Source organism: Thunnus maccoyii, chromosome 17 (assembly GCF_910596095.1).
Source record: "Thunnus maccoyii chromosome 17, fThuMac1.1, whole genome shotgun sequence".
Classification (NCBI taxonomy): domain Eukaryota; kingdom Metazoa; phylum Chordata; class Actinopteri; order Scombriformes; family Scombridae; genus Thunnus; species Thunnus maccoyii.
In genome coordinates, this window is record NC_056549.1 from 16,363,650 (window position 1) to 16,507,828 (window position 144,179).

Sequence of the window (144,179 nt, forward strand, 5' to 3'; positions counted from 1 at the left end):
AAAGCCACACACATCTGGAATATAGATATTACTGGGGCTTATATTCCACTTTTTGTTGTGTTTTGTATGAACAATTTGTTCTAATCATACATTTGCTGTTAAACTGGTGTTTAAAAATACATTAGTTGTACTGTTGTGGAAATTTTCTTTCAGAAAGAGGCACATGGAAACATAGAGAAAGCATTAAACATTGTTACTTATTGAAGCAGTTGTAGACACTGTACTATCCATCACATCATCAGTAACAATTATACAAATGTCCACACAAAAACAAAAATACAATCATCTTGTATTTTTGGAGAGAAAGCATGTTTTTCAGCTGGCCCTTTCCCTAAAGATTGTGAACCCAAACTAGACAGCTTTATACCTCTCCAGAAGCAAAGCTAAAAACAGTCTGGTCCCTAAATGGACACTTCCACAAACTGTTACACCTTCTTACAAACAAGTATGGTCTCTTAAACAGTAGGCTTAAGACAAAGATATCTCTAGCTAACCCCAGACGTCAGCAAGCAACCCTCAGATAGAAACAGGTTCAAGAGTTCGACTAGCCTAGGAGTAGGATTTCTTCACCAACATGTATCCCCAAAATGACAATGACATTACATCACATTCAGTTGATAACAAACATTGACTCCTTAGTTTGAAAACATTTGTAACATATATAAAAAAGATTTATCAAATGATAACCTACTATTCAATTTTCTTTCACAGTACTCACACAAAAGTAGCATCAGTATCCCTGTCTCTATTTTTCTCCTAAAAGCTCATCATTCTTTTCAAGTGGATCATTGTTTGTTACAATCCAGCAATTAATTGCAATCTGCTCTGCTCCTGTGGCTCTGTATCTCGCCGCTCGCATCGTCTCTCAGTAATTTCTCTTTGGTCACTAAACCTCAAATGTTGCGTGCAGATAGTCTGAAAAGAGCAATAGTGAAACTGAGGTCATTGTATTTAAGTGATTTAAGAGTGGGGTGGTTTGATGTTCAAGCTTATTCAGACAAAAGAAAAAGAGATCAGCTTCTAGACTGACTTAAATGGGATTGTTTTGGACATTAGGTGTGGTGTAGAGTGTTGCAGAATACTGCACTGGCAACATCATAGTGCCTCCAACACCATGATGCTGTATTTTGCAGAAAAATCTAAGTTGTTGCCGTCTGGCAATGAAGTGAATGCACAAATAGAACTGTTAGAGGTAAAAAATCCCAGCTAAGGTGTGAAGCTAGAATTTCACAACAAACACTGAACAAAGAACACACATGACTTGTAGAATATGATTTTCTCATATGCTTTTCAATACGATGCCTCTTAAAGAGCACGAGAAGGGGAGATTAAATGTTCGAACTCTGACTGAGTGACCTGTATTTGCTCCCCGATGCTTGTGACAGTCATGATAGCAAAATGAAAGCAATATCAGCAGTTTGTGTTGCTGGGCAACTGAATTGAAAACCCCCATCTTGCGTTCATACAACACATACACACTCATAATAGTTACTTACTGTAGAGGACTCACCACAGTGCACCTGGTATGCACTTTTCAAAAGCTATCTCCTCCTTTTTGACTCACGGTAATACCCACAGTATCCACTTGAGAAAAGGACTGAATATTGGCCCCAAGCCTTTTTCAGTGTCATATGGTGAGGACACAATAACCCTTTCACATTTTGATAAGGTAGCTGAGAAAGAGGAGTTAGTAGTGCACAAAATTTTTAGATTCAATAGTCACTGAATGAAAATGGGTATGATGGGTTCAAGGTGCTGAGATCCAAACTTTACTCAACCTAAAGCATTTTTATTTTTTTTCCTGCGCCAAGAAGAATAACACAACATGTACTGAAAACATCGTCATCCTGAAGCTACAGTTTCTTTCTGACTGCTGTAGTTCAAAGAATGAAAAATACATGTTTTTCTGACGAGCACTGCATGCAGCGAGGATGAGCCGCTCGCTCCCACAATCTCTACTAACTGCTGAGAGAAACAAGTGCTGTGGGCTGTTTATGCTTTTCAAGTGTAACTGTCAACCCGAGGAGCAGCCTGCAACAAAATGGCTATCCAACAGATGTTTCAGGACCAGTATAACTTGGTAATTCTCACAAGTGTTTCCTCTTCATACCTCAAGTGTTGCGTGATGAGGTGTTGGACACGACATTTTCCCACAGCAAGAGTCAGATGTTGTTTACAGCTCTGCAACTAATGTAGCTAGTTGCCTAAGTCAATTTCCAGGAGCGAATGTGTTATGAACTGTAATTTTGAATGTTTTTGCATCAGACACTGAAGGCATCTCAAGCTCCATTAGCTGAGACAGGGTGTAATGTGAGATTGAAGAGCAACAAGGTGCAGCACTCTAAGTGAGCTACAAGGCTCCTGACTCGCTTGTAAATTAGACATTATTTTAATGAATCTATACACCTGCTGTTATCTATCAACGCTCACTGAATACAAATCAGAAAGTTATGTCAAATTCATTGTGCTTGTGTGAGTTTGTCATTATTTTCTAATTCATTTTTTATAGACCTTTTTTTTTTTTTTTTAGATATACAGTAGTTACATGTGATGTTGCTATAACTATGTAACTATGCAAAAATACAATATGTGATTTTATTGTGTCATCTGTTCACACAATCAGTACAATGTCAGTGATGTCAGTCGGTATAGGTGCATTTAATTGTAGAAATTTGATGCATGCCAAGAATAACATTTTACCTTATAAAAAATGTTTGCTTTTTAAATAAATTAAATGAGGGAGGACGGATTCAGCTGTAGGTCACCTTTCACCTTGATTCTCTTTCTACACGCATCATCTCATGTAAAATTCAAACTCCGTACCATTTATAAGATGAAATCTTATATGGGGTTTGGTAATCCAGATCCCTGGCCTTATAGATTCCCTGGTGATGTGCACAAATTTTTGACTCAGAGACCTTGAATACCCCGGATTGTCCAATGCAAAAATGAATCAAATTAATCTATAATTCATACATGTATGCAACATCTCTCTCGTGATTATTTGTGGAGCATGAAAACACTGAAAAATGAAAACAGTGAGAGAAAAATCACATCTTTCTACTATTTCATTGCAGCAAATTGTCAGCCACTGATGCACCACAAAGAACAGGAGTGCTTTTGGTAGCAGGATACTGGTGTTCAGCAGTTTTTAAATTAGACAAACTGTAAAATATGTAAAATTCATGTTTAAAGTATGAAATGTATCAGTTGAAAAGAGCGTGTTGAAAACTGGGATTAAACACACATCCTGTAGTACACGTGCACACACACTTCATATGAAACAACATGCTGAGGCAGCACTAAAAAATGCAACATCTCACAAAGCGTGTTTCACAATCTTCTCCCTGTACGCACACTGTTCTCGCTACAGCCAGTGTGAAAAAGAGGAAGTATTTCACAATGACAGTAAAAACAAAGATATGTTTTATCACGTTTAAAAAGCTGCCTTAACCTGCTATCCCTCATTAAAATGACGTTCAGGGCGCTTGTAATTCTTTTATCTTTTATTTGGCCGTCTGTCATGCTGGCAAACACATGAAAGCAGGTTTGAGTCTGCAGAGAGATGAGTGACTTGTGCTGATTGAGACTCCTGTATTTGTTACCACGAATGACCCCTGAATTTGGAGAAATCAAATTACCCTTCTCATCTGGCTGAAATACAATCCTTGATTTAATTCAAGAATGCAATTTTCATTATCTTTGTCTCATGCCTGTAAGCAGCAGCACAGGTCTTGGGCTCTCAGACAAGGAGGGACACTCACAGTCTTATAAAATTTGGGGAAAGTGAAATGAGCATGAAGTGAAATTGAAACTGACTGACAGCACGAATTATGTGAATCCTTGCCTCCTCAGTGACCTTTGACCTTCTCTCACATCCTGACTGCAGACTAGACGTCCAATGCTGCTGCTGTTGCGGGAAATTAAACATTTTCCTGCTTGAATGTGAAAAAAATAAAGTGACAATACCACAAAGTGGATCTTTTTGGCAACTATATAATCGTCTGGGACACATGTAACCCCCAAGTAATTTCATATACATGATTTGTCTCCCTTAAAAGGTATTTTTCTCTACAGATATTTTGACTGGTCATAGTGGGAAATGCACAGCTGTTACTAATAACATTAACAATGGCTCTGCTCTACTCAAGTGTCCCAGGAAGCTGTGACAGTGTGACAGTGAGCCAGCATGCATAATACCAGGACCCTGAAACTGAAGCAGCTAAATTCAGCCATCATAATTTTATTATCTCCATCTGTGCTTTTCCTGTGACGTTGTCAAAATGTTCTGTGGAAAAAGGCCTATTAACTTTATCAAGTGTTCATCATCATCATCCATTTTCCCCCACCGAGAACAAATAGAGAGAACCCATCATGCCCCAAATGAATTAACAGCCTTGATAGGAACCACTCATCAGCCTGGTAATTTAATCTGTTTAGTTGCACTTGCTGAAATGTATTACAAATACCTAGTTAACATTTTCTAACGTTAACTTGCAGCTAAGGTTAGCACTGTTAATGGCTGATGCTAAAGGGGATGTTTCATGCATATTTACAGGTTCATATTTTTATTCCGGGGCTCTACTGGAATATCTTTGCACAATGATACAGTTAAAAAAAAAAAGATTTAACTTATACTGGCTCGTTATGCAGCCCCTCAGTTCAGCTTCTGTCTGAAACAGGCTGTTTTAGCTCCTGATGAGCTTGTTCTCAACTCAAAATGGTTTATAGGCATGTGTGACAAGCTGACATCATCTCGTTTTGGAAGTTTGACCATGTTTAACATGGACCTCCAACATCATAATATACAGTAAATGACAGAAAATCACAAAAAGTGTAATATATCCCCTTTAATCTTAATAATCTGGCAGTCATGATCCTGTAAATGGTGTTTATGCTAACTAGTTAACAGAAAACCTAGTGTCAGTTGTGACCACAGCATTTCTGCATTTCTGCAATATCAGCAGAATGGGAAGAACAAGAAAACCTCCCGTTATTCCCACGTGGGACTGCTCATACATTATTCCAAGATGGTTAACCCACTGCTAGGAGGGTTACACCAGATAAATAGCCTTAATAAGCTATTTTGCTGTGCTTTGAGTGTTTTGTGCCATCTGGTTTTGAGTTGGTTTTATCCAATTAAATGAGTGAAGCAGGATGCAAAACCAGATCTCAAATCATAGTGGTTTTCTCTCCTTTTAAACAACACTTAAATACTTTCTAGCAATAATCTATCTTTGACTTCATATATGATTTATACATGGAAGACAGCAGAAATTGTTGAATAAAAAAATACCTTGAGATACTTTAATTGCATAGCAACCCACTGCCGGATAACAGAGCAAAAAATTGCGTTTTGTGGTTTGTGGAGGGAATGCTGAATGCATTTCAGGTCAGGTTGTTAAATTAGATTGGTTACATATAGAGTATAGCAGCAGTGTATTATATCCAATTAAAAACACACTGCTTACTAAAGTTGCAGTGGCTAGAGCAGTTCCCAGTAGATGTCTCCCCCCAAAGCTGAAATGAATATTACGAACGTGCTGGTCTGTGCAGTTAACAGAAATCGAGCTATTAAAAGCTTCATTAAGATCAAGTGATCTTAACCTCTCCCTCTTCCTCTCTATTGTTTATCATGTAAATTATCTGCAGGTCTGTCTCTCCACCTCTCTTCCCACCTATTTAAAAGTAAGAGATAGTGTATTGTGGAAAACTCTGCGAGAATAAACCATTTTATTTTATCTATGGAAATTACTTTCCAAATTGTTGTAGTACACCTGATTTATTCAGAATGTGTAAAATATTGTTAGCTATCATTTTATTTAGTTGAGAATAATGTCGCCATTACTTTTGGAGACTCCTTATTGCGTCTGTAAAATGGGTCACTGTGATTTTTTATTAAGCCACACGCAGATGTGTTTCCATATAAATGAATTATTTAGGGACTGAAACCTTTACCTACAGATGGGTGAGAGTTTTAATGAAAAACCTGCATAAATGAGTGGAGAAACATAAGTAATCCACATGCCTCCACAGAGGGCACAAGAGGTCACTGAATGATTTGATGAGTATGAACATGATGTGAATTATATGCTGTGCACCAAATCTTAGCCCAGTGGAAGGGAATATCATTTTTTCTTTTTTCTTCACCCATATTCTTCTTCTTGTATCTCAGTAAAAACAGTGAGATAAAGTGCATGAGGAGGAAAGTGTGTCATTGGGCTGATTGGAGTTAACTCATCATTTCACGCACATTCAGAAGCTTAAATTACATATAGTAAGTGTATGTAATTGTACTAAGTGTAACAAGTGTATTACACTTCTCACCTTATATGCTCCAATTCTGAGAAAATAATAGTACATGTTCCTCAACAAGCTCTCTTGACAAGGTGCCAATTTTTCCCCAGTCTGGAATTGGACCACAGCAGAAGATATTCAACCTGATGAATAAAAAGTGAAAATAATTACCACTGGGTAGACTGAGCAAGCGTGACTAGACGTAAAGGTTCTCTATACAGACTGAGCTCTGACTTTAGGATTAAATGAAAACAATTTGGAGTTAATGTCATCAAGTAAGACAGAATTAATATCAGACTTTAAACTCATGGATTCGAGAGAACTTGATGACTCAACTCAAGACCTTTGAAATGACAGATTAGCATAATTTGGCAGTGGATGTGCTGAGTAAAAAATAAGTGATCCTAGCTGAGCATTCATAAGAACATCTGTGACGAAGTTTTTTTTTCCTATTAAAGCTGCTCTAAACCACGTTTTCATGTTAGCAATCGCTCAGATTAATATGTGTAATGTGAAACTGTTGTCTCTCCGAGACAAACCCACAGAGAATTATCAACTGACTCAACTCCACAGAGCTTTATAACATCCGTCATTCATTGTTTTGGTTTTACGACCCACAGCTTTACAGCTTTGGTTTCACTCTCACCGCTCTCATCTGCACTGTTTGTGATAAGCCCTACCTGACCAGCACCAAACAGTAGACAGAAAAGATTTGCAACTAGCTGGTGAACATACAGTAGTTGAGATATTCCTCTCAGAAGTTGGTGGAAACCAAAAAAGGTAAAAGAAGAGTAAATGTTGGACTCACATTTGTCACATGGACACAAATATGTTGCTCCATGTGTGCTGGATGTGCAACTGTTTGCTAGTTCAGTATAAAAACCTTTACTGGTGATGCTATGTTAATGTTGTGTTTACAGCTGGCTCTGCTGCCCCCTAATAGCTAAAAAATCTATTCATGTAGGTTTAAATCTCGAGTTTACTGCAAAGCACTATATAAATAACCTATGTGATTTATAGTAGTGGTAGTATTGAATTTGCATTTTTTAAGTGGACCTGTACCACTACGCCACACAAAGTCTTTAAAGTATTCTCCCTTTATTTCATTTTAACATCACTTCTTAACCTTTTCATGAATATTAATATTATTCATTAATTACCTGACCTTTGTTGTACAGGATAAAGCTTTTATCTGATAACCAGAGCGAGGATGATCTCATGTTTTATATTAACTTTAAAAGAATGCAATTTACATTAGCTGATGTATGAGCGATGAGTCAGAGATTCCCAGCTTTTAAGTGGGGTAATTAGTTTCTGATTGCTAGAAACGGGGATACCCAGTGAACACTCTTTAATATTCTTTACAGGCAGAGGCAGCAGAATACTTTAATTACATATTGCCAGGCTGCAGAATGGTCCAACACGCTTGTTATTATACAAATGCAAACGATAAAGAAAGCATACCACAAACAATGTGGGCAGAGAGAGCTATAAGTTAAAAGTACAGAGTGGGTGGATGGAGTTATGCTTTGACCTGCAGTCTGAGTGATTATGGAAATTCATCACTCACTGTCAGTCATAATAGCAGAAGGCAACAGAAGCTGGTTTCTGTCCCTCATCTGCAGCCTGATGCAAATATCCATTGTTAGTCTCTCAGTTTTTTTGTTATCCCTCTATTTATTTTTCAACTTTTCATCTGAGCAAGAAGAGAGTCTTTCCCCTCCATAGATGACCATGCAGTGTTGTTGCCAAGGTTACCAGGTCATGTCAGGCAAAATGTAATTTGTGGCTCAATATTGCATTTACAAACTCATGGCATATGCTGCTGACTGAAATATTTGCCAGCCTGTCTGTTAGTTTATTGTCAGCCTGTGCGGTAATTAACCACTGTCTTGTTGTTTGGTGATAGTTGTTTTATTGTCTGTTTGCACTGTATCTTATTGCTGGCCATAGCTTTTTATTTAGAGCAAATCAAATTTGGATCTTAATTATAATATGAAAGATTGAACAGAACTAAACTCAATTGGCCTGGTCTGTTGGCTGATCATGTGATGTTACTTTTGCAGCCTGCAGCAAAGATTAATCAAAATGGAGAAACCCAAACAGAGATCCCATTCAAGTTATTTCTGAAAGTACTGCATCATACATACGTAAGTACAGTTGTATAAAATGCCCATTGTTTGCTCTGTATGTCAGGAAGCACTACAGAAATCTTAAGTAATATGGAGTGTTTTAGGAACATTTCAGGACATTTATATGCAGAAAGGTAACACTTTTTTACTTAACACACTTTTTTACTTAGAGGACCAGTGTGTAGGATTTAGTGGCATCTAGTGGTGAGGTTGCAGATTGCAACAAAAAACACGAAAGGCCCTCTCTAGAGCCAGTGTTTGGTTTGTCCGTTCTGGGCTACTGTAGAAACATGGCGGTGCAACATGGCGGGCTATGTAGATATAAAGGGCTCATTCTAAGGTAACAAAAACACAATGATTCTTATTTTCAGGTGATTATACACTAATTAAAACATACTTATGATTGTTATATTCCATTTCTGCCAAGTCCGTTCTGCTAGATGCCACTAAATTCTACACACTAATAACATAACATCTTTATGCCCTTTAAAAATGTATTAATTTAAATAATGTAGAGACTGCTCATGATAAATAAATACTGTTTGTGCATGTCAACTCAGATAATATTATTGGAGGACTGAGAACAACGGACACAACATACAACTTTGGACAAACTGGTATGTATTGCTGGTGCAATGATGCATGTTGTTACTTGCTTATCTTGCTTATATATGTTAATTTGGGAAGCTATGTGTAGTACAGACAAATTACTTTTCTTGACAAATAACAGAAAACAGCAACAGAAAGACAGAATGATTAATGAAGGAGCAGAAGAGGAGCATAAATGGAAAATATCTACAGTTTGCAGTGAATGTCCACAGTAATGTGTTGAGTTATGGTTTCTGCAGTGACAAACACGTTTGCTGGAATTATATACAAAATCTGTACCTTTTGTAAAGTTTTTTGTGTTGTGTTGCCTTTTGCTTTTAAATTGCTGTCAAGTTTTAAGTCAGTATATATCCACATTTTTGATGTGTTCAGGACCACTCAAGGCCAAATTGGCCAATAAGCCTAAAATATATAGTTCAGCTACTTCTTCTAAAACAGTGTCCAATTAAAGTTTCTCCTAAAGTTATCTGAACTTCTGTGAACTTGTGAAGATATACTGATCTCTTTTCCAGATATTTAAAATGGCCAGATATAAACTTGACACTGAGGTGTTGGGTAACAAGTTAGAATATAATATTGACTCACTGTTTTCTCACTGCATTGGTATCTGACTTGTGTCAACAAGACAAGCATCTACAGTTGCATACACATATGCAACCTTTCATACACACTGCGTCCCTGCTTTTCAGAGGGAAAAGATGGCAAAACGCAGTAACTGCTCCTTAACAGTTACACACAGTTTGACAGTTACACTTAAGAAGAAGTGAATGCATTGTAAGTCCCAGGTATATTTTCAGTAATTATGACAATATCATTACTTTTCAAGGCTTTTAGGTGGGGGTGTCTGGGTTTTGTAGTTAAAAACACAGATTCAGAAACTAAGGGTTCAACCCCATAGTGTTTCTTTCTTGGCCACTACGACAAAGAACACAAATGGAAAGCCAGATCATGTACTTGTTGCTGCACTAGCAACTCGCACGTGCAGGTTAGGACATAAGTGATGCAATGTTGGCAGAACAGTACAAACTGGAAAACCTCTCATTATTTCGTCTTGGGAGTGTTCATGAATTATTCCAAGATGGTTACCTCCGCTGACAGCCTTGTAGTCATGTAATTTTAATAGCCTAAATTAGCTACTTTTGAAGTGTTAAGTTTGGTTCATTACAGCAAGTGGAACCATACTGACAGCTGAACTGATTTTGGTCTGAACAATATGACATGAACACAGCATTGGTGGATATTGTGTGAACCCACATAAGTGCTATGTGCTTTGTGTAGTAGTATGCTTTATATTAAACACTTTAAAACCTGTTAGATGAACGCCCAAATGCACACTGGTCAATCTGAATCCCTTTTAAGCCACAAAATCTGACATCTGGGAGATACAAGGTTTTTACCTTTCCACAGTGTTGTGTTAATTACCAGGATTTTCAGTGGTTTCCTCAGATAATTCACTGCAACTGAAACAGCTGCTCAAATTCAGTGTGGAAAACATTGAAGTGTGATTAAGCACATTCAGTGTGTGATTCAGCATTTTCATTCACAATACAAACAATTACTTGACACTAGATTACATAAAACTCCTCAAGTATGAGTCATCGGCATGGGCCGGCTGAAGAACATAACAAAAAGTGGACAAAGCAACCAAGTGCAGTTAATTGATTTCACTCAAGAAGCCAAATAGCAACACAAAACAAAATCAGTGAGTTCAGTGTGACATCAGAAGGAGAGCAGAGCACATAGAGCACATGATGACAGACCAGGTAGTCCTCTTTAAGACTTCAATTAAAACCTTTAAATACAATGAAGGACTTAATTTCATGTTTAAAATGCAGTATTGGACAGACAATTACACCTATTCTCAGGGTTTACCATTGCAGCTGTCTGTGAACAAGTCAGCACTTCCACGCCCTTCATCTCACCTCTCTTGCTCCACCATCAGCATCTCTTTATGTGCTTTGCTGTGATGGAGGCAGCCTTATCTTCTCTCTATAATCAGAAGAAGCACTAGCAGGAGGAAGAACAGTCAGTATGGGTAATGCAACTGATGGAAAACTACGGTCCCGTTTTACGTCATCAGCAGGGAGAGAGGAGGGACATACAGAGGAGAGGAGAGACTCCACATTCATAAAATATTCATTCAGCATTTCATTCTGCTGGAGAGTAGCCACCTGCTGTGAATGTGGATTTTACCCTATATGCTACCGTAATACTTTACAACACAGTATGCACAATTGAGGAATGAGTGAGGAATGAATCAGTAACAACCTGAAAATTAATTGTTAACAAGTAGTTCCTCACTTAACCCTGAATTGAGCACTATATCGTAGATAATGGTGCATTACTAGACAGAGAGATACTTTATAATGAACCATTGGGTAATGGTTTGTTCATAAGTATCTGTGAATTGATAGACTGACCACTTTCTTCATGATTTGTTCCTAATTAACTCTGAAGCAGACACTGAGCAGCACAGAACTAGTAATGGCTCATTCATTACTGATTAATTAAACATAAGTTACTCTATTTGTGCTCCTCAAGTAAAGTGGTAATCCCTCATTTCTTCATGAGTCCATTACATCATTACTTACTCTTTTCGTGCTCAAGTACAGTAAAATAAAGCATCATCCTACAAAAAATAACCAGGAGCTACTGAGTTCTTACTGGGGAATTTATATTTAGTCGCGTGATAACAAACCAGAGACAGCAGGATTGTCAACAAGTTTTTTAATCATCATAAGACCACGTACAGTTTAGCCAGCAGGGAAGATACAAAGCATCTGCTGATGTCTATGGGTTGAACGCTTCGGGCAGTCATTGACTGCAAAGGATCCACAACATCTTAAATACAATGTTTATCACACAGTTCCTTCTATATTGATGCAAACCTACTCAAAAAAGCTAAAAGAGAGACTTGGCACTTTAATGGTATATCAATTTCAAACTGAATGTACTGAAGCACAGAGCCTAAAGAACCAAAAAATGTGTACCATGTCACATACTATACAGTTACACCAGATGTTAATCAGCTATCTTGTAAGGATATGATATATTCATGTGATAACATCACATGCATTTCTTATTTATAGTTGGTTAAGAACATTCAAAAAAGCTTACATTCATATCAGTGATACCATTGGGAGCTGCAGGCTGGTGTCCTCACTGAGCTTGGCTTTGGTTTCGGTTCATTTAGGTTAACAAATAGACAGACACTGAAATAAACCAAATACTTCAGGGATGAGGGTTATCATTCATTTTCCATCATGGTCTCAATCTGCAGCACTCCACTCTCATGCATTTCTAGTTAACTTGAGTGCTTGTGGATGACACTGAAAAGCAAAAGCATTTCACAGCAACAGGTCACTTATGTGCTGTGAGTCACCAGTTACAACCTTAAGGAGCCTGAGGTCTAACATAACCTTTACAATTATTAAATCAACATTATTATGTCTTTGTTATCCAGGTCAAACTGTATAAAGTGTGTGTAAACTGTGTTTCTAAGTCACTTGTAGCAGATGTTGTGGGTTTTTGTGTGCGTGGTGTTGCTCTTTTCTTGTCATTAGATCTTTGAGGATCCCCATGTTACAGCTGGCCAGAGGGCATATAGACACAAGGGCATCGGCTGGGGACAAAAACAGCAATCATTTCATTCAGTTAGTTGCCTTCATCAAATTTTGGATGTTAAAAATAGCCAGAGTTAAAAAATAGTCAATTTCTAAGAATCAGAAACCAAAGTGTGGTTGTACTCATACTGTAGCTGTATTGCTTTTCCATTTGCTTCTTTGAGCTGCCTTCTACTATTGTGTTGTGTTATATCTCGTCCTCTCTTGCTTTTGATTTACACCTCATCCAGTGGACTTCCAAGAAAGAACAAAACAACTTACTGGGGGTATTTTTTTGTAGCAGAGGCAACTACTGAACAAAACATGATATGTCAGCCTCAAAAGTCATATATTTTTAATGTTTTATTGCATGAGAGAACAAAATGCAATGCTGCACAGACACAACATTATGAACATCTGGAATACAAGTGAAAAAACATCTGGAGAACTGCTCCTATCTCGTAAAACTCAAGCTTTCTGATTCCTTGAGCACATTAGGATTAAAGGGTTTTTAGTGAATACATGTACAAAAATTAGCTTTCATGAGGAAAAATGGATTAAAGTTTAATTGTTCCAGAAGTCCACACTACTCCCCGTTCTTAATAAATTTCCATCTTCATTTGCTATGTTGAACTTATTTTCAAAACGCAATCTACTAGACACAATGAAATTCTCTCATTTGTATGCTTAACAAGTCACAGGGAAAATGTCTTAATCTTCTGTAATAGATTATAACAATAATTAACAAGGATCAGACACTTAATATAGTCATTGTCTCCATTGAAATCAATTTATCTTATCAGGAATTTGGGGGGGGGGGGGGGGGGTGTTTTGTTGTTTCTTTTCTCCTCACAGAGAATTTCAAATGGACTTTTCAAAGTAGCCACAAAAATATTGACTTCATTGCTAACGATAACACTCCATCAACCTTGAGGACCAATTTATTATTTAAGGGTATTATTATTTAATTGTATTTGATTCTCCCGTTACATGCTGAATGGATTGGCTTTGACTGGTATCTCTCTCTTATAAATAGATTATTTCCATTCAGTATTCATCAACGGATTATGTCTGCACAGAATTTCACCCATGTTTTTCTGCAATCAGTGCTCTCAATCACTCTGAGGGCCTGAAACATGATCCCTACACTATAATAAGGCATGTTTTAGCAAAAGTGTTTTTGATACTGTAAGGGTGAATGTAATCATAGATATGATGACATAAAGCCAGCGTAATGCACAATTGGACAAGCCTGCTTTTCTCAGTTTCATGGTCCCACTCATGCTTTGGTACATCTCTATCTTGTGCAGCACACACACACACACACTCCTCTTGATCTGTCAGTTCAGGGGAGGCATTTCTGTACGTGTGAAATGTGTTTCTGTCCTGTCAAGCAGAGGTCGAGCCTGGTGAGTACTCAGGAGATAAAAACAGCACACTGGAGAGATGAGTGGAAGGAAGGTTGAAGCAGGATGGAGCCCTGCTGGGTTTGTGAGGTATCTGTCTGCATGACGTATAACACAACAGATGAACTTTAACCCTGAGATGTCTGGCTGACACACAACTGTAAGGTTTTGCATTGAAATGTGCACTTGAAAGGCAGTTTTTTCATTTTGAAACTCAAATGTTCAAAGCTGCTCTTCAATATGTTTTATGTACAGTATATATGTGTGAGTAGGTGCTCATGGTAACAAAACCAAAAAGAATTAAAACCTGTATCTAAAGTTCCCCTCAGCTTAATGGAATGTACCATCTTTAAGCTAATTGTTTTGCTGCCTGGAACTTTACTGATTGGATTCACTCTCATCAGTGTCATTTTCTGTAGATGAATGCACCTTTTATCAGCAAAAAGCTCTGATAAACTCACTGTCTGCTACCTGTCTAGCACCAAACAACAGAAAGACTAAGTCAGCAACTAGCTGGTGAACATAGTGGAGCATTTAGCTGCTAAAGAGCCAAATATCTTCCTCAGGAGTTGGTGGAGACCAAACCAGAGTTAAAAGTGAATATTGGATTTACATTCATCACACAAACATGACTCCAAATAAATATTAATTTTGCTTTGTATCTGCTGGAGGTGAAGTTTGCCCATAAGGTGATAATATGTCAATGTTGTGTTTACAGCTGGTTTCCACTGCAGCCAAAGTGGCCAAATGAATTTGCAGAATGGCTGACACAATTCTTAAGAATGTGACCCACAAAACAGGTTGATGATGGAAGTTATCATGAATAATCACAGGAATATGGCAGGAAACAGGAACTATATTGTATTATATCATTTTGACATTTTGACCAATGTACATGTCCATTCTGATTAAGCTACCTGTTTGAAACTAATTAGAAGACATAAGTTATCCACACTGCAGTGTGGAAGAGTAGGTTAAGTCCACCCTTAGGCAAGGTAATGTGACAGAGGAAGTGATATGTTTGATGACTCGCAAATGAGATCAGGTGATTTTTCTGAAGTGAGCTGTAATCAGTGCCTGCTGCAGAGGAAGGAAAAGCCCTCAGGTGTATCTAATAAATTGCTCAAAGAGGCACTGGAGGATAATATAATGTTGAAAAGAATTCCCTGTTACATTTAATTTATCTCTATTATCTGTAAAATTGAAATGACATCTCTACATAGGTGAAGACAGATGTTGCGTTTAAGGTCGGTTAGAAAAATGGAAGATTAGGATTTATAGCTCTAGCTCTACATACAAAAACATGGTGGTCCTTAAGTAGTTCTTCAGTGGTTCTTTGATGTGGTTGAGGTGCTATATGGCACTACTGACGTACAAAGAACCTTTTAAGCCCAGTATGGTTCTTCAGCGGTTCTTCAGCAGTTCTTTGGGGTGGTTGAGGTGCTATATAGCTCCGCTGCTGTCCAAAGAACCTGTTAAGCCCTTGTATGGTTCTTTAGAGGTTCTTTAGAGGTTCTTCAGCTTAGTTTAGTTTAGTTGGGGAAAGAATAAAAAAATACATTAAAATACAGAGTATTTCCTGAGGATAACACATTATAGCAGTGGTTATCAACCTTTTTGGCCCCAAGGCCCCCCATGCCTAAGGAAATATTCCAGGGCCATCAAAGGAGACCCCCCTCCCCTTATTATTTGTTGATGGGATTTGGTGGGATGCAACAAGACAGCTTGGATGCTGAGAACTGTCAGTTGCAGTTTATATTCTGTGGGAGGAGGAATACAATTGGAGGATGAGATAAAGGTAAGACTGTAGTCCATGAATGAATGTAAGCTGATAGGAGGCTGGACAGTAGGAGGTGTTTAGGAAGTCAGTTGAATACTCAAGCTCTTCTCCCCAAAATTATGTCACAAACTTCAATAAAAAGGCTATCATTATATTCATATATTAACTGTACATTCCCATTTTGGAAGTTTTGAAAAATATTCTCAAAAGAGATGATGTTTTTCATTATGTTGTGGAGGACACAGTTTTTCAAGACTTCACAGATGGATTAATTTTTAACAGCATGCCTTATTTAATGGCTCTGAGACACAGTTGAGGCTATATACTGATGAATTTGAAATTGTAAATTGTTTGGGATCCAAAAAGCAAAAAGCAAGTGTCAACTTTGTTCTCGGAAATATTCCTCTGAAGTATCGTTCCAGTCTTCAAAATATACATGTGGCTGTACTTGTCAGAAACCGATGGCTTCAGAAGTATGGTTATGAGCCAATTTAGCATCCTCTTCTTCATGACCTTTGTGAACTTCAGTGCCATGGTGTATCAGTTGACTTTGAAGACCAGTCCCATGTTCTCAAAGGCTCTGTGATTTCCATTTGTGCTGATAATTTATCAGTCCATTCTTTGGCCGGCTTCAATACTTTTTATACGTTTTAGTCGGGGACGGATCTGCCGTTACTGTCTGTGCCACCACAGTGACATTGGTAACAAAACTGACGAAAGTGAGTGTATTTTCCGGACTCCTGACACACACCATATACATTTACAAGTGCCAGATGGTAGATCTTTGTATGGTGTTACTGGACGCTGCCCTTTTGATAAACTGCCTCATTTTGAGGTTACTTGCCAAAGCTTAGCCATGAAAGACTGGTAACACTGCAACAGTTTAATGACCAGCTACAACAGTTCCCCTTTGGACAAAACGATGTCACTCACAGGCCTGTTTTGCTGAAGCCATCTGCTCTCCAGCAAGGTGTCATCCCAGGAAAAGCAGTTGAAAAACTGACCCAAACACTTACTGGGGTCTCTATTGGCCATTTAGATCTATATGTTACACAGTTCTTGCACCTGTGGTCAAAACAAGTTGGCTGAGTCCACTGTCTGCTCTCATCACAGAATTTCTGAAGAGTTTTCAGAAGTTTTTCCCTGACAATTTCACTCCGAAGATTCACTTTCTGGTTCACTATCCTCGATTAATCAAACAGCATGGTCCACTGAGAGCACAATTTATTTTTATGCCATTCTGAGGTCAGTTTTGATGGTCATCTCTCTATTGACTTTCTCTTTTCTTCTTCCCATTTTTCCTCTCTAGAGAGCCCCCTCCAATAAGCAGCGATCACTCCAGCCAAGCACAGTCCAGTCCAGATACCTCTTTGATGATTCCAGCAGTGCTGATGGCCATAGAAAGATAAAATCCTGATCTGAAGAGTGCAAGCAAAACAAAACTACGAACCCTTTTGATCCAGACTCTTTTTGACCACCTCGGTAATAAAACAATGTAAGTTGCTACTACTTACGCCTTGCTGGCTTGATTAATTGTCGTGGCACTGCACCCAATCAATTTATAATGATTCTTCCTAGAAGTATCCACGTCACATGACCAAGATGGATCATATATAACAAAAAGTGAGTGGTTTTCAGCAATCTTATACAATTTCCTGAGATGCGTGTTTTGTCCGTCATTGAATAGAACAGCCGCATCTCAGGTAGTAAGTGCATCACATTACGTTATCATCAACTTACTTGTTATAAACTTTATTGTAGCTATGTGTGTGTTCAGTTTTTCTTGTTGTGGAACACAGTTGGCCAAAATCTCTAGTTATAAAAGATTAAGTGCTATGAACAGGTTTTCAAAGACAGTATTGGCTATGACTAGACAGCAAATGCTAGACTAAACTGCACTCCAACCTACTGTGGTTTGCCAGTGTTCTTCTCTGATCCCACGTCTCAAGCCTCAAATACATAAAACATTAGCCTCTACAGACTTGGTGTTTCTTGCATAAAGAAAACACTGTACTTCCTCAATCAGTTCTTTATTAAGCCATCCATTGCAGCTCTTGCATAGCAAACACCCAGAGACTTTCAACTAATGCCGTGTATTCTTCTACAGTTGAATGAAGTTACTGGAGGGTGTACAAAACAGCAATAGGGCTAACTCAATGCAAGACTATTATGAATAATACCAGTTAGAATATTTTCTAACACAATTCTCACAGGTAATGTAGTACAGCCTTGTTAGACGGTTGATTACCTGCATTAGACAGACACAATCTTTTTTTTTTTTGAAAATGTGCATTTAATATAACAATGGCACACCAACAATAAATAATAATAAATAAATAAATACATTAATTCATGGTCAATAGATATAAAAAACACGTAGTCATCATAAAATTAAGTGACGCTGCACTAACAATAACAAACACACAATGAACATTAACAGTTTATCTACAACTTCCTACAACAATTTCTCTATCCACAACAATGTATCAAAAATGTATCAACAATCATCAACAATTTATTAACAGTGTTTCGCTTTGTGTGTTTGTGTGTGTAGATAACTGCATATGAGTGACTGAGTGTGTGTGTATTGTGTTTCCTAGTGTTTCAGGTTGTCATAAAAGCTGTGGAGGTCTTTTGGTATGACCTCCTTGAGGTCTTTGAGGTGTTTGTATTTCATCTCCTTGATCTCCTGGCTCTCTGTGTAGAGTGGTGTGACTGCAAGTGTGTCTAAGGTTCTGTGTCAGAGCTGGTGCTTTGGAAATGGAGTCCAGTTGTTGGATATTGAAGTCCATCATCCCATTGAGGTTGTACCTAATAACATACAAAAAGAAAAAGTGACAGAGTTTGAACACCACCGTTTGCACAACATCATCAGTTTATATACAGTACAATGTATAATATCACATAACAGATTGAACAGCAAGTAAATGTGCAACATCATGACTTTTGACCTGGACTGGTGAGAGAGACGTGGTTTTAGTTTGATAGATACCTGATGGCTCGGACATCACAGACAGGGGGTCACCGGGTTTGATCCCTGGGCGGATAGACTTGCAGAGCCTCAGTTTGGTGAAGTCTTGGAGGTGTTTATGGTCCACATATCTGACTTGATACAGGCTGGGCTTGGACCACACGCTCTCCATCAGGGCAGCGTATTCAGCTGGGACATAGATTTCCTGGTTTCTCAGACACTTCTCAATGACACTGTGCACTGAGTCACACTCCATCTGTGTGTGCCCTTTCTCCAGGAACTTCTGGGTGACTGCCTTCTGTGGAAAACGTCAAAAGAGCATTGCTAAGCACAGAATCGCAGTTTTGGTACCCATAACCATCACTCCACAAAATGTACTCCTCATGCTCCTTATGCTCAGAGAGGAAATTGGTGACACAGGATGCAAACTCACTGGCAGACAGAGCTCCCTCACCTTCATGCCAGACATAGCAAGTGGCGTTGTGTGTAGACATGTCATAAATTGTGAAATTGTGGACGACGAGTTTTGTCTTGTAGTACAGAGCTGACGCTTTCATTCTCGGGCAGACGAGAAGGGCTTGCAGATCCATACAGATAACATGTTATATTAGCATCATGTTGAAGCAAAAAGTTTGTTATCTAGCAAACTAGACAACACATCTGTCATCTGTACTATACAACGTTGATGTTACATAACGTTACATCTACTGATGACAATCTTAAGTAGCAATTGATCAATGAACGATAGGCTGTAACATTAATCATATAATATTAGCTTGCTATGTAGACTCAGCAAGCTAGTGGCTAACTTACTTCATTTATCATTGCCGTTTCAACAGTGGACAGAGTTTTACCTGAGTTTTCTAATAAGTGTTAAGAGCTAAATTTGATTAACAGGTACACTGCATAGTTTTAACTGAGTTTACAACAACCTAGGGCTAACCAGTTCTTTATTAAGCCATGCATTGCAGCTCTTGCATAGCAAACACCCAGAGACTTTCTACTAATGCTGCGTATTCTTCTACAGTTGAATGAAGTTACTGGAGGGTGTACAAAACAACAATAGGGCTAACTCAATGCAAGACTATTATGAATAATACTAGTTAGAATATTTTCTAACACAATACTCACAGGTATTGCATTAGACAGACACAATCTTTTTTTTTTTTGAAAATGTGCATTTAATATAACAATAGCACACCAACAATAAATAATAATAAATAAATAAATACATTAATTCATGTTCAATAGATATAAAAAACACATAGTCCATCATAAAATTAAGTGACGCTGCACTAACAATAATGAACATTAACAGTTTATCTACAACTTCCTACAACAATTTCTCTATCCACAACAATGTATCAAAAATATATCAACAATCATCAACAATTTATTAACAGTGTTTCGCTTTGTGTGTTTGCGTGTGTAGATAACTGCATGTGAGTGACTGAGTGTGTGTGTATTGTGTTTCCTTGTGTTTCAGGTTGTCATAAAAGCTGTGGAGGTCTTTTGGTATGACACCCAATCTTACTAATTTTACTAATTTCTTGATTATCACCCTACACATTTTCATTTTATCAAGTTTTCGCAAAAATCGGATGCCCTTTTCATTTTACCCATTTTTCGAGTAGCACTCCCCCCTTACTTACTTTACCCATTTTTCGATTAACACCCAACCTTACTAATTTTACTTACATCTCAATTAACACCAACCCCATATCGATGGCCGAAGAGCAAAATCTCCTATCTGAAAAATGCACTTTTTTGAGAAAACTAAAAAAACTTTTTTTTCTTCATTAAGGATACTCAGTACATAATTTATTATTTGTTAACAATACCGACTAGGTCCTAGTGTCTTGCAAAGTGCAAATACGAGGTTTTTTCCTCACTTTTACTGGATCATCTTGTAGATAGGGGCTTTTGCACTCGGTGCAAGTTCAAAGAGGTTCTACAAAATGATGCTCTACATTAAGTTAATAATTAAAATTAAATTAAAAATAAATTTAAGTTTGTTTTCAGGTAAAAAGATGGGCCAGTGTAGTAAATGTAATAGTTACTACATTGTAGTATACTAGGGTCAGAATTCAGCTCGGTCTGGTGCTGATGCAGATAGGAGGGTTTGTGCCTCAACATGTTCCCACCAAACCTGATAGGAGGTTTTCGCCAGGTGACTTTTCTGTCACAACGAAGGGCGGGATTATCTTGCAGACAGACTTAATATGAGCAGCCTTCCTTGTTCTTATCATCCGAAGTGAAATCCACCAATCAGAAACTTCTGCAGATAGGAAGTTTTGCGCTTTGGCCAAAGATATGGTACCTCTAATGGTTCTTTGTAGCACCATTTGACAAAGGTTCTATATAGCACCAAAAAAGGTTTCCATATGATTACGAGACATAGAACCACTTTTGGGTACTATTTAGCACCATTTTTGTTGAAGCAATATAGTGCTATATGGCACCGCTAATGATTCTATGTAGCACCATTTGGCAAAAGTGCTTTATAGCACCTTTAAAGATAGGAGCTATATCGCACCAAAAACGGTTCCCCTATGATTACGAGCGAAAGAACCACTTTTAGTGCTATTCAGCACCATTTTTTTTAGTGTGTATGTGACCCACTTCAGTTTAAGGAGATGATCTCTGAAGCTGTTATCATCAAAGACAGTAACCAAGCTGTGTTATCCTGAACTACCTCTTCTGGCTGTGTCTGCCTTTTACTTTAGTTATCTGTAAATCCTGCACCTGTAGTGCATTCAGATAATAAAGTTGACATGATAAATGAGGTACATAGTGATGAATAGAACAGATTAATTCCAGTGTCTCCTCAAATTTATTGCAGCTGATAAGCTTTAAGCTAGACTTTGAAATCTATGGCTGTTTGTGTGTGTGTGTGTGTGTGTTAGTGTGTGTGTGTGTGTGTGTGTGTGTGTGTGTGTGTGTGTTTGTGTGTACAGAAAGAGAGAGACCAAAAGAGACTGAAATCTGATGGATATGGTTGCATTATGATGAGTAACTGCTTGGTGTAATGGCATATGCTACATATACTCTAGATAAATATCCATCCAGAGAATAAGTGATGCATACTGGTTGATATTGATTGATTGACTGATTGATATTCAGAGACTCTCATTGCATTCAGAGCAGCACAAACCGATGACAGGACTTGTGATTTGTGTTGAAGGGGAGCTGTGGCTAAATTATCTTATTGGAAATCAGTAGGTTAAGTGTGCAGGTCACAGCACTGATGGGTCATTGAAGCAATTCATAACATTCATCTTGTTTTCTGTATTTGTAAATAGATATGATGCATTTTTAAATTAACGGCATTCAAGTGCTGATGCTAAAAGCAAATCTGCCCTGTAAAATGTATGTCCTGTATATTCAGTACTTTTGAATTACTATGGTGTATAATTGACAAAGGCACCTTCTCTCTACATTGCTCTTAACCAAAGCTCTGAACCCTGACTGCATTATTCACATCCGTCAGTGTAGAGTAAACCAGCAGTTTATTTCTGTAATGAAACTGTCCAGAAGAGGTGTGAATCATACTGTATGACTTATTTATATTTTTATGCAGAATTCCCTTGGGTTTGACTGTTAATTTATCATTTTAGACATCAGGTATCATAGTTTGATGAGCTCTTGAATTAGTGCACCTGCAAATTGAACTTTCCATCTAGAGGACATGTGGTGCATGCAAAATTATATGAATTTTTGGTCATTTTACAGGTTTGTATTTCCTAATTATTTGCTAAGACATTTCTTGGAAAGAATGATGTATTTTGTACTAATTATAAGGAAAATAGAGACAATATCCAATCAAAATGCTTCCAATCAATTTATTCCTATTAACTGCTAATGTAACCAAAGAGTCCTTTAGTCAGTGTAAAGCAGGTCAGCTTAGAAAGTAAAAATGTGAAATATGTTTACAGTTCAACACATGGAGAATAAAGCTTCTAAAAGTAAGTGGATGATTACTTATGTGTGCCAATTACATAGTTCTTTCCAAGAACTTCATTGGGAATTATTGTGAAATTATAGACCCATAAAGTTAGTTGTTTTTTTTAGCTTTATGCGCCACTGAACTTTTTAAACTGGTCAATTCTTCTTTTGTGAAAGCAACATAGACCATGAATTGGAACTATGTAAAGACTGACTGCAACTAAATGAATTTTGTGGAGATACTTACACGTGCAGATTAATGAAAAATTAAAAGAAAAAACAAGATAAGAATCCTTAATAAGATGTTAGGCCACAAAGAGTGAACAGCAGGTTCAATGCTGTAGCAAGGCTCAGAAACTCAAGGCATGAAATGCATTCTGTCAGTTTCCAGATTCATACACCTTGATGATCGCGGTGGAAAAGAATGTTTAACACTTTGCTCCACATCTCCCATGTTTGGTTAGATAGAGATCTGATGACTGCAAGAGCCATAGGATATGATTCACATCATTTTCATACTCCATTCACAACCATTCACCTCATGACCCCTCATTCCAATTACTGACAGCATATACACGTTTCTTCACTGTGCCGTTCTGTTTCCATAAAGTTAATATTCCGTTCACTGCAGTTATTGAAGTTCTACATGTTTTACATAGTGAGAAGTGTTTGTGTAACTCCTCTTTTCACTCAGAACATACAAAGCAAGCTGTGTCAGATCAAAGGAGTAACATGCTGTGTGTGATTTTAGACAGTTCACGGGGTTTGTGTGATTACACTATGTAACACAATATTTCTCTCTGGGTAGTGAGTGTTATTTCCTAATTGCTTATGCCTAAAAAAAATATAGTAAATGGCTATTATTCCCTTCAAACTTTGCTTTTGTGACCTCAACAATGATATTTTGAAAATTACCTATGTATTTCCAATGGGAACGGGCGAATTTGCACATTTTCATTCACATAAAGTCAGAAAAAACAACATATAAATCAAATTTATGCTAAAGTTATATAGAAGTGACCACAAAAGATTTAGAAGTTAGTAGTTTTTCGGATTTACAATTATACTGTAAATCACTTTCACGAATCAGCCCCTAAATATAGTCTCCCATCATCATATCCGGTGATTCATGTTGTTTTGTTTGAATTTATGTGAATGAAAATCCAGGTCCAGGTCCAGGTCACAAAACTTAGGCATAAATTTGATTTATATGTTGTTTTTTCTGACTTTATGTGAATGAAAATGTGCAAATTCGCCCGTTCCCATTGGAAATACATAGGTAATTTTCAAAATATCATTGTCGAGGTCACAAAAGCAAAGTTTGAAGGAAATAATAGCCATTTTCCATACTTTATTAGGCATAAGCAATTGGGAATTAACACTTACAACCCAGGAACAAAAAACAAGTAAAAATTTATTATACAGTGTTATTCTCTCTCTCTTTCTATCTCAACTACACACACATACACTCCCTTTGGTGTCTTTTCCAGGAACCAGATATATTCTCTTCTGAGTCTCACTAACTACAAAATCCTCATCCCTGTGGAGCGACAGCTGCTTTACCCTTAGCAACAGTTATTTCACCCCGAGTGATGGACATTTGGCCCTTAGTTACACATGATTGATCTCTAAGTACAATGTGGGCCGGTTAGCCTTTCAACAAAAGGTCTTGTATTGTTAGTCAGAGGAAGAGAGCTGGATAAATCAATTCAAACTCTATTTTTTGTATGTGAACTCTTCCACTGTGCTCCACACACACACGTCATGTTCCCAACAGAAGAAGTGAAATACCTCCTACCCTGAGCCCCTCTCCTGTCACTTCTTTCTTTAACCATCACCACCTTTCCTCCATCCTGTCAAACTGCCACATCACTCAGCCTCAGCTTTCAGCTGTCAACATGCTGAGAAAAACTACTTCTCATGACAAATGTTTACCTGATTTTTTTTGTATCATGAATAATTCATCAAGAGGATTCATTTAAAATGCAAAGTATCAAAGTAAACAGTGTTTCATTGTGTTTGTTGGTGACATGTAGTCATCTGAAAAGGTTATCAGAAGTGGTAAATAAGATAAAAATGATTAATTTACCTTTGGAGCAGCGGGCTTAAAATTTAAGTAAAATGTCTGTAAATAACAGGACTAAAACAAGACAGACAACACACAACAACACAATCTTCCTCTTACAAATGTGAAGTTGAATTCATAAGCAGTAAAAGGCACCCTTGTTCATTTCAATACTCTCAGGAGTTTTGCTGCTACAGTTTCCTTGGTTTGGTATGACCAAGCCCCCAGGAACAGCACTAGGCTTTGAAGCCAATTTGACATAGTGGCCAAACTGTGTCATTACAATGTCACATGACACTATTGGGCTGAAAAAGACTTTTTCCCATAGACTTACATCATGAAAGAGACATCTGTAAATCAGGGGATACATTTTTTTGAGCGTCACAACCCAAGCAAAATTATTCATCTCACTATCAGAATTTGATCCATTCGGTCTGATCACATTTCTAAAGTCTAGAAGAGCCACACGATTTATCCCCATTCAAGTTAACCGGAGGGCTAAACCAGAAGTTAGTGGTCTCGGCCGGCAGAAGTCTCTACTGAGCATGTTCCATGGATGCATTGGGCCCATAGAGAATACGCAGTATGTTTTCGTCTGGGTAATTTCTTTACAGCAGGAAATGGCTTTTTTGGTTTCATGTGCCACTCAGCAGCTTTCATATGAATAAACTGAGCCCTGCCTCCGACACTGTATCCAGTTCTCTTTATCCATCCATGGGTATGACTAGTAGTTTATGCTGGCTAATGTGAGCTAATGTTAGCATTATGTAGATGCTAGGTAAGTGAAATTAATGATTAAGTTTGCTGACTTCATGGCTCTTGTCTACATGTGCTCCTATTGTATTTTAGCATGTTACAGATAAACATGATGATGTATTTAAAGCAACAGAATCCAGATAATCTGTTGAATTGAAGGCAAATTACCGTAAATGTGGTATTATCCTATAATTGCCAGTTGTGGCCACAGTGGCTGCTTTCCAGCAAAAGTTATGTAGTTTTACTTTAAAGGATAAGTTCACAATGTTTCAAGTTTTTCTTAAAACGATAGTACTCTGTATGTACATATGAACATTGAAACAGGTTTTGCTTGCTGTAATAAGTCCTTCTGTTCATACTGGCCATTTAAAGATCCCCTGCTATGGAAGTGATGGGGGACAAAATCCACAGTCTTCTTTGTGTGCAAAAATATACCTAAACCTTTATCTAAATATAATGTGAGGCTTCAGCAGTCTGAGTTGTTCATATTAAGTGAAGATGTTCCAAAAATGTTTGTGTTTCGCTAGACAGTGTTTACTTTTTGAACTGTGGTGGAGAGATTGAAACAAAAATAGTGAATTTCATGCTAAAATGTCCACTTGATTTGACTAACTCAGTCTACTAAGGCCACATATTGGCTTCAGATAAACTTTGGAATGTATTTTTACACAGAACAAGGACTGTGGATTTTGTCCCCCATCACTTACAATGGAGGTGCATTAGGAAGGGATCTCTTTTCGGCTGGCAACAGAATGATTATGTCAAGCAAAACTGTTTCTGTGTTGATATGGGCACCTGAGCAGTTATTGATCCTGCAGCAAATGTCTGTTGGTCTTTTTGTTTCTGCGTCTGAATTTGTTGCTGGAGCGAAAGTACACCGTCAAAAGTAAAAGCAGTCTATGAAACACTACATCCTGAAAATCAGTGAGTATACCTAAATAATGAATTAAGTGCTTTATGCTTTATGGTGAAAAGCTGTAATATGAAGTCAAATTGGTCATTATGTCTTATTCAGAAAATGACTGAAAGCCCATATTGTCCAATTAATTATTTCCACGACACTTGTGGTCCTCCATACACTAGCACTATACTTTGTATATGTAGTTTTCTATTGATGCTCAGTGAGAATTTAATTAATGATGTAAACTGCTGAAACAAGGAAGAAAGAATATAACTTTACTCATCAACCTGATAATGAATGACAAGTTAAATATTACTAAAATAACATGTCATCTTTATATGCAAAATATACCTGAACTGGCTAAATTTTAGTTTATTTTCAGGTTTGAAGACCTTTCTGAATTAATTCTGCTCTTTATGTACAGCCCCCAACTATTTTCCAGCAGAAAATTCTTTCCCTTCTCTTATAATTCTGCTTGCTTATTTGTAGTTCATATAGTTACTCTGAGGCACCTCAGCAGGGAAGCTTACCATCACTAAAGTCAAGGCTATTAGGTAATTAAGTTGTTACATGGTGCCACCATGTGGCCTTACACACATGGTTTCTCTTTTCCTGCCTACAGCAGAAATACCGGCCGGCACAACAACAGGGGCCAATTAAGATTTTTTTTTTACATTTCTGAGAGATTATATGTAAATCTCAGTTAATATGTACTAACTTTACAATGTAATTGCAAAGTTAAACGCTGCACTGTTTCTGTGTGGTGAAATGAACCCTAAACCTATTTGACAGTTTTTTTCTGCAGGGCCTCTTTAAAACGTTTGTCACTGTGACATTTGGGAACCCCAACTATCCCATTGTAAAGTGTGCCAAATGTCAGAGTATGAGTGTCAAATTTCTTACATTCTGACATATGACACACTTTTGAATGGGGCGTTTGGAGTTCCCAAATGTCAAACATTTTTTCAAGTGTCACTATGGGACTTGCCAGCCTATGTACTTCCTAATAGACACCTGCAAAAAAAGTATGCGGTTTGGCATGGAGAAATATCAGTTATTGCTGGTGAGAATCAACCCGCTGGGAAAAAAAGATGCAAGCTGCAAAGACGGCCTCAGCAAGGAAAAGGCCTGCTGATTGCAGACAGGTCTTCTTTACCCAGCCGTCTACACTCTCAAGGCCCCTCCAGGAGGAGCTGATGATGAGGCAGCTCCCACTGTATATAGTTCACCTTGTTCATCACAAGGCTTTGTAAATAGTTCCATTTCATGTATGTCTTTTATTTGTTAACTTTTCTTATGTATTGTCATGAATTTCAAATAGATGAATTATTATTATGTATTGTATGTAAATGTTGTTTGTTTTCTGTTGTTTGCATATATTCTATGTATTTAGTGTATATAGTTAGTTAGTTTTTATAGTTTTGACTTGACATAGGAGTTCACTGGAGTCTCAAATGTCAGGATATAAGGGTAAACTTCTTAAATTCTGACATTAGGCACACTTTTGAATGGGGTGTTCGGGGGAACCAAATGTCAAACACCAAATAATGAAATTTCAATAGGCTGAAATAGGCTAAAATACAAGACTGAACTGGTTCCAGCATCCCAAATGTATGCAGAACCAGCCCCAGCCTATTAAAATGCATATATTTTATAATATGGAAATCCCGACCACCCCATTCAAAAGTGTGCCAAACACACACACTCAGACACACAAAGCACCCATTTATAAATAGTTTATATATTTAGTGTCCAGTGTGTAGGATTTAGTGGCATCTACTGGTGAGGTTGCAGACTGCAACCAACTGGATGATTTTTTCCTCTTTCTTATGCGCACTTTTTTTACTCACCTATCTCCCTGTTTGAATGTTCAGAAAGTTTAAATACATGACATACAATGCTTGACGTGTGAAATATGTGGTATTTCTCGAGTTTAATCGGTGTTTGGCATCAAATAACATCTTACAGTCACCTGGGTTTAATTGCATGTCCCCACTCTCTCTCTCTCTCTCTCTGTCTCTCTGCTTCCATGCTCCACCCTGCTTCCCAATTAAAGAGTATTTAATGCTTTATTACTGTATAAAGTTTTTTCCTCTTTCTCATGTGCAGTGTCTCATTTCTCTCCTCTCTGCCTCCTCACTGCAGCGTGTGTGTCCAGTTAGGGGAAATAAATTACATTTAATGCCTTAATGCTGAAATATTAAATCAAAGTATTAAATCTAGAGTTGTTTTTGAATCAACTAAAAATGTTTCTCTTTGATTTTTCCTTCAGGAATGACTCTTCCAAAGAAGTCAAGCTGCTGCCCTGTGTGTTGCAAGATGTATTCTGCTATGTCAAATCACATTCACAGGTTGCACAGGGTGGCGAACGTCCAGGAGAGGAAGCTCCTCCTGAACCTTGCCACAAAGCGGGTCAACATCAAGGATGCAGCCTGTCCAGTCTTGGGCTGCTCGTACAAGAGCACGACACTGGACAGGCACATGATCAAAAGCCACCCTGAGCTGAGGAAGCCAGAGAAGGAGAACTATATGGTAAGGTTAGGAAGGAGAGAACTATTTCTCTCCTGGCTGCTCTGAGGCTGACTAATCCGTCTGCCTCAATGGTCACCACAATAGCCCTGGAGGGGGATGCAGTGCACATGGGTGGGACCCCGCTGGAGGAAGAGCCCATGTGTACTGACCCTGAGTGCCGGAGGCAGCTGGAAAGCCGGGTTTGGGCCAATAAAAAATTGATGCCAAAAAACAAGAGGCTGGAGAAGGAGCTTGCCATCCTGCAGGGAAGATATAAGCAACTGGCCAAAAGAAACTGCCGCCTGATAAGGGCAGCTGGAATGGTGAGCTGGCTAGCCCTAGGCCTGAGTCTTTTATTATAACACAAGCACAGAGAAAAGGACTGAGAGAATCCTGAGTTGTTTTATTGAAATGAATTTGAGACGGAGCAAGGAATATATTGACAGCATGGGTCAAAATAATTATTCTTTCTCTATTTTTGTGTTTTTTTGCCAGTCTACACTGCATGCTAGGGCAGAGGACACTGGGGCTGGAGAGGAGGTGGGTCTGAGCATGGATGGTGCAGGTAGCCGAGATTGAAGTGGCAGCAGAGGTGGAGGGTGGGAGTGAGGAGGCAGGGTCAAGCATGCCGGCTTTGCCCAAAAAAGAAAAAAAAAACATGCACCGCCTTGTGTTCTTCCACGCCACTTTCAGGTACTTGTTCAGGTTTTTTGAAGGGACTTTGCCTTTGGTGAAGAGTATAAACTTGTTTTGTTCCTTCTCTTTGACTGCATGCTAAATTGCCATCCATATCTGGAGCCAAGAGAACTCCAAGGCGTCCAGAAACAGTTCAGCCTCACCAAAAGACTTGTTTGTCTTGCGGTCACTTATCTATTATGACACAGAGAGGTAGAGAAGGGAGAGATCACAGGAAGATTTGAATAATATACAATGTTTGATTAGATCCCCCCAACCAACAACTACATTGTACCAAAGCAGACATATGTGCTAACCATAAAAGCAAATACTGTCATAAAATCTTAAGTGGAAATTTAATAGAACTTTGTCCATTTGAATGGTATATGAAGTCACTGTCCAAATGGGAGCCCAGACCACCCCACCCAAAAGTGTGCCAATTGTCAGAATATAAGGGTCAAATTCTTATATTCTGACACTTAGAATACATGAAAACCGTGAGTCTCCCAGATTTTTTGGGGCCCTGCTAGGGCGGGAAGGACTTTGTCATTTTGGGATCGTTTTTTCCCTTGAAGCTGAATGGCCAGGGTTGCCAAACGTCAGAGGGTCCCTGTTTCTAAGAAGAGGGTGTGTAACACAAAAAATGGATAAAATGAGTAAATATTCAATTTACCAAATTTGCGGGTAATACGACCACCTTATTCATTTTACCCATTTTTCGAGTATTACCCCCTCCCCTTATTCTTCAAATGAGGAATGTTAGAGTAAGAAAACCATCACATTTGTAACATTTCTTAATTAATAAATCGTTTAAATCTGAAAAAAAGAATCATTCTCTGTTGATTGATGTATGTAGAGATGCAGTTTAGTGAAGATCCTTTTTTTCTATTTTGTGTTTTAAAGACAATAAGTAGTATAGTATACAGTGTAATTGCAAATAGCAGATTTGAGAAATGTTTGCAATTTATAACAGTGTATTGGATAGTATGGAGCTGTGATTGGCAATTTGATTTCTTCATAACAAGGAGACTGTGTATGTTGAAGAGTCAACGTGGAGGGCATAAAGATGGAAAGAGCAGCTTTACCACTGTAATAGGATCAGCACCCCTCATGCTCCCACTCACTTCAGTCTTCATTACCACTAGCTTTGAGCTGGATTATTGTGCCTGTAGGTGATGCTTATTTAATGTATGTGCTGATGTATGTAGGCGTTTTGCTGACACATGTAATATATGTGCTGCATGTTCTCCAGTAATGCACTGACCACATTCCCCCTTTTCTCTGTTCTAGTTTTATAATCTGACTCTCTTAAATGAAACTGTGCCCTCTCTATTCATATATCAGAATCACTTTATTCATCCCAATATTAGTAAAATTCTCTATATCCATCAGGTACAGTTAATATATATTGTGAGAAATAGTAGTTAGTAATAGTAGTAGTTAGTATATATTGTCATTTGACTAATAAAAACAGTTATGACACAGCCATTATTCAATTTTAGCCTAATATCAAGAAAGAAAGATATATTTCTATAGAATAGAAATAACATTTACATGTTCTCTAATGTCTCACTTTTTCCCACAAATTTATTATCACTTCCCTATTTGCCTGCCTCCCTCCATCCCTCAGTCGTGAATCCTCTTAGAGGTGGATTATGGGACTAAGATGTCTACACCAAGAGAAAGAGAGAGAGAGTGACGGAAGGAGAGAGACAGAAGATGAGCATGAGGCACACAGAGTGAGAAAGAAAGCGATACAGATAGAGCTACAGGGAAGGAGAAGAAAATGGAGAGAACCCCTCGGCCCGAAATGGGCCAGGAATGGGGTCAAAGATTGTCTGTGACTGGGGTAAGTACACCACATTTTCCACATGTGCTACAGGTGCATAGTAAAGTTTTGTGTCTTTGTTGGAACTTGATAATGCTATTTGCTGCAAAGAGCAAAACAACATTTTGTTTAAATTTATCTGTGCATGTATGTTATTGAATAAGAGAAATAAACTGTTCGGGAACTTGGAGACTATCACCTACTGTACTTCCTAATTAAGCTTAGTTGAAGTCTGAACCTCAGTTTGGCTGCATGAGCAGCATGACGTGTCTGAGCTTGTTTGTGTGTGTGTGTTTATTCAGTTACCTGAGGACAAACTACAGTAATGTGATGTGACTGAGGGATCGCCTTCCTCTTAATTAATCTCGCTTTTTTAAGTTCGTGTCCTATTAGTTGTACTGAGACAAAAGCAAAGAGATGCGTGTCTGTGTGTGTGTGCTTGAGAGATAGACAGAATGAAACAGGACTTTATTGTTAGACAGCACTCTATTTTATGAACATAATAGAGACATTTTCTTTGTTTTCCTGCTTGAAGGGAGAGCCAGCAGAGCCTCTCATGGTGAAGCACCTGAGTCCCACCCCCGCTCTCACTGACAAGGCAGGGACAGACTAACACAGTGGCAGCAATGTCTCTCCTGTCCTTAACCAACCCTCCCGGCTGGAGCGTGTGCTCTGCTCTCTGTATCCTCATTGTGTTGCTCCCAGAGGCCAAAGTAGACACCACTACCAATCAGCGCAATGGTGGGGGTTCCCAGTGTGGGGAGTACAGTAACCAGGTAATTACTGTAAACATTCTGGCTATACAACAAAGTGATGCTCTCTGCCTTCTGCCTTTCAACTTTCTCATTTTACTCGAGAGATGTGTCAGCTCTCTGAAAGAGCATCATAATAAAGTTTCATTCTCAAGTCCATTTATGGCACTGAAACATTTATATCACTTCAAGTGAATTTAGAAAAAAATATGAACTTCCTCAAGTGTGCAGAGACATTACACAAGAGGGGAAAAGAATAGAATTATGTTTAGGACTGCAACTAATTAATGCATAACTTACATATTTAATTAATCAAGCCATACAGTCTAGAAAATGTTAAGAATGAGGACAAATGACCATCAACCGATGTCTTTAAACTCTGTAGCTGTATTAGTATAACCAGCTGCTTAAAAACCAGAAGCATTCACATAATTATTGTGCAGTTGATAGTTGTGGGTGATATGAATACAGTCCTCCATCATGTAACATAATATATCCTCTATCATATAGTATGTAACTTTATACCACAATAACAATATATAACTAATTGGATAAACTTCCTGGAAAATCAATTGTGAAACAGTTTATGGGTGAAAAACAAGACAGGGGTGTATTTTTTTTTTTTTTTGGCCTGAAAAATCACTATATTTCATCACAGTGATGAAAAAATGCAATATTGCAATACTGATTTGCAACTTTGCCCACAATGTCATAAATCAGGGGAAATTAAAGTGATAGCTATAGCTACAGCATAGCTATAAACTGAACAGTATGGCAAAATCCTATATTGTCTCATGATCGCCAAACCCTATTTGTAAAGGAAGAAAATCAAGCTACTGTTTGCATTTAATAATCCCTAAGTGGAAAAAAGATTTGGTATTTTTACTTTCAGTTTAAATGATGATGATCTAAAATGAGTGATAATCAGAATTTAGGTGACTGGTCACTAATTTAGGTGAAAAATTAAGTTTTTGACCATCAACTTTTCTGTTTCTGCTGGTGTAAGGAAGGGTGGGCAGTTTTAAATGTATCTATTGCAAAACTTGATCTGGCAGATGCTGCAGTGAAGAAAATAGCTGGAAAGTTGAATTTATTCATTTGCAAGAAAAAAATTCCCAGTCCCCACTGGGCTATTTGAAAGCTGTGGTTATATTTTGTCAGTCTGTTAAGCAGTCTGAGGCTGCTCTTAATCAAATTTTATCCATCAAACAGGTGATGGATGATGGGATGTGTCGACTGGTGGCAACGCTGCCTCAGCTGGACGAGCAGAGATGCCCTGATATGTTTCGCTGCACAGATGAAGTGTCCTACTGGCTGCAGGAGAACGAGGAAAGAAAACAGCAGATTGCAGCTTTGAAGGAGACCATCTCTGAGCTGCAGGAGGAGCTGAGGAACCACCGGCATCGCATCAAAGTCCTCGAGCTGCAGGTGACACTTCCATACCGACTTAGCAGACCTGGGTCAACTATCAGCAACAATCCTTTCAACTGCTTTGAGCGCTTGCTTTACACCTGTCCACCTGGATACTAACTGGATGTTGTGACAATGTGAAAAGATCCTTTTTCTTAGGAAAGACATGCAACAAAACTTTTTAGCTCATTTGGAAAGTAAAGTTATTCTGTTCCTCTATGTATACTGGGTGTGGTGTTGAATATGCCCTTTAAAATGCAGAAGTTTGGTTAAATATTAACAACCTTTTGGTTGAGAGGCAGTTCAGACTAGACATAAATAATTTACAAAATAAGCCTGAATGTGATTTGTTTTATATGTACTTATTTGTCTGAGAGAAAGGAGTTCTGTATACCTTGTCTTGCTGTTAAAGGTGGAAGTGTGCACTTTGTTGGAAAAATACTCTCCTATAGTGTGTTTTAGTACAGGGAACACATTGCATTTGTGGTGTTCTGCACTGTAACGTGGTGCTTGGTCATGAACTCGGCTTCCCTCCCAGCATGTCCTTGACCTTAGTCACTAACAGGATTAGCCTCCTACTCTTCCACGTGTTGCCTCATGCGTCTCAGCCAATGAGCCTATACAAACAGAGAGTCTCAGCTGTCAGCGGCTACAGGTGGATGGATGGTGGCCAAGGCTAATGTGTTGTGTGTGTGATGTACATGAGAGCACGGCAGAGGAGCGGGCTTCAGGGTTTGTGGTAATGGGAGTTAGTGTTATCCTCCCTGTCCTGGCTAGGAATAGACCACATACTGATGTGTTTGGCTTTAAGTTTTAAGAGAGGGCTCGGCCTTTTTGCCCTGGCAACACTGGCAGACGTTGCATGTTTGAGCTTTAACGTGTGCACAGAAAGAAGCTAGAAAAGTTGAGTGGTCAATTAGGCTTAGAGATTTTTTCTAAGGTAAAGTTGACAAAGAAAAAATCAAGACCTTTTGCATGATTCTTTTTGCCTATTTTCTTAAATAATGTAAGAAGAAATTGAGAGGAAATTTACAAACTTATTCAAGATACAACCTAGTTTAAATACAGGACAGAAAATGATATCAACCTTGAAAAAAAAAAGGATTTTCAATTGATTGATTTTCTGGCATACATCTCAGTTACGGCCTACACAGTGTCTTATGGGTGTTTCCATGTCTGTGTTTTAATGTGCATGGTGTCAGAGTGAGGAGAGGACCCATTTGAACATCTCCTTGGAACATCGTTTTCATGAGTTGGAGGTGCACTACACTGAAGCCACGACCCTGCTGCATCTACAGGGCACTCTGATCCTAGACCTCCAGGTATGCTGCATTGTCCCATCACAATTGAATCTGTTTCACTTTGTTTCCGGGACATGCTCTTAAACAAAACTGGATGGTTCTTGATATGTTGACTGTTTGACTATCTTTAGAACCAAGTCCATAATCTGACGCTTTTGGTGGATAAAGTAAAAAGAAGTCCTGGGTGCTTGATCAACATTGTCCGTCCCAATCCTCTAATGAGTGCTCAAGAGGCCCTCCACCCAGGTACACACTCTCAAAAATGCAATCGCAAGTGTCATGATTGTCCAGCAGAGGGTGCCAACCCCCCTTGTTGATTTCCTCCCACCCAGTCCTGTCTCACTTTTTCCTCCCTCAGAGAGTCAACATATGAGGAACTGTCCCATAGACTGTGCGTCCATCTACTACAATGGAGTGAGGAGATCAGGCCTCTACACAGTGGTGCCTTCGCTCGCAGGCATGCCTGTGGAGGTCTATTGTGATATGGACACAGATGGTGAGTCACATATACTATACATATATAGGAACTTTGACACATTGCACAAGGATTCAAGCATTCACAAGTTTCAAGCACCTGCTCTGTAGCTGACCTGAGCAGAAGGAAACAAATACATCAGACGTTGTATATGCTTTCCTTCCAGTGTGATGCCTTCTTTTTGCCTCAGGTGGTGGCTGGACTGTGATCCAGCGGCGAGTTGACGGCTCAGTGAGCTTTGACCGCACCTGGAGGGACTACAGGGATGGCTTTGGTGACCTGCATTCAGAGTTCTGGCTGGGCAATGACCACATACATGAGCTGACCACCCAGGGAGACTACAACCTCCGCATCGACCTGGAGGACTGGAGCAACAAGCACAAATTTGCCCTCTACCAGAGCTTCAGGTCGGTGCCATGTACAAGTGACAAACACACAACACCAACTTGAATATTAGAACAAAACACACACAACCATCTGTATCTCTTGCATCATTTCTCACTGTTTCTCTGTGCGTGTGTGCAGTTTGGAAGATGAGGAGCATCAGTACCGTCTCCATGTGTCAGGCTTCAGTGGCACAGTTCAGGACTCTTTTAGCTGGTACCATGACAAGCTGGGTTTCAGTACGCCTGACAGTGGCAACATCTGTGCCGAGATCTCACACGGCGGGTGGTGGTACAACCAGTGTTTCTACGCCAACCTTAACGGTGTCTACTATAGGGTAAGGGTGCACATATTACCCATCACTTTATACTATTCAAGACATGAGTCTTTACTACTTCTTTATCCTGCAGGGAGGCCATTACACCCCTAAAGGCCGGGGGCCGCTGGGTCCTGACGGGATTGTTTGGTACTCCTGGAGAGATTCTGACTATTACTCCTTACGCAAAGTCACCATGATGATCCGCCCACGCACCTTCCGAACTCGTTTGTCCCCCTGAACCATTGTCACCATGACAATGGTTAGGACACAGGAACTGTATCATGAGCATCTCACTGGGACACCATAGTGATAGTGACGTCCAGTGATCTTTTTGTTGTCAGGAGGAAGTGAATGTATAGCTGTCAACAACAGCTTTTTTTGTAGTGAGTACACCTACAGTACAACGTAACCTCTGGAAATGGCACCTCTCCTGCTATTTTTGAACTGTGCATGTGAAAATGTGGCTGATATGCTCAATATTCCAACTATTTTCTGCGTATTTTTGGAAACACAAACTTACTGCAGAACTGCAGAGTTCCAATTGGGACATGGACATTTTTCACTCATTTGTGAGACGTTAGCTCTGGACATTTTTCATGTCTGTGTCATGGGAAGTGAGTTCTTCCTTATTTTGTACTTCTATTTTGTACCTTTAGTTTGATACTTTGACACTTCACACACTATTAGCAACTTAGCCAAAAATAAAAGGTCACATTTGTGTGATATGTTGACAGAGTGAAGGGGCTTGTGGTTTCTACCAGCCACTGAGAGGTGAGACTGCTTAATGAATGCTCTGCATATGATGTATACTTACTGCATGTACTATTTAATATTACTCCATTACCCTATTTTCATCATTTTGAATTTCAGCCCACTCTAAATTGAATTCCTTGTGTAAATTCATATTAAAATATAAAGTGTATTAATGCTGTTACTGAAGTAAGTCATGATACAAGAACACTGAACTGTATTCGATATGACCCCAAAGTGTTGTGTGAGGACTGTGTATACATACATATGTGCTGTACAATAAACACTATATATACCATGTATCACATAGGACACCATTTCATACGGAGAGAATGCACAAACTTCAACAAAAGGATATTTGTTGCAAAGTTGTTATTTACATTCTTCACACAGGGGCTCATACAAACCTTTAACTGGCAGATGTTGACCAGAGGTGAAGTCAATAGGCCAAATGATACAGAAAACAGACCACAGCATTGCAATTGGTTGACTTTTAACTCTTACACAACCAGAAAATAAAATTACCATTGTTTTACAAGATTTTTATAGATGGTATGAGTTGTTTTTATTGCATAAGAAAATTTAAACAGTGCAATCCACATCATGATTTGATTGAAAGTAGCGCAACTAACCCTGAACACAACAGTACAAAAACTGAAAGACATTATAGTGTTTGGTCTGTCTAGTGTTTAAGTTCTCTCCGCCTAACTACTTTATGTGGGCTACACATCCAGCTGCACCTGATGCAAGCGAGAGCTGAATGTGGGGTAAAAGGGCTCTTTCACTTCCTCCACTACAAGACTGCACAAACACACTCTTTGACCCTTCGCACAGGCTGCCGACTCATTCTCATTCCTATCCATCTCTACGCAAGAATCTGCTTAAGCGAATAAGGGCTTTACTGTGAGTGAATCAGAGAGTGCGTAGTGTGCTGTACAGTCTGAACCACACAGAGAACAAGACAAGGTTTCTTTCAAACACACACGCATGGAAACAAATAAACTCTCGATGAGTACAAATCATTGTTTAATAAATCAAAACAGAATTTTTGCTCCTCTTTCTGAGTTACACTGTATTGCAAATACTTCTATACATAAAATAGTATCTCAATGACAAGAAGCACCTGATAGGTTCAATAGAATATATATATATGTATATATATATATATATATATATGTATCAAGTGATAAGAAAACAAAGGGTGAACAAGATTAGAGATTGATTGAAAAATGAGCGGTGAAAAGCAAAAGCAAAACTGCATACATGACATAATCCATGGCTCTTTCCCAAACACTTCTTATATAGTACAGATTCTTAAAGTTGACACCTTCATATAAAAACACCATAATCTGGTCAAAAAATGGACAAACATTCTTCAGGAGTACTGGGAGAGAGAAATTATGTTTGGAACAGACTAAACTCGATATTAAGTCGCTGACTTTTGGCTTTAACATACAATGTGTAAAATAATAAGCCCTTCTCTCCTGAAATGTAAACTGAAATGTCATGGTATGCAGGCCTGGGGGCAACTACGTTGAGCTTTTTTTTTTTTTTTCCTCAAAGGGGCAAGGCACGTGGGAAAGATAGGACAGGGGTGGGGCTTCCTGTTAGCTTTTGAGGAAGTGCAGGATGAAGGGCTAGGCACAGCCAGCAGTTGACATACAGAGGACACACACTATGCCTTTGAAAACTCATCTAAGACTTGCTTTCTTAAAAGGGATGCTCCACTGCCATTACTGACAATGTTAGGACTCTCTTGATGGTAGAAAAAATTAAAATACACTCAATATTGGCCAAGACAGTAAAGCTCTGATTCGCTGTCCATGCTGCTCAGAAATCAAACCCCCATCTGTCTTTAATGACAGAGGGGCAAATGGCTTTGTGTAGATGTGTATATCCTTTGGAATGATGTTTGAAGAATTGTGGAGTATTGCTTCAAAATAGGTAGATATAATGTGGCTACAGGCATGTTCGTGCTCATAGCTGTACAAAAATGTGTATCACATTAGAGATATCTGGGCTTTGACTCATGCAATGAGGCAATTTTGTGGATACAAACTGTTTACTTCCTGTGACACAAGCTGAGGACCTCAGACAGAGGAAGGCTTGTCTGTAAATAATGTGTTTTATTCTGCCATCACTGTTTTTTCAGCTGTCGCACATGTTCATTGGAGTTCATAAACCTCCGAGAGCAGCGGACAAAAGTAAAACTACAAGCTGGGACTGCTGGCATGAGCAGAAAGGAAGAGATGAGGTAAGAGCGAGAGAAAGAGAGAAGTGAAATTTAAATTAAAGGGAGGGAAAAGAATGCAGTATAAGCGAGAATAATTTGGATGTTGAGCTGGTTAAACTCTTCTTGTCTTGTAGTGCGAGACCGCCGGCCGTTGCTTTCACATTGTAGTGAACTGACTGTGTGCTTGTCTCAGCTTTGCAGCAATCTGTGGGTTCAGAAGAAGAAAAACTAACATAAATACAAGAGCAGAAGGTGCCATGTGATGGTTTAATATGTAAGCACTATGTAGTTTCTCCACAGGTAATAAGGCAACAAAAGGGACAGACTGTTACAGACTCCAATTTACTCTGATAGATGGTCGATAAAAATGCCTTTACCGTCTCGTAAAACTTGACTTGCTCCTCCAGGTACAACTGCATGACCCTGTTGTAGTCATAGATCCGGTTGCTATGGAAGTGGTTCATCTCAGCTGAGGCAGAAAAAAAGGGGTAAACACTTAAATCAGACAAGATGATCATGATAAACTCCACCACTTTAACGTGCCCGGGCAAGTCGTGGTACCTTGCAATGCGTAAGACATGGTGCTGACTCGTTTAGCCATCGTGACTTTGTCCTGAGGGGTAATTTTACTGGTGGCCACCAACTTGTCAGCCTCCTTCACCTTGTCTATGGCTGCCTGCAAGTATTTTAAATAAGCAAACAACAACACAGGAGTCTTTAGTTATATTCTGTGGAGACAGACAATCATTTCTCACATCTGCATCCAGATGTGATGAAGGAATTTAAATGAAAACCTGATATCTTAGTAAAAAAACTACTATTACAACTACATTTTCACTACATATTGCGGCAGAATTAGTTGCCCCTCATAGGGCTACTCCAGCAATTTAGTATTACACTTCCATAAAGTTGAGGGACTCACAAGAGACAGATGTAAAGAAAAGAAAGGTCAAAATCAAACCAACAGCGGTAGAGATATTCTCATAAGTCCCTAGTGATTGTAAAGCTCTAAAAACACTGGATCCCACATTTCCCAAAATGCAACTGTCATCATCAAGACTTCAGAAAGTCATCAAACCCTGGCCGAACAGTACTCCTAATGATAGGTAAATAATATTGAACATTGGTATTGATAGCGCTTTCCCCCCTTTTCTCTTGGAATGAGAGCTGCTGTACCTTATGGACTCCAATGGTGTCCGGGAAGCATCCAAGCAGACCCTTATATTCATTGTTGGTCTCCATAAGGAAGTGGAGGTCTTTCCTGGGCTGGAAAGCAACACAGATAGGAAGATAAATGTGAGAAATGTAAAACAACCTGAAACTGGGACAGTAAGGATGTTGAAATTAGTCTAGTGATGACGTTAATCTAAAACAGAAATAACACATGGATCTGAAACTGATAAGACAGAACACAGGAAAAAAATATGTCACAGGAGTCACTGAAACACTAAAATAGGAAAACTCAGTGTAGTTAAAATAATAGATATTCTCAGTAAGAGACCATGGATTCAGCTGAACATCCTGTAGACAGACACTGGACAGGGAGTCACTACAGGAATAATAGAAAAGGAAAAGATATTTGTCTGATTTATTAATTTATCCTGCAGTAAATCCGGCTATTTATATATTCACCTACATTCTTCCCTTATTGTTGAATTTATCAAGGGAAAGCTGCATGCAGCCTACATGGTTCAATGCAACAGATACACTGCCTTGTTTTAGACTTTTGGCTTCTGAGATGAATCCATGTCGAGTCAATTGCTTTCTCCAGCACTAAACTGTATTGCAGGAAATGCTAAACTAAAGCCAACAATTCTACAAAAAGTGTCTGGAGCAGCAAAGGCTTACCAGATGATTCCTCCCTCTGGATGCAGCTGGGACATTTAAAAAAAGGCCCGAATTTGATTTTTATTACACACCACCACACCGATAAAACTACACAGAACGGTCAAAAAAGATACATTCAAGTCATAGGTCAGAACAGGATTTATGAAATACTGGAAACCAGGTTTGCCCTTGGTCTCTTCCTTTCCAGATATAGTCTTCACCAGCAGGACGCTGGGTTAAAAGGGTCATAAAATAAGCCACGGCTAGGATGTAAACACTACAAGCAGGAAATGTTCATAGACACATGAAATATTGTGAATTGAGAGTGAACACAAATGGTTGATAAAGGAGCCTAAAATAAACTTTAAGACCTTTGAGACACCAGAGACCTTAAAGTCCTGCTCTAATGTCTTGTTACTGCAGGAAAACAAGAACACCCCTGACAGGATCTGTGTTTAAATTCAAGACAGTAAAGGCTGTTTGGGTAAAAATAAAACAATTTCTTAGGGTCTAAATCAATTTTCACCTCTGCACTGGACTGTGACTGCAATACCAACAGGAAGAAGTAGTTCTGTAATTTTTGCAATAGCAGTGATATTACACTATGTACGTACCTGCTCTGCCACCATCTGAGCAATCTCCTCATATGTCTTCCCCGCTGCTGTCATTGCGTCAGTCAGGGTTGACTCACCTACAGCAGAAATATGTTTAGAATACGTCATCACTGTGTTTCTTAAGAGCGTCTGTGAGCCCGTTTGTTTCCAAACAGATTTCCACATGATGACTGCACAGGAAATTACATCCACAGCACTTCAGCTGCCACTATTACGATCATTACACATGTTGATTACGGTAATCTTTCATAAGTGTGACAACAGACAGCAATGTTAGTGAAAGAGCCTGTGAGAAGACACAAACAGCTTACATCTGGGAAAACACCTAAGGCACTAAAACAACATCTGATGTCATATTTGTATTCGTTGTTGTACCTTGGTATCCGCTGCTGGTGAACACAGAGGAGAGGTTTTGGAAGGCTTTGCCGATTCTCTGGTACTCTTTTGGCAGAGCTGGTGAGGGAAAGAGATAAACCATGAAAACACACACACACACAGTGTGAATACATTTTATTAGGTTGGCAAAATATTCAACATAATGATTCATTCTTAAATATAAACAGTAATTTACAGCACAAAGTGAAGGTGTGGCCTGTGTGGGGTAAAGCATTTATTTAACTTGAGTGTAGTGTCTACGTACGGCCTGTGCATCTCTTCCAGTGCTCATTGCCCACTGTGAGGATTTCTTTCACCCCGTCATCCATGGCTTTTGTAAACCTGCTGAACTGCTCACATTTCTGTTCACTGTGGACGAGGGACACATTTTACATGCAATGAATTACATGAGCATATGCAGGTAAACATACAGTAATGTACAAAGTTAACATTGGTGCTTTTTGAGCTATGCTTTGCTTTTTGCAGAGGTTTAAAGCAAATTTTGATATAACTCACACTTCTACAGGATCCAAGTCCTGAGCTTCAGGCTCTATCGTGGTGAAGATCATCACTCCTACTGTCTCGTCTTTCTCTGCTTTTCTCTTTCCCATCTTCCAGTCCTACACCAGTCAATTATCAGCATCTTAGTTCTGCAGTCTTGAATAAATGGTCTATAGTACAGTATATGCAGCTGCTTGAAATCTAATCAATTAAATCTCATTATAAAGATTTTCCATGAAATAGTTGTTTAAATATTCAAGCAAGGGACTTTCAATTCTTAAGTAATACAATCTCTAAGTACACATAATTTAAGATCTTAAGGGAGAACAAGTGGAGGAGGCATAGCATACCTTCTCATCCTTGTAGGTGAGGAAAAGCTGGAATACTTCACTGCCGGAAATCACCGGGTGCCTGCACATCCTGCTCATCCAGCCCTGCAACCTCTCCATACGCATCTTAATAAACTCTTCCTCAAACCGTCCTAGAATGAGAGGGATATAAAGAAAATATGTTGTCTTCAACATGTTCATATTTTCCAAACTGTAAAGTAGTGTCACATTTGTTAGTGGTTAGAGAGTGAGACACTTACCTGTTACCTGCTTGTCTGGTAAAGAGGGGATGGGGATGGCTGACCCAAATTTGTCCAAGAGCCTCTCATACAGCCAATCAAAGTGTTTGTATCTGTGATTGACTGGTCGGTTTGTGGTCTGCAAACCATCAACAATGAATTTTGTTATGACTTATGGATACTATATCTTTGTAATCTGGGATCAAACATCATATCATTGTCTTACCCAATCATGTAATACTTCTTTGATGGGGTATAACAAAACAGTACAAAATGGAATTGTTCATTTTTACTCTACAGATTCATGCAGATTCACATTCATAGTCTAATAAATGCTTATTTGGATACTTACGCTGGCAGTGATTTGGTACTCGATGTAGCTCTTGAGACCGTACATCTTTGAGCCTTTTTTGGGATCAGCCACCACGCAGTCTAGCTGGGTTTCTGGGTATGACCACACCGGACCAACTTCTCCTAACTGAGAAGAAAAGAAAAAGGTTTAGAAACCGACTGTGGCTTTTATGACCTACAAACATGAACTACAGGTGGCAAAAAAGAGGAAATCATGTCAATGCTGTAAAACTTTGGAACACACGCTGAACGTATAACATCTTTTTCAACCACAAAATAAAAGACAATTTCAATATCCTTTCATTTTGTTGTGTTATGTTACAGCATATTGTACTTACTTAAATCAGGTAGATTACATTCTACCACTTCTGATATAACAAGTTAAGACATATGATGATATATTGTATGTATATTGTTTAAATATTTAGAGATAACTTACATAAATCGTTAGCTTGTCTTTGCCCTTAGAAATCTGCTTGCATAGAAGGTAGAGCTCTGGCCCAGACTTGGAGAACCCAGGAAACCTGCTCAAAGAGAAAAAGAAGTTTAAAAAGATATATTGAGATGTTCTCTATTCTTAATCAGACTCTTTAATTCATCCAACCATAGTCCAACACTTTTTTTGATATTGCTAGAGGCAGCTTTCTGTGGGCCTAAACAGGTTTGTGCTTGCAGACATCATTATGTTAACCACAATTGCAAAATTACTACCATCATTAATAATAGATATTTCTATAATGTGATCATTTTTAGTGTTTCTGGTTTTGACAGCAAAAACTGTATGTTACGGTTGATTCCAGGAGAAATGCTGGAAAAGAAATGTAAAAGTATGGGTTGGTCCAAGCAGAATTCAGAAGAATTCATTTCTGCTGCTGAATTTTTCATAAATACACTATAATCTATACTTCAAAGCTGTATGTATTACTGCTTTATGAATTCTTACTTGTTGAGGGAGATTTTCATTGAAGATGCATGAGCTCCGCCTCTCTGCATGGCGCCACTTTCTCCAGATTCTGATTCATTGTAACCTCCAGTAGACTTCATGTCATCCCACTCATCATCCCACTCATCATCCTCTGCTCCTGAGGTCAGACGAAAGCATGCATGGTTGGTTTTTAAAATCACAAACAGAAAGCACATGTTCTGTGCCCAGCAACCTACACTACATCGTGTCATGGTCTTTCCTACCACAAGAAGCAAACAACAAGAGGTGTGAGAAAAACCACCTCTGATGTGTGAAACTTAACTGAGCAGCTTCTAGCTATAATCACCTTTTATTGACTGCTGCGTTATAATATCTAAAGATACAATGGAGGAATATTTAAATGTGATTCAAAGATGTCTACATAGGTTGCCTCTGTGGTTATATTTTGGTTGGATCGGAAAGAGTTATAAATGCACTTGCATTAACTTGAGGGCATGCAGCACTCACCCATAAAATATCAAAAAATGCTACTAAATGCTACTAAAAAAAAAAGAAAAAGAGCCAAGATCTGTATAGCATGATTATCCCTGGAGCGTTGCACTTTCCACATGAGGTCTGACAAATGAGCACATAGATACAGTATGCAGTCTGTAAATGAACTAAGAGCATAATTCAAACTCTGTGGCGTGAAGCAGATCTTAATGTCTGAATTTGGCCCCAGGCAATCAGAGCAAATATTTCCACACTGACACGACAGGCAAGTTAGCAAATCATTATTGCATTGCTGTGTCACATCTGCTCTACAAAGCCAAAAGCCAATAACTAAATATTCAGTCAAAATTGAGTTAAGACCAGAGTCTGACTTTCTGACGTTTCTTTTACAACAAAACAATAAAAGATGTCATATAAATCTATCATTTCAGAGAAAAAATAATCAATTTTAATGACCCAAATCTTAGTAATAAAGTTTGTTATACCATATAAATGAGACAGTATTCAATTTCAACCAAGATGGAGAAACAACAGCAGCTGAACTAGTCCAGCTAAAAGATTACTAGCCTAGCTTAGCAGTACTGTAACCATGTAACCTCTTTTTCTCAACTTCATCCCTTCTTTAGTTACTGCTCTGTGTCTTTGTAGGGCAGACATGCTGTGAGACAAAACACATCATAAAACTCAGCATTAAACACACCCAATAAGTCTGAGAGATGTCAACCTTTTCAAGCTGGTTTTGACTTGAGACAAATACAATAACATTTATATCTCTTAAATTCCAGAGAACAGTCACAACTTGCACTTTCTCACATCACAATATAGTTAAGATAGTGTTAATATCATGGTACAAATTGAATGCCTCACACACATGCTTTTAAGAATGTAGATCATGCCCTAAAAATATTTGCTGGAAACTCTCAATGTATTGCAAGTCCACACACAAAAATGAGGAAAAAGCTTCCACTAGGCGATGCACGGGATACCTGTGTAATCGATAAGGTAAGGGTATGGGTAGATGTCTTTGGCAAGAGAGAAACAAAGGAAAAGTTTATTAAATCTTCTCACTATTAAGTATTCCCTCTGTTCTCTTTTTACAATAACAACTGAAGAATTTAAGAAAACAGGTCAAGTAATTTGTCCTTCTGAGTCATGCGTGAGGCTAACTTTTCCAGTCTGGCAAAAACAGAATCATGACTTGATTGTCCTGTGGCGAATCTCTGCAGAGAGAGCTGCCAGACAGAGACGACTGAGCAGAACCACATCTGGCAGTTAAAGTAACCAAATCTCTTAAAACCTGTGTGAAGTAGTGTTTGCAAATAATAATTGTTAAATCAAACTTCTTGGAATTCCGGATTAGAGGAGTTTACTGTATATTATCAAGACATTTCAGTAAGAAAGTATCAGGTTAAATTGAAGGTCAGAAAAACAGTTTTCTTTCCTGAGTATGAAGAATATTCCTCATCATATTATAGTACGATGCCAATGCAATCTGGTACTCTGAAGACATAGGTTTTGAAGATTATTTGCAAAGACTACTTGACCCATGTTTTACTCTAAAGTGATATACTGCTTGCTGGTGAACACAAACAATCACAAATCAATCAAGATTAAAAAACAAGGTAAAAGCATAAAACAGATCAACATGACATCTAAAACAGAAACCTTTTCCAAACGGCTGGAGAAATGGATTGTTGGAAAAAAAAAAGCACTAAAACATTTATACAAGATGTGTACTAAAACACAGGATGTTGTGGGATGAACCTCTCCTACGATGATCCAAAACCAGCATCCCAAGAGATAGCTGAGTGAGATGTTAAAGAAATGATGTACTAATCCACAATTGTTGATCATGAAAATGACATCAGGATATGCTGTCATGAATATACAACATTTACTCACCATTTCTGTGTTGCAGTGTCTCAGCATATAAGACGGCTTTCTTTATTTGATTATTTGTTGGATTTGGCTGTAAGTCTTGGGATCCCAGAACCACATCATCCAATACAGTCAGGAAACTGAACCCACACTTGTTCACAACTATTCTCAAACTGCTAATAGGATGACTTCAAAATCGACCAAAATATCAGCGAACCAAAAGTCAACAGGAAGCTACCGAGGTGTTGGCGCAGAATACCAGGCAGTGTCACCCAAAAGTGAGTGAGTTTATGAATGACACAAAATTATAGGCAGTAATTTTAATGTACTGACACATATTATTCAAAACACAACATCTCTTCTTACCTGGACCCTGGTAAGCCTGAGGGTGACCCTGTGATACGGAGCCCCAGGGGTCAGCGGCAGCAGTCTTCCCAGTCTGGGTGCCCTCTGGATTGGATGCCCAATTGTTAGAGGAGCCCCCCGAGGGGTCTGCGTTCCACACCGACCAGGGATCATTACCATTACTAGCCTGGAAAGAAAGACAGGGAGAAAGTGAGAAAAGAAAAATGGAGTGAAATGTCAGATCAAAGATGGAGTTGGAGAAAGAGTGAGAGAGCAGTGTGGACGGAGTTTGGAGTCTGTGAAAAGAGAATCCGACAGCAGTCTGAAAAAAACAAACAAACATGCTTTTTCAAACACATGATGCAAATCTGACCGCAAACAGGATATCGTTTCAGTCAGATAAATACGTTTGATAATGACTGCTCTGTGCTATAAAATAAAAGCCTCTGAACACATGCAATAACTACAAATGAACTCATAATATTGCACATTTGAACAAGTGCACATGCTTATAATAATACATACCCGCAAACAACCAATTTCCAGTGCACGCATACATTTTTTATAGTGCTTGCAGGCCGAAAAAGCCACTGCATCCAAAGCTTGCAAGGCATTCATAGACCACTATAAAAGCATGTGGGCCTAGACATGCAACAGAGTGCACATGTGCCTTTCCTAGGTTGCTAATTAGCTGACATTCTGAGCACAGAACTAGTGCAGGGTCAGTAAACACACCGCATGATAAACATACAGAAAAACACATAAACCAGAGTTTCACGGAAAATTGCTGCAGAGACATTAACAAATGAGCACAGCAGCTCAATGAGGAGCAACCATCCGGCGGTGTTTTCTAGATGTAGCAGCACCTTTACTGTAAGACAACAGTCATGGTAGCATTTTTAAGGATTATTTACATTCATTAGATAATTATCTTAATCATAATCATCTTGAGTAAATGCATGTGATGAGGTCTAATGATTTGTCAGTGTGATCAGTCAAATATACGTGAGATACAAGGATCATTGACTCTGATCTTTAAAAGTCTTTAAAGTTTCACAGTGGAACTGATTTATACAATCGAGGTTAAAGGTGTAGCAGTTGATTGTTGACATGATGGTGTTTATGTGTGCCCGTGTACTGTCGTGCGAGGTGAATGGAGAGGGTGAGATCATGCTTTTTGCAGGCATTGGGAGTAGGAGGGGGAATTTGCCAAAAGCAGACCAATCAAGAGAGGAGGGGACTTGGGGTAATAAATGACTGGGGGTGGGGTGGGGGGTGGGGGGTCTCAGTTTCACAGCCCCAGCCCACCACCCCCAAGTGGCTGTTACCTCATCAGGGGACGAAAGGTAGGGGGAAACTGGGGTGTCAGGGGTGTCCGGCTGGGGACTCAAGCCCCCAGCATCCACCTTGAGGGGAAGAGAAGGTGACATCATCACAAAGCACCAGCAGTGAAGGTTTACACTCAGCAGGGGATGGGTTCAAATGATGCTGGAAATAAACGTGCTTGTATGTGTGTGTGTGTGCGTGTTTGAGAGTGAGTGAGCATGAGGGTTAATGTCTGACACATTTCCTGCCTTGACTCAACCTCTTACTGTGCACAAATTTCTACTGATCCAGCAGTACGCTCATTTTTGTGGAACTTCCTGTCTGCAAACGACAAAAGATTTCAGAGAGCTCATTTCCTCCCAATTCTATTTTACTAGAGAAACCTGCGCTATTCATAAATGACACGACCACGGTGAAATATCTCTCACAGCAGCTGCTCTCACTTCCACATCTATCTCTGGGGTTCACACATGCTGCAAGAATGTCAGTAAAACTCTTCGCTCACTTCTGCTTTTTGTTGTTTCTTAAAAATCACACCATAAGACATACTTTTGAAAATGGGAGTGTGGGATTGTGGCAGGTAGCACTTTGCACGGCACTGTTGTTGTTGTTGTGTGTACGCTTACTTCCAGACCTCTGGTTTAGAGAAGTCAGGGCTTTATGTTCATTTCATACTCTGACAACAGGACAAGAAAAAACAGCAGCATTTGATATAATACCAGTATGAATTTAATCACTCCATGCCTTTAAAAGGTGAGTCCATTACCTGGTTTTGTGCAGGCGCTGATGCGGGAGCGTAGGCATCAAAGAAGGACAGGTCCGCAGATGCAACATTTCCTACACTTGGAGTAGGTGCTGTGGTGCTTGCTGCTCCTGGGAATGATGGCGTCGGCTTACCGAACTATAAATGGAGGGATGAGGAACAGAGGGAGACACAGAAAAAAAGCCCCATTACAGGAACACATCCAGATATTCCAGTGTGATCTAATGACTTTTAAAGGTACATTCTTCTGTGGTAATGTGATCGTGTCTCCTTGGCATTCCCTGGCTTTGCAAACTGGGTTTTTCACTTTCTCAGTTTATCCAAAAATGTGACAGCGCTGGCTTGTGACCTCAAAGCATGAATGCATAAATTTTAATCCATTTTACCACTTGTCAATATGAAAACACCACACCCAACCTTGCTGGTTGTTTTTGTGGTTCAACATCCTTATTGTTTTTGCAGCTCCTCTTTTTTACCAACAGAGTGCACTAATACAGAAAGTGGTTGCTTGAGAAGCTGTGTCCTGATGTTTTTCATTATATAAAAAACAAAAGATGTTATATAAGCTGCAAGTGCAATTGGTCATCACAAAGTTTTTATGATTTGGATACAGAACCAAAACAGTCTGGGGGCAGCTGGAGAGGTAACTAAGGGTCAGACAAACACATATCCACATGACGCTGATGGCGGATTTAAGAAGACAAATAATAATAACAAACTCCTTCTTGTTCACGCATACACTACATTGTTAGATGTCGCAATGAGTGTTGTTTAGAGTGAGGCTTAACTTTTAATCAGACTTCTCTGACTTTTATTCTAACCAAACTCCCTCTCTGACTCTTCCTGAGTGTCTTCAGAGTGAATCATATCCCCATGATAAAGTCTGAGTTACTGGATCAAAATGAACACACACACACAAAAACACTCTAATCAGCAAAACTCTGAAGGAGGCACATCCTGTTGAGATTTTAGTTCCAGGGAAGGGACAGCACCACAGTATTGAGTAGACGAAGAGGTTGAAATGTTAACTGTTTAAAACTCTGAGGGTATTGGGCATAGTGACCTCAAAGCATGATAGCAGATGGCTTTGTTGCTTGATTCACTGCAAGTAATTCCATTTGAAATACAGTAAGGGGTGTGAAACGTGCATTGTCAAATCATCACCACCTCTCTTACCTCTATGTAGTCTTCTGGCACCAATCCAACCTCCCCTCTGGAGTTCTGTGCTTCGATCCAGCCACCTCCAATATGCTGAAATAAAAAGGACAACATGTCAGTATAACCGAATGAGGTTAAAGGAGGAACTCTGAGTGTTTACATGTTCTGCAATATCTGACAACTCTAAAAGCTCTGTTTACATAAAGTGTCAGTAATTAGAATTCTCCTCTTTTTTTCCACAATATTTCTGAATGCAGCCTGAAATTTAAAAACAAGAAAACAGGCTGTGTAATAAGAGAGCAAAAAGGTCTTCCCTGCTGTATACATGTCTTTTTTTACTTAAAGTTTGTTGATTATCTATGGAAACCAACTACTAAAGATTAATTTGAGTTTCAGTCACACTTTGGACTGAATTATTTGATTTTGTTGCGATGACACAATGCTATGAGTAATCATGTTTTCTTTGGTCATATTGCTTTGCCGCAACAGCAATACTCCCCATGTATGAAGTGTCTGACATGCACATGCACTCTTGCAGAAACGCTGTTTGGTGTGTATACGTAACCATGAAATCAGGTGTCAACAAAACCTAGCTGTGTTAACCACGTTTCTCTTAATGCCTCATGCCAATTAAGGACAGCAGGTTTCCCACGTACATGTTGTTTAAGAATAGAGCAGAAAGCTGACAAAAACCAGGTTACCTTAAGTATCTGTAAACACACTGGATGACCCCAGGACAAATTCCTGCACAGTCAGTTTATTTAGTAGGAAAAAAGATTTTGTTCTGATACAGTAAGTCCCGACTGGCTTGAGACAGACTTTGATTCGAAAACTATGTAGGTCAGCACATAGTTAGTGACCTTTGAACTGTTGGCGACTGGCTGTGATGAGATCATGTTTGCTCCCTCTGTTTTTTTCCCTTCCTTCATCTGTATATGTTTGTGACACTTGGTTTACAGACAGTCTGAGATTATGTGAGTAGAGCCTTTATAGGACTGCAGGTTTAAAAGAGACAGATGAAGAGTACATTTAAAGGAGAGGCTATAATAGATGAAGCTGTAGTTAAAATTATAGTTAACCATCTTTAAAACTTGAGGCAGCTCAAAGTAACCTAACTTAACTATTAAAAAAAATTATGAAACTGTGAAAGTTCCCAGATGACATCCACCAAATTACACATTTTTCAGGATGAACACAAACAGACATCTACAACAAAATCAGACATAACAATGCCATCCAAACAAACTGAATAAATAGCCAGCATACACCAAAAGAAATCAAATAAAAGTCAAACTTGAAAAACAGCTATTAGAGGAGCATTATTATGTCTGTACCTGATTGGTGATTATGATTGTCTCGCCTTCTTTCACCGTCAACTCGTTGTTTCCAGGCTCAGCAGTGAAGTCATATAAAACCTGTGCCTGTACACAATCATGGAGAAAAAAAACACACACACAATGACACACAATGATGGACACATGCAACCCTATCAACACCACCTTCAGTAGTCTTGACACTCGTGGGGTGAAATAAGGGAAGGGTGAAACAGGCCAAACTAGTTATTCTGGACTTGTTATGCTGACTCTTAACTAGGCACAAGTATCAACAAAAAACAAGGCCAGAACCAAGATGTTAGCTGGTTCAGTTTCATACAAGAGCCTGCAGTTCTTCTCACACTGACCCACATCTACTAATCTGTCCCTCTCACTGGGGTCCCAGAGGAGCACACACACACACATGCTGTACATGCAACAGTGAGAGATAATAAACTGAAAACTGTTCTAAATATGACTGCACCTGTCACAGTTCACTTCACGTCTGATTTTAGGCCTAGCAACATATTTATTTGCATGAATTTGACTATTTATATTTACTTAGATTGGCAGTTCTTATCCAAGCTCAAAAAGGTCAGCGTGTCACCCATTATCAGGACAGTGTCAAATTCACAGTGCTCGACTAGCTTACTTGTTCATTAACCAGTGAGATGGAATGCGAGGCTATTTGCTCTTCTCCTGAACAGAGGTCTATTTTAGGGTTCCACCTCCCAGGAGTCAAGGAAGCTAGATGATGTTTTTAAAACAGGAACTACATAAGACCTCAACTCAGATATGATTTGTGTCTAATGAAAGCACTTTGTTCCGCTTTACAATCTGATTGATCGGGTGATAAAAAGAAGTTGTGACATGCTGTCTCCACAGATGCACAGATATTATTGAAAATTAAAACCCTGTTCCACTGTTATTGTTGATTTACTTGGATGTTTGACCTTTATTGTGCAGAATGATGCACGTGCAGCGTTTGACACTAGAAAGTTATTGTCACATTCATCTGCTGAAGGCGGACAGTTTCTCTGTGTTCACCTTAAATCTGAGTCCCGCTTGTCTCCAGCAGTTGAACTTTTGAAATGAACAATATGGCCATATTCAAATATTATGGATTTTTCAATGAGAAAAGGAGTAGATTGAACTTTTTTGTGGCAAAACCTTACCAGACACAACTTATGATTCCAAAAAAAGGTGATTTGTACATCTTTAAACATGTTTAAACATTGCTGTTTAACTTTAATCTGGAAACACAAATACACTATCATAATCAAAATAAGCCTCAGGCCCACCCAACTATTTCCAGTCATTACAACAGAAATACACATAGGCTGACAATACTAACAGTACTTTATTATTGTATTAATACTAAAACTAACTGCAATACTGATCACCATACGATGAAGTCTATGAAAAAGATTTAAAGTAATTATTTTCACTCATATTCATACTGTACTGACTGAACAAAGCAATACACACACTAAAGACTACGTTTCCCAGCATTCCGCGGAGGCACAAGTGATCCGCACTGCGAAGGTAGTAAAATGTCACAAGACACTTTCTTAATGAGACACATTTTCCATGTACAGTAAACATATTCGTTTCACTTTTACAGCATACACAAGCGTTGTACGCGTCCATTACACGCTTCCAAACCGGACTATTAAAATGTTTTGACCCCCAAATAATGTGAAACTTACTGAGTCCAGAACTCACTGTAAACCTAAAGGGAGAAACTACAACTCGTCTCTCCAAGTCCATGGTCCGCAAGTTTCGCAGAAAAAAAGAACTGAGAGGGAAAACTGGAGAAGACATTACACTCGGGTTGACGTTAATGCACCGTAGAAAAGTTGTCAGACCTACCTTTACTGCCATTGTCGAAGCATTGATCAATCATTACAAACACAGGCCCTGCGGTTTTCAGGATTTCCAATCCTCAGCTGGACATTTCCTCCCGCTGCTTTCCGACTAAAAGCGAAGAAAACACGGTAATTCCTCCCGGTAGAGAGCCGCCGCACCACAGACTTTAACACATTACTAAACACAGTTTGCCCTTTAAGAAATTCAAAAACCTGAATAACAGAGACGACAGAAACAGAGCGACTCAGTGCGACTGCAAGTTTGAACCGCGTAGAGCTGCTGACAGCACGGAGGGAGTGACCTGCACCACCGACAGAGACCGGAAAGCTAGTCTGGATCCGATACGGCCCTCCAATACATGACTGCTCATATGAAATAAGATAAAATACTACAGTTAGAAATCACCTAACTTGCAGAAAAATACATTGAACAAGTAAAAAAACGTGGAAATGCGTAAAACTAGAAATAATTATACCAAATGACAAATATAAACTCACTGAAACAACAACAATAACAGGTTAATAGTATACATATAATAAAATATATATAAATTCATAAACCACCGAAATACTTTTTGAAGCTATGAAACATACTTTGCAGAAATGAAAGGAAAAGACAAGTGAGCTAAATTGCCTAGTTGGCTAAACATGGTTAGTAAAACAATATTTTTACTTTTTTTTAAAAATTCTAGATCTTTCTAATTTGTTTGCTAATTTGTTTTGAACCTATTAGTTAAAAGGCTATTTAAAAAAGAAATATATACAGATAGATATATAGGCCTATATATTCTCAGAGGTTCAGACTACATTAGCCTTAGCTGATTTTTAATTTGAGTTTTTTCTAATTTGAGTCGAAACAGGGGTCAAAGTTTGGCTGTTTTATTCTAATCTCAAAGTAACTGCTGTGGTGTGTTCACTGTCAACGTTGTTGACAACTCACAGCTGGCTCAACGGCTCTAAGGGAGTGACCCTGAGCTCATTTCTTATACTGAAGTTGGCCTCTGCTGGACTACATGTGCTATTACATGACATTACAAGCTATGGTCTATCCTTAAAGATCTAGTGGTCAGGATCGCATTCTTACTGGTCTTTCCAATCATCAAATCTAAACAAAAAGACAATTTTTTTTTTAAATAACCATAATAATAGTGTTGTCTGTTTATTCTGTCCAACTCACACCTTTCCTATTTCTCTCTGCTGTATACCACAAAACTAGAAAGCAAAGTTTTCAGAAGAGAAATTAACTGTGCACCCTTTTTGCTGAAAATTGCAGGTGTTAAATACTGTTAAACAGATTAAAATGTTAATTGCTTGCGTCTGAGATGTTGAATGAGTTGAATGAATGTTAAAATTAAGCAATTAAAGCGGTCAAAGTGTCAGTAGAGGTAGATGCACTGAAAGGGTTTGAAGTGTCTTTTGAAGTGTAATAGTTGAAAGCAGTTGAAATTTCACAAGCCAACTTTAAGTCCTGCCGGCAGTCAAATTGTCAGTGTGTATGTAAGCACTGAAAGTAGATGAACTGTCATTTAAAAAAGTGAGGGATGACAGCAGTTGAGATGTCAGTTGAACTGTAAAGTTGATGCTGAGGTTGAGGCACCAGAGATAGTTTCAAAGAGTCTGATAAGTATGAGAAGTATGAATGGAGACAACAGTTTAGATGTCAGTATTTGAGCTGTTGGTTTAAAGTAAAAGTTAGTTGAAGTATCAATTGAGGTGTAGAAAATGGATGTAAATGGATGTAATTAAACATTTCTGTAAGTTGAAGCCTCTTTATGCACAGTAAATAATAATAAAAAGATTAAATTCAAGAATATGAGTGATTGGAGTGCTGAAGGCGAGCACTCCAATTAACAGAAAACCTATCAAAGGTGAAATCATAAGAATAATCTTAGTCTTGACAGGGAATACTAAAAACAAACATGACATGTAAAGTAAGCTCCCCCACTAAAATTGACAGAAATTCAACTGTGTGAGGATCTGAATACAACAATCACGCTATTCACATTCCTATAAAATGAAAGATTTTGGCTGGAATCAAGTGTTTGATATATGAGGAGGTGACAAGGGGAGAGATTTTGGCCAGAGTGAATATATTGACTACTTTGACTCTGGCCAAAATGAAAGGTACAGTGCACCTTTCATTCCTGCTCCCTCCTCGTCACCTCCTCATATATCAAACACCTGAGTCCAGCAGTGGTCTCATTTGTCTGTCAATGGAAAACAGAACCTGTTGAACAGGTTGATATCAATGAGGAGGGAGCTGACAGGGGATACAGTTCACTGGACGTAGGTGAAGTGTGCAGCCCTCCTGATCACAGCTTGTTACAGAAAGAGAGTATTTATAGTATGACAAGGCTTTTTACAGCACTGAGTAGGAAGCTGAAGATTTTGACACCTCTGTCATCAAAGACAATGATTTTTGAGGAAATTCTTGAATTTGAAATTAACATTAAATTCATCACAAAAAAACAGAGTGTGACAGCGAAACTGATATGCAGTATTTGTCAGTGGTGGAAGAAGAAAAGTACCTATGCAGCAATATAAAAATACTTCATTACAAGTAAAAGTGCTGCATGAAATATCCTACATAAGTACTTAAGTATTGGCAGTAAATTTTACTTAAAGTATTGCAGTAAAAGTAGTGGTTTGGTCCCTCTGACTTATATATTTATTATATATGACATCATTAGATTATTAATACTGAAGCATCAGTGTCAGAGCAGCATGTTACTGTTGTAGCTGCTGGAGGCGGAGCTAGTTTCAACTACTTTATAGACAGTTAGCCAGTTTAGTCCAGTGGTTCCCAACCTAGGGGTCAGGCCCCTCCAAAGGCTCACTGGATAAATCTGAGGGGTTGTGAGACAATTAATTGGAGAGGGAAGAAGAAAAAACAAAGTTTTGATAAACAAATCTGTTTTCAGTTTTATGATTTTTCTCTAATCTTTGATTTTTGGTGAAATATTGGATCATTTGAACATTTATTAAAATTAAACCATGTGAGAAGTTTAGAGGGAAAAATCACTATTTGGTGGAACTGTTAACAACTCATAGACATCTGAAATGTGACCCCGACTACACACTGCTTTTTGTAAGGTTGAAAACCACTGGTTTCATCTTTACAATGTGTTATATTATCCATTGTGTAAAATCTAAAAATGGAAATACTTGAGTAAAGAGCCTAAAAATTGTAGTTGTAGTAAATGTACATAGTTTCCACCACAGGTATTTGTTCCTCTTCCAGGACAAATGGTAAATGACTGAGCATTTCTTGCCTGTATCAGTTGAGTTCATCTAGCAGTGCAGGTGTGTCGGAGGGTGGGAGGGTGTTTGGCAACTCCGCAGACAGTCGGCTCAGTTAGAAGAACTCCAACTTCACAGAGACATCATGCTCTCTCTGCTTCCGTTCCTCTACCTGTCTCTGGTCTGGACAAATGAAGTAGGGGCATCAGATCCTGGCCTGCCCTTCATGGAGTACCTGGACAATGACCATCTGGTCTGCCTGAAGTGGGGCTTTGATAAACTGCAAGGAAACATTACATTCAAACTGGTGGTCAACACAACTGGCTGGGTGGGCTTTGGCTTGAGTCCAAATGGAGGCATGAAGGGGTCAGATATCGTCATGGGGGGACTTGGACCCAGTGGACCCTACTTCACAGTAAGCCATTACCAGATGTTAAGTGTAGGAATTTGTTTTATGTGTTCTTCCATGCTTGATTCTTTCCCCAATGTTATGGACACATTTTAAAGTCTAATTTTTCTGTGTTAAACAGCAAACATAACAGAATGTTTAGCCAGTACTGGGCTCTCTACTCTCTCAAAGTGTTGTCTTTTGTCCATTAGGATCGTTATGCCACAGGGGACTCCATGCCTGTAGTGGACAAGGAGCAGAGCTACACTCTCCTGTCTCTAACTGAGAGTGACGGACAAACCATCATGACCTTTTGGAGGTCCATTCAGTCATGTGATGACCAAGACTTCCACATCACTGTAAGACATCCAGTTATTCTTTCTCCCTACCTCCCTTCCTATTATATTTGTGTGGAATGAGATGCAAGGTTGATAAGCATGCAAAGTACGTACCACACAAACACCATTTTAAGTAAAAAAAATATTGTTAAAGAGCAGTATGAGTTATAGTTACTCCAAAAATGATTTATTTGGTTTAAGAGCTTCCTCAGGTCAAATTTCATTGCAAAATTATTACTCCAAATAACTGTTGCTTGATGTGAAAGAGTGGAAATCTCCATCCTCCTCCATGGAGCTTTAACCTGCATCACAAGTTTACTCTCTTTGTGTACCTTTCTTCACTGTTGGGACTCATTATTTGTAATACTATAGTCTTTTGTATTGTTGATCTAATTCTCCTACATCTTAAATTTCATGTTTGTGTCCATGTATACTCTGTTGTGGGAATGCTTTGGTTACACTCACCTCAAGGTTCCTTTACAGTGTTTTCAAATATGGAGACAATGGAGATTTTGCTTTTCATTGAACACGTGAAATGCTATACAGTTTTAGGTTATAAAACCTGGATGTACATGTTAATGTTTGTGGTTACACACAGTGAACTGCAATGTCAGAGCATTAAACTGTCACTGTCTATTGTCTTGAATATAAAAAAGTTTCATAAGGTAAATAAAAACTTAATTTCTCCATTTTTGGGACAGAGGAACATGCTATCCCCCTTAGTGAATGCATTCTCTTTCATGTTGTCGCTTTTGTATTGTATGATATCTGCTGACTACGATTGCCATCTTTTTTACAGGCTAAACCCATTAAGCTGATATATGCCTATGGAACAACAGATGAGATTGCTTACCACAGGGCCCGCAGAGGAACCAAGGAGGTCAACCTGCTGAATTACAAGTCCAAGACAACCTTACCCAGCCTCAACTACATCACTGCCACAGTGGAAAATGTAAGATTTTTCCTTTATTGACACATGACTACTTAATTCCCTCATTGTCTAACAGGAGAGGTGGAAAACAGTACAATTTACAATCAGTTTGAATGAACGTGTAGAAATATTACAAAACTATTCTGATACGAGTAGTAGTCCAAACAAAGACATAGACATGTATTTCATTCACATTTATATTTATTTTTTGCAGGTCACTATCCCTCCCTTTCATACCTATTACCACTGCAAGGTCATGAAGTTTCCATACTTAAACAAAAAACATCATATATATCAGGTAATGTGATTCCATACATGAGATTTTTGACCTCACTCAAATGTTTTTGGTTGATTTGAGATTTCAAATGCCAGTCTGGACAGAATAATAGTTACAGTTAAGAAAAAAAACCAACTTTAATATGTTATCAGTAAGTGACACGCAAGGTATAGCAGACATAACCTAATATAAAACTAGTCCATTAAGTGAAAAGGTAAATATAGAAATGAACTGGAAGCGCCATGATTTTCCATATTCAATTTCCCTTTCTACCTTTATTCATCATTCTTTAAACCTTCTGAACCAAACTGTACTTTTACCTCAGATTGAACCAGTGATTGACAACCCTGACATTGTTCATCACATGCTGCTCTACAGCTGCCCCTACTATGTGACACAACCCTCTGACAACCCATGTTTCATGGGCGACTTAGGGGACTACTGCTACGGGGTGGTGGCTGCCTGGGGAATGGGAGGAGGAGTAAGTGAGAATGAAGCATCCGTTCTCTAGTTCTGGTCCATCTCTGAATACTTAGATTAATTTTGTTATGTGTCTGCAATGTATATCCATGTCAGTCATGTCATTGTTGTGTTTGTGTGAGTAAATCTCCAATTTATCCCTGAAACCTCAGGCATTTGAGTTCCCAGAACATGCTGGTATTCCTACTGGAGGTGAGGGCAGTGATAAGTTCTATAGGCTGGAAATCCATTACAATAACCCAACCGAGGAAACAGGTACATACTCCTTTTTCTACTGTCTAATATATAACTTTAACTTTAACTCTGTTTCTTGAATTGTGATATTACAATATATGTCAAATTTTGGTTACAGATGAGACATTTATTCATTCTGTGAAGGATTTAAGGTATTTTTTTGCTCTGTGCACTAAATGCCACCGACACAGTTCATGTATTCAAGCAATTTAATATTGCATTTTCATAAAGTTAGGGGACAGAGGCAGAGATTTTTAGTCACTAGTATAGGTCAAGTGTAAGTAGGTCAAGCCAATAGTGTCTTCTTCATTAAAAACAAAACAAAACAAAAAAACTTGTGCTCTGGCTGCTGTCTACATAATTACAGAATATGCATTGTGTACACTAACACATACTATATTACATACAGTATAGTGCTGGTGTATCTTAATTTCTTTATTCTGTTGAATCTTTATTACATGACTGTGGTACAACATACAACACTCTTTCTCGTCTCTCTCCGTACAGGCAGGACAGACAGCTCAGGATTGAGACTACATTATACAGACCAACTCCGGCAGCATGATGTGGGCATCCTTACCACAGGGTTGGAGCCATTTGGAGATATTAAGTACAACATCCCTCCCGGAGCCACTAAATTCCACAGCTATGGTGTGTGTAATACCACTCTCTTCTCTCAGGTATGTAGTGGCTCAATGTGGATTTCAAAAGGCAGGGGTGGTTTTTCAGAGACAAGATAGAAGGAAGATTGTTTCGTTGTTTACAACTATGTTCCTGATAGTCACTGCTTTCCAACCCTAGCTCATGAATCCTGTGCCTGACCTCCAAGTGTTTGCTGTGTTGTTGCACACTCACTTGGCTGGGAGGAAGGTCAGACTTGGCCATTTCAGGTAAGAAGTCAGTCAATATCTAAACTGAAAAATTAAAAACCAGAATGACATATACGTTTGAAATAAAACTTAGAAACGGCCTCTTTATGTAAAAACTCAGTAACAAATTGTTGGTAATTACTTCTTGGTCTATGTAGAAATGGAAAGCAGATAGATTTCTTAGCCTTGGACGAGAACTACAACTTTGAGATACAAGAGACTATCAGTTTGGGGAACATCAAAACCATCAAGCCGGTGAGCCTCCATAAACCTATTTTACAACAAGCATTTTGACTTGATATCGTAAAGAATGCACAGATGCAACAAATTACATTAATTATGGTTCTGTTGTATGAACAATCTATAAGAACTTCCTTAGTTGGCTTTGGAGTGGTATGTGCACAAGCGCTTGACTTAGGTACTTTTCAAGGAGGAGTAGAGGAATAAAAATACCAGATCACCTATCCTGGTATAACATGCTGCTACACTGAGCTGCAATATCCACACCTTGCCAGTGGAAGGGCTATTGCATTTGTGCCCATATATTGATATGTTAAAAGGTATTTTTTAGTAAGTTATTAGTTGTTTAAACCATTGAAAACTATACAGTATTAACAGTGTTTACACATTACTTGTCTTACACTACAGGGGGATGATATTGTCGTTGAGTGCACCTACAATACTACAGGTCGTGCAGGATACACAAAGGTGGGTAGAGTAAATACTGTATGACCTAATATGACACACTGTGTGCTTTAAATGAAGTCAGTGCTGTCCAAATAAAATCACAGAACTAACACGAAGACTTTTGTGTTCACTTTGAGGTTACAAATTAGCAGATTATGATGATTTTATGATGAAATAAATACAAGTCAAATTGTGGTTATTGAAATGACATTTAAAACTTTTATATCTCCAAAGCTGGGAATCGCACACATTAACATTGAACACCTGCATCATTTAGTGCAATTGGATTAAATAATGCTGTGATGAATATTGAATACAAAATAATACAGCATAATTTGAAGACTAATTAAGAGCATTAAATTAATATACAACACACATAATACTAGAATATTAAAGCACATGCCTCTCATAAACCTATGCTGTCTTACACTTTGTGTTGAATTCATTCCCACATATAAAAAGAACAAACAAAATCAATCTCAAGTCTGTAATGACTGCCCTGTTTAATTCTTTCTCCCTTCAGATGGGGTTAGCAACTACCGATGAGATGTGCCTGGCCTTCCTGCTCTTCTACCCTGCAATCAGTGTCACTGGATGTACTAGCCACCCAGATGTGACAAATCTGTCAATGGACAACAGTTACCAGTAAGACCTGCTGCAGTCCTTCACACTTTCACTGTGTGACTCTGGCTCCAGTGCTGACTTACAATCACTTTGCAGATTACATTCATGATATGTTTCTCGATATACTCTTTTTTAAGAATTGCTGAGTATGAGAGTTTGCTGAAGACCCTGCCACAAATTCAGGGGGTCTTTGATGATAACGTGAGTATCAGTCAGAATTGTATTATTGTGTCTTTTCTTTGTTAAACCCACTCTAATAAAGAAAGAAATGTTTTTCATCATGTTTAATACAACTAAACAGTTTCTCTTAATATTTTATCACTCATAAGTGGTCAAATATTTGTAAACTGGCTCCAACTTGAATTGATTCATTAGTAATAGTTAATAATTACAAATCCATCACCATTACTGGTATTTTTAGATTAACAAATTTGACTATTTTTTACACATATAACTCAGATCTTTTTGTGGCTTTAAAATGTTCAATTTGTCTAATGCTGATGATTGTTTATAAGTTTTTTTTCTCATTCTCTTTCTTTCATTCTGTTCCCTCTAAGTTTATTTGAAGCATTTTGTTGATTATTTATATATCTTATGCTTTCAATAACACATCAAATTTATTTGTATAAGTAATCTTTCAGCTGAAGACTTTTGCTGCTTTGAATGTGTCCACTACATTTAATTCTTTGTCCCATATAGAGCATAGAAAGTTAAAGTCTTTATTATCTTCCTATATGTGGTATTTAAGTCACTGACAACAAAGCATTTGTAGGTGCAGTATCATAAAAGAGATATTTTAATATATTTTTTTAAACTTCTCTTTTTCACAGATCACATTCTCAAGTTACCCAAATGGCACTGTCAGGGAGATGATGAAAACACCGACTGTCACTTGTCAGAATACCAACGTGTCAAGCGGAGGCACTTTCTGGATTTTGAACCCAGCAGCAGCAATCATATTTTTACTTGTCTGGATTGCACTAATGTGAAGTGACTGAAGAAGCAACAGATCCAATCCATCGTAATCTTTTAAATCTTTTAAACAACCCTATTTCTATTAAGAATAATCATGTTTACAAGACAGCGTGTGGATCGTTTCCTATGTTTTGTCTGTCTGCTCTGTTTATATCTTCTTCACCATTTTTTTTTTATTAATTATCATTGATTTGATTTGATTTGACTGATTTGCTTTGCTGTCTTAATGTAAGCACAAAATTCTTTGCCATGTACACCTGGAGACAATTCATACTAAAAAGTAGTTTAATTTCACTATGTACGACGATGATAATTATAAAGGAATTCATAATTACATATTACTCATTAAGGCTATGATTAACGCTTTGACCAAATGTATGCATTAGAAAGATTATATAGCACTAATACATTTGCATTTATTGCTGTGTGTGTACTTGCACTGTAATTGTGTTCACTAGCCTATATGCACTGTATGCACTGTATGCACTGTCATACACCCACATGTTTTTATGTGTAAATTAGTTATATAATAGAGACTATTAATCACTCGTTCAATAAAGGAAATCTCCCAAACAATATATAAAACTTTATTGCCGTGTAACAGTCCAGAAAAATGTGCATTATGCACTTCTACCTGTAGTTTCACAGGCTTTCCTCGGGGTGGAGCTCTCACTTAATTTGCCTGCTTGTCATTTGGCTGTCAGGGAATGAATGTGTACAGCTAGCCGGCTGGTAGCTTTGGCAATGTTGTTATTATCAGAATGATATCGCAGCGGGACAGCGGAGAACTTGCTCGGTTTTATACTGTCACAGACCCCAAGAAGCACCAGAAAGGCTATACTGTGTACAAAGTCACCGCAAGGGTAAGGAGAGAGAGAGAGAGGATGGGGACTCTTGACAGCTAGGCTAAATGCTAGCTGTTGTTAGCCGTCTAGCTTGAGCTAAGCTAACAGTGGTAACCTCTTAGTGATTAGCTGACAGTGGTAACAGCTTTTATGAACACCACAGATGTAACTAACAGACACATTCAGATTTGCTTATGTTTTAAAATATGAGTTTCTACTCCTTGTGGGTTGTCTATAGCTGCTAACGTTACATTAGCAATATTAGCCAGAATGACTGAATCCGACCTAAACGGTGTTAACTGCTTGATAGCTAACTAGTTTACGGTAGACGAGCATTAAAGCAGGGGGATTTTTGTTCAAAACACATAACAATAATAAAATAGCTGGTTCATATTGTCATAATTTTTAAAGGCAAGGTTAAATGCATTGAAATAAGTGATTGTCGTTGTGTGGTATCCTTAATAGAAAGTCAGTCCCACTGTTAAAGCTGGGCAGGAGAGATGTGAAAGTCTCAGCATTATTAACCTAACCTAACCCATGGCTGCTCTATATCCGTCCCCTAGTTTTGGGTGCTGCTGTATAAATTATTTTAAGATCCTAGGGAAAAAAATTCAACTCCAGTTTTGGGCATCCGGGCTGTAATTTGTAAGCACAGCCCACCCATTCCCGTGCACAGCCTGCAGCAACTCACAGGTCATGTGCTGGTAATTGGAGAAGTTGTTTCCTGATGATACAATGGAGAGACATGTCCCTTAATTTATCTGCACTTGCATCATTGGCTTTGGCTCTGTGTGCTATGATTTTACTGATATATGGCTGAGTTTCTTTGTCTCTGCTTGCCTTCCACTCTGCTTGTTATGAATGCTGGTGATGTCTCCCTCTTACACTCAAGACTACCATCACTGGCTTTATAATGCACTCCATTGTCACACTCAGAGCTGTGTCCCTGCTCATGCTTTCAGCAGCCCCACAAGAAAGTCTTTGCAGCAAAACCAGCAGCACTCACAGCTTGGTACTGTACTTTTAGCTAGGAGCCACCGAAATGGAAGTTTGTAAAGTTCTCTTCTCCCCCTTTCACACAGATAATCTCCAGGAAGAACCCAGAGGATGTCCAAGAGGTAAGACACGAAGCCATTATTTTTATATGTGAGACTTTCAAAGACCAGTATAATGTCACGTTTCACTGTTTGCAGTTTTATTTATTTATTATATAATTTATAAGAATATATATAGCCTAGTTAATATCATTTAGTTTTTATTTAAGTAATTTCATCATATATTAGTTGAACTTGAGTTAGGTGCTTAGTAGTAACATGCTAGACATGTGTGGCTCAGTTCCTCGCAGATTAGAATTTATAATGCAAAGTTTGATTTAAGCGAAGATTTCGGCCTACATCAGGAGAATTATTGCAATGCTCATTTGCATGTATCTATAATTAAATGCAGTGTTTCTATTCAATGGTAGTGCACTTCCAAGCTCACTGTCTATACATCTATACACTCCAGATGCTTTAAAGTATTCCCCTTCCTTATGGTGTGACTAAAAAGACACATATATGGTACATACTATCTTTATTTAACACACACACAGAGGAATGCAGTCTAGCTTGGAACCAGCGCTAATGCAGCAGGCATGATGTCAATTACTGCATGTGAGTCTGAGAAAGACAAGAGAAGGACATACCTCCACTGCTGAACAGGGCTCCTGTTTGCGAGTGGTGCTCAGCCCAGTTTGCCTCACACCAGCCGCCCAGCCAAAACTTAAGCACACCGGACTTGAATTTCAACTTTAGGCATTTAACCTTTGCTTTACCCTACAGCGTTAAGACCTTTTTCTTTTACCAGGTTTGTGTGAGAATGTTGTGATTTTATATTTTAAGTTTTACTGTACAAGATGGCTGTACAAAAAGGTTCATGTGAAATTGTTTTAATGCTGGAGCATAGGAACATAGCTGATTCATGTTATTCTTACAACATAGAGTGGTTTAAATTATGTTTTTAAATGTTTTCAGTCTTGTTTAACATGATATAAAGATTGTCTTGTATATCTCTCCTGTCCCTCTTTTTGTAGATAACAGTGTGGAAAAGATACAGTGATTTCCGGAAACTTCATCAAAACCTCTGGCAGCTGCACAGGAATGTATGTAGCCAGTCGGAGCTGTTTCCTCCCTTTGCCAAGGCCAAAGTCTTCGGTAAGAAATTAAATTTTATCAAGTCATATGTAAGAGCACATTGCAGTACAACAGGAAGATAATTTTAATCTGTGTCTTGTGTGCTGCACTTGTATACAGCTGATTTTATTGTATAATATTAAGTAATATTGGGATTTTGGTTTTGGATCTTGGAAACTACAGATTTGTTCACCTGCATTTTTCTATGTCTACTTTCACACCATGACACAGATGTGCTCTGTTTGGTGGCATTTAATGATTTTGGTGACTTTTCTCAAACATTTCCACTGGTTTATGTAAATGTTTGAAGACCAAAAGACTTGTTTTAATATGTATGACTTGGATGTAAGCATGCAGAGCTTTTTTCTCTTATTAGATCTTTTAAAATCCTCTCAGTATGGTGATTTCTTCCAAAGTGGTGAAAGTGAAACTGTAATAGTTACAGACTTTGCTTTAGGACAATAAATCCTAGAGAAGAATAGGGAAGTAATGATAACTCTGCCCCCTTGAGGCAGCTTAGTGTTAGTGCTCAGCCAGCATGCACTACTCTTAATTTGATATGATCATTTGTTTAAGGGCTATATTACTGCATGTGTGCTCATGTGTATCTTTGTATCCATGTATGCATGTGTAGGTCGTTTTGATGACTCAGTGATTGAGGAAAGGCGACAGTGCTCTGAGGATCTGCTACAGTTCTCTGCTAATATCCCTGCTCTCTACAGTAGTCAGCACATCCAAGATTTCTTCAAGGTAGCCGAACACACAAACGCATAAACACAAACATAAACTGTAGACAGACTATGACTGGAAAGTTTTTTAAATTGTTTCCCAGGGAGGCGAGGTCCACGACGGCTCAGAGCTCATTGGACCTGCCGAGCCCTTTTCTGACTTCCTGGCAGACAGTTTGTCTGACTGCAGCTCTGATGGTAGAGTTACATACAATAACTCCTCCTCAAAATCAATATTCCTCTTAATTTACTATCACTTTTAATTCAGACGTGCTCAGATATGTGTGGACATGTTTTTCAGTTCAAAGAGACATCAGCGGTGCAGAGGATTTGACCATCACATCAGAGTATGGAGGTAGAGGAGTTTGAATCAATTAGATTGCCCAAATTTTTGTTCATATATAGAGCTGCTATGACGTGTGCATGTAAGTATCTGTCTATTAACTCTGACATCCTCTGCCTTCCCAGGCCCGTCCAGTGACAGCGACCTGACCTCCCTGGCTGTGGACACAGACTCTTTGGCTGAGCTGGATGATGGCATGGCCTCAGGCCGCACCTCCCCAAACCAGCCACAGGGGGGAGCCACCAACATTAGCAGCAGCTGCAGCCCTCGCTTGCCCTCCCTGCACGACCGCCGCACCCCGTCTCCCGCCCCAGCTCCTGCCTCCTCAGCCCCTAACCCAGAGGTCAGCTGGCCTGGCCGAACACCACTCTTCTCTGGCAGTCTGAGGAAAGCCAAGGAAGTGAAGTCAGATTACTTAGACAAAGCCAGCGAGCTGATCTGTTTGGCTGTAGAGAAGGAGAAGGTGCAGGACTACCAGGCAGCTTTTTCTTGCTACCGCAGTGGAGTGGACCTGCTACTGCAAGGAGTGCAAGGTCAGTTTGGTCAAGTGGTGTTCATTAGGGTGTTCACAAGGGTGTCATTTAAGACAAAGAAGAAGAAAAAACATACTTTTTTTTTTTTTTAGCTGACCCATGTTTTGTAAAGCCTTTACTCTGGTTATCCAAAGTTCAAAGAAAGAAGGGACAGATATTCACGTGCAGATGTATTATTGTTAAAAGCAATACAGGAGGTTTTTTTTTATCCATATCGTCATATGGAATTTTAATTACTTTACCATAAATGTGCAGCAGTGCCACAACTTTTGTGTAAGAAGATGACAGTTTCTGTCACTGGAGACCAGAGGTTGATGAAAAAGTCTCTAGAGCAGCACTTAAATTCATGGGCAGCAGCTATTTTACTGAGTAAACTAATAAAGTGGAACCTCCCTGCCTGGTGAACACCCACTTCTTTCAAACTTCATGTCTCCATTTTATTATGTAGGGTTTCTATTAAAAAGTTAAGTAGTCTCCAAGCCCAGATTCAAACATGATGAAGCTCCCCCCAGAGCCAATGATGACATCATACAACTGTTTTCACAGAGTAATACTCTCCATAACTAGGAAACACTAGGAAACTAGGAAATCTTCCAACCTTGACCTCGCAAAGTGTGGAGAGGAAAACGTAAAAGACTTTTGGGGGGGGGGGGGGGGGGGGGGGGGGGGGGGGGTTCATGAGCTTCTTACAAAAATAACCTACCATTTTGTCAGTTAATATAAATCTAGTACAGAAATGTTCAACCCAGCCCTATAAAAACTGCTTGGTAAACAAAAACTGTTGATCTCACTCACCCCTTTTTCAGGTGAGCCCAGTCCCACGCGGCGAGAGGCAGTGAAGAAGAAGACTGCGGAGTATCTGATGCGTGCAGAGCAGATATCCAGTCAGTATCTGAGAAGCAACATGGGTCAAGGGTCAACGCAGACAGTGGTGAGTGGGAGGGAAATATCACTGACCAGTGTGCATCTGTGAGATTATGCCAATGTGTTTTATATGCATGCATTCACTAGTGTCCTTAAGCCTCTTGAAGCAGTGTATCAGAGAGTGGTTGGGTTTATGACAGGGGACAACATCAGTGTCCCCTGTATCAGGAGACAACATCAGGAGATTGCTTGACCTTACTGAAGATACAGAGGATATCTTTGCCTTTTGTTCCTGTGCACAACTTTGTTATCTAACCTACCATCTTATATTTGTTGTCTCTAACAGTTTGGATTAAATCTACTTCTTGCTCTTAACAAACTTGCTCTCAAGAATACTGTACTTGAAATAAATCAGTCTTTGCAAGAGAGGGTCAAGGTACCTAATCAATATGACATAACTGCATACCATAAAGTTTTTTTTTGTTATTGTTGTTTTTTCTCAAGGCGATGGGGGCACAGTGCTGCCCTTCCACTAGCAGAGGAGGCCAGCAGAATCCATCTGAGGAGCTGAGAACTTACAGAGTGTTGGGGGTCATAGATAAGGTCAGTTTGATTTTGACAAGTCTTTGAACTTTCAGCCAAACTTTGTGATTTGACTTGTTCCAGCCATAATCACAATCAACAATTTGTCCCCCAAGACAGCGAGTAAGGGACATGAAAAGACAAATAAATGGATCAAAATGTTAAGATCAGTGATCAGTGTTGTATGTGTCTTTGTAATGACATCCTTGTTGCTCAGTGTGCTGCACTGCAATGATAATGTTGGAAGGAATGAAAAACTTGATCAGAATTATCTTCTTTCATATTACTGGTAATATGGAAGGAGATAATTCTTACGGTGAAAACAAAACAATAATTGTGGCCTAACAGAATTAGGCCCAATTACACTTGGGTCCTGTGATTGCAAAGATTTATTTATTTATTCATTGCCCCTCCTGAATATATGTGGATGGTATCCATCTTGAAATTTCTCCTCCTTGTGTCCTTCTTCGACCATCTCTTTTATCTGAAGCAATAAAACGTAATAGATTTACTGGATGGTATAGTAAGGGCTGAGCGTGTGTATGTTTAGCGCCAGTTATGACTACCACAAGGTCAGTTCAGGTTGCTGGTCCTCTCAACCAGCTGCCGGCGAAGCAACTTCACCACTCAGCCATGAAATGACTTGGCAAGCAGCTCAGAGAGCGGCACACAACATTGAATCAACGATGCTCATCCTGCACACACACACAAAACCCTAAGGAAAATGTTGACACAATACCAACATGTGTTGCTCTGCAGAGGTGCATGGAAAATCCACAATATGTCAGAAACAAAGTGGACAGACAACAAAAAAACACCATAAGTGGAAACTAAGCTATCCAGAAATGGCCCAGCTTCCCTCTCCTCTTTCTCCTGCTCCTCCTCCTCCTTTCACTTTTAATGGGGACAGAGGGGACAGATGGAGAGAGCTCCTCACCCTACTAACCCCCCCCCCACGCGCGCCCCTCCTCTCCACCTCCCCCCTTCCCTGATGTTTGTGTCTTAATTATATTAGCGCCCTGGCTAGCACAGCCACTCTGTTTACTCACAGCTCCATTCATATCCATTTAGCCTGCACCTGTTTGGTCCCAGCCAGGGTCACATGCAGAGAACGCACCCACAAAACATACGCATGCACCACACTATACACAAACACACATACACACACACACACACTGGGTCACACACATACGCTCAAGCTCTCCCCTGAGACGGTGATGGAGCACAAGAGCAATGGAGATGTCAGAGAGAAAAGGAGGGCTAAAGGAGGGAGGAAATGAAAATGTTAGGAAGAAGAGAAGAGAGAGGGAGAAAGTAAAGGGAAGTGACGTGAGAGATGGAGCTCCTTTTTTTTTGTCGGAATATTGGTACAGATGGAAGGAAAGTCTGGATTTAGAGATGGCACTGGCAGCCATTACTGTGACATATTTTTCAAGTAAAACATCTGCTCCCAAATTGAAAATTTTTTTCCATGCAGAAAAGAAAGGTGTGCGTCTGAAAATATGAACATAAATTTGAATGACCAGCCCTTTGTCTTGCAGATTGCTTCTATGTCCTTTTTAAATGCATTTCTAAAGATATGTGCTTTTGATTTCTTTTTTTTTTTTTTTTGCTGTTCCTTTTTTTTTGCTACTTTTGATATCATAGGCTATTTGGCTAGGGCTGCAACTAAGTATTATTTTCATCATCAATTAATTGTCATTTATTCTTTGAAATTATTTGATTTAATCAAAATGAAAATGGTGATATACCAATTTTATTGCCAAATATATTACCAAAGATATTTCATTTACAGTGACCTGACTGGAAAAGCAACTATTGTCACATTGTAGAAAATTGATATAGGTGTATCTCAGTGTGGTAGTTTGTGAAAAATTAAATAAAATGAAAATGAAGGGAAAAAAATTAAGTTTACACTGCAATATTGCAGTATTACCAATTTTAAAAGTTTGCTATCTTTGCTTAATAAATGACTTTAAGAATTAAATGATTATTAAAATTTTTGTTGATTAAGTTTCTATCCTTCAACTGATCATTTCAGCTCTACTTTTGGCTGATATAGTATATGGACATCTATAAATTCCATTTGTGTTTTGTGGATGGGACTTTGGTTAACACAGCAGGGTCTGATGTGTTAATGCCAGTTTTTCCAGTATCATTTAGGGACCTACATTTATCTTGCAGTGACCCTTGAGGGGGCCCTGACCCAGTAACTGAAAAACACTGCTCTGGAGGACATAACCACTATATCATCTTAGACTGTGTATGTCTCATCATGCCTGGCAATTAATGGCACTCTTCCATCACAGGTTCTTTTGGTCATGGACAAGAGAACACAAGAGACGTTCATCCTCAAAGTAAGTGTAATATGTGTGTGTGTGTGTGTGTGTGTGTGTGTGTGTGTGGGTATGTGTGTGTAAATCCCGCATCCTCATCGTCCTAACTGTAAGTGTTAGTGTGAAATGTGCCAGAAGCCCCTGTGTGTGACCGGTGTAATTGATTCTAATGGGCCTGTCCCTGTCAGCTCCTCTGCTCTCAGGTGTGAGACGTGTGCCAGACGCCAACGCACAGCACAGGCACAGATGACTACACACAACGTGTGCACACACATACAAGCATATCTACACACGCTCGCTGCCAATGTGAACTTTACGTGCAGCACTGATAGATTTGTGTGGCTCTTTTAAAGTCACGCGCTGTATGTGGCTTGATGAATCCAGTGACTTTGGGTTGCCATGGGGCATAGCTGGCAACTCGTTAATGGGAGGTTTCTCCTTTGCCACACTCCTTTCCTCTCTTTCTTTTTTTTTTTTTTTCTTTTTTTTTTATACACCTTATTCTTCGTACAACCTAAATGCTCACCTTCCTCTACCTCCTCCCATCTATGCCCTCCTCATTTGGGTTAATTCTCCTTTTCTCCTCTTGTCCTTAAATGCACTGTGTCTCACTTTAATTACTCACTGCCTCTCCTCTTCTCTTAATCCCTGCAGGGTCTGAGGAAGAGCAGTGACTGTGGAAGGGCTAAGAGGACCATCATGCCTCACTCTGTGCCCCACATGGTGCAGCTGAAGAAGTTCATTGTCTCTGAAGACACTGTGTTCCTTTTGCTGCAGTATGCTGAAGGTAAGACACACATCTCATGCTTCCCTCCTTTGTCTTTTTTACCTCCAACCGTCCTTTCCCCTCCTTCACCTGATCCCTCTTTCTCTCTTCTCCCATCCCTTTCTCTGCCCTTGTTCCAGACAGATGTTTGATAGAGATGGGTGTGTGTCACAGGTCATTATTCTGAATACCAGGTGGCGCCATGCTTTATTAGCTATGCCAACACCTGGGCCTCCTTAAATCCCACTCACACTAGGTTGTGTGTGTAGCTCGTGTGTGGGTGAATGCGTACAATGAAATGCAGCCATATTTTTTGATGCCCTGTAACCTATTCAATCTGGTGTACTCCATTACCACCATGCGCTAATATTAGTGGACAATATTGAATATCATACGGGGCTGTACGACATGATCTAATAAAGCTAATCAAATGCAAGAAAAGACACAGATTCACCACAGTTGCATCCCAGCTCTGTGATTCAGAAAACTGAGGGTTGATCTTAATGCCTCTATAGGATGCTGTTCTTAAACATAGTAGCTGATGGGTTGAATGAGAATAGACAGGCAGACACAGAGAGGCAGTGACCTGAGTGACATTGGACAAAACAACATGTGGATGGTTTTACTTTCTAAACCATCGAGCTGCCCCGCTATCATTATCATCACTGTGAACTCCCTATCCATTCTCATCACACACAACAGATGCTGGCTTCCAATTTGCTTTCACAGCTCTGTGTGTGTGTGTGTGTGTGTGTGTGTGTGTGTGTGTGTGTGTGTGTGTGTGTGTGTGTGTGTGTGTGTGTGTGTGTGTGTGTGTGTGTGTGTGTGTGTGTGTGTGTGTGTACGTGTGTACGTGCGTGCATGCTTGCGTGTCTGTGTGCACGCACATGTAAGAGAGAGACAAGTTAGAATGTCAACTTTACATTGGGAACCTAAAACACAAACACACACACCCAACCCCATATACCCAAATTAGTTGCAATTGTTTTTGTTTACCTTGGTTACTCATTCATAAGTGGAAACTAATGAGCATTTTCTCCAAATAGTCCCTGTAACTAAGAAGCCCCAGAAACCAAAGTCAGGAACTAAAAGTCTCTATTGCGCATTGCCTTTTGCATTGCCATATTTTGCATTTTCCTGAAGAACCGTGAAAATTAGGTAAACAGATATTAGGTAGACTGTTAGCTGTCTTTTTTTTATGCGCAGTGTTTTTCATGTGCATTTGTAATTTACTGCTGTGCAACTCTGATACTTGAAGAGACCTACAGAGATTGGCAAGGAGACTGAACCCACCAGAATAACGTCTGGTTATTTTTCTGCTCGAGGCTTGATTACCAACTGGGCAAAGCAACTCTGCAGCAATCTCCAGACTCTGAGGGGCCTGAGTTGTCTATGTGGCAGTACTTTGTGGTACTTTGATTAATTACAAATGAGTTTGGAAAAATGAACCACTAAAACTTGAAATGGTAAGGGCCATGAGATGGCTCCTTCACTTTTCTCCAATCTTGAGGTCCTGTCTTATAGAGGGGCCCTGTGTCAAAATCTAGATTTAACAATTTTAATATTTCAGTTGGTATTATACTAACATATTGCATATTTTTTAACATCTATACAAATTTGTATTATATTAAATTAATCAAAAACTAATTGACATACAGTAAACAGGTTGTATTCTAGCCTAGAAATACTGGTTGGTTTATGGGGCAAAATGGGTTGGGGGGGATGTGTATGTGGGGGCTCAGTGGGGACCCACAGCTAGCATATAACCGTATTGAAACTACTTTAAGAGTGGTCTAGACGTCTACTCGTTATATAACTTTGTTTAAACATCAATAAACCATCCCTAACCCAATGTTGCTACTGCTTGCACCCAGTGATCGCCTACTGTGTGAATGAATGCTTTTCTTTGACCAGTGCTGCTACCCCCAGAGCAGTGACGTTTTTGGAGACAGAGAGTAGGACCCGAGACCCAAATATACACCATGGTTTAGTTGAAACACAGGTTGCTATGTTTCTAAAATTGTTCCTGGAAAAGATCATGTGTGTAAAAAAAAAAAAAAAAAAAAAAGTAATTACCCAGACATAGCTTGGTTTTCTTTCTTATTTCGCATTCCTTCTCCTTCCTTTCCTTCTCTGTTTATCCATGTTATTGGAGACACCCTTCTTTATTTTTTCTAATGCCCTGTTCCTTCATCCTCAGGTGGAAAGCTGTGGTCTCACATCGGAAAGTATCTGCGCAATTCCAGCCCAGAGGAGAGCTTTGACATTCCTTTCATCCAAAAGAGCCACACAGCAGCTGTACACTCTCCACAACATGCTGTACCACAGCTGGGTGTAGATTCAGCCAGTTCTGGCTCAGGGCCTCTTACTGATTCTGATCCTGTCTCAGGGCTGCAGAATGAAGGGAAGGACCTCATCACGTCCCCTCATAAAAGCGTTCTCCCTCCCAAAATTATCAAACAAATTGGAGCCCAATCAGACTCTGGAGCCACCTCTGAGGAAGAGTGCACCAACAGTTATTTAACACTGTGCAATGAGTACGAACAAGAGAAAGTAGAACCAGATACACTAGAGGAGGAGGAAGAGAAGAGTGAACAAGAAATGTTGTCACTGGAAGTGCCAATTACTTCCTCACGTAGCCGCTCACTACTCAGCAACGACAGCCTCTCTTCACCTATCAGCTCTCAGGAACTTGGCTTTTTCACCGAATCGTCAGACAAAAGCGGACCCAACCATGACAATGAGCAATACCATGGCACGGAACAGGACCACGGCGACGTCTTTAGTCCATTGTCCTCGCCTGCTGTGCCTCTGTCTTTGGATCAGTCCAAGCACACACCAATGGAGTTTTTTCGTATTGACAGCAAAGACAGTGCAAGCGAGGTGACCTGCCTCGACTTGGGAGAGCAGCGCACCTCACATAAACAGGTCCCCATCTTTTCTACATCTGACCTGGGCTCAGATGTCACTGAGGATCTTCCAGAGCTGGCTCAGGAGGTCAAGAGCCACAGCTCGGAGCTTTGGGGGTTAGACTGTAGTGATAAAGGTTCCAATGAGTCAGTGCCAGTCATTTCATTTAAAGAGGCAGTAGTGGAAGATGAAGGTCAACCGCCAGACCTTTTGGTCAACCTGCCTGCAATGAGCGGGACTGTAGACTCTTTACAGGAGGAATTAGAGACTTCAGGGGTGAGTGTGGGCCTGGAGGCCACAGCCTCTCCTCAAAAGTTCATCCAGCCTGATGTTTTACAGCTTCACAGCCAGCCTGAAGAAGAAGAGGAGCAGCCACTAGAGCAGGAGCTTTCATCTTTGTGCACAGCCTCTGCAACTTGTGACACTAATGTTGCATCTTCCTCTCCCTTGACCTCACTATGGGGTGACTACAGCTTGGCTTATGGACAAAAGGCCTCAGAGGAAATGGGGGTTGATCCTTCATGCCAAAATAACGATCTCTTGCTTGATGCCCCCATTCCAGTTACTGACTCAGTTACTGAGAAACTAGAGCCCAGCGTAGGCATAAACACAGATGTGGTTCCAAACTCTAGCGGGAACAGTGAAGGCTCAATCCCAGCGACAAACGGCACTGAGGCCTGTGCAGTGGTTCAGAGTTTATTAGATCTTGATGGTGAATCATCAAGAATTATTAGTAATACAGGTGGCAGTGCATTTGATAAAGAAGTATCGCGGCTGTTTGCAGAGCTGGACGAGCTGTCGTTGGCTGCATCCCAAGCACGTATCCCGGAGGCGTTTGTACGATGCTGGGCTGTAGAGATGGTGACAGCCCTTGATTCGCTGCACCAAGAGGGCATCATCTGTCGAGACCTAAACCCCAACAACATCCTGCTCGACCACCAAGGTTAGACATCCATTTTCACCAAAGCCTCTTTTCTCATGTTTTCTCATGTTTAGACAAGGATTCTGTAAAAGTTGATCGGACTGAGAAAATGCAAACCTCCGCTAACAGCTTCTGAGCTTCTTTAAAGCTGGACGATGATTATTGGCTTGAGATCTAAATATTAAACAGTTGCACTTTACTTAGCAAGAAACCAGGAAACTTGAGGTTAATCTTCTCATTGCTAGTGAAAAAAAATTGAACTTTCAACTCCTGAAAAAAACACAAGAATGATGAATTTAGTTGCACTGAACGGAGGCTGCGGCAGAAACAATAACGTACTGATTGTTAGGTTGTCTTTTGCAATTTTAACCGGAGGTATTTCAGACATAAATAGTTCAAAAAAGACTTAATGAAAACCCTATAGTTGCTTGTTGACATCTACTCATACTTCTCCTACAGTAAGCATAAAATCACTTTCCTCTGAAGCTGTTGTACCATGTTTATGTCATATTTGTTGACCAAATATCTTTTTCAAGATATGAAGTTAACATCCCTGCTTATTCCAGTCTTAAAGCCGGTTCCGGTCTTAGAGCAGGACTGTTTCCGTCAAACCATGATCTAATCTGTTTACCAAAATGAAGGCTCTTCCTGAAGAGAAAATGTTGTTTTACCAGGAGGTCACAGATTCCCCCTCAACTTCTTCTTTTGTGGTCCTACAATCATCTCTCTGCACCTCGTTATCAACAAGCGTCTAATTAGCTGAGTGGCTGTTTTCGTCTCCCTGGTGGTAATTATTGTTCTAAAGGGCCCATCAACGGAGTAGTGTGGTGCATCAGTCTGGCTAGCCCAGGCTAATGGCCACGGCTACCTAATGACACCATTAGTTCTAATGATAGCGTTAACGGGTAGCCGCTAAACAGGAGTAATCGCTGAGGCTGTGTGCTTGAAAAGCTCGCGGAGGGATGCAGAAAGGAACGGAGGAAGGAAGTGCTCTAAAGGTGAGCAAACAGTTTGAAAAGTAGAAAGTCAGAGTGACACTCGACTGTGTGAGCGATTAGAGGCTGAACGTTAGAAGAGTGTCTCACACTTCAACTCCGAGCTGAACACTTTCTATTTCTTTCTCCTCAGGTCATGTTCAGCTTACTTACTTCTGTAGCTGGAGTGATGTGGAGGAGTCCTGTGACAAAGAGGCCTTTGCCAACATGTACTGTGCACCAGGTGAGACATACATACCTTTCCTCTATCTACTCCTGCTACACTTTCTCATTTTGTGTGCGTTTGTCAGTTAGTAGGTTTGTGTGGGATTAATTCTGTGCAGCCATGTAGGGCCATAAGTAGGCCACTTTCCCATGGTCACAAACCCCTCATTCATAGCCAGACATGAATAAACTATCCAAGTGAACATACACTACTCTTGAGAATAGAAACATATGAACACTGTGATTGATTTTTACTCATAGAATGACAAAAGTCTGTATGCACAGGTGCTCTTTCCTTTCTGTTCTTCAGTTCTGTTACTGTTTTTAGATTAAAGGAACCATATATAAAGGACACACACAGTATACACTATGGTAGTGTTATTTTACATTTTGATTAACACATGGATTGGTTAATATCTGCAGGATAAACTGGGAGTAACTGTTTTTTTCAGTGTCTTGCAGTCAGTTTTGTGAAGCTGGATCTTGTTGTTGTTCTCTAGTTGTCCTGTAGAGTGTGCTGCTGCGCAACAGTGAGCCAGTGGTATGGTAACCCTGTGTGTTGCCCCCAGCAGGCTTGTGGCAGCTCTGGCATGCTGTTTAAAAGCTGCCTAAAACAAACTGCTGCTAGACTACAACACCATGTCCCTACTTAGCACTTCTGTGTGTGGAGGGTGTGTGTGTGTGCACACATAAACACACACACACACACATTTGACATCTATGGGTGGATACCTTTTCCAATATGCTCCTGCTTTAAGTGTATGGCTTCACACTCGGGCTGTTGGGTAGCTAATGTGTGATGTGTTTAATTACGTCTTTCTTAACTATGCAGGATTAAAAGAAAAACATTAGCTGAAAACACTAGACGCACTCTGAGACGTATACAATGACCCTCACACGCATTCACCCTCCCACGCACTTGTATTAAGCTATTCATCCTCTCTCTCTCTCAAGCCAGGAAGGTCACTTCAGATTTAAATCCTCCTTGTGTCTAGAATGTACAGTATGCCACTGTTGTAATAAATCTGAAAGCAAAAAAATGCTCTATTTAATATCCAAAGTGTGCATTTTTATTCCCTTAGCAACAGTGTGTTTAAAAGCCTACTAATGGAAATAAAAGCACATAGACATATGTTCCAGTGGCCAGCAGTAGCTGACCTAAAGATACAGGAGTAAAGCTCAGCACAAGAACCTGTATGCATAATGCAGCTTAAAATCTAAGTGCTACACCGAGACATATTTCCATTTAAGTCATTGTGTAATTAATGTTCCTGTTATTATCAATATTAGCAAAGAGTGATTTTTACACAAGTGAAAATGTGGGGGGTGGAAGGTTTGGCAGGTACCTCGGTAAAAATATTGGAATAGGTGATCAAATATATTAATGAATAGCTGGATTTTGACAAAATATACAATTAACTTTTAGTTTATTATCCATATATTTTATGTTTTAGTCATTAGTTGCAAATCAACTGAAGTAACTTGCAACTAATGACTATTTTCATCATCAGATAATCTATAAATTTATTTTTCATGAGTCAATTCAAATGTATGTGTTCAGATTACCTTTTTTTTTCTTCTTACCAAAGGCATTCAAATTACTGTGAAATGATGTGGGGGTAAAAAAAAGAAAATTGGTCAAATCATAATGTTTAAGAAGCCATCAGCATTTTTTCAACATTTGGTTTTTTCACTTGATACCAGACTTCAACATTTAATCAATGGTCAAAATTGTCTTTAAGTAATTAATTATATATTGGTTAATTTACTATAATGACTATAAATTTTGATGCCGTTTTAGTACGATGACTAACATAGGAAAAATCCAAGTTGGTCACAGTGTCTGGGGGATGGGGAGTATGGTTGGAAAAAAGAAACTTTGGTGTAATAAAATGATGGGAATGCACCAACATCCTGCTCTTGACACATTAAATGTCATGTCATTGGTACTGTTTGAATCATATTTAGTTTGTGTCCACATTCAGCTCACTCAAATCTTAATATGAACAGAACTGATTTGAGAATATTTTTTACAACCAAAGATGCTCAGTAAAAAATATGAATGTCAGCTCTTCAGTGAACTGAAGTGGAATGAAAGTGACCTCAACCCAGGTGTGAAAGGTCTTGTTAGTTAAACGAGTGTTGATCTCATGTGGATCAATGAATGAAATACATATCACTAGCCAGCAGGGGGTGTGTTATGCTGCTGTTGAGCATAAAGACCACTTCCACATCTATTGATTGTCCTACTCAAACACATGCAACTTTCTCTCTTTTTTCTCATCCGTCTTTTACGGGCCATCTTTTCGTTGTTATTTTTAAATTTGGGTATAAGCATATTACAAAGAAACGGCTGTTATCTATTTTGCTTGCTTATATTTATTCCATACCTGCAGACCCCTACAGTTGGTACATGCGTATATCTGATGTATGTGCCTGTTAACACACACAAACAGAGGTTAGTGAATGTGTGTCTCTTCTGCCCTTTTTATGTATTGCTGTTTATCCAGACAGGGTCAGCTCTAGCGATAGCTTCATTCCCGATGACAGATTTATGACTGTTTGCCAGAAAGCTAGCGGGGGGCCTGCTGTGACCGTATGTGCATGTGTGTGTGTGTATATATATGTGTGTGTGTGTGTGTGTGTGTGTGTGTGAGAAGGAGGGAAACATGTTTTCAAAGCGACCACATTCACACCCAAAAAACACGGGAGTGGACTCGGAAAAATACAGTGGCAGGGTATTAATCTGTTTATTCTGCACTTCTGCTTATTTACTTTCTCGCCATTTCGTCATCACTGATAAACATCAGATGGCAAATGTTTTGTTTCCTAGTAAGAAAAAAAAAGAAGCTGCTGAGTGACAAGGTGGCGAAACCTAATTTGAGCTGAAACGGTAATTGTTTATTGTTCTGTTGAGAGGGAAGCAAGGCCAAAACCGATTGTCTTCAACATCTAAGAAAAGGGAAATTCAGTATTCTTCCCCTCTGAGTAACAAGTCAGTTACTGAGGACTCTCATGACATGCGCTTTTGTTTTCAGTTTTTTATTTTTCCCGTGTACCTGCTCGGCCACAGCGTGATCAAATGGAAGATAAAGTTTACTTCCCCTTTTGTCACTGAGCTGTCATCTCAGTATTTTGAAAAGCTTTTCAAGTAAGACATTGTACCCTGAAAGCACTTCTGCTTTATTATTTGAATATTTTCACTTTTTCCTCATAGTGAAGACGGGTAAAAGTATTTGTTTATTTAGTTATGTCAGCAGTTGGCAACACTACTGAGCCACACCAGCTCATAAGACACGCATTCACAGTCTTGGAACATCATATTGTATACCGATCCCTCCTTACTTCCTACCTGCGTATGCTTTACTTCCTCTTTCAACAATGACTGTCGGTTAAGTTTTTAGGGAAGTCTGTCTAAGAGGAGAAGAGAGAAAGTTCCTTATGGCCCCCAGGAGAGAGGAGATGGAGTGTGATTAAGATACAGAGCAGGAGGGAACTGCATTGTTTAGGGGAAAGGGAAGAAGAAGAGGCCATGAGGTGAACACGCTGTATTGTTGTACCTCTTCAGTATATTCTTTGTTTTCTTAGATTTCTCATGATACCTTTTTGAAAGTGTTCAAGAACTGAAAATGCCAGGTTGAAATTTAATAGTAATTGTGTGTTCTCAAAGATTATACAGTGCAGTGTAATAGTGGGGTTTGAATGACCCATGGCCTGTGGATGTGGTTAATTCCCCTTCCCATCCTCTTTCTCTCTATCTCCCTTTCTCCCTGCCTCGCTCTGACAGAGCGGTAAGTGTAGCCAGCTCCACTGTACTCTCCCTGCAGCTCCTTAGACATTAATCCATTGTGATGACATCGACCTTGCTCTGAGACGTGTGCGTGTATGTGTGTGTGCGTGTGCGTCCAGTATCTCCCCTCCGGCTCATAACTACGCAGGTATCACTAGTCCGTTCAATGACGATCTTCTCTCCTTGGCTGTCAAAACAGTAGTCCTGGGGAGCCCTGAAGACTGGCTGCTCAGTTGGCTGTGTGTGTGTGTGTGTTTGTACGTTTATATATATATATGTGTGTGTGTGTATACAAAACGTGCAAGTAGTATCATAGCCCGCTCTAACCTTGGCTGCAAGAGAGCCACACAGTCCCCCGGAGTTCCCGGCAGCCTCCAGGAGATGAGGGGTCTTTGTCTCTTATGCTCCCCCAGCTGAGGAGCCTGGTCTCTGGGCACACACTGCCATGACCCTGGGTCCCGGCCCTCTGGGTGACCGGGCCCCCTCCCTCTGGAGAGAGCAGAGCAGAGGGAAGCTGAGCGGCACAAGAGGCCATCTGGTACCCAGTGGAGCTAGCACACACACACACACACACACACACACACACACACACACACAGTTTTGACTTTAGCAGATGAGTATCTCTCTTGGTTCCTGTTTCTTACACACACACACACACACACACAGTAGAGTCCCAACAGTCGAGCTGTCTGTCTCACCGCTTGTGTGTCTGACTGTCTTAGATCGCTGCCATGGAGTAGGCTTAAACTGGAGAGTTGTAAGTGGAAAAGTTCACATTGAGAGACTTTGGTAGTATGTACATGTGCATGCAAGCATTTGTGTGCATGCTCCAGTAGAGACTAAGCAGAAGTCCAACAAGAGAATTTCTTTAGAAGAGGAAGAAACAGTAAATGATGTCATTTGTAATTGTGTAATTATTGAGAGCCTTTAAATATTGTAGACTCTAAAGAAATAACAACAAAGGCAGACAAGTCAGTGTTGTAGGTTATTTCAAGGAGCTTAAAATAAGTGCAACACTGAAGAAAACTGAACAAAAATGTTATATAATTTACTCTCTTGTGTTTCTGCTTTATATTTCTTGGTGTGTGTGTGTGTGTGTGTGTATTGTATGGGTGTGTGTGTGTATTTGCGTTTGAGGTCAGGTCATGCAGATGGTGTGAAGTTGCAGCACAGACGGTTTCCTCAATTTAACTGCTTTTTTATTATGCAAATCACCCTTTTATGAGACTCACACTTGTTTGTGTGTGTGTGTGTGACTGTGTCCACGTTTTTGTGCTCAGTTTTGAATCACTTCAATGAAATATGAAGTAATCCGAAGATGTCATTGTGAAACAGTGTTGAAGGTTTAAAAGCAAGATGCCTTAAAGGATGTAATCATGTGAGGGGTTTGACACATTTAGCGAGTAAGATCAGTGCATGTTTTTAAATATATGTATTTGATTATTTTCTTATTTTACATCAAAAACAAATTGTTGCCTGTGATCTCCCTCAACACAAGCTATTTCTCTGCACATTAATATATTGATTAATCTTGTGTCTTCCTCTCATTTTGCACTTTTTTCAGAGGTGGGAGGCATCAGCGAGGAGACGGCTGCGTGTGATTGGTGGAGTTTGGGCGCCATCCTGTTTGAGCTTCTGACAGGCATGGTGAGTCAAAAAGTATTAAAAAAAAATGTGTCTTTGTTGCAAAGGTGTTGTGGGATGTCTGTAGGTGTCTTGGCTTTCAACTCTCTCACACTCTTTATGGTCTTGCCAGGTTGTGTGTGTGATTCTGCGCGCCTGTCTGTATGTGTCTGAGTCGGCAGAGTTGGTTGTTTCGGTGTGTTGTGTACAACGTGTGTGTATGTGAGGTGCGTCTTGGCTGCCGTCTCGTACTCTGGTTCTCGGGGAGTGCCAGGGGTGTCGGTGTGACTTTCTCCCCCAGCCTGAGCTCCATCTGCTGGGCCAGGGGGTCAGCTCTCCCCGGGCCTCTTTGCTGGCTCCTGGAGCAGCGCTGTGCTCGGAGCACGCCGACCTCAGATCGGCGTGGAAGGTGAAGACCGGGGCAGCTCTCAAGGTGCCGCAACTCGGCTAGTCCAGGATAAGGGCTATCTGAGGGACCATCTTTCAAGACAGGCTTGGCAGGGGGGGGAGCATTTTGTTTGGAAGACAACAAATACATATTCAGCTGCTTTACGTGTCAAAGGTTTGGACACACGTTCCCATTCAGGTGAATGAGAAAGTGTGTTCAAACTTTTGACTGCTACTATACATGCTAATTACAACTTCCCGCTGTCAAGAAGAACAAATACACACACAGTAGCACGCACGGACACCCAGGGCAGGTGCGGTGTCCCTTCAATTTTTCATTGTCTATTAAATTTGAATAAATTCTAACTGATTGCCAGTGGGCATATTTTCATATCAGCCATCAGTAGTACCCATCAATGGCCCAAACATGAGTCGAGGTGTGAGGTTGGTGTTATTATGTTGAACAATACACACCCACTTACCTGGGGAAAAAAAAACTCACACAGATGTCTCCTTTGATGATTATGTCTGGGTAGGGCCCTGGCAAGGATACACACACACACACACACACACACACACACACACACACACACAGGCACACACAGTGTCTCTTGATCCTTGCAGGATAAGATCTTGCCTGGAGCAGTCTTGACTGCGGCTAGGAACCCAGCCAGAACTCCTGCAGCACGTATCAGGAGAGAGAGAGCGAGAGGAAACCGACCTAACCGATGGAAAAAAACACAGTTTACGCCTTTCACTTGCCGCACACGTCCTGTTCTAGCATTTTCAGATCGTCGATGTAGATGCACTGTCGTAACATACAGTGATTACTGTCATTATTGTCAATTATTTTAACAATAGTGCTATATTCTGTGGTTAGAAAAGCACTTACAGGTCTTGTGCTCCCTTTCTCTCACTTCTGAGATGATTTTAACCTTTTTTTATTTTTTTGTGAGTGCAACAATTCCTCGTTAACTGAAATGTCAGTTTGATCCGGTCAGATTTGACTTTGAAAAACAAATAAAAATGACTTAATGTTTACTGCTGCTGAACTGTCGACCCTTCCAGTAAACTTGTTCTGTAATAATGAACAAAAAAACAATATGTTTTTTCCATGTCATTCATTCTGCGACACTCGCTCTTGTCTGACACACACAGCAGTTCCAAGAAAGAGCAACACCAGTGAAATCATGTCTTTGTTATAGTTGCTGTGATCAGTGTTGTTTCAGGTGCTCGGACTCTTTGGTCTCCTCCTATTTGTCCAGTGCCGCTGCTCTCACATTGACCTAGGCTCTGCGGGTGTCAGTATATCTGTCCCCTCAGCTCTCAGACTGTCAGGTTTTCTGTGTTTGGATTGATGGTTATCTCTTCTTTCCACCCCTCCTTCCCTCTCCACAGTCTCTGCTCCAGTGCCATCCAGCAGGAATCGGTCGTCACACTGCTCTCAACATCCCCGAGTCTGTTTCAGAGGAGGCCAGATCACTGTTGGAGCAGGTGAGAGTCTAGTGTACTAGATGATGTTTTCAGCCTTTGCATATAATTAATTTAATTCAGTGGCCCACCCAAATAGATTCACCCCACCCAAAAACTTTGTTGTATTTCTGTATTTATTCAGTCCCTTAAAAAAGTTGCATGCAGTTAAAGTGGAGATTGAAGAAAATGTTAATATGTTGTATAAACATACACATGTATTATACACTATTTATGGTTGAAATCCTTAATGACAGAGCTTGCACCATGCTAATATCTTCTAGCCAATTGCAAAGCCTCAAAACTGGTAATCTTTAGATGTGTATTAATGTGGTTAGCCTGGACTTATCTGCTTCTAATGTGGCACAAATCTCCACGATTTAAATGTGTTTATGTTGTGACGGATTGGACATATCAATACTATAGTAGCCCTAATAACTTAAAATAGTATTTGAACCGCTTGATGACAGAGTTTCAATCCACATGCAATGCTCATGCTAGTGTTATATTATGTAGATTTATTTATTCTGTAACAAAAAAAAGTAACACAGAGGAAGTTTTGTCATGCTGTAAAGTTTCTTAGTTCCCCTGCCTCTGTACTCTCTGTTTACTTTGTCTCACTGCCTGAGAAATGCTTTTACGTCAATGTGATTTTTTTTATTTCTTTGTCACCTGTTTAATTAAACAAATCCTTTTCTCATGTTATTCTATGCAGTTGCTCCAGTACAACCCAATGGAGAGACTGGGGACAGGAGTAGCAGGCGCAGATGATATCAAATCCCACCCCTTTTTTGCCAGAGTGGACTGGCCCAAGTAGACGCTGCGCAGTGTGGGACTGTGGAAACCAGAGCTACATGCTGGGAAACTGGCTGTGAACTCCTGTCAGACAGAACACAAACAGATCTAAAGTAAATCCACTTCTGTGCCCAGATTTATGCATATCTGCACAGATCTCCCATTTTGTGTGTGGTCATTGGATTTTTTTTTTTTTAATTAAGTTTGCCAACCAGCAGTATTACTTTCCTTGTAAATTGCTCCTTTATTTATCTCATAGAGGATTTACCGTGTCAATTTCTTGGTGCAGGGAACACTTATCATGTGTGGTGCAATAATTTATACAGTAACTGCTTGTATGAGTGATGATCCACTAAAACATTGTTGCTTTACACTCCTCATACAGTAGCTAAAAGCCAAAATGACACGACTGAAATTAATAGGTGGCATTTTTGTGTGTTTTCTCCGCATTTATGAAGTATTGTATTCTACCCATTCACACTGATACAGGCTTAAGTCACCTTTGCTTAAGACCCAATGTGCAATACGCTCATTTTGTTGCCACCTGAAACACTATCATTCCTCACAGGTTGGCTGATGACTCCGCCAACAGTGCCCATTGAGATTAATGGAAGTGAGACAGGTTGAGCTTTTTATTCGATGCTAGGGTTGTGTTGCTCTGATCTAGACACAGATATGATTTCTCATTTGTAACAGCGTTGTTAATTACAGTAACAGAGATGGACACTATGCAAGGTGAACGAACAAAATATTGCGAGGCAGTAGATGGGTATTGTTGTGGAGTGAAGTATTTAGTTATATTAAGATTATGGCTTGGAATAGAGCCAGTTTAACATATAGCATTAGCATTATCTCTGGGCTCAAAAGTACATCTTTGAAACCAGCCCTTTTTATGAATTGTAGTTATTTTTCTTATGAATATCAGAGGAAACTCTGCACTGAACAACACTGCATTTTGTGCTTGCAAGAATATGATTTATGTAATATATTTAATATGATGAAAAGAAAAAAATCTATAAAATAATAAATAATGTCTTGTCTTGTAAATACCCCTTTAAAGGATGTTGTGCTGAGTGGAAGGTACACCCAGGTATCAGAGCCTTGATTACGTCCAACTTGTCAATCACTTACTGCCTCATCAATCAAATCCTTTTTATTTGATTGTGTATGTTTTATATTTGAGCAACACATTCGCTAACTTGCCACACAGATGATATAAATGCTGATTGCTGATTTTATATCTATACTGACTGAATTGTATGGTGAGCATTTTCATGGTTACATTACTTGCCATTTATCACCTCTACATATATATCAAACGCATCTTAATCCATTTCTCTAACAATACACAGATAATCACTCCACTGTTGTACTCCACTGCATTGCGCTATGATACATGTTGACTGACAGAAACTGTAAATTACAAGGTCCATATTCCACCTATTAACCCTTTTTATCAGACACAAACATCACAGTGAGGGTTTTTTTTTTTTTTTCCTGTTTCTATTGAAAGTTCACTCTTCTCTGTGTGTCAGTGCACTCTGGAAAACAATAAATACACCCGGATGAGCAGTGATGTTTCATTTTGTGGATTACATGCAAGGAGCTGAGAGTGTGTCATGTTTTGTTCTAAGGCTACAGCCCCTCTGTTATCAGCAGGACTGATGATACTCCTAGAAAGCTGCTGTCACTCCCGCTGAGTGTCACCCTGACTGTAATATGAGCCGGCGCAAAGGCACGCAAACGCATACACATAGCAGAGTAAATCCTCAGCACCCTCTGATACAAATGGGTCCCTTTGGGATTCAGTTATGGTGCTACCAGCTTTCAATGCATTTGAGAATGATGATTCAGTAGTGTGTCAGTTCCAGCTTTCAACCAACTAAAAATTATATCTACTCTTAAGTTTTCCATTACGCAGCAGTGTACATCAGGTACACCCTCAACGTGTGTGTTTACTGGACAGTGTCCATAATGATCAGGCAAAGCAATGCTGAGAGACAGTTGACTTCCCTTATTTGCATCTTTGTGATAACAAAATCAACTAAGATTAGAAGTGTGTTTTTGACTTAACTTAAAATGGTGGCCAACTTAATTAGCTCACATTGACTTGCTGATTGATTTCCATGACTTGTCTTGAGCCAAGGACTTCAGGGAGAAAAGAGATGTTGTTGACTCATCAAAAGAGTTTAAACAAAAAATGTGAGTTGAACTTGGGGAGTGATGGTAATTCGAGAGGGAGAAGCAACCAAATTTCCCATGTGGATAAATAACTTCGTATAACAACAAACGCTAGTGCCATGTCAGCAACAACTTTTACATGGATTAACATGAAACTTAATTTAATAGCACCACCATTAGGCCAGAATTTTAATTTGTCCAATACCTGCAAAACTGATGACATATCCATCAGCCTGAGCTGTTTTTTGTGTTTAGTAGTCTTGTTTGTAAATAGTCTATTTGAATATACTATAGAGCTGCAACAATTAGTTGATTTATTGATCAACAGAAAATGTATCTCTAACTATTTTGATAAGGGATTAATTGTTTTTAGTCATTTATCCAAAAAAAAGTACAACTTATCTGATTCCAGCTTCTCAAATGTGAATATTCTCTGGTTTCTTTAGTCTTCAATGATCTTTGGGTTGTGGACTGTTGGTTGGGACATTTGAGGATGTCACTTTGGGAAACAGTAATCAACCTTTTTCACCATCCGCTGATATTTTATATACCAAATGACTAATCGATTAATAGTCAGTAAATTGATAATGAAAATAATCATCAGTTGCAGTTGTAATATCCAATACAATCTGTTTTTGTTTCGAAATATTCTCACATCTTGAAGAAAATTCCCACTCTAGGTCGAATGAACTGCACATGAACTCTTTCCCGCTATGTTTCTGTTACCTGAAATGACACATACTCGTCTACACACACACACACACACAGGTCAGGGGAGTTGTTAGCAGTGCCAGGGTGTATTCCCTTGTGTCATCCTCATTGCCACAGGGTCAAGAGTCTGGGCTGATTAGTGCTTGTCATAAGACCTGTCTCTCATTACACACACACTCAGGGCGGGAGGTTCACTTCAGCTCAGAGAAGAAACCTGTCAATCTTACTCAGCGTGGATGTGAGATGTGCCTTCAGTGTGTTCACAATAGCCGCAGAATCACCTCAAGCATATTTTACTGTATGCTGTAGAGGAAGAATGTCTTCTTGTCTGATACGAACTTGAACAGCTTTTAATACACACCTAGAATCTGATTTCCAGTGTATAATGTGGTTCAGCACGTGATGTGATGTCCTGCCCTTGTAGTATCTCAAACTCCCAAAATTGACCTCTATTTGCAGTGCTGGATAGTAGCAAAGTACTCAATCAAATACTGTACTTAAATACAAATTTGAGGTACTTTAACTTTACTTGAGTATTTCCATTTTTTGCTACTTTATAATTCTACTCCACTTTCAGAGGGAAATTTGGTACTTTTTACTTTTTTCTGGTGTGCCCGAATACAAATACATTATTCTGCAAAGCACAAATAGTGTTTTATTGGGGAAGGTTTGTTTTTTTTTTTACGAATATTTGTTTTATACAAAAATTTTAAAAATTATTTGTTTTCGGGAAGAAAAAAAAACAAATTAAGTTAAATATCAGCATGCAGGTCGGTTACATCGCTATCTCAGTCTCTCTCCTCTGCTCCATGGTTACGTGTCTCAGCAGGTCTCAACGAGGGGAGTCACATCCACCTGCTACATGATGCACATTTCCTATTTTGGACATCACTCCCGTAGTTGGGGGTCTTCCCCAGAGATAAAGCTGAGCTACTGACACACGTGGAGTGCTCCCAAGGGACTCTCTATAACCTGTTGTTCCCTTTCTCCTTTCCACAAAGTTACATAACAAACAACATAACAAAAAATAGGCAATAAATGAAAAGTACAAAGCAATAATCACCTTTGAAGTTCTTCCCTACACATTACACGGTGTGCTGTCTTGGTGTTATGGGTGTATAAATAGGTAGAGGTAAAGTTTTAGTACAGTAGTCAACACAGTCGTCTATGAGCTGGGCGACTCCAGTTCGAGACCCGGTGTGGGAACCTCCTTCATAAGGTAGTTTATTCATGAACACTTATTGTAACACTTTAATTTTCTAAAATTAAAAGCATAATAAAAACAAAAACAGGATTTTAAGCCTCCACTTTTATCAAATACAAATACAAATAATTTTGCTGCCTCAACAAATACAAATACAAATACAAGTACTGGGCTCTCTGCACATCCCTACTTTTTACTCAATTACATTTATAAACTATAGTTACTAGTTATTTAACAGGTTAAGATTTCACTTTTGATAAAAAATATATGATAAGCTTATGAACAGCAACACATTGTTAAAGATTAAACCAGTGGATCCAAACCTTTATGGCTTGTGAGCACCCCAAATAGCTGTGTCTACGAGGGGCTTCTTGTCACATTTTATACATCACTTAGATGTTTGCAGGTGGTTTCATTTACTGTACATAGCAAAGTCCAAGGAGGTCAAATTCCCTAATATTTCACAATATAGCAAAGTTTATAGAAAAATCTAAAATAAAAATGACATCAACTTTGTGTAGCAGTTTTTTTTCTGTCTTCTTTCTGTCCCCATTAATTATCTCACAACCCTCCAGATTTATTCTGTGACCCACTGGAGGGGATCCAACCCCCAGGTTTGGAACCACTGGACTAAACTACCTAACTAAATATATAATGTAGTCAAAACTAGTTCGATTATGACCAGCTACAACAGTAAAATGCTGCTTATGTATTGATGCATCAGTATTAACCATCTAATAATGTGATTTTTATGATTTACCACTAAACAAGTAGTTTGATATTTTACAGGTTGCTGAAAATAAATAATATTTTAAATGAAGGACTGTAACTTGTAATGGAGTGTCTTTACATAGTTGTAGTACTTTGACCTGACCACTTCTTCCTACACAGGGATTTGGCTCCTTACACACAAAGAACTAAGGTGCATGTGTTTTATGTGTGCGTGTGTCTTTGTGTGTGTACAAAGCCACCGGGAAGGATCCGTCTGGTCAGAGGCAAGATTAAGAGGACACGCCAAGGACTGCCATGATGCAATACAGGCCTCTCTCGTTCTGAGCCCTGAAAGCGTCACCCAGGCCTGCAGGCTGAATTGACCCCTGAACCCCTCCTGCAACTTCCTGGACCTCCCTCTCTGTCTCTCTTTCTCTCTCTGTGGTCTTTTCCCACCTCGCTCTCTCTTCAAATGTTCCTCCCTTCAGCCCTCGCACCCACCGCTTTCACACACAGGCACCGGCGAGCAGGCAGCAGCCAAATGGCCTGCCCTCTGCTTCATATTGCTGGTGGTCAGGTTTTGTTTTTGTCTTTGACGGTTTGACTTTCGTTCACAAAGCCCAGGAGGACTCCTGTAGCCCAGGGAGGGACACACACACACACACACACACATATACACACACACTTGTGCCAAGCTGAAGAGTTCCGCTCGGAGACCTCGGGCGTCTTCTCCAGCTTCTGTCAGAGCCATGATGTCATTATGAAGAGACACAATGCCTCTTCATTATCCCCCACATGCACACAAGCACACACACACACACGCTACATGTCAACAATGTTATAAGCAGTGCATGGTGAGGTACAGGTGAACAGCACTGGTTCACCTTTAAAATGAATACTGTTTTACAGTTCAAGTGGCATTTTCTTTATATCCTGAGTAGTTGTTCTTTAGGGCTGATTTTAAGGATTTCATTAGTTTAACTTTAGGAAAAATAATAATCTTTCCATATGCTAATTTTAATCAATTTGTTTCATTGATGTCCAGGCCTCCAAATCTGCAAGACAATTAAAAACAGCTGTAGCTTCAATTTATACTTTCCTTACATTTAGATTTTTAAATGAGAGATTCAAATATTTCATTTGCCCCGAAACTTTCGGCCCATTGCATCTACTTTAGATAGAATGTGATTTTGTAGTGTAACCAACAGCTGGTATTCAGTGTCCTCTTTGGGAAGGGATCATAACCAAACAATATCAATAAACAGAAGAGGAGAAGAACCACAGACAAAACCTGCTGCTGTCCAGTTTTACAAAATCCTTATTCAGTCAAAATTGTGTCTTTTCTGTGTTAAATTCTGTCTTAAATCTATTGATATCTGTGTGAGATAGATCAAATTATGATAATCTTAATATGGTGAATGAGAGTATTTATCAAACATTTAACACCAATATTGCTGAGTTTAAAAATTTAATATACATCATATCTTAGCAAAAATCACCAGTTACAGATAAAAATAGAGGTCTGATTAAATCTCCTTTTGCTATTACTTTAATTAACTGTTGTAATACTACATGTCAAAGTGGGGCGGTCACTCGTGCCCTGGGCTGTCTTAGTGCCTTGATCTGAACAGATAGTACAAAGCAGCTCTGTCCCTCACCTCGGCTCCTCTGCAAGACTGAATAAACTGTGTGCTCTGTAGACGTGACAAGGTAACCATGCAAGATATTTCAGTATCTGTTTCATTTAATGTGTGGAGACACAACCCCGAAATTAGCCACAAATTGGCCTTAAGGGTATAGTGATCTTACTAACAGGTCATTGACCTACAGTACTGTGTGCTGGTGCACTGCTGGTCCTTCATTCGCTGTATGGTTTAATACTGTGATGCTCTGCTTTTACCGCCTCAAGACAATACAACAGGATCACAGAGAGGTCACCAGAAAAATTGTAAGCCACCCTAAAAACGTTGTGCTTAACATGTATGACCTTTGACCCTGAGTGTAGTACATTTTAAGTCCCTTCTATTGCATTTTGAGGTGGTCTGTGTTTTTGTCAGAAACAAAGTAGAAACTCCAGTAGTATTTTAAAAATATCCTCCTCATGTCTCATTTTTATTTATAACTTATGGATTGCCAAACCTACAGAGGTGTTTCAGTGTGAAGCCTTTATCAGAGAATACAGTCAAGCTCACGTTATGCAATCAGGAGTAAAACAATTACACCTGAACACCTGAGGGAAAGAGAAGCTCCACAAGCCAAATAGCTGATTAAGATAAAAAATTAAGATAAAATATCAAAGTTAATGGAATGTATCAGTGTAAATCAATTAAGATTAAAAATTCTAATGAAATAACATAAGTCGAAACTGAAAATGATTATGAGATAAACCACATATCAACATCCAGACACTGAACCACCTGTCACACACACTAAAATATTATTTTCTCTCTTTTATCCCACAGGCAATATGACAGTACAACTGGAATTTTGGAAGGAGGACATACACTGTCATTTTAATCTGAATGAAGAAGAAGATAGGACACTGTCTGCTTCAATTTAATGTTTAGCCATAGCATGTTCTATATTCTTATTTTTAATCATGGCTTTATGTTCTGAGTAATTTTTTGTGTGTTTTCCAAGATAGTTTTTTTTGAGCATTTGTTATTATTCTACATGGTTGATTTGACTGATATTTGCACAACTGCTTTGTGCATTGTGAAGAGGGGTTAATTCAAGACAAGAGAACAGTCTCTGGGGATATAGTGAGAGTAAGTACAGCCTAAATGCCTGCTAACCCTGGGAGGTGTCTCAACTCCCTTCAAGTCAAATTATCCAAGGTGCCTTGCCACATAAAGCGTCCTCCGTATACCTCGACTCGAAGTGCCAGTTATTTTTCCTGCTCTGAGCGTTGTTCTACCTCACCTTCCCCGCCACATTGGATTTAGGGGTCTCTTTATATAACTCGCATGTCTGCTTGTGAGTCATGATATGAGAGGCTCAGATGGTAAAGGAGTCCCAACCGGTGCCCAAAAGACGTGTCACTAGTAATACCTCCCCCCCAGACCTGAGGTGTCTCCTTTCGTTGTGCTGTGGGCCTCTGTGATCTGTGTGGAAGGGCGGTGCACCAAGGCCCAGGCATGCCGTTAGCAGCTCACTAACATAGCATTAGCTCCACGGTCATCTCAGTGGGCCTGTGCTGTCTCAACTGTTTCCTCACGCTCGGCTACACACACCTTCTGTGGCTCCACACCGCTTGTTAGCCGCAGACCTCCTCTGTCATAAGACCGCCCTCCCCTCTCCCCTTCCCCCTGACTGTGTCTCCTCGTAGGCCTTTATTCTCCCTCTCTCTTTTTCCCCCTCTTTCTCTCTCTGTCTCTCCATCAGGCAGTGGATGAAGAGGCCGAGGCTCCTGTTAGCGCAACACACACACACAAGTGCAAACAGCTCAGGGGCAAAGGCATTTAACTATAATACTAAGAAAAGAAAGAGCAGGAAAAATAAGAGACAGTGCCATCAGATCACTTTCTCCGCTCCTTGTGTTTGGGGTTGTGAGGTTGCCCCAGGCAACCTGCAGGGGACTGTGATGCCTGTTAAGGAGACATTCCTGGGAATGCAGCTTTAACGCTGCGCTGGGAGCAAGAATCTAGCCGCTAATCTGTCTGTTCCTCCGAGGCGCAAGTCTTCTTGGCGATGAGATGCATTCTGTTACCACACACACACACACACACACACACAAAGTTACAGTCCCAGCCAGACGACATCTCACTCACCCTCAGGGGAGAGACGGAGAGAGCAAAAGGGGAGGTTCAGAGGGAGGTGGTGGGGAGGCTGGGGAAAAGTGGCAGCAGATTAGGGAGGTAGATGACATCTCACACATCCTGACAGGAAATGAGGGGAGGACGAAGGGGTGTCAGGGAGGTAGAGAGGAGAAGGGTGGGGGCCAGATGAGATTAGGGAATGGGGAGAAAGAGGGAATCAGGTGGGAAGGTAACTTTGATGTGCCAGAGGAGGTGAAGAAGGTGTGGGACCAAAGTAATGGATGACAGGTGAGAAAGATGTCGAGAGGAGAGGAGAGGAGAGTTTGGGTAGCGACGAGCAGAGGCCACAGAGTTAGCTGGACTTCATAGTTGGTGATGGTTTCTAAGGTAGCGGGGGAAAAAGTGCAACGTCTAAGGGTGAGGGGTGAAGGGGGTGAGGGGTGAGGTTAGCAGGGCATAGAGCAGGGTTCTTGAGGGAGTGCGGAGGATCCTTGGAGTCCTGGCACCTTATGGCATGGCCTGCAGTCAAACAGATGCTGCAGGCCTTGCCAGCCTTGAGCAGGGGCACAGATGACACCATTTAGAAGCAAAGGAGGGACGTGCCTTGTCTTACCGAGCAGTGCAGGAGCATGTGTGTGTGTGGACCTGTCTCTCAAAGAAAAGAGAACGTGAGTTGTTTGTTTATGTTATGCTAATGCCCATCAATTGTCTTCAGTTGATTGTACATTCTGTAGATTTAGGCCTCGATGGTGTACCACATACTCATGTTCTTAACTGTATGTTTATCGCAACAAAAGTGGCCCACATTTGCCTTAATGATTGAACCCAAAATCATCTCATTCATTTGATGTATTTTGTCTATTTTTAGAAGATGAGGCAACAACTAGAAAACAGTACAACCTTGTACAACTTAAAGGGGCAATCCGCCTATTTTACACATCAATATCAGTTTACTAGCCATTTTGAGAGTTGTTATTTTGACTTTGACTTTTGATTTTGACTCTGTCACCATTTTTTGGTTGCTTTTTTCACGGAGGTAGCAGCAAGAATATCCTCATTCTTAAATTGTATACTGTACCAATTTTGACCATTCTTTTTTTTAAAAATTTGAACATTTCTGTTTTGAGTCTACTTGTGAGATACTACATTTCTAGAGTACTCCATTAACAAAAAATCTGAACATGTGTCGACAGAGTGATAACTGGTGTTTTTCATCACATCTATCTAACGGTCATCTCTCCTCTGTTTCTCTTCACCAGTCACACCTGCATGTTTAATGAAGGTAGACAGGTTACAAAAATAAAAAATAAAAATCCACTGTATCTTTACTTGAGAATCTATGCCTCTGTTTTGGAAAACTACTGACTCTAGTGGGTGGAAGCATGAAGTAAGTGGAAGAAGAGCAGCGCCAACTCGCTCCTCGCTGTCTGTTCTCTCTCCTCCATCTCTATTTTTTCAAGTGTAAGTGATAATATCCTCCCTTTTTCTACCTCTCACCGGCTTGAGTGATTTGCTAAGGCGGTGTGTTCATGTGTGTGTACGTGTACATGTGTGTGTATGTGTCTCACATTAGCCTTTTTCCATTAAAGCAATTTCGCCGCCCATTGTATTCCTGAAGAGGACCTGGGAAGTCACTAATGGTGCCTTGCGTCCACACTTGCACGCTCGCACACACCCGCTGCACATGCACACGGCAGAACATCTCTCAGCGCGTGCTATCATCACCTGTCGCCTGATTGCTGTAAAACACACACATTAGCATAGAATGAGACACATTATCACTCCTGATTATGGGACGCTAAGAGGTTTCACAGAAAAAAAAAAGACCTCGCACCTTTTCTCCACAATGCCTGCTGCTAGTGAGATAAATGCATGTTGTCTAACATCTCTGACGCTACCGAAACAGCCTGAAGACTCTGCTGATGGATTTAATGGCCTCTTGTTGTCCATGTTCATACCTGCTCAGATTTGTCATGTCAATACTAATTTTTTTTAATTCAGATGGTGCTGTGATCCGGCTGCCACCATCAAAACATGAGCTGTATGTTTCCGGGTGTTTTGAAACTAGAATGAAAAGCGCCTAGCTTGTGGGGATTTCAATAGCTTATTACTTATTTTAGTGGGATCAAATCTAAGTAGGAACAGAGCAGAGAGACACACACACACACATACACAAACAACGCATCCACCATGAGAGAGGTGACGGCACATGGTTAGCAGGTGGCCTCCTCTTCCCTGTCCTGCTGAGTACAGGAAGCGTCTGCCGTGTACAACGGAGGCAGCGGACACTTGTTTGAGTCAAAGGTCATCCCTCTCTACTCTTTGCACTGTTTTCTTAAGTCTCGGGTTCCTGATGAGGTCTTGCCACTTTTAGAAGCTCTCACTCATTTCAGGGGTGGAGGAGGAACTGTAGGAAGGAGGGAAGATGCTGTCGTTGATGAGTTTTAACTATTTTTCTTTGTCTTTCCGGTTTTTCTTCACCAGCAGCCTGAAAGCTGGAGGAAGACCATGTCTGGATCCCTAAATAGCCTGGCAGGGTCACAAGGTGATGGGTGGAAGAGACTTTGGGCTAAGATGGGAATTCCCTTGCATGTAGGTGTAGTTCATGGTCTGTTGAGAAAACAGAAAAGGAATAGTTTTGGGGAAATACACTTTTTCGCTTTCTTCTTGAAAATTATATGAAGATCGGTACCATTGTCATACTTGTGTGTTTAATATAAAGCTACAGCCAGCAACTGGTTAGCTTAGCTTAGCATAAAGACTGGAAACAAGGGTAAACAGCTAGCCTGGCTCTGTCTAAATCAAACATAATCTGCATAACCGCACCTCTAAAGCTCAGTTTTTAACATTTTATATCTCATTTGTTTAAAAAGGAACCAAAAAATAATAAGTGGTGGTTATGTCAAATTGCTGTTTTCAGTCTCTAAGCTAAGCTAAGCTAACAGCCTGCTGGCTCCAGCTTCATATTCACACACGAGAGGGGTATTGATCGTCTCATCTAACTCATGCCAAGAAACCAAAAAATATGCAACTGTTCCTTTAAGCCTGGCAAAAGCATTACATTAGCTGCAGGGATTCCACTTTCTAGAGTAAAATCAGGAAGAATCACTACAAAAAAATGTGTTGAAAGCACAAGAAGTTTGAGGTTTTTCTGTGTAAAATGAAACATTTTCAAAAGATGCAGCTAGAACAGACAGAGAACATGTTTTTTTAAAGAGATTTTAAAAAGCAAGAGAGAAAATGAAAAAGAGTGAGTTTAGATTTCCTTGTCACTTAGTAACTTCATTTGCCCACCTGTCACCCTGCACACACACACACTCACACAGAGGTCTGTGATAATGACATAATTGTCCCGGAGCACACAGCCATGCAAATAGGGAAGATGGCTTGTGTTGCCATCCGTAGGTCTCTGCCATCTATTTCCATTATTCTAATGCACTGCAACTGATGACCTGCTCTCACACAATTAACAGTCAGTGAGTGAGAGAGAGAGAGAGAGAGAGAGACTGTGAGAGAGAGAGAGAGGGAATGTGTGGTATTTGAGAAAAGCATTTTTCTGCCCTCATTTTCCTACACTGATCTTCTGTACCAGCTGTAGCACTCTAACATATGGTAACTTTTCCTCCCCTGTTTTTGTTTGACTTTTGTCATCTCTTCATCCATCCCTGGAGTTACAGTTGGAGCTTGTTGAACTTAGTAGAAAGAAAAAAAAAAACGATGGAAATATTCCCCACTTTCCTGTCCACACTCTCCAGGTCATTCTCGCTTCCATATTCTTCTCTGTGTCTCTTCATGCTGCCTTGTTTTCTGTGTGTGTGTGTATGTGTATGTGTGAGAGAGAGATCTTGGGAGAATGGGCTGTTGATTCTGGTCTGTTCCTTGGCTCCCCATCTCATGGTCTTGGCCCAGGTCTGATCCCTGTGATTGGATCGAGGGGCTTTTGTGGTGGCTGATGGGACAGATTTAAGCCAAGTGGCACACACTGAGCACGCTCCATGGCGGGCAGATGGACGGAAAGTGAAAGAGCTGTGATTTCTCATTGTGTCCCGCCGTCTTTTGGGGTGTGTGTGATACCCCCAGAGCACATCGTCCATCCAAAAGCTCTATTCTCCAATCAGTGGCCACCGCTTCCTGGGTCCAGAGACACGCCTCTCCAAGATTTCATCTCTGTATCAGACCACAACTGGGTTGTAAGCAGCTTAGAGAAGAATAATGCAGGGCAAGATTGAGCTGCTCAGTCTTTGTTTAAGGCTCTGTCACAACTGTGCAACACACTGACTTTTTTCACATTATTTCAAGAGAGCAACTGAATATTTGTGATGTTTCCACCACAAAAGTTTTCACTGAAATTTGCAACTGAACACATGTTTTTCTTGGAAGATGACTCACAGCAGATAATTCTTAAATTATAGTGTTGTTATGTATGTGAAGTCTCTGGACCAGTACTTGCAGTTGTGTCCAGCTGTTGACAATGAGCTTGTATGCTCAAGAGATTTGGGAAGTAAACAGATGCCCAAAATGTCTGTTTAAACATATTCCAAACCCGATTAAAAAGATATAAATGGGTTAAATGACTGAGGCGGTAGAAGTTCACACAGATCATATTTAACCTCCTACCTCCAGAGCCACCCCCATGTGCCCAACCCCACAGCTTAGCCTCAATGGGATTTACACCACAAGTGTGTGTAATAGTTATTTGACCCACTGGTTTCCTGTGCATACATATGCGAGTGTGTTTGGGTGAATGTGCCGATTACAGCAGATTACTTACACCCACGTAAAAACAGGAATTAGTTCCCAATAAGAACTGCTTAAAGGGCCTAAAAACGTCAAAGATAATCATTAGGCCAAGGGGAACATCACCCATTGCATCACGCAAACACCCTCTCTCACTATTACATGTTAAAAAGGAGTAAATACCCCTACCCCGCCTTCCTCCATCCCCTCCACCCCTCCCGAAACTAGCAAACTGAGCTGTCGGCGGCGGCGCTTAACTGCTCCTCTGATCTGGACATTAGTGAGGGGGCTTTGGAGTTTTATTTTAAGGGGGGGAATCATGTATAAGGCCCAAAAAGCCTGGAGTTCTGGCCAGGAAGGTTGGACAAAACGCTTTCCACCAAGCACGTCTTCTGTCTAGGACTGATTCAGGCAAAACCTTTTGTCTCCTTCTGAGAGCTGAGTGACAACAGGGAGAGAGAGAGAGAGAGAGAGAGAGAGGGGAAGAAAGAGAGACCATAGGAGATAACAGTAGTAACATGGCGTCCTCAGTAAGGGTTGAGTGATCTACTTAGAACGGCCATGGCAGGCCTGGCCAGCAGAAGCCAGATAGATGCCTGAGCAGGCTGGCGGAGGACCAGACACCCCTTTAAATCTGCTACTATGGCTAATCTCTAATCTGGAGATTTACTCTATCTGTTCCCCTCTCCCTCTGTTTCACTCTCTGTTTCTATTTCTCCACATCTATAAATGGAGCAATCTGTGAGTATTTCAAAAATGCATTTATCCCCAAAATGTGTTATTAAAGACTGTCTAATTCCCTGCACATCCCTCAGCTACTCCAGCCCCAACCCCCCCTAACCAAGCCTCAACAACACACACACACACACACACACACACACACACACACTCACACACTCCCAATTTTTTGCAGATGGTCACATAATGCACAATCAGCCAAACAAGACGGCTGATTTTAGGGTGGAATGTTGGACTCCCTTTCCCTTGGAGGGCATCCTTGGTGGACATTGCTCACTAGAAGCCATTAGATGCTAGCTGCCTGCAGTGAGCCAGCAACAGTCAAAACCAATCCTGAATCTTTCCTTAACTGGACCAAGTACCAGTCCAAAAACTAGGGAGGAAGAGCTTGTCTGCTTGAAACAATGTAGTTGGATCACAGAAGGACATGCTGGTTGCCTTGAGCATATTAGGCGATTACCACACACTTTGTAAAACAAAAAAGCTCTAAAAAGCATTTCTTTGCAAAGGTCTTGTGCAAATTGTTGGTCTTGTAATGAGCATCGTAGATATTTGACTGGTTTTCATGCCTCATGAGAGATGTTTCCCTTTAGTGCCAATAAAAGCACCTTTCCCCCTGAAGCGCTCAACACATGGCAGTCTTGAAACTTGCATGATGAGGACATGATGTGTCATAATAATTAGGAGGTGGACAAAAGACCAACTATTTAACATGGAAATGTATGCAGTCCCCTTCTTTTTTCTAAGAAGCCAAATTCTAGCATTTTCCTTATTTATTTTTTTTGTTCTTCAAGTCCGGATTCATTCAATTCATTTTCATGGCCCCTCCATCGAGGACGGGCGAATGTGCACTGACACTAATGTGACGCAGGTCAAGAGAGGAAGGGTCCTGCCTAATGTGCATCTTCTTCTGTGCTCTCCTCTTCGCCACCGCCAAAAAACAATGCTTCCCTCCTCCCTCGTTCCTGCTTCCCCATACTTAGGCCCTCGCAGCAATTATGCCCAATCACAGGGCCTCAATAGGAAGCAACCAGGGCTTGTTTGTGCCTCTGCGGTCATTAAGAGGGGGGCGAAGAAAGGAATTAATGACTTAATTGAGGAGGAGAGAAAAGGGGGAAATCACACAGACTCTGGGAGCGGAGGGGAGAGTATGAATGGGGCGCCTGGAACGCTCCTGGAGCAGGGGATTGTGGGATTGCTGAAGTGTGTCAAGATTTTGGTCGTCCTCCAGAGCAGATGGCGGCTTGTCGTTCGCATACCATCTATTCTCCTCTTTGTCAACCCAGAACGGCTTCTTTTGTTCCTCCCCATTGCTTTGCTGCAAAAGTTCATGGGCGGAGAGAAGAAAAAAAAAATGAAAAAAAAACAAAAAAACCCAACACAACAAAACTGAAACATTGGTCCAGTTTGCTCCAGATCAACAGTTTCAACGTCTCTCTCGCTCTCTCTCTCCCTCCTAAAGTTTTGACCAAATCAGAAAGGATGCTGTGTCTAAAGTGTTGGTGTGCCAGGCTTGGCACATTGCTATTCATTCCTCTCTAATGTGGCAGGGTCCCCCCACTGCCAAGCCTCCGCTCCTGCTCCACAGACTCCTGATTACTGTGGATAAACACGCAGGAGGAGATCCCCCTCCTCTCCTCCATCCACACCAACTGAGACTTGAGAGATATGCTACCTCCAGGAAATTCTGGCTCGGCTCGTTCTCGCAATTTCCCTTCCCATCCAAGATTGCAAACCGATAAAGTAATCAGGAGGAAACTGAAAAACAGCTTGCTGACTATTCAGCACTGTCCACATCTCTGAATTTCTCCTCTTTGATTGTTGCATAAAAAATGTGAAACGAGGACGGACGTAAGCCCCAGGGTCTAGAGAGCTGAAGATAGCAAGCTGAGGTGCTTTTAACAGTTTCCTTTTTTTCTTTTTTTCTTTCATCTGTCCTGATTCCTGGAAGCATTCCTTCTGTAAACAGTGACTGAAAAAAAAACAACTGAGGCTTATTTGGAAAATGGCTAGCACCTTTGCAGGGCTGAATAATTAATGTATGCTAATGCTAACAATGTATTAGTTATTCAAATGTGATCCTTTTAGACAACAGCACTGTTTACCCCCTATTACTCTCTCTGATCGCCCACTCCAAAAGGGGAGCATATAAAGAGAAGAAAGCAAAGGAAGAGAGGAGAGATGAGTGTATGTGACACTAGCAGACACCAGCCAACACAACAAAGAAACACAGTGAGATTAGCATGACAGAGAATACTAGCGCTTCACACATTAATACACAACATGAACTATAGCCATAACCCTCAGGGGCCCAATGCAATATGCATCTCCTTTACCTCCTCCTTCAATCTTTCTCTTTTCACGTCTCTCTGTCGTTTCTTTTTTACACATCTCTCTAGTCTTTTCTGTTCTTTGCTCGTCTCCTCTCCTTCTCTTTCCCACCCCTCTGCTCTTTCTCAGTAGACGTCTGAAGGGCCCTTCAACCCAGAGGAGATGGGGACTGGTCTTACCCAGGGCAGGGGCCACTGTGTGTGGGGTGGCACAGGAGGAGAGGAGAGAGCTCTCTGTCTGGAGGATGTAAGGATGGTTATGTGTCTGAATGTTGGGAGAGGAGGGCCTCCCATTGATAGATTAAGGACCAGGTTGGCTGTACTTGAGGACTATGGTTCTCTATCGCAGGAGGTGGGACTGGAGAGCCAGGTCACACATTAGCATGTGTTTTGTTTTCGGCTCGGCTGTCCCAGAGTCCGTTACTCGGTTACTCACTAACAACCCGGGGGATGTAGAGGAGGGTAAACCTACCGTCTTGTTTGCTGAGCAGTATTTACACAGCGTTTCAGGCTTATGGAAAGTATGTAAATCTTTCTAACACACAGACATACATATGAAGACATGGGATTGATTAAAATGTTGCTACCACAAATATACTGTATGGTGTCAAATTTGGTCTTTGTAAATGAGAAACTTAGATCGCCACAGTACTAAATATAATTAAGCTAAACCAAACTATTTTATTTGACACTCCCACAAGTGGCTCATCCAAAAATGAATAAAGATACAGAATGGCAACAAGTGATTTAATGTGATGGTCAAATAAAGAAAGCTTTTTAATTGTGGTACTTTTTAACAATTTCTAATAGAAAGAAACCTGACATAGTTAAATACAATGAAATAAATGCTACCAAAACTTAAATTTCATTATAAATGAAGATTGATGGTCATTAGGTCTCCTGAATCTCTTATATGGAGCCATTGGTGCTCAGTGATGCTGTACGAGAAAAACAAGATAAAATAGAGGTATTAATGGCGGAAAGACAGTTGACAATCTATCAATTATGTTTGAATGATTGACAGAAGAGTTGAGGCTTGTGTGTCTGTAATTTAGGAATTGGTTTACACCAGTGTATCATTAAAAGTTTGTTGGTATACATGGTCTAGAGTGATTTTAAATGTGCACACTTCTGAAGCACAAGAAGGAACTGATCAAATCAATTCTGTCGAAGTGAGAGGATATGGTTTATGCAAAAACTGTGTACACATGGTTTGTTTTTCTTGCCTTGTCAGACTTCCCAGATCCTAACAGTTAATTTCAACACATCCTCATAAACCTCATAATTAAACAACCACATTGCTCGATTGTACCAAGCACTCCAGATCGACCTATAGGAGCGTTTTCTAATATATCACCTCTATCTGTTACAAATTACTGTAAAAAACAATGACGTGTTATGGTGTGACAACACTGTGGTTGAGGTCTGGTTAGGTTTAGGCACAAAAACCACTTGGTTAGGGTTAGAGAAAGATCATGATTTGGGTCAAAATGATCACTTGAAATGTGGTGTGGGTTAAAGTTACTACTTCCATAAAGTCAGGCAACCTTCGTCATCATGGCAACAGTAAACACCACGACAATCTTAGTTACATCCTGACTCGCAGTCGGAAACATGACACTCACACTTGGAAACGGGAAGCGAACAGCAGCTAAGTCCACTTTTTGCCATCTATCTAGCCATCCACCCAACGCCCTGCCTCTAATGATGAAAATTAGTCACTTTATATAGACGTCATCTGAACTGCGTCACTTCTCCGGGTCATAATTACTATGGCCGTTAGATAGCGTCTGTCAATCAAATGTAACTATAGGTCGTTTTTGCCGGCTGAATTTTCGACCTACTGTTGACGAACTGTTTTGAGGACGAGCAGGTTAATTTGGGTTGTGCATTCATATTCTTGCTGACAGAAATGATGGCAAAAACTGCTACTAGTAACAAATTTTTCCTTTAAGGAATAACATAATTTTGAAAAACTTCTCTGTTGGTCCAGTCAGACTTAACCAACTATATCTTTCAAACTTAACCTCAACATTTGGTTCTTCACACATTCTCTGCAATCAAAATTCAAACAACTATATAAATAGGACATGCCTTAGTGAATGGGGTTGTGCTTAGCGGTCACAATACCTTTTCAAGGGTCTTTTAAACATATTTTCATGCCAGCTTCCATCCGCGAGTCGCTTTCATTTGCAAGTCCAACGTGTTAAGACCGCCTGGAGCAAGCTCCTCAAGGTGATTCAGTCTGGAAATGTATTTGAACCTCCCTAAAGCTGCACGCACAAAAGATCAATGCATCTACAAAAATGCAAGAGCAGTTGACTTTACCCCCCCCACCCCCACATCAAAGATGGGCTTGAATTAGGTGCAATTAAGGTATTTCCACATAGGAGAGCAATGGCTTCACCATTACAAATAATCGCCTACTAACTTCACACATTGTCACTCAGCAGCAACAAGGTCAAAGATGTGACGCTGACCTTTAAAAAAAAAAAAAAAAATGTACGTGCCAATCAGGACAACAGTAAAATCTCACTAAGGGGCTGTGAAACAAAGTCGTTTAAATGCTGTAAGCTATAGACCCCCCTCCTCCATTTCCCCTTTTGATAATGATATCAGTAATAGAGTCTTTTGTTTGATAATGAGAGCTGCTATTTCTGATCGGGAATAATAATACATGGCTATTACAGTTTCATCTGTTGGGATTGAATGAATAACAATGCTTTGTGCAATATTCAGCATCACACTAAAACACACACATTCTGTATGTCTGTAATTGTGGGGTTGAAACTGAAGTGGCCGGCCACCTTGGTCAGGCAACATGGAGAGGAAAGCAAAGGTCCTTGGAGTTATTGTTACGGGTGTAACAATGAAGTCGATTTGGAGTGTTAATCATACGCTTTCGTCCAGCAATAAAGTCCTGGCTGTGTTCACCTTCTGATGAGACTGTTTTGATGCTAATTGTACAGTGGAATAATAATTAAGTTAATGACATGCAGCTCTTTGCATGTAATTTAAGAGAACATGTTTGTGGTGCTGGGAAAGATTGGCACTTGTAATGAGTGACTCAGTCCTTGCTGTTTACAAAAGTTGGTGAGGTCGAGATCACAATTCACTGTGATAATTATAGTGTAAACCTTGCAAATGGGACATTCAGGGAATCTCAAAGTTTTAGCATATACTGTATAAGAAAGATTCAATAGCAGTAGATCTACACCATTAATACAAGATAATTCTGGTTTTACATGCAAATTCCTCACAAGAGTTGACCCGCTATCTCTCTACGCTGCAACCTGTGAGAGTTAACAACTGAAACAAGAAAACTGTGCAACAAATTAAGAACTTTCTGCTGCTCCCACTGCCTGCCAGTTTTAATGACTCCAGCTGCAACTGCCAAAACACTGATTCACAATCTGACAAAACTGGATGATGACAAAAAGCACATTCTTAACTCAAAACACTGTGCCGATGCTTGAGATAGAATTTCTCTCCTTTGTGGGATGGATGATAATAGGTGAAAACAAAGAATAGGGGTGTAAAATGCTTCAGCTGAGCGTGATTACAGCTGTGGCCATCATTAGGCAGCCTCTTTAATGTAATTGATGGAGTGGATTCTCATAGCAGACCTCAATAGACTGGGCAGGGTCTCCTCGTTTATTTGGACTCATCTGCATTTGGTCTGTGTGTGTGTGTGTGTGTGTGTGTGTGTGTGTGTTTATGTGTGCATGCAGGCATGAGGTAGAGCCAGAGTGTGCAATAATTATGACTTCACACTCTTCAGACACTTAGAGAAAAGAGCAAAACAAAGCGCAGTAATCAGTGTGCGAACGTGTGTGTGTGCGTGTGTGTGTGTGTGTGTGAGATGTGTGCGTGTGTGTGGTTTGGTACGTTCTAAGTGCAATTGTGCAAATGTGGTCTCAGTGTCTACATGTGTTTGCATGCACACGCTTGTGTGAATGTGTGTGCAGCTACCGTGTACAAGTGAATCCCATAAGTATGTGTGTGTGTGTGTATGTGTGTATGTGTGTGAGAGAGGGAGAGAGACTGTTTGCATTTGCTCAAGGATCCTGACCCTTCAGAAATGACACGTTTTCTCTATCTACCCCATCCTTTCCCCACACATTAGGTGCTTACAAAAGACAGAGCACTAATGCATCATCTAATTGGCCTAGGCTCCTGCCTCTGCCTCTCCCTCCATCACTCTATTAGCTCAGTAATTACCCATATGCCTCGGCGAGGCGGGCGTCCAGATAATGGCCGCCTCAAGGGCCCTTGAGCGCGGCAGAGAGGGGCCGCAGTCTGTCGCCGCGGGAACACAGCAAGCTCTCCAAACTATCCCAGCACCGCACTGGGAAAAACCACAATGGGGAAGGAGTTTGGCAACTTTGTCCCCCCCCCCCCCTCCCTACCACCACCACCACCACCCTCTCCCAAAAAAGAAAAAAAAAGTTAGGAGTTGAGGGAGTGGAGATGCAAATTGGGGGCTGTTCAAATTGGATGTTGTCTATTTAGCTAATGTGCATTTCTGTGTTGTGTGTGTGAATGAAGTCAGGACATACTTGTGCATTTCTTTAAAAGATAAGTAGGGATTTTTTCACATCTGTTTTAACAGATGTGAAATACTCCAGCCCAGCATCCTGGCTATGTTGTCCATATTGGAGGACAACAGGAAGGCTGTAGTGTTCGGGGTGGCAGGATAGTGCGTCAGACTCTCATGCTGGAGTCAGAGTTTGGGTTCCGTCTTAAAACTGCAACAAACTTTTGCCTTTTTATCAATCGTAACCACAATCTTTCCCTAACGTTAACCCTAGCACTTTAGTTGTCTAACTCTAACCTTAGTTACCACAGCCATAATCTTTCATATCATATCATACCGTAGTTTTATGCACTGATATGGTAGAAAGTGAAAATACTGTGAAAATACTAATCCGGGGTTTTGCAGAATTGTCCACCTAAAGGGATCAGCTTTGCGCCATCTCCTTTGTAAGTGTGTGCACCCTGTCCAAAACACCTACCGTGTTCACACTCATGTGAATCATGCTCTTGAAACACTGCATGTGACGGTTCCTTGTTTAAGCATGTTGTTTTCTACTTGCTTCCTTGTTCTGTTGGTTTTTATAAATACGCTCGTTATCTAATTGCCAATGAAGTGACTGGGTCGGGGGTGCTTCAGAACAACAAGCTAACAAATTTGTTGTTCTGGTTTGTTAGCGCGCCTCAATTACATAATTTCGGAGCTTTGTGTTACATGTTGCATGTGTATTTTTGCAGAGCCCAGCGTGAAAAGCATACAACAGACTTAGACATTCTTGTCTTGCAGTAGGGTTGAACACTCACACATCAAATATACTTCGAATAGTTATTTGTTGCTGTAATCATTCCTCTTTGTTCAGTGCAAAAATATGAAGTTCAGTCAAATATGAGACAGTGATCTGAGTCAGCCAAAGTAGTGGGCATGTTTGACCTGTAAATTGCGTGTAGTGTAGATATATTGCTGGTGTTGTGTCCCAGCAATAAACCTACATGCAACTACCAGAACCTATGCCAAATCTCAGCAAGAAAACACTGTCACAGTGAGGTAATTTTGTACTTAAAATATCACTTTGGTAGATATATCTTTGCTGTGTACAGTGTACTTGTATTAGAAAGGGATTGCTTCATCACCAGTATGGACAGGAATGATTACAGTGACCAATAACTCTCTCAGCATACAGATAGCATGTAAGTATTTTATTAGATAGACTTGAAAAAAAAAATCAAATAGGATCTATCCTTTCAACTCTCTGCCTCTCTCTCCTTCCTATCTGAATCCCTCTCAATCTTATATCCTTAGAAAATGGAAATTATCATAATTCTCCAATCTTCAATCTTTAGCCTCTTAATTGAAATCACATAATCTGTAACAGAATAGGGCTGGCTGCCCTCATCCCATCCCCAAATGACACTTCCAAAAGGAGTACAACAAAGAGCTTCTTAAATAATTCCCCGGCTCTCGGCAGCATATAATATGGATTACAGAGCGCTCTCCCTCATTCTCTCTCCACCTCCCACACTTGTTCCCTCAATCTGGGATATGGTCTCATCCCTCCATCCTACCCAAGGCAGATTTTGTGACACTCAAGCTGACCAGGCAGCATTATCTGTTTTTAAAATCAGATAAATATATAAATAAATCATGCAGCAGTAATGCTAATATATGCCCTAAGAGGGTCTAAGGCTTCAGATCTGTGGACTTAATCTGGGTTTTGGGGAGGTATCTTCCCTTGGCCGTTCAGAGATTTGCGAGATCACTGTCAGTCCTGGGCCGGCTGAATTATCTTTGCGTATTGTGTTAATCTGTTGGCATGCAGACTGTGGTGGACTAAGGTTCAAGTGGGAAGGATTAGGGGAGATCTGAGCAAAGCTGATGCAGGCAGCCTTCTCAAAAACGGCCCATGCATTCGGGCCCCTCTGTGGGTTTTTGCACACTGACCAAAGGGACCACTGAAGCATGGTCTCTCTCTCTCTCTCTCTTTCTCTCATACACACTCACACACAAAGATACACACAAATCGCCTTCATTCCACCCTCTCCATTCCAGATAATTCCCCTCTTAAAATCTCCCCTCAGACCAACCACTGCGAGTGCAGCACCCAAAATGCAAAAACCAGTGGCCATGCCCACTCCACAAATCCCAAAACCTTTTAGAGCTACTTGACAGAGAGAAATCCATCTGGAGAGGATATCCACCGTCCATTACTTAGAGACTAATGTCTAGTTTTAACTCGGCAGTATTTATTTACATTATAGCATCTAAATAAAGCACATTTTATGCCCCGAACTCACCCCAGTTATACCTTGTTAAGAAGTTTCTACCATACAGCCAGAACCACGGACAAGGTTTGTAACTTTGTTAATTGTTCGTTGTCAGTTCAATAACCCAGCACTTTGTGTCGGACTCTCCATGATTATCTCTGGAGAGTGATAAAATCACTTCAGGTAAATGAGTGATTGGACTGGAGGACCGCTGAAGTACAACTTAGCAGTCCTTTAGCAGCTTCTGTTTGCTAAATGGAGCCATGGAGTTGGGAGGATGAGGAGGCTGGAGGGGTCAGAGGGGTCCATATGGACCAGCAATTGGACGACTCTCGGAGGGATGAGCAACCAATCACGTTCTCTACAAATCCTTGACCCCGAGACCCGGAGATCCAGCAGGAGAGCCAGGATTTCATTTCCACCAATCACTTGGCTTCAATGAAAGCTAATTGAACAATTCTAATCTCTCAAATCGTTTTATTTGGTTTAAGTTCTCTGTGACAGGAATAACAGTGTTGGAGGTGCACTTGTCTATATGGAAATATAAGAAAAAAATCTCTTTCTGTGGATATCATTGGTGAGTCAGCCAGGAGAAATGGATTGCTTTGAGTCTTAGGAAAACCAGAGGAACAAAAGCTGACAACTCTTTTTAACTCTTGCTCCACATGACAAAAATAGTCTTATATTAAAATATGCATGCATTCATAAATGATATAACTTCAGAAAACTGGGTATTGTTGCAAATGCATTCTGCACACAGATAGACTAATGAGTGCACTAACTAAGACTGAAAACAGATAAATCATTTTTGCATCTACGTAGTTTAATCAACCAAATGTCTTCGTTTGGATTCCGTCTCACAATCCTGCTTTATTAGAGGCACAATCTTCTGGGTCTTTCTGCTTGCGTTGATAAGGTTAATAGGTCTGTAATATGGTAATTGTCTACTCAGGGAGGAAGGAGACCAAAAAATTTTAATTAAGGAGCAAGTGGTTTTTTCCCTCTCCTCACTTCCTCTGTACTCCAACCCTTAAATTATCTTCCACATAGCAAGACTTCCAGAGCAGTTGTTTTGTCATGTCTCCAATTAAACAAGCAGACAGTTGGAGAAAGTCGCTGGCTAATTTCTTTTTTTTTTTTTTCTTACAACAACAGAACATTTGTGATCCATGAGCGAGCAATAAGGACACTAATAAAATCCGATTAGCAATGACCACAGGACTCCTTGATTGATTCTTGTCTGATATTGTTTTCCACAAATGTAATTAGGTTCAACTCTGGATACTAATGTGGCTCCTCATTTCATCACTGTGGCATCAGTTTGCTCTCTTCATATTCCTTACTAAATGTTCTATAATTACCTCTATCACCAATTATTACTGTCCTACTTTTTTAGAAATGTTCTCTAAACAAATCTCGGAAAGAAAATGCATTTGAAGGAGAAATTATCAAGGAAAACAGAGAGGAAATGTGAAACAAATACTTGTAAGTCTGGCAGACAAGTTACAGGGAAAGACAAAGACTCGATTAGCATTAATGTCAAACAATTAAAGCAGGAGTATTCATAAAGGAAAGGATCTTATTAGCTGGAGAAAAACAGAATGAGACGGACCATTTCTCGGTTGCTTAAGCCTCAGGATTACTCAACCTTTGGTGGCGGAGAGGAACAATGTGGCTTTTAAAAACCCATTTTGGAGAGAAGCGTCTGGTTGACAATTATATGCCTCTAAGCTGTTTAATAGGTGGTCGGGAGAGGTCTTTAAGATCCTCATTCAGGACTAGCGATCTGGGCCGCGGTGTTTGAGGCATTTCAGAGTGTGTGTGTGTGTGTATGTCTGTGTGGTGTGTATGGGGGGTATGAGAAGGGTTTTAGGAAGAGCCTGACATAAGAAAGAGAGAAAGGACAGAGGGAAAGAGAGAGTTTTAAGCCTGCTAAGCAGATCAGTGTCTTTGTGTGCGGTCAACAGAGGCACTTGAAACTTTTCGTGGGCCCCAGCTGTCTGGAGCTAATTCTTCCTTTTAATTTCCTTTGTACAGAGATGAGGAAAAGACCGAAGAAGAGCATTTATGAAATACTTACAAAGGTTTTTTTTTGGCCTCTACACTTGTTGAAATATTTTGCTGCAAAAATGTTACATATCAAGGGATGAGGGGTCCATGAGACCGAGGGACCGGGCAAATCTGAGATATAGAACAAACTGATAACTAAAGTTATTCATGGGATTTCTAAAGTGATGTAAAACCTAAATTAACAGATAAAATGTTAACTGTTTCTGACCCCTTTTGACTCCTTAAAGCAGGCTGTTTGTGTTTACAGATTGATTAAAAAAAAAAAAAAAGAAACAGTCAATAATCTGTTTTCCCAAACGATTTTTAATCACCCTTTCAAATATTTGTGCCGTCGCTTGTGTGGAGTCGTGTCCTTTAGGATTTGAGATGGCCACAAACAACAGGAGGAAAAAAAAAAAGGCACAGCCAGAAAAAAGATCAACAAACAGTCGAAGCACAGAGACAGAACAGTTTGAGGATGAACGCTGCTAATCCTGACCTCGGCTAATGCTAATGCAAATGCATGTTTATCAAATATGTAATCGACATTAGTTAGAAAAACAAGGATCTGCCAGCACTCTGCTCTTTGTTCCGTGATTGTGGAAGAGGGAGATTAAGATGGGCTTTAGCGATGCTCAGATGGATGGAAGAAGAGAGGGATGGAGGGACGGCTGGATGCACTTATGCTTGCTGTCAAGAAAAGAAGTGAACCTTTGCAGTTGAATCTGCTCCTCTTTTTAATTTGTGCTCAGCAGAACTCAATCCAGTTGGTGTTCATTTTGGCACTGTCTGATTTTGATTTAGTTTCAGTCTTTTGACAAAGCTGTATAATTGTTTTAATCACATTTAATAATTTGAGTGTAATCAGGAGTGAAGTCAAATTTGTATGCATTTTTCATTTGTATGTCTTCCTCTCGTCTTATCGTAGCTTAGCAGAAATATTAAAGACTATTTCTTGGCTATGAGCAATTGTCAGTCAACCAGCAGAGACTCCAGGAAGTTACTGTTCCCAGCCCAGAAATAGTTCGCCACATATAGGTGAATTGTTGTTTTTTCACTTTGTTTTTACCTTAAGACCAAGCCAGACTAGCTGTTTCTCCTTTTCCAGTCTTTTTGCTGTGCTAAGCTAAGCTAAACGGCAACTGGCTGTAGCTTGTATCGATCTTCCCATTCAACTCTCCAGCAGAAAGTGAATAAGCGTATTTCACCACCATGATTACAGGTGTAGGTCACATACACAATTCCTATGTCACTCTGCAGTAATACACCAAACTCACTTGTATTCACTCATTTGCTCACTAAAATACTCGTCACTGTCAAGAATTAGCTTAAGCAGCTCAAATAATATTCCTTTAGCGAACATCTATGTCAATCCTGCACTCATTCCTGCTGATAGCAACATGAAAGATAGCCAACTGAAAGTAACGTTAACGATAAATCCTGAGCGCATGATAATGTTACATTAGCTTATTGTGTTATAAATGTTGGCGTTTTATCCCAGCAGTTTACCCTTTCTTATTTAATTTTCAGTGGGTTTATAGATTAATTTAGTCCATAAATATATTATGTTTTTCCTCCAAGAGCCGGTGATGTTAGCTTGCATTAGTAGTAGTAACAAAACGTTACTAAAATGTGAGATGCTGCTTGTTAGTGATCGTCAAACAGCTAAATCAACTTCTGAAGAAGCGATATTTTTGGGTGGCGAGGATGTTTTTACTAATCAGGAAAAAACAATCTATGATTCCACAGGCCACTGAATAAGATTTTGCATTATGACAGCAATAAGTTAATTTGTCCTTTTCTTGTGAAAGACTGTCAATAATATTTTTATTTTTTGTTGTTTTGTTATTTTTTGTTAGTTTTCATTGTCGAAATTAGCACTGTGTCCGCCATTATGCGATGCAATTACTTTCAATCGAATTTCAAACAGAAAGTGACATAAACTTAAAAAAAAGAAAATACATTTCACATTACACGTCACACCTTTTCCAGTGTGACGAGGGAAGTGTTCGGGGAGCGTCGTCAGTAGTGTTGCAGGGCAGTTTTTTTGTGGTTAAATGTTTACAGGATGACACAGGGGCACAGCTCTTGCCAGTTTGTGCCTCCCCTGGGCACCCGGAGAAACAGAGGTAACCTATTTTCTTTGGCAAGGTTGAGCAGTCACACGGAGACTGTGTTTGTGTTGTTTGATTGGATTGCTCCTTTAGGCTCTCTTACCTTGCTACCTCCATCTATCCTTTCTCCTCTTTTACCCCCCCCCCTCTTTCTCTTTTTCTCTCAGTCACCATGTCTATCTCTTCCTGTTCTCTTTTTCTCTTGTCTCCGTGTTTCCTTATTCCCTCTTGGCCTCCTCTTCCTTTTTCTCCTTCCATCCTTCTTTTTCCTCTGTCCGCTGCCACACGGGGATAAAGGAGAGGTCTTGCTGTGCTGTGTGTTTGCCTGCCTGGTTGCAGGGTTTGTTGTTAGTAAATGAGGTCATTAGAAGACACTCTGACCTAACCAAAGGCATTTGTTCTGCGTGCTGTGTTTTTTATCCTCTTTTTCTCAGTATAAATATACACCTTTGATGGAACAGCCAGATGCTGGGATCATTAACATGTCATTATATCACCCAACAAATTAGTGTGAAAAAATCCTTTCCATATTCCTTTCACCTCTCTTAACATTAGATAAAGTGAAGTCTGTGTCACAGCTTTATACAATTACCTTAAAATAACTTTAAATCTACATGTACACAGTCTAATATTGGCTCAATAACTTGGTCATTTTCAGATACTATCTCCCTCCTTATCTCATCCTGTCCCAACCTCTACCCTTGATGTTTTGGTGCATCTTGCAGTAGGGTGACACCTCCAGGCGAGCCTCAGGGCCTTTGGGTCCTCTCTCTGTGGCACGCAGCCAGATCCCTGATGACACCTGTGAGTCTTGGCAGAGCTCCTGGTTTACAGTAGCTGTTAGCAGGCTTTTATGTCAAACAAAACACCAACACAATGTGTTTTCTCTCACTGTACTTCAACAATTCCCCACTCCCAAATGACTCCAGCCCACTTTCTCCTGCACTCAAAGTGGCCACAGCTCTTTCTGCAATCATATGCTACTGTAAACACTGCCAGTGAATCAGTCTTTTTCTCACCATGTCAACGGATTTTAATTATTGGTGAATGTCAAGGATGTCTGCTGGGTCCACCTCATTTCTCTCAGAGACAAACCCATTTCTTGTGTTGTGTAACATCGTCCCCCATTGTCCGAGCACACTCATAAACATACTTCATACGCAGCATCTCTGAAGTGTATTCCATTGTTCCTCAAGTGGGGAGACGAGTGTTGCTGCTCTCCAAATGGACATTGGCGCATCTCCTGAAACAATACGGTTCCCGCACACCACATCACTCGCATGCGTTTAAAAACGCCAGACCTTGACCACTTACGCCTGGAAAGAAAATTACCTGAACACAAAGCGGGAGCTCTTGTCTACACCCTAAAACACATCATAGCACTCTTGTCATAGCAAGTGGAGGGTCTATTATAAACAATTATTTTAGCCCTTCACGGACAGTTTGGTCTTTGTGATGCATTGTGTTTTGGAGCGAAGAAGTATAGGCAGTAATCAATGGAGGAGCCGTGCGGTCAAGGCTGCCGGCTGATCTAAACACATATAGTACATGCGTGGGAGGGAGGGGGGGGTGGAGGTGCTGTGAGTAAGAAATTGGTGTATGATGTATTGTATGCATGAGGGCTGATTATAAAACGGCCACAGAGAATACTCCTTCCTGATTGGCTGGCAGGAGTCCGTTGAAATCTTACAAGACAGCTCAGACATGGTTTCACAACTGTCCTACAGCTGTGTACAAGGTATGCTAAACTTCAGGTAACCATAGAAACAGTACTTTGTGCTAAATCACCAGTTAATTGACATGGCTAAAACGTTCCTAACTGTGGTTTAAGAAAGCTTAAGCAAATCTGAATAGAGCTTTTCTTTGTACGACTGATTAGCAGGTATGGTATACACATGATAATACGTGTCAGGGTGTTCTGATATAATAAATAATGGACTTGATGGAGAAAACATGGCGTCCAGTTCTTATTGAGACAGAAGTTGTTCGACTTGGACGTTTCAAATTATTTTTGTATTTCAAGATACTTGGTACTTGCATTCTATCTTACTTATTATGAATACACATGCTCCCTAAATATGTGTACACAATACTCCCAGCTGTTTAGCAGTTTCTGCAGTGCTACTTCTGTTGTTGCTGTTACAGCACGTGTAATGTAGCAGCTGTTTAGCGTGTACACAAGGTACTGTACATCAATGTTGCTTGAAAATGTCACAGATTTCATCATCATAGCAAAAGTAAAGCAATCAGCTTTGAGTTTTCCTCGATTTAAGAGGGGTTGATCACCTCAAGAAGTTGAGTAAATTGCCTTACATGAGCTCTTTTAATGGCACCCACTTATTTCTTGTAAAAATAATTATTTAAAGGTACCCTGTATGTGTACATGGATGACATTATGCATGTTTCTTGCACACAGTCACTCACTCCTATGCTTATTGAGTTTCATCCAAACTACATGGAGTGGTGTCACATATAACTGTGAAGGTTTCTACTGTATTTGTCTATTTTGTTTACTCTAAAATAAGCATTGTCAACTTTGTAATATGTGACTGGTAAAATCCATAACAATGGAAAATAATGTACTGCTCCAGAATGATTATTGTAAAAAGGTAACAGACGTGGAGTTTGTTGTCACTTTTAAATGATGTAAACATTTGAAATCAGCATATACCTCAATTCAAATCTATAGTTTAATTGGAGGTACAAGAAATCAGATTTCACTTTACATGGTTGTTGCATTTTTACATAAATTTTAAGTCTATGTTATTATGTCTTTTTTATGTTCTCCTGTTCAGTCAGTCCAGATACAAGATGCATATCATGTGAAGGTATAAAGAAAACCATGCAAAATGGAAGGAGATCAAGCATGACTATGAGGAAGGGTGCATAAGGGTGTGATAGAAATATGGCAAAGAGAAAGAAGGACAGAGATAAGAGACAAAAAGCGAGAAAAGAGAGGTGTGAGACGCGTGGGTGGACACTGGGCATGGTGGCAATAGGCACGGGGGCTTAATGAGAGGTGAGCCAGAGGAGAAACGGAGCAAGGACAGACAGAGAGAAGGTAGCAGGGAGAGGGAGAGGTGAGAAGGAGGGAGTGAGTGATAGATGGTGCAGCGGGAGAGGGGGGAATAGAGGAAGAGAGAGAGAGAGAGAGAGGACGGGACTTTGGAAAACAGAAGCAGTAAACAAAAAGCCAAGAATAGAGTCCAGGTGTGAAAAGTGAAGAAACAGGTGATGGAGACAGGAATGGAGAGGACGGAATAGAGGATAGCTGGAGTTGTGCATCAGACAGCAGCAGAAGGAACAGAAGGAGGAAAACCTATAGTACATTAATAATACTTTAAAAAGGAAAAGATTGATTAAATCAGAAGTCAGAGGACATGAAATTATAGAAGTTAAAACAAGAAACTAAATTCCTACATCATGTAGAAAAGTCTCTAGATTAAGGTGGAATTTATTTTTAATTTAAACAAAGAGGTACTGTAACATTGCATGTGACTAAAAAGCAATCTTTTAAAAGTCACATTTAATCCACCAAAACTCCTCTCGTAGTAGCTCTTCTTTAATTTCTGCCTGAAGCATTTCCTTATTACAAAAAGTCTCACCCTTGACCTCCCATTTTGATCTTAAAATGAAGCTAATTTTACTGCAGCACTGTTTTCAAGTTTTCAAGCTCCCCTAAAATGTTAAACCTAAAGACATTTGAAACAACATTTTTGGATTTTTGAATACAAGAAACTATATGCTTCAAAGAAAAACACCATAGTATCACTAAACAAAGAAACCCACTCCTCGGACACAAAGGAAAATGAGAGAGGGACAAACAGAAACTTGGCTCTGTCCCAACTTGTGAAGGAGTTTGGGACAGCACCACGTTCCCCCCCTCCACATCCCCTCCACCGCTCCCCCCCACTATAAAGGTGATGTATGGCCAGGGGACGGATGTGCCCTTGTCAGAGCCCTGTGTCTGAAAATGCTGATGGATGGAGGGATAGAGAGGAGAAGGCGAAGGAGGAGAAGGAATGCAGGTGATAGGGAGATGACAATGATGAAGCATGGGTGCGCTGCACCGCCACATCTCAGACAGCTGTTTAGCGACGGGGGCTAACACTCTAAGTTTGTGTGTGTGTGTGTGTGTGTGTGGAGGGTGTAGGGGACAGGGGACATATATGTGGAGAAAGCTGCACTGTACTTCTGCAAGATAGGTGAAAAAAACACTTGCACGTGGACATGAAGGACGTGAAAGAGAAACTTTCTTATCATTCAACTGAACATAGTCTGTATTTTCTGTCACAATCTGTTGGTGCAGGAAAGAGGCAGCATCTCCTCTCTCTGTATCTCATGTCCTTCAAGGCCTGGCTGTAGCCTCCAGGCAAGCCTCGGGCTCCAAGGCCTCCCTCCGTGTGGCAGGATACCAGATCGGACTCAGACACACACAGCTGTGGCCCAGGGGCCTTCGCTCCTCCCGGAGAATGACACTCAAACTCCCCATAGCCAGATTTAAGTGCAACAGTAAGTGATTATGTGTGTGTATCTCTTGTATCTGTGTGTTTGTGCGTGTGACATTTAGCCCACAGCCAGCAGGTATCCAAGGGCCCTTTCAAATTAGAAACGGGGGGGATTAGCCGGTTCCCCTCCGAGCCCAGTGGGTTTCCGAGCAAGGACTCTGGGAATATCAGGAATATCTGTCACAGTGGAGCACGGCAGAACATCAGAGCAGCAGTCATAAATCACACAGCTTGTCCTGCTCATCATCCACTAGCCACAGGTTACAATGTCTGAGTTTAACTACAAATCAAGAACAGAGCAGAAAAGAACAAAAAAGAACAATCAGTTTTAAGTTTGAAATAGCTGCTCAAGTATTTATGAGCAAGGCCCTGAATCACTATCACTTTCACAAATGTTATATAACTGACCTCTGACCTCCATGCCAAAGGAGACAAAAACAGACACTTTTAAGGGTAATTACAGTATTTTGGTTTGGTGAGCCAGCAAGTTGAAGAGGATCCCCATGCAGTAAACAATACTCTACTTAGGAAGCTAACATCTGTGTTTTCTCTTAGTCTGACACAGAGAAAAGTGATGGTATGTGTAAAACTGTAATTTGTTTAGAAAGCTTTGGAGGCTCCCACTGTTTGCTCTGATGTATGTTGTTTTGCCGGAGTCCGTGTTTCCCGAATCTCAGGTAACGGTGGTGGCGAGAGCAAAGAAGGCCACAATCATGAGAGTTAAGACCAATGTTGAAAAATGCCAGAATTTTCCTTTAAATGTTATCAATCATAAGTGCTATTTCAAGTTTTCAAGTTTTTTCATCCCATTGTTGGTGAACAAGGAATTGACAGCTGTTTGTTCTGTCTGTCTGTCTTTCTTTCTTTCTTTCTTTCTTTCTTTCATCCTTTACTGCAACAACATAACAACATATCAAAGTTTGGCATGAAATCATAATCAAAGGTCACCTCAGTAGCTTTTCCAGAGCTTTTAAACCGCATGCCACAGCCTTCTTCAGCAGATGGAGTTTGCTCAGTTGTCATGGAAATAGCTCAGCTGTCATTTAGATTTTTCTTCACAAACCACTTTTCAAAGGCCAAGAATAAACGTTTACACTCCAGATATTCATGATTTTAATACAGCATCTGATAAAGGTTTTATTTTTTGAAATTCATGTATCAATTTGCAAACTACCACTGGAAGAAGTTTCTTAGTTTCACAAATAATTGCATTTTAAGCTAATTAAGAAAGCTTTACTTACTAGTGTGTTGATGAACTCAGATAAATGGCATTCACAAAATGCAACTGATAAGAAGGTGCTGGTGTTGATGTTTGATCGTCACATTCCTACAGGAGGGAGAACTGAAACCAAAAGAAGTGATTTAAAGAAAAATAAAGAAAAATAGTGGGAGGATGGTGTGATGCGGTTACAGAAGTCAAAATGGGGCAAGTTTAACTGAGGACTGGAAGAGATGTAGTCGAGTGGTATGTGAGGTCCTGGCTTGGGACAGTGAACTGGAAGTGGTGTGTGTGTGTGTGTGTGTGTGTGTATGTGTGTCTGTGTGTGTGTAGAAAATGCACTTGTGACACAGAGCAGTATTGACAGGCAAGGCTGATGCCCCTGAGAAAACCTTCAGAATTCAATCTCATTGATTCCCACAGAAGAGTGGAGGACGCTGCCTCTGGTCTATACCCTGAGTCATTACACACACACATGCACGCACACACAGCGAGAGAGACGCACGCACTCATATACAGTGGTGGAGGACATTACTTAAATTCATAAGGTAGGAATTCAGCATGAAAAAGTATATTTATACACATATCACTCAAAATAAACAGAATATTTTAAATCCAACTGACTGCAAATGTTTCATGCAAGAAAAAGAAACTTTTTTTTTTTTCAAACATTCATCGAACCACCCCTGAATCTCTCTGAGCCCTCTGAGCGTTTTCATGCTGAGTGCTAATCCGACTCATTTCTATAGCTCCCACACTTAGGACTTCATTACATTGTTAATGCCTTCGCTTTTGTGAAAGTATGTGTGATAGAGCGAATGTATCCACACGAGTCTGCTCATACATACATGTGTGCACTTCATGTGTGTGTGTGTGCGTGTGTGTGTGTGTGTGTGTGTAAGAGACAAATGAGGAGGAGGAAGAGATTGTGGTGGGTGTTGAAGGGGTGGTGGTGGTAGTGTAGGGGTGGGTGGGTGGGGTGGGGGGGGGTGGATGGGTGGCACAGAGTCCATGTGTTGTATGACCTTGGTCACTGCTGAGGGGACCTAGTTTCTTGCCAAGCCAATCAATAAGCTAAACAGGCGGAGGATGGCTATTTGGAGCATGGGAAGCCAAACTCAAATACTGATAGGTTATCTGCCTGTCCCAGCACCACTTCTGTGCAAATATTGGACCAGCACATTTTTCACGGTGACTTGCATTTGGAAAAAAAAAAGGAAAAAAAAAAAAAAGAAAGAGAGACAGAGAGGAGCGAGAGGGGGGGTTGGTGTGGAGAACAGACATGGTTGAGTGGATAAGTTGCAGGGCAAAATCTCCCTCCTCCCTCCACCCTCCCTCTCAGACCCCCTCTTCCTACACCCCTAAACCTTCAACCAACAAGTGCATCTCTCTCTCTCTGTCTTTCTGTCTCTCAGGGGGCGAGTGTACAGAGTAGTGCACACAAAAAGCAAACAACGTGTAAAGTAATGAATAAAAATATAACAGGCACTTCTTGGATCTCATTTTTTGTCTCAGTTTCCTCTAGAAAATCCTTATACCTATAATAAGGCAGTCGTTATAAAGGATTTAATGGCTTTATTAGTCATTTATCATTTACTGATGCTTTATAAATCCATTAATAAAAATAACTTGTGAAAAATCTAAATGATTGGCGTCAGTTATAAATTGTTCTTCTTGTAATAATACAAGTCTGCAGTGATATATGTCAATAAGTTGTTAGTAAACGGTTAATTAGACTGATAATGACTGAATTGTCATTTTGTTTTTGCTTGTATTCAAATACCTCAAAAAGTTGCAGATGTAGACAATGATTCAGAAATGCTGAACTATGATCTTTCTGATGAATCAAAGAGCTAAAAAGACAAAGCAAGTCATGCTGGTGGAGGTTAAACACAAACCAAAGGGATTTTTCACAATGTAGCAACTCCAAACATTTTTATTAATGTCTGGCTGTCCTGGCTGATTTATAAAGCATTATTGATGATTTATTAAGCACTGACATACATGAAATCCTTTATGAGATGGTTTGATTGTTTGACCCTGAAGAATATCAGTGTGTGGTAAGTATGTGTTGCTTTTGTTTTCAATCATGTAACCACAATAATAGAGGTTTTATGAAGCAGTCTGCCTTGTATTTTGGAGTAATTCATTATCTTTCTTATGGACACAATGTTCAAAGTTTGTGTAAGAATAATTAAAGCAACAATAACTATTAATTGTGAGCCATTAAGCTGAATTTTAAATACATAATAGAAAATATATGGTTAGAATATATTTAGTAAGTGAACAAGCAAGTTTGCCTGTGTGGGTGTGTGAAAGTGTGTTTGAGAGAGAGAGACAATGCTGTATCTCTAAGTGATCTGTAGTAGATGATGGCAGCTGGATCTGATCAATAATGGATGAGTGACACATGCCAGCCACTGTATCACAACCACTCTGGAGAGACACCAGACAGACCGATGTGTGTGTGTGTGTGTGTGTAAGTACAAATGTGTGAACGCAACAGTGAGACCCCTCCGAGACGATTCAAAGCTCAGAGAAAGACAGAAAAAGTAACAGACAGACAGAGGGAAGGAGGGCGAGCTGAAGGGGGGTGGGGGGGGCTGTGTTTTTCCCATCAGGTGTAGCAGTCAAAGCCAGCTCACGTTCGTACAGCGGAGACTGGAACAATGACTTCAAGAGCAGCGCGCAGCAAAACCACATTAATTATTAGAGAGGAGCGATCAAAGCACAACTGTGACATGAAATAAATGAATTAAAGCTGGAAAAAAAAAATATCGCCATCTGGACGAAGGGTTTCACATCCCAGAAACAATTCACTGCTCACATGCCTGCCTTTGTTTGGTTTTTTTTTTTAACTTTTTCTGTTTTTGTTTTTCAGAAGAATATTTCTGCAGTATGTCGGCTGAACTAGATTTAACAATTCTTTGTATTTGTATGCCTCATTGTTGGAAATTGCTCTACTGCCTGCTCAGGCTCTGTCTAAAGACACATTTTTATAACAAAGAGATGGCGTTGGAGCTATTTCTTAAAGAACAACAGTGTCTTTGGCTAGCATGAAAAACCACAAATCAAGGTTTTACTGATTCTGCTAATGATCAGGTTAAACAAACAAGACACAACATGTTAATTAGTGAACTTTTTAGTCTTTGTGCTAGCCTAGACTACATGTCCTGATTCCAGCTCTGCACTCCGTGCTGAGTAAAAAAATGTTTTGGAAAATACACTTATTTGCTTTCTTTCCCAGAGTTACATGAGAATATCGATAACACTCTCAGGTCTGCCAAGTAAGTACAGAGCTAGAGCCTGGAGGCGATTAGCCTAGCTTAGCATAAAAACTGGAAGCGGTAGGAAACAGCTAGCATGGCTCACTCCAAAGCTCAAATATCTGCCTACCGATCATCTGACGTTCACACACATTGTGTTTTTTTAATCTGTACAAATGTAAAATGACAATTTGCGGTTTTACAGGGAGTTACATGTAACTATTTCTTGGTGAAAGTCGAGTGCAGTGACTTCTTGTCTTCTTGTTGTCAAGCTGAGATTGCTGGACTTCAGCTCCATAATAAATGATACTGACCTCTGTCTCTCAGAAAGAAAACCAATAAGCATAAGTCCCAGTTATTCCTTTTAAATCATTTATTGTTGCCATTAAGACCTTGAAGTGCTGGTGGAGGCTTCAGTTTAGTGGAGGCATGTGATTACAGATTGTGTGTGTTTGGTAACAGAGATGGCCCCTTTCTCCTGTCTGTCTGCAGCTCTGGCTGGCTGGAATGGTGTGATGTTGTCTTCCTGTTTCTCCTCCACTCGGGTCTGGCTGCCGTCCCTCGCCTCTCTCTTTCCAACTATCTCACTCTCTCCCTATCTCGCTTTCTCTCTTTTTCTCCCTCTCTCTTTCCATTTCTCTCGTTCTCTCTCCCTGACACTGGGCACCGCTCCCCTCCCTGACCATCTGGGCCTCTCTTCCACAAAAGTGTGTGTGTGTGTGTTTGTGCACGCGTACACATGCAGACAGGCTTGTACACAAGTGTGAGTGAGAGTTTGAGAGCAGTTTCTCCTCAAGAGGGCATATATGTGTATGTCTAGGTTTGTGTGTTTGTGTGTGTGTATGAACTGTTTGTGTGTGTGTGTGTGTGTGTATGTGTGTGTGCAGTAGAGGGGTCTTCCTTCGCCAGGTGGACAGCTGCTACTTAGTAGCCTTACAGCCCAGCCAGCAAAGTCAGGGAAAGCTGGCGGACGACTTAACCCTTTATTCTCCAAAACAATATGCAACGTAGACAACACACTGATGTGTGTGTGCTGATGGGTGTGTTATTACTGTGCATGCTGGTTCACAGTTTTTCAAGTCTGTCCAAAACCAATAGTCAGGTGCCCAAATGAACATTGACATGTTTTTTTAAGTTTATTTGAAGCTATGTATAAAGCTTCACCCACCCAAATTAGTCAAACAAGGTCAACATCTTTCAAAGTAATTGTCTTTTTAGTGCCACATTCTCTCTTTTTGTTACGATCCTTCCACTGCAGCTAAACAGGAAAACACTGTCCATCGAGACACAAAGAGGGACATTTTTATTAAGAAGACAGTAACTGTGGAAGATATCCACTTTATTTGACTAAGTCAGACAGCTGAAGCCTCATATTATCTTCAGATAATCTTTTAAATACATTTTTTCCCAAACAAGGGTTGTGGATTTGGTCCTCCATTACTTACATTGTAAGTACATTTGGAGGTGATCTTCTATTGGTCAGTATAATTACAGCATGGGCTTTTCATTTCCTGTAATTGATCATTAGTTATTTTTCTTCCTTTATCTGTTTATTCTGTTTCAATATGTCATCACTTAATTAGAAATTATGATGCTAACATTAATGTAAAGCAACCACAATATGGTAAAAGATACATCATATGCACTGCAGTGTGTGTGTGTGTGTGTGTGTGTATATGATGAACATATACACTGACTACACCATCTCTGGCTCTGTGTATGTGTATTGTGTATGCGTATGATCTGTGTGTTTGTGAGCCTGGCAGTCAGATTTAATACTCTTATCCGTCCCCGTGGTCCTGTCTTTGTCTGGTCCTTAAATGGAGGTTTAGTCTCTGCAGCACAGGCCTGGCTGGATGAGCTTAATCAAACCATTAGAGTCCTGAGCCCTGAGGAGCATCTCACCACCTCCTACTGAGATCTGCTTTAAGACACGGTGGCAGAGCCATGAACACTCAAACCTCTGGATTAGATCGGCTCTCAACGACTTAGCAGTGTCCATCTCGCTTTCTCTCCTCTTTCCTCTCTGTCAGGCTTTATCTGTCTGTCAGACTAAAAGCACTTTCTTTAAAGGCCTTTTAAAAGAGTCTTAGGGTAAATGCAGACAAGCAACTGCAAAGTACAAACACTGGCGTGCAGCATTGGACTTTCTCACAGGTCAGGAAGGGATTATTGATTGCAAGGACAAGCACTTTGATTTTATAACATGTATGTGAACTTTTTAACCACTTCAGAGACCAACCCTATTTGGTCTTCACCAGAAAACTAGACTTGAGTCCTCCTACATGGAGTGGGATGTGCAGGTATTTCGGGACCTGCGTTGGACAACTTGTGTTAAGTAATGACCTCCATGTATCCCGAAAACTACTCCCATGTCCTTGAATATAAAATTCCCACTTCCCAACAATTTGGAACTTGTATACAGCCGTCATATAGTGAGTCCCCAACAGAGTGATCCTATATCCTGGTTTTCCACGGGCGATATCCTTAATTGATTTCACATGCGACAACTGTGGATTGTCTTTCCGAAATGTTCCTCTATGGCCAGTCTGCAAATGACGAGTAGTGACAATGCCTGTTTTGTCCCTGGCCTCTTTTCTTGGCTGCTTATGTTTCAGTGTTCTTGCTTTGATAAGCAGTATTGTAACGCATTCTTCCCTGCCCCCAGAGGAGGATGGGTATTAGTGTTTTCTGAAGAGTCCGGAGTCCACTTCCTCCACAGCCTCCGTCCAAGGGAGACAAGCTTATCAAAATACTTCCCCTCAGTCCGGCTGATGCGCCATGTTAAAAGATTAGAAACAGTGGCTTAATTTGAAGGGAGAGCTTTGGAAATATCAAGAAGAGGCTATCATCCCCCGTGTTTAGTTTGTAGGAAGTGGATATAGATATCCTTCATTGTCAACCTTCACTGTGACATTTGTTTGAAAAAAAGGGAAAGGGAGAAAGAAATAGGACATATTCTAAAGCTTTTCTGTGTTGCAGGAATTAAACAAACGCAAAAAAGGGATAAAATCGGCTTAGACTGTTGAGACAAGTACATCTAAGAGAATGCACAAAAGGAGGGGTGTAAACGGCGGATTCTTCCCGGCTAAAAACTTATCAAGCACAGGCTTTGTGCTCAATCCATTTAAGTGAGTCCCTAACACGCCCCTATTGTATGCCTTTAATGGTCGAAAAGTGACTTGTGCAGGGCTATCGCCTCTTCATGGGGATTACAGCTAAGTGCTTAAGTTGTAGTGAAACCCGGATTTACTGATGGCAAAGAGAAAAGGGCGAGGGAGGGAGGGCAGAAAAAGGACCCTTACCAAGGATTTGTGTCAGGATCGCACTGTTCCTCTTGTCTGTCTGTGGCAGAGTTGAGAGAGGACAACTGGTGTTCACATGCAAGCCAGCACGCAGACACACACACACGTACACGTAACAATGCTTTTGCACAACATCCTTTTACTCTGCGTGTCTGTATTTTCCTTGTGATCCCTTTCCGTCTGTCCCACTCTCTCTCTTTCTCGCTCTCTTTCTCTCTCTCTCTCTCTCTCTCTCTCTTGCCCCCCTCTTTTGCTCTCTCTCACTCTCATCCCCTGTTTTAATTAATTTCTAGCTGTGCTGCCGTATGAGACTTGGCCCTGGAAGTGTCTGCTCCTGCAATTTCAGCCCTCATCTCCTGCGGCTGCCAGAAAATGACTCAATGCTCCTTGCGTTTCAAGAAAGAGAGATAAACAAGGTAAAAAAGAGAAAGGCAGAGATATACTGAATACAATAATTAGATTTAATGATCCGTAAAGGTGCTCAGTGTGTGACGTTTACTGAGTTCATCCTTTGTATCTTACTATAATCCCAATCACCTGTTTAGAAACTTTGCCAGAAGCTTTGTCTCAATTCTCTCATTAGCTTTTAAGGGCCATTCAAGTGATTTAATATTGCACTTCCATAAAGTTGGGGCACTTATAAAGGCCGGTGTATGCTTGAAACAAACTCTTTCATATGGAGTATTTTCTCACCATGTCTAAGGGCAGAGATGTTTATTGTTCTTGCAAACAGCCACACTCAGGAGCAGGTGAAAAGCCTGCCATCATAATGAGGAGCAAGACATGACAGTTATTCAAATGGGGACACCAGTGCTCACTTTTGCATTAATGGCCTCATGAGTAAAAACTAAAAGTGGTGAACGTAGTTTGAAGAATAAAAGAGAAGAGCTCGAGAGAGAAGTTCAAATCCTACAAACCTTTGCATGAAGTGGGTGTGCTTGTTGGACTGACAGTTTCAGACAGTTTCAAAAAGTGTCACTTCATTTGAAGCATACTGACACCTTGAGAGATGGATTAAAGAAAGAATGGTGAAAATTGGTGCAGCCATGGCTGAGACATCCTGACTTTTTGTCATTAGCATAAGTCAAGTTGCAAAACCCTAAATCCTACACTTCCCATAGTGCAACCTGATAATATCTTCAAAATTTTGTAATCTTCAATAAAAGGCATAATGAGTCATTTTCTACTTTAGAAAGCTGCCCCCAAACTTGTCGTACAAAGGACATTAACTGTTTTCAGGCTGTGTAGTACTCTCCGTAACTAGTAAATTGAGAGAGAGAAATCAGTGGAGTGGCCCTTTAAATAAATTAAATAACTGGATTTAAACAGGGAGTACAGTGTGTTATGTGTGTTTTCAACACAGGAAGTGGATGCTTGTCATCTACTTGTGCCACTGGCAAAGCTATAATAGCACTGTGACTTTCAGGCACGAGTGATATGATACACATCCATTTCAAAAGGAAGAGTTCATGATGATACTGATGATAGACAAGTGTGCAGGTGTCAGAGAGAGAGAGCGTCTCCTTGAGCATTGTGTGTTTGTGTGTCTGTTCCCTGAGCCAACAAACTACACCAAGGTAAACTCGGGAGCACCTGCCCCTATTGTCACACGCTCATCCACCCACACTCACACACCTTTCCCCTAAGCACACAACACCCAATACTGAGTAAAGATGAAGAAAAGGCCAAGCCCTGCATGAGGCAAAGGCTGCCTATTCAAATAAAGATGTAAACCCTGTAAAGTCTTTTCTCTTACTAAGCCTTGATATGTTCCTCAAAGCTACTGAGGCCCATTGTGTGTCTCTACCTTTGTTGTGTTGTGTTTAAGCAGGCTGATGATTATAATGATGATGATGATGATGGTAATGATGATGGCTATGGCAATGGCTTAAGGAGAAGCAGCTGCCGAGGGGTTGAGAGAGGCGCAGACAATCGGCATGTTTACTCAAGAAAAGGTACACTTTGGATGTTCAAAGTGACGGCTGCTGAATGGTGACTGACATGTGAGTGTGTGTGTGTGTGAAAGTGTGTGTATGCAGTGTGTGAGAGTGCCTTCAGGTCAATCTAACACAGTCTGTAATTAGTGCTTCAAGTTCTTGCTTGATTTGACCTCACCTCTCTGTTTCTCATCTAATTTGAAGGTTTATATGCATATTACATGACTACAATAATGCTCTGTGACATTAAATTAAGTGAGTAAACAAGATGAGGAGGTGAAATATTTCAGTACATATCCATACTCCGAGAGGGATAGTAGAAATAAAAAATGCACCTTCTCAATCACCTGACCAACTGCTGTGCATGTGTGTCATGTCAGTCAGTTTTGGAAAGTTATACAAATTGTCAGACACAAGCACTTCAGTTGGAGCATACTGGTGCCTTAAGGAACTAGATGATGAATTAAGTTGTTCGCTACTGAAACCACATGTCAGAAGTCCAAACAGTTTTACTAACATACATGTTAATATGTGACACACGTTGTCGTCTAAAACCATATATCTTTTTAATACCTTTTTGTTTGACTTACATAACACTGCAAAATGCCATCTAGACAGTTGCATTTAAAAAAAAAAAAGTACTGTGCAGAACATACATAATCTGGTCTATGAAAGCTAGTTGACTAGTCTAAACTCTTTTATGACCTATATACTGTATATATATAACCTTCTGTCTTTCAGTAGTTGTGAAATTACTACTGAATACAGAGAAACATGACATCCATGAGTTTGTACCATGGTCTGATATTTATTCACAAGGAAATAAATATTAGTTTTTAGGGTTGTTTTTTTTATATTTTTTTAATCTTACTGCATGCTGCATAAGACACTTATCAACCTGGTGTGTCTTCATCATTTGTGATGGCATGACCTGCCATCTTCCAGCCTGTTTCCAGGATGTGCTGTCTCCTCGCCATGGCGACAGTGATATTTTTGCCCTACTTAAGCTCCAGATGCTGAGAGGCTCCTTGCACTGGCACTGCTGCAAGAGGACCAAAGAGGTTAATGCACCCAGGGATGGAGAAGCAACCAGCTGTTGGCCTTCTAATGTTTAAAACCTCCTCCCCTCCATCTATCCTATTCTTTCTCCCTCCCTCCACCCCTAAAAGGAAGAAAGCCCAGGCAATAAAAGGCGCTCAAATGGTGAAACATCTGCTGGGAACATTTCATTGCGGCCAAGAGCGTCTTAACTCCTCCTGAGCAACAATATGAGGCCATTTTCCGGGCAGGGGTGACTTAGAAAGAGATAAGAGGAGATAATGGCTGGGTGCAGGACTTGGGGGCTGCAAATGCACAATCATGAGGTCTGCACAGAGATGGGGGTAGGAAGGGAGGGACATGGGGGAGAGAAGGAGGGAGGAGGAGTGTCTAGGAGGCCAAAGGAAAGTGGTTTGGTAAACAATGCCTCTGCATTAGCATGATAATCTGAAACATGCCTTTATTTGGATAAAGATGTAGGTTATACTGGGGGAGGAGTGCATAATGTGCAAGTGTCTGTGTGATTTTGTGTGCAGGAGAAGCTCTGCTTCTGTGTGTGCATCTGTATGTCTGCGTGTGTGTGTGTGTGTGTGTGTGTGTATGGCTCAGACATCAGAAATGTATAATGATGTACAAAGGAGCCCTTGGCCATGTATGCATAGACATGTAGTCACAACATAGCAAGTTTGTACACTAAGCAGCTTACACCAGGCTATTACAGCATTTCTGCATTACTCAATGTTTTACCACTCAACATCTATGAAACAGTGTCAATGTAATGTTTAAAAGAAGAGATAAAAAAAATCTTCTTACAAATGAAAAGTTGGATTCAGAAGCAATAAAACACACCTTGGTCAATTCAATATACTCAGGACTTTTGTTGCTACAGCCTTAGTGCAGTATGACTATTAGTTTGACCTAATGGCTGTAGTGGATAATGTTAGCTGAATGTAAGACAACTTAAGAACTTTATGGCTCTATGTCACAGATAAACATTAAATGGCTTTATCACAAATATGAAACAAGAAGTAGGCCTTAAACACACTTTACCTCACCAGACAGACATATTTCTTTTTTGTGGTCCCGCTCTACTTGCTCTCAGCCAAGTCACCCATTGATTTATGTCTATAAAGCAGCTGAAGGGAAATTCAATGTGCTGCCATCCTGTAAATACACAGTTGCCACTGTTCAGCAAATGTCGCACAGTCTTGCTTTGATAAGTTTATAACCTACTGTTGATTAAAGATATCATACTATGCGTGCTGCCATACGACATGATGAAAATGCATTTCAACGTGGGATTATAATAACACAAAATCCCCCAATCTATGTCCCACAGGCAGCAGTTTGAGAAATGTAGATAATCTGCCTGTGATTACAGCCAATAGAATACCCTGTTTGTTCATTCACATTTTTCCCTGCTGCTAACGCTACATGTATACTACAGATTTTTCTTCTTCTGATATCCCGCTATTTATTGGATATGGTGTTCAGACATTTACTTAATCACTATTTAATTATTCCATTAAATACTCACTCTGTCCAACTTATCTGCTTCTCTCAAAAGGACACTAATTTACATTTCTTAACTTCTAGATTCCACAGATTTAAATCTGATCAAGTTCAGAAGTTGTGTTGGCAGTGAATCAAGTGCAGCCAGTCATCAGTCTATTTTCCTTCGCTGCAGTTATAATTGCAGCACTACTTACATCTTTTGTGAGAGGGTAATATCGTGTCCTCTGTTTGTAATGGCAGCATTAGTAAATGTAATGGCTCTTGTAAACTGTGGTAAAAAATAAAGCTTAAACCATTTAGGCAAAGTCTCCACCAGCTCATTGAAACAACTCATCAGCTGTGTTCTACATGTAGCAGAGACATGCGGCTGTGTGACTGTTTGTGTGCATCTGGCAATAACATCTATACTGAAAAACACAGTGCAGATGTCGCTTTTTAAAGGGAAACTTAACATTTAACAAGACACAACATTGCGCTACTGCATGAATGAAATATTCTTTCATTTATTGCAACTGCAGGTTATGATTAGAAAACGTTACTGCATTTCAATTAATTCAGTTACATTGTTGTATTTTAAAAATTAATTAAATGCAGTTACTATCTTGAGGAAAAACAGCTGGTGGACGTTGTACACAAAGAGAAAGTAATGAAGTGGGTGGTACTGTCCGTAATACAGTAAGGCTTCAAGAAGACACACACATACACACACACACACACACACACGCATGCACTGCTGTTGCATATCCTCATCACATGCTCTTGTCATGTAGTCGGAAAGTGAGAAGTAGCAACAGCTGGGTTTACCACCGCGTCTGGACAGTCAAGATGGACCTGGAAGTGTGTGTGTGTGTGTGTGTGTGTGTGTGTGTGTGTGTGTGTCCTTGTGTTGCTCTTCACTACAATAATTATAATGAAATCTTTTCCATCTACTTTCACGCCTACATGGTGGTCGTGTGAGCGTGTGTACATACAGACCCAGTCTAGTTTGATGTATTCGTATGGTATATGAGGGGTATGATTGACATTAAAAATTGTGTGTGTGTGTGTGTGTGTGTGTGTGTCAGTCCAGGCGCCACTAGCCCTGATAAAAGCCCTTTGACACTCAGCTGTTTAACAGCTCAAACTGTCTTTGCTCAGTGGATTAATCACACACACACACACACTCACACACACACACACACGCATACACGGCTACAATGACCTCCACGACACCTCCGATACACCCCTCCCGAATTTAACAAGGAATAACTTGTGAGTATGTGCATGTGTTAATGTGTGTGTGCATGCAAATTGAAGCATTTACACACATATCCAGTGGCCTGCTGAGGGCGTCCTACTCCATTCGGCCCCTCTCCTCTGCATTTTAACACTGTGGTGACAGGTGCTGGTCCAAGAGACAAAAGAGCTCCTCCATAGCTGGCAGCCAGCACACAAGAGAGAGAGAGAAAGAAGAGGCATTTGTTATTGTGTGTGTGAGAGGAGCAAAAAAGAGACTTTGAAAATCTATTCTTTTTCCTAAGTTTTGCCCAAATTCAAAGGTGATAATAAGAGGTTTGAAAAAAAAGCAAGAAAGGAGTTTGAGAAACAGCAGAGGTGAGAAATGGAGACAGACTAAGTGAAGTTGAGTGTCACTGAGGAAGGGAGAGGTACATTTTAAAAAAAAAAGAGCTTGAAAGATGTGGAGCTACACCCTGCTCACAGCTCTTTCAGCTCAAAAGGGGACTAAAAAGAGTGTTGAAAGTTTTTCGGCAAGTCTTTGATTGCCCCCGGTTTGCAATGTGACTCCTCACAAGCACAAAGATGAGATGAGCACTTCTGTTTTTTGCACCAGCCACACAATACAAACCCCGGCTGCCAAATTGGATTCTATGGCCCCAATTCAACATGTTTGGTGGTTTCTGACGGTGTATTTTTAGTAAGAGTGTAATATGTTTCCTGGGTGAGAGCATGTACAAATAAAGCTCATCTCTGGCCTGCGCACACCTCCATATAAATGCCGCCCTCAAAATTCTTAGAAAGCGTTGCTCATGTACTGTGTGCGCTCTGTGTGTGTTTGTGTGCGCGTGTGCCAGATTTTGATTCCCACAGGGGTTAGTAAGCTGTTTAACATATTCCAAGGTTGATACATGTGTATGAAAAAAATAATGCTTTTCACGGTATTCAGTATTTTTATGTGTGATTTATAACTCCTTGAGAGATTGAATGGCTTTTGGCTTCTGACACTTGCCTCCTCTTATTATTTATTCTCCACCAGCTGTTGAGTTTTATTTCTGTCCAAAGCCAAATGCCAAAGTTAGCTTTAAAAATACAAATCAAAAGATACAATATGTTGTTAGTTACTAATTTACTGGCGCTATTCATCATGTTATTCAATCAGGAATGCAAACATAAGTGGTTGCTGGTTTTAGTCTTAGAAACATGTAATAAAGGTGCTGTGGAGATGGAAGCAGTCTTAAGGGGTCAGTGTGCTTCAAGCGAAGTGATTGTTGTATTGTCAGATAATGTCCGAAACCCCCTCCAACCAAACTTTTCCAACATCAGAATTTCTGTAACTTTCCAAATCTGACAATCAGACAGGAATGCCCACTCCACCTCATCATGTGGTCCGAGGTGAGAAAGGATTTTAACTTTTCTCTCTTTTCTTTTTCTGTTCTTCACACAACCGTCGTCATCTTTTGTGTCATTGCGTCGTCAGAGAGTTCAACACCATGCATTCCTTTGAAAAGAGAAAGTCCCAAAGTGTTTGCTGTTATCCCCATTTGTAAGATTCATCGTGTCTCATTCCTCTCTATGAAGGAAGGCTTTTCCCCCCAACCTGAAGTGTGGCCATTTGGAATAACTATAACATTTATAGGTTGGACAATACTTCATATAAAATACTTCATTTCAAGCATACTGTGGCTTTTATGGGAGTTTAACTGTCATTGGGTGGAGCTACAGAAAACACCACAGTTTGTCTGGTATCAGGTAAATGTGAATGGGAGGGAACTCAAAGAAAACGTGTATCAAAGGCAGTTTTTACTTTTTTCATTTATACAGAACCGCGGTGGGACTTTGGGAAGTCAGCAGGTAAGATTACAAACAAATTAGGGTAAGGATTAGGGTTAAAATAAAATAACCTATGATTTTAGTTTAATTTTTTTCCTACAGATCCCAAAAACATTTATAAATTATTAATTTATTACTGGAGACTTTATACTAATGTTGTGGTATAAGTTAATTGGAATTAATTAATTGGAAGTGAGCCAACTGCACTTTATTTTCCCTATAATTAGTACAAAATTACTTTGTTCTTTTTACATATATATATTTGGGGGCATTTTATGCCTTTTTATTATAGTGACAGTGAAGAGATGACAGGAAATGAAGGGGGGGAGAAATGAGGGCAACATGCAACAAAGGTCTGCTGCTAGATTTTTAACCGCATTTACAATCATGTGGCATGCATCTTAACCAGTAGGTGATCAGGGCACACCGATTACTTTGTTCTTTACAGAAACGTGGAAATTATTAGGAGGTTATTCTGAAATTAGAGACAATAAAATACGTAAAATATGCCTTTACCCACCTGCATCACACATTATGTGCAATGATCATATGAGAGTGTAAGTGACTTCTAACAATTTATTGTGTATACTTTATCATAATCCAGTCATAGTAGTTCTTATATGTGTTTGGTAGCATACATCGTTTATTGTATGTATTGGCTCGTGTTGTGTTAGTGGAGCGAGTTTGTGTGTGTATGGTTGGGGAGGGTACCAAAGTGTGTGTACTTGGCATGTCACTGAGGCCAGGTGCAGGGCTGGGCTGTAATCACGAGTATGGGTTCTGCTCAGGATAAACAGGGTCTCTTTCTCATCTCTCCAGGGGCCACCGTTTCCTGGTACTCTTTGTAATGGGAGGAACACGACATCACAACAGCAGAGAAGATCAAACAGTGGTCATTTGCTGAGTCAGGGTTAAGAAAAATCACCAGTCGACTCAAAAACATGCGTGACTGAATGAGGTAAATCAACAGCACTGCGTGACGGAGATATCAACGTATCAGAAGGAAGCAAATCACACACACGGCAGGTGTCTTATGAAGTCATGCTCTATTTGGCACAACTTTTTTATATCTTGGCCATGTAACATTTAAGCATTTGCATTTTTTTTTTTGTTCAAATCTGGTGTCTGAAATATTTCCTCTCACTTTTTATTCCCACAATACAGCGATACTTGTTTTGGAGTTTGTTCCTTTTGCAGCTATAGGACTGAAAAAACATTTGAATATTATCTGTTTCAGCGTGCCTGACCTTCCAATCCTTCATCTAACCCCAGAACACAAAAGTCTTTTTTTCTCTTCAGAATTCCCCCTTCAGCCTGTGATAACCTGCCGTCCATCCCCAACCCCCCCCCCTCCTCCCTCTGCCTTGTGGGGCAGGAAGCGGAGCAACTCAGACGTACTGTACGGTCCCTCGCGTCTGGGCCGGAACCAGGATGTGTTGCTAGGCGCAGGGATGATTGTGTCAGCACTTGCTGGCCGCTTCGTTTCCTTACAGGTGATCTCCTGAATGGACAATGACAGATATACGTTTCCTGCTATTTTTCACTTCTGCAGGAGGGGATCAGAAAAACACGGGACTCGGTGACCACAGGGCCACCTCCGCAAATCAAGCAGGCTCCCAAAGTTAGCAGAGCTTCAGACCCAGTGAGACAAAGACACATTCAGCCGGTCAGCCACGAGACCTTGTGGTGACCCCATGACCTCAAGCTGGAGGTGGGTGTTGTGTTCAGTCAGTGATGGTTACAATTCCGGGAGGTGGAGGAGGAGGGGGGGGGGGGGGTGGATGATGAGGAAATATTGAGGAAGCCACTCTTGATTTCTGACGCGTTTGATGAACTCTGATGGGTAGAAGGTCGAGGAGGATGAGAGGGTGACGGTGTGGCGGCATGGGGGAGAGGTGGGGGTAAGCGGGCGATGGCGTGTGGCAGGATAGCTGAGGTCGTTCTTTTGATTTATGATTTTTCAACTTTTTCTAACTGTGGAGACGGCAGAGTGTATGCACGGCAGGGGAGGGGAAGGGAAGGGGGAGAGGGGATGGGAAGTGAAGGAGGGATGCGGCGGGACGTTGAAGTGAAGAGGTGGTCACGCTCTTTTGATTTATGACTGGGGTGATTAATGCCTAAGGATATTACCCCTTGGAAAATTGCTGGCCCCTTGACTGAAGTTGTGTTTTGCTACATGTCTGACAGGCAGGAGTGATTTGGCCTCCTTTTGTTTTGTGACGCCAACATGAAGAGGGGTCATCTCTTGTTCACTGAGTCGGAAAATATCTTTTGGATCAATTTTTAATGAGTGTATACCATAAAGAGTTGCTTAAACCGATACATTTTATTAAAGAGAAATACTCTTACTATGTCACTATAAAGAAAATAGTCATCTTGTTTTTATGAGAACAGCAGTAAAGTTGCTGTAAACCTGTTTCAGGCAAACTCTAAAAATGTTTGAATGCTGAAAGTCTGTTCCTTAAGATTAGCACAAGTCATTGAAATTACATTAAACGCACACAGCTAAATATAAACTGTTTTCTATATATAAACGGTTTCCTCTCATTCACACTGCAGCTCTCTTGGCTAGACAGTCAGTCGGCAGTCTGTAAATACAAACAATGCAACTGATCTTATGATTTCTTGTCTTATTATGATAGCTATGGTGGCACAGCTTAAGTAAAGTTGTGTTTTTAGACTCTATTTGAATACCTCAGATTTATTCTTGTCCCTCTTTGACACTTAATTCAGGACAAGTGTATTCTTCAGACAGAGATTCTCATAAATGACATCTAGGTATGTGCTTGTTTTTGGGGTATCTACCCCCATGCAGAGCAACACACAAACATACAGATACATGAGGAGGTGACAGGAAACACTAAGGTCAACCATGGTCTGGGACCTCAGCACAGCCATCTTGTTTTCAAAAGACATAAATCACATGAAACCCACCGGTTCCTCTCCTCTTCAAAGGCCTTTGTTTTACAACCTCGGTACAGAGGTTATCAGCAGGGCAGCGGCAATAGTGTGTATAATAGACCTACTTACACTGCCTGATAAGATGCATTGAGAGTCAGTGGCTCTCACTTTAGGCTGTCAGTAAAACGAGGGAATCAGAGTGTTTTTTCAGGCTTTCAATTATATCATATCAGTGTGACAGTGTCACCATTTTTCAACGCAAACTTTTCTGCCAATATAAACTGTAGAAGAATTGTTTGGGTTCCTGTCTGTGGGTTTCTACGACTGACCCTGTCTGGGTGATTAAACGGCTCTGTGCTGCAGGTTTCAGCGCCATCATCCCCGGCTGGATCAGAAGGTTATACACACAGTAGTGTACAGTAGATATTGATGTCGTCAATAAAAGTGTCTTGGAGTTATGTCAGCCGACTAGACGCTCCAAGGTTAAGCGGTGTTAAGCATACCTTCTCCTCATCGTTAGACACTGTTTGTCTCAGTGTCAATCACACCATATGTCAGCCTCTTTTATGTTTGCTTGTTCACTCGCAATGACAACTTTTCTTGCTCCCACTGCTGTGCCCCCACCCTTCTACTATAATCGTAGGTCACCCTCACGGTTCTGCGTGTGTTGAACCAAGGAGTGCTGGTGGGGAGGAGGGGTTGGGTTGGGGGCATCGGCTATCGCTAATCACTAACAGTATGGCTAACGGTAGCGCTGTGGAAGCAGTAGCCTAGCAGCCGTGTGATCTCCAGCTAACCTTGCCCACGGGCCTCTTTTGTCTGCACGCCGCACACGGCTGGCTCCATCCTCTCTCTGTTATTGAGCGGGTTGAGGAGGGGGGGGTTAAATCAATGGCGAATCGCTGGCACTGTTCTCAGGACAGTGACCGAAGCCCAGTCTGTTGGCCCCCTTTGCCTCCCTTCCACTGAACTCCCCCCTTTCTCCTGCCTCCCTCAACCGGTCCTCCACCCCTCAGTCACCACCACCCCCAACCCCTCCTGTCTGATTGACACTTGAAAGGTGGCCGAGGACGGGGCCGGAGGCGATGTTCCACGCTCTGGAACCCTCCGTGCAGGGGAACAGCTGGTGACATCTGCAGAGAGGCCCACAAAAGGCAGTTGAAAGCGTGCAATCGCGCCCCCTCCTTCTCTTCTTCCCCTGTCTCCCTCACTCTCTCCTTCTCTGTCTCTCACCCTCTGTCTCTCTAACCCTGCTCTCCCTCCTCGTTCTTTCTCTTTCATTTTCTGTGCTCGTCTCCCCCGATCTCTCTCTGCCTCAGATGTCCCCTCTATCTCCTAAGAGCCGGCCCTTTTGTCTAAAGCAGTGATACAGGCACCCAAGCGCCTTTGAAACGCATGCTTTAAACTTGAAGAGCTTACGCCAGAGCATGTGTGTCTGAGCGAAAAGAAAGAGGGGGGACAGAGAGAAAAAGGGAAAAAAGGGGGGGATGGAAAGTGAACGCCTGTATGTTGTACAACAGCAAAACAGAAACACTTTTCTCTCTTTAAAATAAACTCCCTCTAGTCATTTCATTTATTTATCTGTCTGCTTCTTCACTGAGAATCACCCAGTGTCTCTGTGTTTGATCTTCTTACATGGAAAACTATCGGCTGTATTGATATCCACGTGCACACGCCCAGTTAAAAGCTGCCTTTTAAGAGGCCCCATTGTCCCTGTTCAATGGCATTACCCCGGCTCAGCTCACAGTGAGTGCTTGGGAAGCGGAAGGGGGTATCGACTCCCGTTAAAAGAATCCAAACGCGTTCACTGACGAGACACACATCGCCCACAGGAATGTCAAACTTCCGACCCGTTCCCTCTCTCCCCCTCTCTACCCCCTCTCCATCTTTCTCTCTCATCACTCCCTTTCTCTGTCCTAGAGTCAAAGGCTAACATTGTGCTATCTGTCCTCTAGAGAGTGTTTTTGAGATTTTCCTCTTAAATTAAGGTAATTATTTCACAAATTTTTGTATAAACTTTTTAGATTGAGTAAATTTCTGCATAGTAGCTTTGATATGCATGGAAACGTTATTGGTTTATTTGTACATTTTGATATCTTCAGTGAAATAAATTCTTTCAAAACTCATCTGTTGCGCTTTTCCACCTGGCCACACCTGTCATTTCTGGCCTCCTCCGCCCCCCTCCATCTCTGTTACATCCTCTCCTCCTCTAAGAATGTAAAGGTGAGGTCAAAAGGTCGACGTGCTCCAGGTGCCCTCCTGGCATCAATATTTCAGAGCTGTGTGAATCCCTCCTTTCAGGGAGCCGGTCTTGCTGACTGAAGGTATCTTCAGGACCCAGGGGCCGGCTGACGGATGAGCACAAAGCACCCGTCAAGCTCTGAGCAGTGCAGCAGCTCGCACTGTTTGCGTTATGTGTGTGTTTGTGTGCATGTGAGCATGTATTGTGTGTATGTATGTGTGTGTGTGTGTGTGTGTGTGTGTGTAAGCGGAAGGCTCGGGCAGCTCCCCTGCGGTCTCCTTTGTTGGGCTAACCTGCTGTTTGAATGGAGTGGGAGCTGTGAGTGACAGAGGAAAGTGTAGCTGGCGGTAAAGTGAGATATTGACCTCTCAATCGCCATGGAGGGTGAGCGGGGGGAGTAAAGCAGCCAACGCTTGTGTGTGAATGTACAGCGTGCACGTTTGAAAGGTGTGCAGCGCCTATGAATAAGATTGTCAGTCAAGGAAGAAAACCAAAATGTGTAGTTTTGTGTGAATAGGTGCTTGTGTTTGTACATAGTCTCGTCTCTGAGGTTTTGAAAGTAAACTGTTCCTGTCAGGTGAAGTGACAGTGCACCCAACCAAGGGCTCAGTGCAGCTAGCTGGCCTAGCTGCTCAGTAACATGAAACAAGATTCCCCCCAATGATAATATTCAGTTTCAGCTCTGCCAGCGTGTCCTGTCTGCCCCTGTCCAGAGCCCCTCCAAGACAAAGGGGGAAGGAGCCTGGCGGGGGAACAGTAGCTTCTTGTTATTATGACATGTGGTAACATGAACTCCTTGGAAGACTTCTCCTGTCATCCCGGCCTGAGGTCCTCTTTATTCCACAGGCAGGGGACGTGGAGGTCACGACCTCCTGGACAGATTATGTTGGAACATGCTGCGCTGTGTTGAAACTGACTTGAATAAGTTTATTGGCTAAGCCAGTGACGGCCCTTTGTGCGGACTCCCTTGGGAGGCTGAATACAGATTAGTCCATGGATTGACTATTCATATCAGATTGTACTCAGCTCAGAGTTTTATCTCACGTTATGCAACTCGCTGTCTTTACTTTAGCTTGAGGAATTCTTAAGCTAAAATCAAATGATGACAAGATTGCAAATCTCATTTCCTGTAATTTGTTTAATTCTGGTCTTTGTTACTCCAGAGAAAATTTAAAGCGGCACACTTGTTTTCTGTTTTAAGTGAGATTTAAAGGAGCCTTCATTCACCAGGGTTGCTAAGTGCATGCAAGCTTTATCAGTAAGTCAAGCCTTATTATCACCTATTAAAGTGAAACAATATCTTGGGTAAATTTAGTAAGTCTAAGTCATAATTCATATTCATGAAAAGTGGACATCAAAGTGTCATTCTCTGTTGCATTGTTTATTATATTGTAGTAGCTATGATATCTTATTGATGACCTGAGACATCTTGTACAATTAACAGTTGATCGTTGGCACCTGTTGGAAACTCAATAAAAATCTCTCAAACACTCACATCCTCACATTCTGCAGCAGTGTTTTCATCTACAGCTGTCTTTTTCCCCTTCACACATATTTGTGTTTAATATTAAAAAAAGTAAACCTAAAGTGAAGTTGACTTTGGTGAAAGCTTACAAAACAAGCATTTATTTAGATATGTAGTAAATTCATAATAATGCCTTTTGATTGCTTCTGAAGTCCTTGAAAACATGTCATGAAACATGTGACAACACCCTCCTACAGGTCAGTCTGTTGGACAAAAAGTGTCAGTGACACTTGGCCTCTGACAGAACCCTGCTATTTTTAAAGTCTTGTTTGTTGCACTATTAATATTCTCACTCCGTAGTCCGTGGCAGGGTTCAAAGGCGCACGCCACGGAGTAGGAGATGACAAGACTGCTGTGGCACTGAGTGAGCCAAAAAAGTGACAGCAACGTGGCCGCTCTCTCTTGTTAACGAAATAAATAAATGTGCTCTGAAAAGCCAATAAGCGGCGGGCGGGAAGCGGAGCCAAGGATCGCTGCGTCAAAAACAACCGCTTCAGCCATTAATCTCTCTAACTCTCTTAGCCCCCCTTCTCACTTTTTCTCTCTCTCCCTCTCTCTCCTCTGAGAGAATTACTGCCATAGATGTATAATTCACGGTGGTTTGGCTTTAGAAGGCAGCGGTTCTGTTGGAAAACACGGTGACAGCCAAGTTAGCGCACCCTCTCATTCAACTCAGCCACCTGTTCACTGGGGAGGGGGCAAAGAGGGACGCTTGTTTTATATTTCATCTTTCCTCCTAGTCTAATGACTTTGTTGCGCAGTCGGGGCTGGAAATCGTCTCATGTATTAAAGATGACAACTTATAGGAATCCTAAAACCCTGACATGATTGAGCACCTAGGCAGACAGTTTTGGTTGTAGTTTAGATTGCTTGTGTCAAGTTGAACTTGTCATCTTTCTATTCCCATGACCAACTCATCATTTCAAGTCCAATCAGTGTCATCAAGTTTAAAAGAATGGCAAAACTTTGTGCCTTTATGTGTATTAAACTCTAATGAACATTTTGGCAGCCTTCCCAGTCTCCCTCCTAATAGTTGCATTCATTCAGACAATATTATTTCCTCCTCAATCAAGAGAGCTTGAAGACGTTTTATACTGTGTGTTTGTTTGCGGATGTATGCGTATACCTGCATCAGTGTGGGGTGTGCACGTGCATGCCCGTGTCAGTGGCATTTATTAGCGTGGCTTGATTTTTGGAAGTGAGGAGGAATAACAAGTTAGGGCTTTGGCAGCCGCACGCTCTCGCCCATCTGCACGGCCCCTGCATCAGTCTCAGGGTTTCCTCGCCGATGATGAGGGCTGTCAGGGGCTTTTTAACCTCCTAACTGCTGCTCCCCACCGGCCCTAATCACACATTAATGACATCAGGAGGACCCCGGGGCTGGCCGCGTTGCTGCCTGCGCAGACAGAGTACTGATGAAGAGGGCAATTACCGAGCAGCAAATAGCATAACCTCCACTGATCTGTACAGGGGTTATGGGCTATTAGCAAGCAGGTTACGCTCACAAGATACAGCAGAGGCTTAAGGAAGGATCTGGTGATGAGAGTAATTGGGGAGGTGTGTGTGTGTGTGCATGTGTGTTGCTGAGGAGGGGGTCCATGTATTAGTAGGGGAGAGGTTTTATTATTCTTATTTAAAAGCAGTTTTTAGTGATTTTGTCCATCTTTTTTCATCTCTTACTAGATCTGTGGCCAAAGTTTCACCATTAACTCACAAGCCTGTGATTATAGATTACTATGCACAAGAAGTCTATCTGTGAAGCACCTCTGAGTGGGAAAACTATTCATATTTCATCAAAATGTCTTTGATTTCTCCCAGACACACACACACACACACCCACACTTGCCCCTTCACACACTTCACGCTGCGCTCTCAGTCGTGTCCGTTTCCTCGCTTGGAGATGAGTGAGAGTGTTTGTATGAAATATTAACAGGCCATTTGCTCCTCTGCTCCTCTGTTTGAGAGCTGGATGTTGGCCCTGTGTCTCTGGTCCCTCTTTGAGGCCATCTGGTGGGTACGGGCACCAGGGAGGTTTCCGGGAGGGGGCCCTGTCACCCAGGCAAACCAGCCCAGAAAGCAGCACCGCCCTGGGGATCGATACACCCGACCTGCTGGGTGCAGAGCATCAAAGCTCTCCAACCTGCCAGATCACTGTACATGCTACAAGGGCCACTGATATGTAAACGTTGCTGCTTACCATCAGACCCTTGGGGAGCCGCCTCGGTCTTTGAGCCGCTTCTGAGAGGCTGTTTTTAGTGCAGTTTATGTGCTATTTATGTTAGCCTTTGTAGAACGGCATTTCTAGTCACAGAGCCCTTGACAAAATGCCCACAATCCCTTTGGAGAGGTTTTCCTTTTCCTTTTAAGCATGCTTCTCTTGTTTGAAAAAAAAAACACTTAGAAGATCTTTTTATTCTCTCCCAAATAATAAATAAACTTTAAATTAAGAAATCATTTCAGAATGAAATTGTGACAAGCCCGAAGACGTTGCTGATTAAACACAACTGACCAATCATAATCCACACTCTGACACCACCAGCTTTCCTCTAATAACTGGCATTAAACTGACAACTAATCACAAAGGCGTGTCTCTCTGAAACAATAATAATTGCCACTGTGTTTTCTTTCCATATAGTAATTGTAGCATTTCATAGAGACCTTTTCCTTTCATGACACCAATCAAATACGCCTTGGAATAACTATATACAATCTGTGTGTGTGTGTGTGTGTGTGTGTGTGTGTTTGTTGACATTTGATGTCCTTGTTTTGGGTAATGGATTTGTCCCTGGCAGAGAGAGGGGCTGGGCCAGAGGCGGTCTTATGAGGCCCCTGGGTTAAGGAGGCTGCATTAGCCCACTGCTAACTGATTACTGATCAGACAGCTGGTGCACACACACGTGCACAGACATGCCTGCATACGTACATATGTGCAAACACACGGACATACATGCACATGCACTCACAACTGTGCTATTACCGTAATTAAATGCAGCTGAAATTAAAAATGCACTGATGTAAATGGTCAGAAACAAACAATGAAAAGTAGTTGTATGAGGCTTTAAGAAGCTCCGGTGTTATTTCTTTACGTAATAATGCTGGTAGAATAGATTTTTCTGGTGTCTGTAGTAATCTTTTGCTTATTTTAACAGGCAATAAATGCATTGCATGACCTAAATGAGCCCTATACGAAAAGCCCTGCGGGAGAATATGACATAGAGAAAAAGATTAGATCTGTAATATAAAGAGGTGGATTAGCATTAGCGCAGTGGTTTTATCAGAAAGGCTGAATCACACTCATCTGCATTCCAGACCAGCACTGGCCATCTCTCAGGCACAAGAGTCACAAACACACACACACACACACACATACACACCACCAGAACTTGTTTTATCCATGTAGCATGCACACACATACTCTCTCTCTGTGTCTCTCTCTCACTCACACACACACACACACACACACACCACGTCTTGGCCCTGCTCTGTCTGGTCGGTGTGTGCCAGGATACCGGTGCCATGAGTTTCCATGTGTGACGCTGGCAGCACCTGGGGCCTCACAATAAAAATACAGCCATCATCAGAGGTCTTATTCACAGACCAGCACACCGTTACCTCTCAAACACACGAGTGCTCAGTATGATCCGCTGGCCTGAATTCAAACAGCATTTGACCTGTGTTTTACTGATAGTAAAAGAAGACTTGATGATCTTATATGTCAAGATATAGAAATCCTAAAAATCTTGATGTGATTATATGTAATATTCTGGGCACCTGTCACCAAATCTAGAGTCATACAGTCTGTGTTTTAGCTTTGGGGCCAAGGATTTGAAAAAAGTCTTTATCCATGAAGACGGCATCCTATTACCGCCTACTGTGAACTACATTAAAGAGTCTGCATAGCCAAAGCACTAAAGCCACAAATGGCTCGTGGATGTGTGACACAACAGAGAAGAATAGATTTGATAGTGTGTTAATGGACGATTTTAGTGTCGGATTACACCCCATGGGAGCAGCTATACTGTAAAGTGTATGCTCACAATAAGGCTCAAAGACTCTCCCTCCCTCACACGCACATGCATGCACACACACACAGAATTTCTTTGTTGCAAAAGAAACTGAATATAATTCATAAAATTCGGATGAGGTTGAATTTCTAAAGAGATTTAGATTTATGTGTGTGGAGGTTTGCTCAGCAGAAATAAAGGGATAAATAGCAAAACTGTGTGTCTGCATATGTGTGTGTGTGTGTGTGACAGAGAGAGAGAGACCTATGTAATGGTGAAATAAGGCAGATTGAGGTGTTAACATCATTATTGCACATTTCCTCCCATGAAATAAAGCATTGTTTCCTCTGTTTCCATCACAATGGGAATACCATAATCCCAGATTAAAAAGGATGGGTTAGCGGACACACATAGATTCACAATGAGCCTTTTGTATTTGTGTGTGTGCGTGTGTGTATATATATATGTATGTGTGTGTGTGTGTGTGTGTGTGTGTCAAAGCATTATTGTTTACTGTACAGCTTAAACACCTGCGGGAGGGGGAGAAATGTTCTCATGCATGCACTTTGCAATGTGCAGCCCTCTATTCAGCACCAACGGCATCCTCAGACGTGGACACATGGTCGCAAAACCGCAACAGAAGTGTCATATGGCATTTTAATAAAAATGATTTGTGACGCGAGAGAGCTGAAAGTTGTCCCATTTTCCTGTTGTGTTTCCTGTTTTGGACACTGTCAGTGAGTGATCTTCACATGACTTGGGCGTTCCTACCAGCATGGCGGAGGGATACAAAAATAAATGTCCAAAGACAGAGCAGATTTATTATTATATCCTCCCTGTGCACTCCATGTGATAGAGATTTTACCTAACCGGGTCCGTATGGGGTCTCCCTGGCCTTGTGCAGGGGCTAAGGCCCCCTCTAAAACTCTCATAGTTCTTGGTCAGTCATGCAAGAGAATCCGTGGGTCACAGAGCCGGCTGAAAAAAAGCAGCTCACAAGTTGCTCACTGTGACAGATGTCCTCTGGAAGATTTCTCCATCTTTCCCCCCACAGCGACCCACACACCCACCCACCCAGCCAGCCACCCTCTCCACCTCCGTCACCCATCCCCTCCCACCCAACTCTGTCAGTGCTTCTAAGCTGGGAGAGAGCAGCGAGAGGTGATCCCGGCCTGCTTAACCTACTTCCCAAGACCTTGCTCTTAAAATGGGTGTGTATGTGTGCATATGCGTGCGTGTTTATTTGTATTCATGCATCAGGATAAACTCTCAATACTCGTCTGAGCGCTTGTATTTGTGCCTGCAAATGCCACTCCTGCACTTTGACATCATGAGATCTTCCACTCTGGCAGTCATCTCAGTATAAAGTAACATGATGTCTAATGGAAATAACTTGCAGTGAGCTTATCTCACTGATCTCAGAGTTGTGAGTCATATTTTAAATTTGTGTTTTTGACAAGATTTGGCACTGCTCTTCAACCTATTTTGTTTGGGTAAAAAGGAAAAAAAAGTCTTTTCTGTTTGATTTTGCTAATCGATTAATTGTTCAAGTTATTTATCATTATGAAATGTCAAACATTCCCTGGTTGCAGCTTCTCAGTTGTGAGGATTTGGGGTTTGAACTCTTGAT

At 40.5% G+C, this 144,179-nt stretch overlaps 4 protein-coding genes across 13 annotated transcripts; 3 read left to right on the forward strand and 1 right to left on the reverse strand.

Moving 5' to 3' along the window:
• The first annotated feature begins 8,362 nt into the window (after positions 1 to 8,362).
• Positions 8,363 to 37,795, forward strand: si:ch211-203k16.3 (angiopoietin-related protein 7). Of its 8 annotated transcripts, none has more exons than XM_042390277.1 (17): positions 8,726 to 8,769; positions 8,990 to 9,046; positions 14,038 to 14,136; positions 17,136 to 17,321; positions 17,405 to 17,449; positions 28,737 to 29,298; positions 29,471 to 29,668; positions 30,676 to 30,818; positions 31,281 to 31,499; positions 32,014 to 32,254; positions 33,443 to 33,658; positions 34,843 to 34,962; positions 35,073 to 35,187; positions 35,300 to 35,437; positions 35,607 to 35,823; positions 35,942 to 36,137; positions 36,211 to 37,795. In XM_042390277.1, exons 10-17 carry the CDS (start codon positions 32,105 to 32,107, stop codon positions 36,355 to 36,357), a joined length of 1,299 nt encoding a protein of 432 aa, XP_042246211.1. In that variant the 5' UTR covers positions 8,726 to 8,769; positions 8,990 to 9,046; positions 14,038 to 14,136; positions 17,136 to 17,321; positions 17,405 to 17,449; positions 28,737 to 29,298; positions 29,471 to 29,668; positions 30,676 to 30,818; positions 31,281 to 31,499; positions 32,014 to 32,104; the 3' UTR covers positions 36,358 to 37,795. The 8 variants fall into 8 exon arrangements, with proteins under 8 accessions (XP_042246217.1, XP_042246211.1, XP_042246216.1 ...); XM_042390282.1 differs by having other exon boundaries at positions 28,737 to 28,996; positions 29,081 to 29,298; positions 29,471 to 30,818; XM_042390276.1 differs by having other exon boundaries at positions 29,471 to 30,818.
• Positions 37,796 to 37,877: 82 nt separating this feature from the next.
• Positions 37,878 to 53,759, reverse strand: snx9b (sorting nexin 9b). Of its 3 annotated transcripts, XM_042390274.1 has the most exons (20): positions 53,620 to 53,759; positions 53,411 to 53,515; positions 51,560 to 51,646; positions 50,244 to 50,318; positions 49,071 to 49,205; positions 48,307 to 48,384; positions 47,000 to 47,165; positions 44,282 to 44,420; positions 43,778 to 43,862; positions 43,340 to 43,465; positions 43,009 to 43,126; positions 42,770 to 42,900; positions 42,435 to 42,538; positions 42,184 to 42,287; positions 41,919 to 41,996; positions 41,544 to 41,620; positions 40,279 to 40,368; positions 39,664 to 39,778; positions 39,480 to 39,571; positions 37,878 to 39,307 (listed from the first exon to the last, which is right to left on the reverse strand). In XM_042390274.1, the coding sequence occupies exons 2-20, from the start codon at positions 53,420 to 53,422 to the stop codon at positions 39,260 to 39,262; spliced, it is 1,860 nt and encodes a 619-aa protein (XP_042246208.1). In that variant the 5' UTR covers positions 53,423 to 53,515; positions 53,620 to 53,759; the 3' UTR covers positions 37,878 to 39,259. The 3 variants fall into 3 exon arrangements, with proteins under 3 accessions (XP_042246208.1, XP_042246207.1, XP_042246209.1); XM_042390273.1 differs by having other exon boundaries at positions 53,411 to 53,759; XM_042390275.1 differs by lacking the exon at positions 48,307 to 48,384 and having other exon boundaries at positions 53,411 to 53,757.
• Positions 53,760 to 56,570: 2,811 nt separating this feature from the next.
• On the forward strand, positions 56,571 to 62,978 carry moxd1l (monooxygenase, DBH-like 1, like). The gene is made up of 13 exons (XM_042390930.1): positions 56,571 to 57,061; positions 57,247 to 57,393; positions 58,172 to 58,324; positions 58,518 to 58,601; positions 58,906 to 59,061; positions 59,213 to 59,315; positions 59,802 to 59,974; positions 60,096 to 60,184; positions 60,322 to 60,418; positions 60,812 to 60,871; positions 61,374 to 61,495; positions 61,612 to 61,675; positions 62,305 to 62,978. Exons 1-13 carry the CDS (start codon positions 56,792 to 56,794, stop codon positions 62,461 to 62,463), a joined length of 1,677 nt encoding a protein of 558 aa, XP_042246864.1. The 5' UTR covers positions 56,571 to 56,791; the 3' UTR covers positions 62,464 to 62,978.
• A 144-nt stretch (positions 62,979 to 63,122) lies between these two features.
• rps6kc1 (ribosomal protein S6 kinase polypeptide 1) lies at positions 63,123 to 85,760 on the forward strand. The gene is made up of 16 exons (XM_042390681.1): positions 63,123 to 63,312; positions 64,377 to 64,412; positions 65,366 to 65,486; positions 66,100 to 66,215; positions 66,298 to 66,391; positions 66,495 to 66,548; positions 66,662 to 67,069; positions 67,876 to 68,000; positions 68,438 to 68,536; positions 70,825 to 70,872; positions 71,506 to 71,638; positions 73,818 to 75,470; positions 76,578 to 76,667; positions 82,003 to 82,085; positions 83,847 to 83,942; positions 84,634 to 85,760. The coding sequence occupies exons 1-16, from the start codon at positions 63,211 to 63,213 to the stop codon at positions 84,733 to 84,735; spliced, it is 3,360 nt and encodes a 1,119-aa protein (XP_042246615.1). The 5' UTR covers positions 63,123 to 63,210; the 3' UTR covers positions 84,736 to 85,760.
• Positions 85,761 to 144,179: the final 58,419 nt, after the last annotated feature.

Excerpts from the sequence above, each read along its gene's own strand:
- si:ch211-203k16.3 (XM_042390283.1), top strand. The coding sequence starts at position 32,105 with ATGTCTCTCCTGTCCTTAACCAACCCTCCCGGCTGGAGCGTGTGCTCT. Across the intron at positions 33,659-34,842 it reads TCAAAGTCCTCGAGCTGCAG|AGTGAGGAGAGGACCCATTT; the intron begins GTGACACTTCCA and ends GCATGGTGTCAG. Across the intron at positions 35,824-35,941 it reads GCCCTCTACCAGAGCTTCAG|TTTGGAAGATGAGGAGCATC; the intron begins GTCGGTGCCATG and ends GCGTGTGTGCAG.
- snx9b (XM_042390274.1), bottom strand. Across the intron at positions 42,288-42,434 it reads GACTTGGATCCTGTAGAAGT|TGAACAGAAATGTGAGCAGT; the intron begins GTGAGTTATATC and ends CCTCGTCCACAG. Across the intron at positions 41,621-41,918 it reads CACCAGCAGCGGATACCAAG|GTGAGTCAACCCTGACTGAC; the intron begins GTACAACAACGA and ends TTTCTGCTGTAG.
- moxd1l (XM_042390930.1), top strand. The coding sequence starts at position 56,792 with ATGCTCTCTCTGCTTCCGTTCCTCTACCTGTCTCTGGTCTGGACAAAT. Across the intron at positions 58,602-58,905 it reads AAAAACATCATATATATCAG|ATTGAACCAGTGATTGACAA; the intron begins GTAATGTGATTC and ends CTTTTACCTCAG. Across the intron at positions 60,872-61,373 it reads GTCGTGCAGGATACACAAAG|ATGGGGTTAGCAACTACCGA; the intron begins GTGGGTAGAGTA and ends TTCTCCCTTCAG.
- rps6kc1 (XM_042390681.1), top strand. The coding sequence starts at position 63,211 with ATGATATCGCAGCGGGACAGCGGAGAACTTGCTCGGTTTTATACTGTC. Across the intron at positions 64,413-65,365 it reads ACCCAGAGGATGTCCAAGAG|ATAACAGTGTGGAAAAGATA; the intron begins GTAAGACACGAA and ends CTCTTTTTGTAG. Across the intron at positions 71,639-73,817 it reads TTTGCTGCAGTATGCTGAAG|GTGGAAAGCTGTGGTCTCAC; the intron begins GTAAGACACACA and ends CTTCATCCTCAG.